We start from the raw sequence: 143,824 nt of genomic DNA on the forward strand, positions 1-143,824 counted from the left end.
TACGGATCTGAATGTTGCAGACCCGTTGACTAAGCCTCTTCCACGAGCAAAACATGATCAGCACCAAGGCTCCATGGGTGTTAGAATCATTACAGTGTAATCTAGATTATTGACTCTAGTGCAAGTGGGAGACTGAAGGAAATATGCCCTAGAGGCAATAATAAAGTTATTATTTATTTCCTTACATCATGATAAATGTTTATTATTCATGCTAGAATTGTATTAACCGGAAACATAATACATGTGTGAATACATAGACCAACAGAGTGTCACTAGTATGCCTCTACTTGACTAGCTCGTTAATCAAAGATGGTTATGTTTCCTAACCATGAACAAGGAGTTGTTATTTGATTAACGAGGTCACATCATTAGTAGAATGATCTGATTGACATGACCCATTCCATTAGCTTAGCACCCGATCGTTTAGTATGTTGCTATTGCTTTCTTCATGACTTATACATGTTCCTATAACTATGAGATTATGCAACTCCCGTTTACCGGAGGAACACTTTGGGTACTACCAAACGTCACAACGTAACTGGGTGATTATAAAGGAGTACTACAGGTGTCTCCAATGGTAGATGTTGGGTTGGCGTATTTCGAGATTAGGGTTTGTCACTCCGATTGTCGGAGAGGTATCTCTGGGCCCTCTCGGTAATGCACATCACATAAGCCTTGCAAGCACTGCAACTAATAAGTTAGTTGTGAGATGATGTATTACGGAACGAGTAAAGAGACTTGCCGGTAACGAGATTGAACTAGGTATTGGATACCGACGATCGAATCTCGGGCAAGTAACATACCGATGACAAAGGGAACAACGTATGTTGTTATGCGGTCTGACCGATAAAGATCTTCGTAGAATATGTAGGAGCCAATATGGGCATCCAGGTCCCGCTATTGGTTATTGACCGGAGACGTGTCTCGGTCATGTCTACATTGTTCTCGAACCGTAGGGTCCGCACGCTTAACGTTACGATGACAGTTATTATGAGTTTATGCATTTTGATGTACCGAAGGTTGTTCGGAGTCCCGGATGAGATCACGGACATGACGAGGAGTCTCGAAATGGTCGAGACGTAAAGATTGATATATTGGAAGCCTATGTTTGGACATAGGAAGTGTTCCGGGTGAAATCGGGATTTTACCGGAATACCGGGAGGGTTACCGGAACCCCCCGGGAGGCTAATGGGCCTATTGGGCCTTAGTGAGAAAAAAGAGAAGAGGCAGCCCACAGCCTAGCCGGCGCCCCCCCCTTCCCCAAGTCCTAGTAGGACTAGGAAAGGTGGGCCGGCCCCCTCTCTCTCCTTTCCCCCCAAGAGTCCTAGTTGGAATAGGATCGGAGGGGAGGAGTCCTACTCCCGGTGGGAGTAGGACTCCCCCTGCGCCTCCTCTCTCTTGGCCGGCCAGCCCCCCTCCTCCAACCTATATATACGGGGGCAGGGGACACCCCATAGACACACAACTTGATCCTTGAGATCGTTCCTTAGCCGTGTGCGGTGCCCCCTGCCACCAAATTCCACCTCGATCGTACCGTTGTAGTGCTTAGGCGAAGCCCTGCGTCGGTAGTACATCAAGATCGTCATCACGCCGTCGTGCTGACGGAACTCTTCCTCGACGCTTTGCTGGATCGGAGCCCGAGGAACTTCATCGAGCTGAACGTGTGCTAAGAACTCGGAGGTGCCGGAGTAACGGTGCTTGGATCGGTCGGATCGGGAAGAAGACGTACGACTACTTCCTCTACGTTGTGAGATCGCTTCCACAGTCGGTCTGCGTTGGTACGTAGACAACACTCTCCCCTCTCGTTGCTGTGCATCACCATGATCTTGCGTGTGCGTAGAATTTTTTTTGAAATTACTGCGTTCCCCAACAGCTCCGTGTGCGACACGCCCTCGGCCCATGCCTTTTGGACGATGTCATGGAATCCTGGAAGGGAGGTCCAGAAATTTTCAAACTTGAAAGACCGAGGTCTTTTGGGTCCTTTGTCATCAGCAAGCAAGAGAGGGCAATGGTCGGAGAGGGATGACGACAAGGCATGCAACACATGGGTGTTGAAGGTGGTGTCCCACTCGGCGTTGCAGAAGGAGTCAAGTTTGCAAAGGGTGGGATTTGTCCTCTCATTGCTCCAGGTGAAACGCCTGTTCTGTAGATGGATCTCCTTGAGCTCGCAAGATTGCAAAGCGGCACGAAAGCGATTGATTCTGCTACGGTTAACATTCCGTTTGTTTTTATCCCTGGCACGGTAGATTTGGTTGAAGTCTCCAGTGACAAGCCATGCCACTCCCGGAGGTGGCTTCAGGCTAAGCAGCTCCGCAAAGAATGCATCTTTGGAGGCGCTGTCGGTGGGGCCATAGACGGACGTGATTTTGAAGGAGGAGTCGGAAGCGCGAATCCGCACCATAGCAAAGAGACAAAAAGTCGAGGTGGTGATGTCAGAGACATGAAGGAGGCTGTCATCCCATAGCATAAGGATTCCGTCCCTGGTTCCGGTGGCCGGGCGATGTGCGAAACTCTGAAGCTTGTTTCCACGGTGCTCAACTTAGTCTCCTGGAGACAGACCAAATGACAAGTGGTGTCAGAGATGGTAGGCTCTGGCATCGCTTAAAGAATTTACTTTTGAGCAACAACTTGAGATGCTCAAGCCTACCAGCAGCACAAATAAATAAATGTATTCCACCATGTTTGGCCTCATCCCAACCATCATTCATTTATATGCACACGTATGTGATCTCATCTCGGTACAAGAGTAACTAACAGTCACACTTGGCAATCGTAAAATCGAAATGTATGTATGGGAAGGGTAACTTCAATGAGATTGCTGCGGAGTAGAGACATCTTTCTTAACACAATATAGATCAGATCCACTGGGGCTGGGCTGGGTTAGCAGAAAATACCTTTGGAATGAGTTCAGAATTAAGGGCCTAAGCTTTGTAAGGTCTTTACATAGGTACAATATACAAACCTGCAGGTATGAAGTCCGGGGCTGTCCTCCTTTTAATTCAATGGCCCGTCCTCTCCTCTTTCAAGGAAGAAACATGCCTGAACCCTGCTGTCCTATCTAAATTGTGTAGAAAAATGTTCAGTGTTGCCCATTCTAGTCCTACTGAACCTAGTATCTAAATTGCCTAGAAAAACAAAATTCCATCAACTTATGGTCAAATAACTGGGGAGGCCCAAAAACATGAGCGGAAAAACAACATTCTCTCGCCCCAACAAACCATAACTTACGGTCAAATAAGATGGAAAAAATTTCCTGCATCCTCTGCTCCAAACATGAAGGTTGCGATGCGCTAGCTCTCAAATCCTCTTGTTCCACCGCGCGCTTTTTTCTGCACACCGCACGCACGCTCCGCTGCGCCCGTCGATGCCCAAATCCCTCACCACCACCCGTCGACCGCGCAGCTCTCGGCCGTCCTCCCATCACCACCGCGGCGCCTGACGATGCCGATTTTGAGCCAGAGGGATCACCGGTGAGTCACAAGCCTCTATCGCCATTGACGGGGAAGGGAGAGAGCTCGTGTCGTCGTGTGCTCCCCCTAGTTAGCATCTAACGGCTCACGTTCGCCCGCTCCAGGATGACGGATCGCGCGCGCGTCAGTCAGTCAGCGTTTAGTTTAGGATAGGAAAAAAAAAACAACCGGATTGCCTCCCCCGTTTAGTTTAGGCCGCCACCACCACAAACGCTCGCTCGCCGGCTTCCCCACACTCGATAGTGGAGGGGATAACCGCATCTCCGTCGAGCACGATGGCCGCCCTTCTCCTCCCAGTCTCCTCCCGCCTCCCCAAGAGCACGGCCATCGCCTCCGCCCGCCCCACACCGCGCTTCCTCTCCTTCCCCCTCACAACCGCCAAGCCTTGCCGCCGCCGCGGGGGATGTAGTATCCTCGCCTCCTCTGCGACGTCGCCCTCCCCGGTCGCGGCCGAGGCCCAGCCTTTCCGCTCCCTGCCCCCCTCCGAGACCACCGTCCTCGTCACCGGCGCCACGGGCTACATCGGCCGCTTCGTCGTCCGCGAGCTGCTCCGCCGCGGCCACCGCGTCGTCGCCGTCGCCCGGCCGCGCAGCGGCGTCCGCGGCAAGAACTCCCCCGAGGAGGTCGTCTCCGACCTCGCCCCCGCCCGCGTCGTCTTCTCCGACGTCACCGACCCGGGCGCCCTCCTCGCGGACCTCTCGGGGTCGGGACACGGCCCCGTGCACGCCGCGGTCTGCTGCCTCGCCAGCCGCGGCGGCGGGGTGCAGGACTCGTGGCGCGTCGACTACCGCGCCACGCTCCACACCCTCCAGGCCGCGCGCAGCCTCGGCGCCGCCCACTTCGTGCTCCTCTCCGCCGTCTGCGTCCAGAAGCCGCTGCTCGAGTTCCAGCGCGCCAAGCTCAGGTTCGAGGGCGAGCTTGCCGCCGAGGCGGCCCGGGACCCGGCCTTCACCTACAGCGTCGTCCGCCCCACCGCCTTCTTCAAGAGCCTCGGCGGCCAGGTCGAGGCCGTCAAGAAGGGCAACCCCTACGTCATGTTCGGCGACGGCAAGCTCTGCGCGTGCAAGCCCATCAGCGAGGAGGACCTCGCCTCCTTTATCGCGGACTGCATCTTCGACCGGGAGAAGGCTAACAAGGTTCTCCCAATTGGAGGGCCGGGGAAGGCCCTCACGCCGCTGGAGCAAGGGGAGATGCTGTTCCGGCTGCTCGGGCGCGAACCCAGGTTCATCAGGGTGCCCATTCAGATCATGGATGGTCTCATCTGGGTGCTCGATGGACTAGCTAAGGTTTTCCCGGGGCTGGAGGATGCCGCCGAGTTCGGCAAGATTGGGAGGTACTATGCGTCGGAGAGCATGCTAGTGCTGGATCCCGAGACCGGGGAGTACAGCGACGAGAAGACGCCGAGCTATGGCAAAGACACGCTCGAGCACTTCTTCGAGAAGGTGATAAGGGAAGGAATGGCGGGGCAGGAGCTAGGCGAGCAGACCATCTTCTAGTTCTAGGCCTTCCAGCTTGTAAATTCTTTTTTCTTTTGCCAAGAGTGTAGGGAGGTAAGTGAGACTTCTGAGTTTTGACACGTTTGTGTTTCTAACACAATATATGTATATTTTTAAAAAGAAAACATTAGGAGCGTCCGGCTTTAAATTAATAATAAAGCCATCAGACATCAAACAGAGTTTAAAAAGCAGAGTAGATGACGCTGAGAAGTCCGTGGAGTGGCGCTGAGAAGATGACGCTGCCGCGTCAGGAGTGGAGAGCCCTCCGTCCTCGTCGAGGCGATGTCGGACAGGGGAACGCCGGGCGTCAATGCCACGCCGCTGGAGATTCCTGCGGAGGGGAAGGCTGCTGCGATGCGAGTCGTGACTGAAGCGCAGCCAAAGCAACATGCAAATTTTCCGTAGCAATTGCAGGCTCCATAATTTGTTCTTTCAGAAAAGATCTCTGTAGATAATTTTGTTCCAGATAAGTATGCTTCAGATTATTTACCACATCACAGTTCTCTGACCGAGGATATTCTTTCGTATTCTGAAAAACATTCAAGCAGATGCAGTAACAGAAGTTCAGGATATGTATTTTGGTGTCTCCGTTCCTGAACTGCTACTGCTAGCGATCTGTATTCACTACCGTACAGTTACTGCAGCCAGGAATGCATCTATGAGCACAAGACTTATTTCTGATAAATTCAGAGACTTAATATTAATTTTGTTCTGTTTTTTTAACAACTTGCCAAGCTGGTTCCAAAATTGTTGTCATTCAAGCTAGGGACTTTATTGCACAAGGCGCCTTACTTGATACAATAATAATCATTATACAATATCACTGCACAAGGCGAACTTTATTGCGGAAGTGATTGCTCATTAATTGTGCCCAAATAAGATGAACAACATGAGCTGATAATTGTACAATACATATGGCTTGTTTGTGATAATCCCAATCGAGGAACAGTACATAGAATTTAATACAAATACTCAACGATCACACATTGGTTCAGCCAAACTGGTAGACATGCATTCACCATAGGATCATAATGCGTTGGTAACTAGTAGTACCTTGCATTAAAATTTGTGCTCTTCACGTCCATCACTGGTAGCAGTACCTTGCATCCTTTGTGTCTCAGTGCAACCAGCGTGTTGTCATTCGAATAATCTTTCAGAAAACGAGTCACTAATACGAAGCTGAGGCATGGAAGGTGCAGAATCCATCAGGGATTTCTTCACCCAGCATGCAATCTGAAAATGACAGGCATGATAGCTGTGGCATTGCCCCAACCTCCATCGTCCACTTGTTAAAGACACAGTCCTCAAGTCGTAACTTTTGCAGACAAGGGAACCCTTGGGCACCAAAGGACATTGTTGCGGGTTTATAAGACCACAACTCCAGCACCACAAGACAAGGAAGCATCTCTAGGATCGGCATCGGGTCATTTCCAGCTTCATCATCATGAGGAGCCATACGAAGCTCCCGTAGGGTTTGTGGAATTTGCACACGCCTTGGCAGAGAAATACTATAAAGATGTACATATCTTAGAGTAGGTATATCCCAAACGGAGCTTGATACATATAAATTTGGCACATCTATAGTTTGCAGATAAAGGAGTTTCCTGATTGAAGAAGGAACAATCATGTCTCGACATCCTCTCAACCTCAGGTGTCGTAGGTGAATGCACCCACCAATTACCTCGTCGAAATTCTCTAGGCTCGAGTTCTCAACATGAAGAACTCTTAGAAACCTTAGCTCAGGTAAAGATACTGATGAAAGTCCAACACCAAACAATGCTCTGAGATTAGGTGGTGCATGTAAGATCTTTCCACTCAAGTTGTGGAAAGAAGAACGATAGAATATTTGTTTATGAGATGATGATGCACCAACTTGTCCTGCATTTCATTAGAGTCCATATATATGTCAGCAAAAAGCCACACACACACATTATATGAGTAATTAATATATTTAAGAAACTGTGTACAAATAAAAGAGAAGAGGGGAAGGTAGCTCACCACTAGTAGTTTCATGGATTACATCAAGGAAACCATCTTTCGTTGCCTCTTCTATGCACCAATCACGTATGATATCATGAATCCTTATTTCCTTAGCATATTCATGTATAATGCTTGTTTGAACGACTTGCACAAAGCTTCTTTGAGCCAACTCACTTACATACATACGAGCTGTTTTTTCTACGGTATGCCTAGGTGTATGTGGAATGAAGCCTTCTGCTATCCATAGATTAATAAGAGCCGACACAGATATTATGTAGTCCTCGGGAAAAGCAGCAAGATAGAGCAAACAAGATCTTAAGTAGTGATTTGGTAAGTCCTTGTAACTGCGAGCTATTATGCCTCGCATCATCTGTGTGTCCTTGCTTGATGGCCAACACAGTAACACATCGGTCCATGCTTGTGTGTTGAGATTCTTTGATAGGTAACTCCCTAAAACTGCAAGTGCAAGTGGTAATCCGTCACATTTCCTTGTAAGCTTTCTTCCCAGTTCTTCATATTTATCCAGATCACGTATGCCTGATATTCTGTATGAAGGTAAAGCTTTGCTACTAAAAAGCAGCCAACTTTTCTCTTCATCTAAACTCTTTAAAGCATGAACATGGGTTGGCATTTCAACATGATTGGCAACATCTCCTTTTCTAGTGGTTAGCAGTACTCTACTACAGTTAGCTGCATCTGGGAAGGCCTTAATTGTTCTATTTATTTGCTCCCATGTGTCTGTTTCCCACACATCATCGAGAACTAACAGGTATCTTTTCTGGATGAGGATATCATGGATCTTCTTTCGCACCTCATACTCATTCATGTCATCAATTTTTGGAGACTCGTCTTCGTCACTCAGTATTTGCTTCAAAATCTCCTTTAGCAAATCAATGACCTTGAACTTTTGAGATACAGTTACCCAAACAAGTGACTGAAAGTGTTGTTTCACTCCAGATGAAGTGTATACTTTTCTAGCAAGTGTTGTCTTTCCTGCCCCACCCATTGCAACTATGGAGACAACACTAAGCATATTTTCTCCCTCCACTAGTTTATCCACTATTTCTTTGTACTCATCCTCAAAACCAACCATTGTAACATCATCCTTACAGTGCTGGTGCATAAGGCCACAATCTTCTACAGAATCATCCATAACATGATCACTATCCAAATCAATATTCAAGCGTTCTATGCTCTGAAATATCTCATCAAGCTTCCTTCTTATACGCTGAATTTCAACACCAATTTTATGAAGGGTATTCAAGTCACTCGGTAAGCGAGCATACCTTGAAATTGCTCCCATGAAGCCCTTCTTGATCATGTTTCTCTTCTTCATGTAATCTGCAGCTTCGATGACATTCTCAGCCTGATATGCAGCATCCCTGATCTGGCTCAACAAGATAGCAACTGTTTCAATTCCAGATCTACGTTTGCTCTCGGCGTCTCTAAGGTAGCCCTGCAGCCTGATCAGCTCATATTTCAAGAAGGCCACTTCAAGTGTGACCCCGCATAAGAAACTGGTCTCCTGAACAGCAAGATTACCCACGTTCCCAAGAACAGCGCTCACAGCAGACTGTGCCATGGTTCACTCTAACAGCAAGCAGGTTTATAACCTCTTTTTAATTACCTTCCAGCTACGTACACTAGCAATGACCTGACGGGAGCAAAAACAATGAGTGAGCAGGCCAGTTCAGTTCAGATAGAGGGAGAGACAGAGAGATAGAGACTTGCCAGGGGGATTGAGCTCTGGAGCGTGATGCCTTCTCCACTTCAGTGTGCCGCTCCGCTCATCTGTTCCGTCAAGCGGCAGCTTGTGCAGACTGCCGAGAAGGGGATCGCCGGCGGCCTTTGGTGTGTGGGCAGTTCAGGGGCACGGCCAGAACGAGCTGTGAGACAAGGCGTCCCAGGGGACTTTGGAGATTGGGCATATCACCTCGTATGTTATGTGTAAAGTCCAAACTGCACATGCTTTCAGCAGCTTGTACATTAACTAAGGCTCAAGTGTAGTGAATTAATAGTGCAAATGTGAATGAGTCATGGTCATCGCCTCAAAAACTGTGGTGGTTGATTGGATCGAGTAGGCAAAGCATGTGATTCTTTGAATGCTTCGACAACGTACCCATCTTAATGAACAGATTCTTGCAAGACAAGACATTATGGTGGCTGATGGGAGCAAGCTAACAAGCATGTGATTTGATGCTTTTAGCAACCCACCTTAATTAATTGTGGTCCAAACGAACTACGAGTTGACCGGCTGAATCCTATCTTACTATTACTAGAGGCTCCACACTGATCCATACTTAGAAATCTACCCGTTGGATGTGAGATCGATGGATGGGTGTTGGTGGCAACGTTGTGCAGGCAAATATGCTTCAGATAGTAAAGCCCCCCATCCACACGCAATCAAAGAAGAAAAAGGTGCTTCCACTAAGGAAACTCGAGAATGAAAAGCCTGCTCTGTTGATGGATTTAAATGGTTCTCATTTGGTTTCACCTGTTTGCGTGCCTTCGTTCAGTCAGCTCAACATTTCCGTCATCTGTAGACAGATCCATGGTGAGCATGTTCTGGTTAAAATGATAGGAACTCTTCCCTTCTGAATCTTGAAGTAATATCTGAGAAGAATCGACAAAATCTTAGCAACCCAAACATAGAAGATAGTTATTTAAATTATTAGGACACCAATATGGTGAAGATCGAAACAAAGCTCTTGCAGATTTTATTCAGTCACCCATTTTCTTTATTAATTATGATGGCAATATCACATGAAGAGTTATACTTATAACCCACTCACTACATTTTCTGTTGAATGCAGCACAAGAAAAGGAGAAGGAACTGCTCAATGAAGTCCTGAAGCTGCAGTGGTGGTAAGTATCCCTTATCTGATCTTTCTGAACCAAAAACAAGAAAAAAAAGAACAACCATGAAAGTTCGAGTTCCGCAGGTTATTATTTTCACAGGATGAGGTACAGAGGCTCGAAGCAAAGGCATCCCAGCTACCAACATTTGTCTCCATATAATCCAGAAGCTCAATAATGACAGATCTGTATTGTGAATGTGATTGATTGCCTGGAATATTGCTGCTTGAAATCGAGCTGCATAGGGAGGGCTAAGATTTCGTGGAATATTCAGTATATATTTCACTCTTGCATATATAAGTGATAGTGCAAACCTTCTTGATATACAATATCTGTACACCCAACCATGGCAAAATTAGTGAGCACGTTACTAGAAAGCTTTCAGAGTCGAACGATGTCAACCAACACATCAATTTCATCCCATGGCTGCCCTGTGCCACAAAATATTAGTGATTCTGAAAATGTTCGGTATACCACAATAACGAATTGTCTATGAGATTTTGTTTTCAACTGAATAAGCATTCCCACTGTAAGCTGTACGTCGTAAAATATTGGTCAGTGCAATAGTATTTGACACATGAGAAGTCAGTGCTTACTTTCAAGTGTACATGATCCGTGTTTTTCAGAAACTCCTGCTCATAGAAAGATCAATGATGTTTGCCAGGCTAGGGAACTACGGAAGCAGATTTCACTTGACAACAGTTTGCAGCTTAGCAACAGGCAGGCGGACAGGCCTATTAATAAATTGATGATTGCCATATATTGTCGCCGATGTGGATTGTTTTCATCCTTGATGTGGTGTAATTGACTAGCCATCCTCACCATAGCAAGGTGTTCGTTGTCACCTCATTGCTGGGTTCCCGAATCCTTACATGAGTGAGTGATTGCTAGGATCAGAGATCCAGGTCAGACTCACTATCAAATTAAGTCGGCCATGCTCTTGTCATAGTCCGACGCACACCCGAGAATCAGCAAGTGTAAAATAAGACATGGCTATGGTTAAATTGTTAAACTCATATATGCGCACATTATTGTAACAGGGACGTGTAGACATAATACACATATCTTGAGATAAAGTTAGTTTGAATAGGTTATTAGTATCTAGTCTATCTTCTCCCAACCGCATCATCTATCTCTATCTCTTCTTTCCTTGTACTCCAAGTTTGTATACCTTATCAGGGAGTCGGCCCCTGCTATATAACACGGAACCGTCGCTACCAGGAGAGGTACGACGTTACAGCAATTCTCACATGGTATCAGAGCCCATCTCTTCCATCGCATCTAGCTTCCATCCCTTCCACCACCTACGCTCGCTGCCATGGCTTCCTCTGTCGCCACCGTAACCTCTGGTCTCTCTGGCCAAGTCACGGAAAAGCTCTCCCGCACCAACTTCATCCTCTGGCGCACCGAAATCACACCGCAAATCAGAGGAGCGGGATTCTTCGGGTACGTTGATGGAACGAACCCGGAGCCGGCAAAACAAGTCGTCGTCAAGGACAAAGATGAGAAGGAGGAGACCATCCCAAATCCCCTTCACGCCGTCTGGATCCGAGAAGATAAGCAGGTACTTGGCTATCTGTTGCACAATCTCACCAAAGAAGTTCTAGTGCAGGTTACCTCCATCGTCCATGCACATGAACTCTGGGCAGCCTTGGCGAGCATGTTCTCGTCCCAGTCGCTGTCGAGGGTCAACAACATCCGCATCGCACTGGCGAATGCACAGAAGGGCACGCAGTCCGTGGCAACCTACTTCGCGCTCATGCGCTCCCTAGCGGACGAGCTTGCTGCAGCAGGCAAACCTCTTCAGGATGACAGCGAGCTGATCTCCTACATCCTTGCTGGTTTGGATATGGAGTATCAGCCGCTTGTCTCCGCCCTCGACGCCCGCACACAGCCGGTCACCCTGGATGAGCTCTTCGCCCAGATGAGTAATTTCGACCAGAGGGTCGCGCTCTTCCAGGGAAACAACTCCGGCGGTGGGTTCAAGTCATCTGCTAACGCCGCTTCACGTGGCCGCGGGGGCGGCGGCGGCGGCTCCTCTCGCTACCGAGGGCCACCGCGCAAGGCGAAGGCGACCAGCGGCGGAAACAGCGGCGCCCCCAACTCCCGCAACAACAACAACGGTGCACGACCCTCCTTCACCAACCCTAAGGGCCGCCACGACAACTCCAGCAAGTCCCGTCCAGATGCTGTCCGCTGCCAGATTTGCGGCAAGCTTGCACACTCGGCGAGGGACTGCTGGTACCGCTTCCAGGAGGACAGCGACTCGTCTGGTGATGAGAAGGTCGCTGGAGGAGCGGACGCCTCGTACGGAGTCGACATAAATTGGTACGTCGACAGTGGTGCTACCAACCATATCACCGGCGAGCTGGAAAAGGTGACCATGAGGGAGAAGTACCGCGGCCCCGATCAGATCCATGCAGCTAATGGAGAAGGTATGGGAATCTGTCACATTGGTCATTCAGTTATTAAAACTCCTCACAAAAAATTTCATCTTAGGAAATTCTTGCATGTCCCTAGAGCATCAATGAATCTCCTATCAGTTCATCGCATTGCCATTGATAATCATGTGTTTCTCGAGTTTCACCCGTTTTTCTTTTTGATCAAGGATCAGGCCACGAAGAAAATCCTGTATCGAGGTAGATGCGTTCGAGGACTCTATCCGTTGATTCCGGAGATTAGGAGATTCAATAAGCACGCATATGGTGTCACCAAATTATCTTCAACTCGGTGGCACGATCGACTAGGGCATGCATCATTTTCTTTAGTAGAATGAGTGCTTAGGAAAAATAAGCTTCCATATGTTGGGGAGCGTAATCTTGAAACAATTTGTGATTCTTGTCAAAAGGCCAAGAGCCATCAGTTACCATATCCGATTTCTTCTAGTATTTCTACCAAACCACTACAACTCATATTCTCTGATGTGTGGGGTCCTGCACCCTCTTCTGTTGGTAGACATACTTATTACGTGAGTTTTATAGATGATTACAGCAAGTGCACATGGATCTATCTCCTAAAGAAAAGATCCGATGTTTTTCAAGTCTTCAAAAAATTTCAAGCACTTGTTGAAAGAAAATTTGACAGCAAAATCATCGCTGTCCAATCGGATTGGGGAGGGGAGTATGAGAAATTAAACTCCTTTTTCCAAACTCTTGGTGTGTCTCATCATGTGTCGTGTCCACATGCCCATCAGCAAAATGGGTCTGCTGAACGCAAACACAGGCACATTGTAGAAGTTGGTCTCACTTTGCTTGCGCGAGCATCCATGCCCCTCAAATTTTGGGACAAGGCATTCCTCACGGCAGTGCATCTTATAAACATCTTGGCTAGTTGTGTTATAAATAACGAAACTCCAACTGAAAGACTTCTTCACATAAAACCAGATTATACCTCTCTCCGCATCTTTGGGTGTGCATGTTGGCCTAACCTTAGACCCTACAACAATCGAAAGCTCATGTTTCGATCTAAACAATGTGCTTTAAATTCATTGGCTATAGTCCCTTACATAAAGGTGTCAAGTGCCTTGACATCTCTACTGGCCGAGTCTATATTTCCCGTGATGTTGTGTTTGATGAGACCAAGTTTCCTTTCTTTGATCTCCACCCTAATGCCGAAGCCCTCCTTCGCAAAGAAATTCTTCTTTTGCCACCTGAGTTGACCGGTGCACATCATGAGGAAAATAACTGTAATGATTCAATGCTGACTAATACCCATAACCCTGCATGTGAGCTTTCTGATGGTGCAGGTGAAAATTGTGGAGAAAATGGTGAAGAAAACCTAGCCAACGTGTCTGATTTCATGTGTCCAGCCCTGGGGGACATATCCTCCTCGGGATCGTTCCTGTAGCAGGCGGCCAGAGAATCGTCCGCGGGATCCGTGCCCTCACAGCACCGCGTCAGCCCATCGGGATCCACCCCTGGATCCGCCTCGGTGCCCTTCACCAGCTCTGGGCCCGCGGCTGACACGCGGGGCTCTCCTACTCGTCCCGCCGAGCCGACCGAGCCGCACGCCGAGCCGCTCGGCTCCCCGTCCGACACGCGTCGGTGGCCGACTGGCCCGACCCGCTGCTACTCCCGCCGCGGCAACAAGTCGTAGTTGGGGGCCCCCTCTGGTGGCCTGTCACGCCTCGCGGCAGGAGATGCGGCCCGACAGCCGTCTTCATTGCGCCATGTTGGGGTGCCAGCGGATTTACCCGAATTTTCTGCACCCTCTGGTTCAACCGTGCAGCAGCCCGGCGCCACAGAAGATCCCTCGGTCACCCTGACCCATGCAGCCGAATCTGCATCGGGATCAGCAGTGCCAGGGGGAGCGTCAGCCCGATCTTCTGCGGCCATACCTACTGCATCCGATCCTACGCCGCGGACACGTCTTCAAAAAGGGGTAATTCAACAAGTTAATTATAAAATTAAGTTTGGCTTGGCATGCTCCACAGGTGAACCTAATAATCTGCAAGAGGCACTTGGTGATACACGGCGGAGAAAAGCTATGGAGGAAGAGCATATGGCTCTCCTGAAAAATAAAATGTGGCATCTAGTTCCCCCACGGCAAGGTAAAAATTTGATTGATTGCAAATGGGTTTCCAGAATTAAGAAAAATTCTGATGGAACTATAGACCGGTATAAGGCTAGACTGGTTGCAAAAGGATTCAAACAAAGATATGCTATTGACTACGAGGACACATTTAGTCCAGTTGTAAAGGCCACCATTATTCGTCTTGTGTTGTCATTGCTGTTTCCAGGGGATGGAGTCTTCGACGGCTAGATGTACAGAACGCGTTCCTTCATGGTGTTCTGGAAGAGGAGGTCTATATGAAACAACCTCCTGGGTTTGAGAACAAAAACTTGCCTCATCATGTCTGCAAACTTGATAAAGCCATTTATGGTCTGAAGCAAGCTCCTAGAGCGTGGTACTCACAACTCAGTCATAAGCTGCAATCACTTGGTTTTGTTCCTTCCAAGTCTGACACATCACTGTTTATTTATAATAAGTCAAATACATCAATATTTGTGCTTATTTATGTGGATGATATTATTGTTACTAGTTCATCTGATGATGCAATAGCAGGACTGTTGAAAGATCTGAGTTCTGAGTTTGCTCTTAAGGATCTAGGAGACTTACATTTCTTCCTAGGCATTGAGGTGAAAAGGCATGGAGATACACTTCATTTGTCTCAAGAAAAATATGCAGTTGATCTGGTCAGAAGAGCTGACTTGCAAGGATGTAAACCATCACCAACTCCATTGTCCAGCTCAGAAAAACTATCCCTTACAGAAGGGGACCTCTTGAATCAAGAGGACAGCACCAACTACAGAAGCTTGGTAGGTGCTCTTCAGTACTTGACTCTCACAAGGCCAGATATATCCTTTGCTGTTAACAAAGTATGTCAGTTTCTTCATGCTCCTACAACTGTGCATTGGACAGCTGCTAAGCGTATAGTTAGATATGTGAAGCATACTTTGGGCATTGGTCTTACTTTCAGTAAGTCTTCATCTACTCTTGTCAGTGCTTTCTCAGATTCTGACTGGGCAGGATGCTTGGATGATGGACGTTCCACTGGTGGATTTGCTATATTTTTTGGACCCAACTTGATATCTTGGTGTGCAAAGAAGCAAGCCACAGTTTCCAGGTCAAGTACAGAAGCAGAGTACAAGGCGTTGGCAAATGCAACAGCAGAAATAATCTGGATGCAGTCCATGCTGAGAGAACTAGGTATAAAACGCATTCAGCCTCCTTGTTTGTGGTGTGATAACCTTGGTGCTACTTATTTATCTGCCAATCCAGTCTTCCATGCACGGACAAAACACATTGAGATAGATTTCCACTTCGTCAGAGAACGAGTTGCTAACAAGCAGTTGGAAATTCGGTTTATACACTCCAGAGATCAAGTCGCAGATGGTTTCACCAAGGCACTACCTACGAGAAGCTTTGATGAGTTCAAGCATAATCTCAACTTGACCAAGTTGTGATTAAGGGAGTCTGTTAAACTCATATATGCGCACATTATTGTAACAGGGACGTGTAGACATAATACATGTATCTTGAGATAGAGTTAGTTTGAATAGGTTGTTAGTATCTAGTCTATCTTCTCCCAACCGCATCATCTATCTCTATCTCTTCTTTCCTTGTACTCCAAGTTTGTATGCCTTATCAGGGAGTCGGCCCCTGCTATATAACACAGAACCGTCGCTACCAGGAGAGGTACGATGTTACAGCAATTCTCACATAAATCTCTAAGTGCAAAGTAACAAGAGGTTGCAGATACAGCTCCCAAGTTGACTTTGACTCTAGATCGTAGGTATACGCTGCTTTCTTTGACTCCAGAGGAAGATGTGTGGTTTAAATTCTTTCAGTGCTGGCCAGGGATCCAAGATAACAAGTGTTTTTGGCTACCCTTCTCCATTCGTATGCATCACAAGTTATGGTGATTGAGTCTATTTTGGCCGCTTGGTTGAGAAGCCAGCCAGCTTCATCCAAGCTCTTATCCATAACAATATATATATATATATATATATATATATATATATATATATATCATCTTAACCAATGAAAATCAAATTGTAACACAAATGGCAGCAGTGAGCATCTCTCCAGCTCTCCACTTCCTGCCTCTCCTCCTACTGTTTCTCCTTGTCACCAATGAGGGCGCCACATTAAACATCACCAACCAATGCTCCTACACCGTGTGGCCGGCATGCTGTGCCAGTGGGCGGCAGCATGTAGCTTGATCTGGGCAAGTGGTGGACACTGGACGTGCCTGTTGGCATGGCTGGTGGTCGTGTGTGGGCACAAACAGGCTGCATATTTGATGCCAAAAGGAATGGCTCATGCCAAACGGGCGACTGCGGCGGTGTGCTTGCCTGTGCGAGGAACGGTCAGCCACCCAACACAGTGGCTGAGTTTGCACTCGGCCAGTACAACAATACGGATGTCTTCAACATCTCCCTCGTCCTCGGCTTCAACGTGCCCATGGAATTGCTGCCGATGCCAGACCAGGGAGGGCCAAACTGCAGCAAGGGGATGCACTACAACTACCCCATGGATTATTCCTCGAGCACTTTGACTTGCCCAACAGGCACTAACTGCCAGGTCGTTTTCTGTCCCTCAACACCTTTAGGGAAGGTAGAGGAACTAATTTTCTCTGTAATTTTTTTTTGAAATTTTTTGCTCATGGCATTGTTCTGCGTCACGCCCTGGTTGATATGTAAATGTTTTGTATCTATACGAAGAAAACAACGGTGGCGCAGGGAGATGGCTGAGGAAGAGCTCGGGGAGCTACAAGGAACACCAATGAGGTTCACATTTCAACAATTAAATGTAGCAACTGAGCAATTCAGACACAAGCTTGGGGAAGGAGGATTTGGGCCTGTTTTCAAGGGACAATTTGGTGAGGAGATAATTGCAGTTAAGTGTCTGGATCAAACTGGTCAGGGAAATACAGATTTTCTGGCAGAAATTCAAACAATTGGTACCATCCATCATATCAATCTTGTGAGACCGATTGGTTTCTGTGCAGAGAAATCATACAAACTCTTGGTGTATGAATATATGCCAAAAGGATCCTTGGACAGGTGGATTTATTCTCGAGGCGACAATAGTGCTCCTCGACTAGATTGGACGATGCGACACAAAGTCATCATTCACGTAGCTAAGGCCCTCTCTTATCTCCATGAGGAGTGCATGGACATAATTGCTCATTTGGATGCCAAACCACAAAATATCCTATTAGATGACGATTTCAATGCTAAACTTTCTGATTTTGGACTGTGCAAGCTTATAAATAGGGATAAGAGCCAAGTGATTACTAGAATGAGAGGCACACAAAGATATTTGGCTCAGAAAAGGCTGACGTATACGACTTTGGCATTGTGATCATGGAAATCATCAGTGGAAGAAAGAACCTTGACACTTCCCTGTTTGAAGAGAGCATACATCTTATTACCCTATTGCAAGAGAAGATGAAGTGTGATAATACCAATCCAAGAAGTATACAGAACCTTTAATACAATACTTAACATTCACACACACATTTATTTGAGTCAAATAGACAGAAAGACATGAAGGGACCGCATGATATGCATGCGTCAACCATAGGATGTGACATATTTGTTCCTCTGACAAGAGAGCGTAACCGGACCATAATGCCTTGGTAACTAGGAAATAATAATAATATTAATACTTGATCAGCTTTGTTGTTTGAAGATTATGCCACTTCGTATGACCTGCAAAAATCAGCGTGTTGTCAGCCATGGTGGTATAGTAGTAGTAAAATTGAGTCTAATAGAATTAATGTGAAAAGAACATGAGGGAGGAGGGGCCAGGGTTACCTCACATCCTTCCTGCCTCAACCCTTCCAGTGTGATGTCATTCGAACAATCTACGTGCATACTACGCAGTGATACGAACCTGAGGGATGGAAGGTTTAGTAATCCATTGGGAATTCCATCCTCTAGCCAACACCGTGAAAATGACAGGCAAAATAGCTCTGGCATTGTTCGAACCTCCATCCTCAACTTCTGCATGGAACAACTCTTAAGGATTAACTCTTTCAGACTGGGGAAGCCTTGCGCACCAAAGGACATTGTTTCGGGTCTATAACCAAACAACCCCAACACCACAAGACAAGGAAGCATCCCCAAGATCGGCATCGGGTCTTTATTTTTTTCATCTTGAGAAGGCTGTATATGAAGCTTCCGCAGGGTTTGTAGAATTTGCTCATTCCTTGGCAGAGAAATTTCAGGAATATCAACATACCTAAGAGTAGGTATATCCCAGAGGGAGTTTGATACTTCTCGTTGACAATACCGATGGGACTTTGTTACAACTATTGTTTGCAAATTCAGGAGTTTCCGGATTGAAGATGTGATTTTCACATTTGTACATCCTCTCAACATGAGATGTCGTAGGTGAATACACCCACCAATTAACTTGGAGAAATCCTGCAGGCTCGAGTTCTCAACATGAAGAACTCTTAGGAATCTTAGCTCGGGGAAAGATACCAATGAAAGTCCAAAGCCAAGCAAAGCTCGAAGATTAGGTGATGCCTGTAAAATCTGGCCACTCAAGTTTTGAAAAGAAGAACGGTAGGATATCAGGGTATGAGATGGCAATGCACCAACTTGTCCTGCATTTTATTACCGTCCATATATATGTCAGAAAGAAGCCATGCATATACAAAGGAACCAATATATTGGAGAAATATGAAAACTGCATATAAATTTTAGAGAGGAAGGGCAGCTAGACTGACCTGTGCTAGTTTTGTCGATGGCAGCAACGAAACCGTCTTGCATTGCTTCTTCTATGCACCAGTCATGTAGGATATCATGAATCTTTATTTTCTCAATCCATCCATGTATACTGCTTATTTCGACAACCTGCACCAAGCTTCTTTGAGCCAACTCAGTTACATACTTACGTGTTGTTTCTTCTACTGTATGATTTCGTGTATGTGGAATGAAGCTCTCTGCTATCCATAAATTCATAAGATCCAACACCGATATTATGAAATCCTCAGGAAAAGCGGCGAGATAGAGAAAACAAGATCTTAAATAATGATTTGTTAAGTCCTTGTAACTGCGAGCGATAATGCTACACATCATTTGTGTGTCTTTGATTGATGGCCAACTCAATAGTACACCAGACCATGGTTGTATGCTGAGATTCTTTGACAGATAACCCCCTAGAACAGCAAGTGCAAGTGGTAATCCATCACATTTCCTTGTGAGCTTTATCCCTAGTTTTTCAAACTTATGCAGATCTTGTATGCTCGACCTTTTGTATGACGGTAAAGCTTTGCTACTAAATAGTATCCAACTTTTCTCTTCATCTAAACACCTCAAAGCATGAACATGGGTTGGCATTTCAACATGATTCGCAACATCTTCTTTTCTTGTAGTTAACAGCACTCTACTACGGTTATCTGCATCCGGACATGCCTTAATTTTTCTATTTATTTGCTCCCATGTGTCTGTTTCCCACACATCATCGAGAACTAGCAAGTATCTTTTCTGGATGAGGATATCATGGATCTTCTTTGCCACCTCATGCTCATTCATTTCATCAATGTTTCTGGATTGACCCCCTGTCACTAGGTAGTTGCTTCAAAATTTCCTTTAGTAAATCAATGACCTTGAACTTTTGAGATACAGTCACCCAAACAAGTGACTCAAAGTGTTGTTTCACACCAGATGAAGTGTATACTTTTCTAGCAAGTGTTGTTTTTCTGCCCCACCCATGGCAAAGATGGAGACCACACTAAGCATAGTTTCTCCCTGAATTAATTTATCTAGTATTTCTTTGTACTCCTCCTCGAAACCAACCATTATAACATCATCCTTACAGTACTGGTGCACAACGCCATAATCTTCGACAGAATCATCCAGAACATGACTATCCAGATCAATTTTCAAGCGTTCTATGCTCTGAAATATCTCACTAAGCTTCCTTCTTACATGCTAAATTTCAACACCAATTTTGTGAAGGGTATTCAAGTCACTCGGTAAGCGAGCATACCTTGAAATTGCACCCATGAAGCCATTTTTTATCATGTTTCTCTTCTTCATGTAATCTGCAGCTTCGATAACATTCTCAGCCTCATATGCAGCATCCCTGATCTGGCTCACCAAGATACCAACTCTTGCATTTCCAGATCTTCGTTTGCTCTCGGCGTCTTTGAGGTAGCCCTCCAACCGCATCAACTCATCTTTCAAGAAGGTCACTTCAAGGCTGACCCCACATAAGAATTTGGTCTCCCGAACAGCAATATTGCCCACATTCGCAAGAACGGTGCTGACAGCGGATGCGGACATTGATCCTTGCCTACAGTTAGTGCCCTACATTGGCGATAGAGCTGGTGAGAGAGAGAGAGAGCACTAGTAGAAAAATGGTCAAACGTGAAGCACATTAGTGCCGGTTTGATTTTGGCCCGGTACTAATGGTACCATTAGTGCCGGTTCGAACGGATTTGCATTAATGCCGGTTCACGTTGAACCTTTAGTACCGATTCGTGCCACGAACCGGTACTAAAGGGGTGGTGGCAGGCTGGCGTCAGGCCGGGGCCCCACGAGCCTCTTTAGTCCCGGTTTGTGGCACAAACCGGTACTAAAGGGCCAACCTTTAGTACCGGTTCATGCGACGAACCGGCACTAAAGGGGTCTAAGCTATAGTCCCGGTTGCAGACACAAACCGGGACTATAGGGCAATTTTCAAACTTGAAAAAATCATAACTAAATCATCGTAATTCAGAAAAATACATATAATATATCAAAATTTGCAGAACAAAAAGATTGATCCGCTGAAACAACCAGTTTTCCGTTTCGACAATTTTTTAAAATCATAAAATTCCAAAGGGAAAATAGAGTTTTTGGGCGTTTTAGACGTTTTTTAGACGTTTTTAGCGTTTAGTGCTAGGGTTTAGATTTCAGAGTTTAGGGTTAGGTTTTATGGTTTAAACCCTTAGTTTTTACTATTTAGCATAGAGTTTCCGACGTTTTAAGTCCCGGATTTAGTGTTTAGGACAATTTTTGAAATGACAAAATTGTAAAAGGAAAAAAAGATATGCTCTAATTTATGTTTTTTTGAATTTTGGTTAAATCTTGTCAAACCGGTCAAACAACTGATTCAAGAAATATAGAGTGTTACTAAATAATTACGCAATATTATTAGTGTTACTAAATAAGTATCTCAGTTTTTTTGAATTTTGGCCAAATCTGGTCAAACTATGGTCAAACTATTTATTCAAGAAATATTAGTGTTAATACATAATTACTGTTTTTAGAATAATAGTTTCAAACTCAAACGGTGAAACGTGTGACTTCATGCTCAAGCTAAACTACTGAGGGTTAATAGGATTGACAGCTTACATTTGTTAGGAAAACAACAAGTGCAGACTTGGAATGTAGGGGGAATAGAACTCCGAAGTTAAGCGTGCTCAGATTGGGGGAGTGAGAGGATGGGTGACCGGCCGGGAAGTCAGACGATTTGGAATGAGTGATCCACACTTGAGCAGTTAAGAGACGTGATTAGAGACTAAATCATCAAATAATTCAGAAAAAATAAAAATCGAAAAAAAATCAATTTTTTTTCCAAAATTCAAAAACAAAAAACCTTTAGTACCGGTTGGTAACACCAACCGGTAGTAAAGGTCCCCCATACCAGGGCACGAGCTCACGCCACGTGGTGGCACTTTAGCGCCGGTTCGTGCCGAACCGGTACTAGGGGGGGGGGCCTTTAGTGCCCACCCCCTAGTGCCGGTTATAGAACCGACACTAAAGGCCCTTACGAACCGGCGCTAAAGCTCCGTTTTCTACTAGTGGAGAGAGAGAGAGAGGGAGAGAGAGAGTACCGAGGGTATAGGAGTGTGCTGCGCTCTCTACTTCAGTGCACCACTCCGCTCATCTGGTCCATCGAGCGGCGGAGAAGGCTGTGGTGTACAGGCGGTCGCCGGCGATGTGTGTGGTTTAGGGGCACAACCATAAGGTGTTATGAGTCAAGGCTTCCAATGAGGCCTTGGAGCTTGGCTATGCCAGCGCATATAGTATGTGCAAAGTCTAAACTGCACGTCCTTTCAGCAGTTTGTCAGCCGCGGATAGCGGCCCGTAAATTAACTAAGGATCAAGTGTAGTGGATAATATAATGCTTGAAACAGCCCAGTAGTTGACTTACACTTATTCTATTTTACAGTTGAGACGTGCAGCACAAACTTTCGTTGATCGAGCTGTTGTCTTCGCCTGAAAAGTTGTGAGACCAACCTTACCTACCCATCTTGATAAACTAAACATGACCTCTGAATGGGTCGCGGTGATTGATGGAAGGAAGCTATGATTGATGCTTTTAATTATGGTTCAAACAAGGAGTTGACTGAATCTTATTCTTACTATTCCTCTGTTCACTTTTATAAGACGCTTTAGACATTTAGGACAGCAGCTAAAACAGTGCAATTTAAGCTGTCTAAAACAACTTACAAAAGTAAACAGAGGGAGTATTACGAATTAGAGGCTTCTTTCAAGACCCCGCATTGATCCTAGTTATATAACTAGCCATATATTGGATGTTAACTAGCCATGTATTTTAATTTTGCATCAAGTATTATTATTGGTGGCTCCTGCATTCAGTTGCATAATGTTCTGCAGACAAATATGCTATGGAGGGTAAATACCCCATTATCTATAGTTTTTTTTTGTTCATTCTTATTATCCATCATCTGTGCCTCCTCCGCGGCAAAATAATATGTAGAGGAAGGAACTACCTGAGGGTTAATTTTCTTATTCAAAAACTTGTACCCCCAGAACAGAGCTTTGAGTTGGATTAGCCTTGTAGCAGTACCTACAAATCCTTCTTTTTACAGAACAGATAAAAGGAACACAGTTCTGTTCCTCTGCTCAGCCTCCCCTTGCACTGCAAATCACTTTCAAGTCAAAGCAGCTATCGTGAAACAGAGGAAGTGGATGGCTTTTCTTTTTTACGGTTTTGCTATTTAACAAGAATCTTTTGTGATCTTGTCAACAAGAAAGTTCTTGTTTCAAATCTCTGCATTATGCATTGCATTGACGCTTTGTTTCTTTGAACAGAGCTGTAAATTCTTCTGTTGTTTCTAGTTTCTACTATACAGAACAAGCTTGCAGGACCACATGTCCACACAAGTTTGTGTGATTCAAGTTGTCATGTCGGTAAATCAACAGATGAAAAAGCACAAACCGTACAAGATCGTATCGATTCCGCTCTACTTGACTGTGTTATATGGATGATAAAATCTTGTGTTTGGGCTCTAGGATTATGCTGCATAGGTTAAGAGGGAATCTTATCAGAGTTCAGAGAGCGAAAAACCATACCTCTCTCCCCGTGCTGCCGTGCGTCCCAATGGGACTTGACATTGGCGGCACACCACAGGTCGCACCTTTCCGGCTTCCCGCCGGCGCCTATCCTCGTCCGCCCCGCGGCGCCAGCATGCTCGCCGGCCACCATCGGTCTCCTCTGTACGTTCTTGATTCTGGAGCTGGTCCCCCGCCCACTCCGTCGGGCAAGAGGTTGAGGAGGAACGCGAATTGGGGGATCAGGGGGAAATACGACGGCGGTGGAGGAGGAGGAGGTGGAGGGGATCCCCGGCCGGTGGTTCTCCGGGTCGGCGAAGAGGAGGAGGAGACCGCCGGCAGCAGTGTTTTTTCTTTCTCCAATATAGAGAGGCTCGTTGTTTTGCGCTCAGCCTCGTGCGCGGCCCACTATTTACAGAGACAACACGGGCCATGTTCCAACGAACGAAACTTTTGCTGCCTGGTTTTTGTTGGGAGGAAAAGAGTTTCAAAATGACCCCAGATGTGTACATTTAATTCATCTTAGTCCATTCCATTCCATAGAAAAAAACAAATTATAGCTGTGAAATACTCCAAAACGGCAAGGTATGAAAAACTCAGGTAAAATATTTTTTTAACACGGTACAGACGCAAGCACTCATATATACGTGCATACACTCACCCCCTATGAACGCACACACGCACACCCTACCCCTTTGAGCACATTCGAGAGACTGAGCCAGCATATCATCTTGAGATTTACAAAGTCACCGTAGGTACCTCGTCATCCGACGGGAACGTCTCCTCCACTGAAAGCGCATCGCCGAAAATCCTGAAATAAATCCAGGAATAATGCGAGCACCAGGACTTGAATCCTAGTGCGTTATGGATACCACTGCCCTTCTAACCATCCAACCACATGTTGGTTCGCAAACTCGGGTAAAACATATCGAGCACATTTTGTCTAAGAGGTGTCTCTTTTACGCACCTTGTATTCAAACTTGTAGTGGAAAACGGTATGAATACCTAATGCCGCATTCAAAAGATAAATTGGGATTTATGAGGTATGCGCAAAACCCGCAAAAAAGGGAAAACACAGTAGGTAAAGAAAAAAAAAATGGAAAATGAGAACTCGGGGTGGTTTAAATATGGAAAGGTCTAAAACATAGTAGAAGTGTCTTCTTCATGTGGAAATACTCAGTAGTAGAAGTGTCTTCTTCATGTGGTTTGTGTATAATGTCCGTTGCACTCCCAACCATGCATAGAACCAAACCAACCGTGTCCTGATGCTCAAAGGTGTTAATTTATGCGGACCACCTTATCTTCTACTCCTACTCTTTAATTGCAAATAGAACAACATATGAATGGTTAGAAAAAAAAGAGAAAAGTATATTTTTCGTCCCTCAACTTTTTGTGAAGTCTAGATTTGATCCCTCAACTTTAAAACCGGACAACTTGCATCCCCAACTACCGAAACCGGACAAGGTTCGTCCCTGGACTCGGTTTTGACCGGTTTTGGTGTTGACTCACCCCGGTTTTGACCGGTTCTCACTCATATTCCTGTAATTTTTTTATATCTGTGAATTTTTTTAAATTCACATACAATTTTCAACTCCGCGTAGTTTTATCAAGGTCGTGTTATTTTTCAAAAACTAAACATACTTTTTTCAAATCAGCAAACTATTCTGAAATTCTCGTACTTTTATTCAAATCCATGATTTTTTAACATTTACGTACTTTTTCCAAATCCCTGTATTTTTCCCAAGTTTGTGTAATTTTATCAAATCCTAGTTTTTTCAAAGCCATGAACTGTTTTTGGAATTCGCATACTTATTTCAAATCCACATGCTTTTCAAAGTCCGCATTTTTTTTTCAAATCCGCGTTCCTTTTAAAATCCATGAACTTTGTTTGAAATTCACATACTTGTTTCAACTTGAAACAATTTTTGAAATCCACATATTTTTGCGTAAAAGAAGTCCATATCCGTGTACTTTTTCAAGTTCACATAAAATTTTCAAATTCATGAACTCTTCCAAAAAAATGTACTCAAATATGAAAAGGTACATCAATTTAAAAAATTTAAATTAACTTAAAAAAATAAATGAACTTTAAAAAACTATGCATATTTGAAAAATTACATGAACTTGGAAAAGGTACACAAATTAAAAAAAGTACAGAAATTTTAAAAAGGTTCGCATATTTGAAAAAAGTAACCGAATTTGAAAACATTACGCGGACTTGAAAAAGGTAGGCAAATTTGAGTTGGAACGGTCAAAACCGGGGTGGGATAGCACCAAAACTGGTCAAAACCGTGACCAGGGATGAATCTTGTCCGGTTTCAGAAGTTAAGGGTGCAAGTTGTCCGGTTTTGAAGTTGAGGGACCAAATCTAGACTCCACCGATAATTAAGGGACGAAAAGTATACTTTTCTCTAGAAAAAATAATAGACCAACAACGCAAGGGATTGTATATACGTATGTGTATGGTTACACTTAGACGTGTATACACTCTTGTTACACTTACGCACGCATGCACTCTCTTGTGATTACCCTAAGTACGATGTGAATCCATATATACGTATGTGTATGGTTACACTTAGACGTGTATACACTTGTTACACTTACGCACGCATGCACTCTCTTGTGATTACCCTAAGTACGATGTGAATCGTGACAGATGGACCCAACGGGAGGGTGATATTGAGTTGTTGATTGTTTTTGAGATGGCTAAGAGCAAGTACAATAGTGGGCTATAAGTCCGCTTACATGGCACCTTTGCCTATGTGGAGGAGAGAGACAAGGAAAAAATGATGGAGTGGGCTAACATGCAAGAGCAAGCCTCTACGCGTGCTCCTAGATAAAAACATTTAATTAGAGAAAAGAGATAGAAAGAAAGTTAAAAAAAGTTCTAACCTTATACTCCCTCCGTCTAGGTGTATAAGTCACCTTAAGAAAACCAAATAATCCCAAAACACTTAGGCGTGGTGCATTAACTCTCACCCCGTTTCTTGTTTCTTGACATATCAACCAATAAGAGATGTGGGCCGTGCATGTTTTCAATGACTCGAGACTACCAAACACGACATACAGTGGTTAGTTCAGTGCATGCAATGCTATTAATTAGCAAATAAACATTAACTTCTCTCATTTTCCCATCTTTCTTGGTCACGGTGCACAACGTAAGATGACTTATTCACATTGCCGTCCTGCAGCAACATCTTGGTGAAGTACGGGAGTCCCCAAAACAGTCATGTGTCATCTGCAAAAAGAAAATCATTAGCCTCATGAGATCCACTTTATTATAATTTGGTGGTATGAGTGCTTGGGTATATTCTTTTTTACATTCATTTTATGGCACATGCAACGTGCTGATAAGTCTGAATACAAATCACCTAATTCTAAAATAATTAATAAAACTGAAGGTCTAAAGCATCATAGTTAATAATAATGATGAAGATATGAAGGGGGCACAAGACAATTTATTCCAATCTAGCAGCCACCACCCCATTTTTCTCAAAACTAGTTGTGTGTGTGTGTGTGTGGGGGGGGGGGGGGGGGGGGGGGGGGGGCATTGCCCCCTGACTTCTACGGGCACGTTTGGTTCATTAGCTAGCCTTGCTTAACTAGGGTAGATTTCCTTAGCCGGTCTGAGCAAGAGCTCGTAAGAGCAAACCTGGTTGTTTGGTTGCAACATGCCATACGCTGGATAACATGACATAAAACAACTTCAATGGTGTGGGCGCGTCGTGGACGGTGACTCACTCATGAAGGGGAGTTATGTTACGAGTGCACAGGGAAGTGGAATTGATTTTTTCTTTTTGCACCTGTTGGTTGCCCGCACGGGCGAGCCAAATTGGCTCTACTTTAGGAGCAAGGTTTTGACAGCGGTTATTAGGTTAATTGCCACCAAAAGCTAGATTTTTCTGTCCATACCAAACGCCTAACCTTGTCCAGCAAGGCTCGTTTAGTTTTTGCCTTAGATACAAACGTACCCTAAGTCGCTCTGCCATTGCCAGCAACATAAGTATGACCACAGTCACAATAAAATTTTACTTTACAAATGGAAGACTATTAGTTTCCCCCTAAGTACTAGTATTACTAGTAGCTAGGTACAGTAAGAGCAGGCTGCAACTACTCTATACCTACTAATAAAAGAAATAGGTATTCTTAGTCCGTCCTGCTATTTTATAGAAAGCCCCCTGATTTTTCTGACATTAAACCCGTAATAAATATCAAAATCAAATGTTTTTTAAAATACTCATATCTTCTAAACTGTAACTCCAAATTTAACATGTCATATATCAATTTTGATTAGAAAAATATGTAGAATCTGGATATAATTTTATTTTACCTGTTAACACTTTGTAAAAAATACTATCCAGGGTGCAATCTTAATCAATAATACATTATTCGTCTTTCTTTCATACCGGTAGTGATTCGGATCGGGGATAAACTCCTCAGCAAAATCAAGATTGGACACAAAATTGAAGATAAATTTGCAAGAGAAAACCAATAAATAAGGACATGGATCACAAGCAATAAAAATCTTGTATCCTCTTCATGTATTTAAGAAATATGCATGTGCAAAAAAGTGTTCAAGAATAACCCTAAGTTGGTGATGCTTAAACTGAAAACTGCCCTTGATGCACATAATGTAGTGTGCTAATGTTTCATCGACTGTTTTTGTCGTTTTCCTTTACCGGCCCATAACAATACCCCATTTCATACATGCCATGAATAAATGCATGATCACTTGCCCATTTCTTTGTACGGATTAAATCTATAAGCAAGCCGTGTTGAAATAGAATACATGTGGAATCTTGAACTGCACTTTTGTAGGCTAAGAGCATCATTGTTTGGGTCGTAACTACAAATTCTCAAAACGTAGACAATTTTTTGTAAATTAAGAGTGTGGTATTTTTTTCTCCCGTTGCAACGCACGGGCCTTTTTGCTAGTAATAGCTTATGTCACTATTTATGAAAAAAATTTGTTCTTGTATTGTTGACGATTTTTAAGCAACATGTAAAGAAAACATATTAGCATATACAAATAATGTTCCATAAATGATTTGTTCGACTTGCCTAGCTGGTTGCCAATTTAATTCTACCAAATAGTCACGTCATTTTATAAAACTTTGTCGGTACTTATAAGATTCAGTTACCTTAATGTTTTGTTGTGCTTGTCATTTTAATTCTACCTAGTTACCGTATTGTCTAATAAAGCTTGTCAGTATTTATAAGAATCGAGTTGACACAATATTTTGCTATGCTTGTCATTTTAATTCCATCTAGTTGTCGTGTTTTCTCATAAAGCCTGTCCATTATTGTACAATCTAGTTGTCATGGTGTTTTGTTGTACTTATCTTAATTCTATCCAGTTGCCATGTTGGTTAATAAAACTGGGTGATTGTTTTAAAAACTAGTTATCGTTGTGTTTTTTTTTGTGCTTATATGTTCAATTATACTCAGTTGTCTCCTAAAGCTTGTCAGTCGTTGTACAAACTAGCTGTCGCATTATTTTGCTGCGCTTGCCATTTAAGTCCTACCTGGCCAGTTATTTCATAAAAAATGTCAGTGGTTGTAAAAACCAGTTGCCAGGGTATTTTGTCGTCACTTGTCTAGTTGGTTGCCGGTTTAATTTTACCAAATTGCCATGTTATTTTTCCATAAAACCATACTGTATGTCCCTTTATACTACATAAATAGCATCTTTATCTTGCTCACATGTGTTACTAATACAGGTTGTACATAAAATTTTTCCAGAGATTATATGAATTCAGAGATAAAGAAAAAGAGTAGCGTTGCTGCCTCAAAACTTGTGGTGTATGGACACTGTAGTTGATTTACGCACGCTACAATATGTAACTGTTTTTTTTTTTTGTGTGTGTATGTGTGAACCAACCCGGGGTTGAGTGGTTAGAGGTCGGTGGTATCCTCAGCCTACCAGGATTCAAATCCTGGTGATCACATTTATCCTGTATTTATTTTAGAATTTCTGACGCTTAATTTCTTGGAGGATCTCATAGAAGTAGGATGTGTATATGTGCGTTCATATGATTGAGTGTATGCGCGTATATATGAGGCTTGCATCCATATTATGTTAAAAAATATATGTAGATTTTACAAAGATGTATAGAATCTTTATATCTCATGGCAATGAACGGACACGTTCAAAACTGAACACCGTAGTATGGTGTGGACCGACCAGGGTTGGAAATCGGTCTCCGTGTCCGAATTCGCCTGTGAAACGCTGTTGTGGTCACCCGGCGTAGCGGGACCTCTTAAAAGCCCACGGGATGACGACCTCGGGGCCTCGTCAAGAGAGAAGCCACGCACGAGGACGAAGAGCAACCGAACGACAAGCGATCGATCGCGTCCTTTTCGATCAGAAGATCAGAGCTGATAGATGGCGCACGGGCAGGAGTCGTCGCCGACGCAGGCCGCCGGCGCCGGCACCGCAGTGCTGTGCGCGAACGGCTGCGGGTTCTACGGGAGCGCGGCGACCAAGAACATGTGCTCCAAGTGCTACCGCGACCACCTCAAGGCCACCGACACCGACACGGCTGCCCCCGGCCCCACCGTCGAGGGGAAGACGAAGGTCAAGGAGGCCGCCGACGTGGCCAACCTCGCCTTAAACCTCAAGACGTCGCTGAGCCTGCAGGATCACTCTGCAGCTGCCGCCGCCGAGGTGCCGACCGCCGAAGCGCCGGCGAAGAAGCTGACCAGGTGCATGGCGTGCAAGAAGAAGGTGGGGCTGCTGGGGTTCGCTTGCAGGTGCGGTGGCACCTTCTGCTCGCTGCACCGCTACGTGGACGGGCATGCGTGCGGCTTCGACTACAAGAAGGCCGGCCGTGAGAAGATCGCGCAGCAGAACCCTCTCGTCGTGGCACCCAAGATCCAGAACAAGATTTGAAGGCACAAGGAGTTCAAGAACTTGTAAAGCGTTTTTTTTCTGGGGACATGTACATAGTTACTACCTCTCCTCTTAGATCTTTCACGTATGCTCTATCTTTTTAAGTTGAAGAGAGCCGATGTTGATTTTTCTTGTTAATTATTAGTAGTCATCTATTCATACAGATTGGTGTAAATACATACCATCGTGTTATTCGATCGTTCTTGTCCGATGGCACAATGGTCAACCCGGCGAGTTTGGAGGCAACTCGACGACTAGGGTTTGTATCTAGTCCTAAGCTTGATGATGATGTTGACCATGTAAACTTGGATCCGCTGTGTGAACTCTTTTTTGTGCACCAAGTTGGCTCGCTGTCACCGACAGGCCTTCCAATGCTTAACAGAGATATATATATCTTCTAGAATCTCTTAGAACCCAGGACTTGTAGCTGAAATAATCTGCTACTAGAAGGTGGAGGTGCGGCGGCACGCCGCACCCGTCATGAAGCCCATGTTTGTGGCTGCGTTGTTTTTCTTATAGAAGAAAAGAGGGCACCGGGTAAGTATGCTACCGGTCGGTATGTGCAAGCCAATTTAACATAGATAAATACCGAAAGTTACCAACAATCAGTTCACCCATGGTTACAAACACATAGCCACTCCGGAGGTAGCAGCCGCCGTCGCTCCTAGCCTTCGTCTCTGCTACTCCCTCCCCCGCCGTCGTTGTTGGAGGCCGCCGGGCAAGCCTGGCGGAGGATGGTGACGGCAAGGACGTGTGCTGCCTCACCTTGGTGCCTACAACCCATTCCTCGGATCCAAGGTCCCGGAACCGCCGTCTCCTCTCCCGTCGGCGTGTGATGACCTTGCGATGGTTTCTTGCACTCATCACCGCCATGGGAAGGCCACTGATGGATCCGACGTGGATGCTACATCAAGGCGGGCAGCGGGGCCACCGCCGATCTACCTTGCTCAAGATCTGGTCATTTTGTCCTCTTGGTCGACGGGTCTAGTCAGGGTTATTGTCACACCCTGCATTTTGTAACATGTCATTTGCATTAATAAAGCATGAAAATTTGGACCAACATTTTTTTTGCATTATTTGGCTTTTTATTTGGAGTTTTGATTTTCAAGTGCTCTTTAAAGTCAACTACTCCACTTTATATACTTCATCTCCCTGCCCCAAACTTCTGCCCAATGATCATGCCATGTGTATAGTGCAATATAGTATTTTCTTACAAAAATAATTTGGCCAAATAGTATTTTCAAAAATTAGTTTTCCAAAAACCCATGAATTGAGGTTTGCACTACAAGTACTTGATTTGGGGTATGAAAAATATTTCAAAGAGTATAATTGAAACCTATTGGATATAGGACCTCCATAAACAACAAAAATATAATTTTAAAATTAATTTTCCTATTTTATTTAAAGGCTTTTTCTTTAGGCCAGAAATGGTCTTTAATAGGTTAGCATTATTTAAATGATTCAAAAATATTTGAGAAAAAACAGGGAAACTCAGTGGACATATATTTTCCATATATAAGAGTTTCAGCACATGGTCATGTTCAAAATATTGGAAAAAACCCTCCAAAACCATTTCTGTCCATTTCAAGTATTTGAAATATTTCTACAAGAAATATTTTCCAATAAATCCAGGACAATTCTAGCAGGTCACATATGCATAATATGATGACCATGCAAAGTTTCAGCTCAATCCAAACTAGTTTGGTTCACCAAAGTGCCCCAAAACCATCTCTGTCCAGATTCAAGTTTGAACAACTCTACATTGCTAACTTATTCCAAATGCCCCCAAACTTTGTGGTCATGCTCAAAAGACCAAATGATGACACTACACCAAGTGGTGCATCAAGGGGAATGGTTTTGCATGACTATATCTTGGTAAATGCATTTCTGTTGATTTCTAGGGTTTACAAAAGTTTCATTGGCAACTTTGCCCAAATGAGCTCAAAATTGGTGGAAGGCCCTAATTATATGTTCCATTTCATCCTGTGGAGTCTCATGGCAAGTGTAATTCATTTTCTTGCCCAAACCAACAACAAACACCTTCTGCCACATTTCCAAAAACACCATTCTGACCCCTTCCACTAATCTCCATGGGCTCAAAGTTTTACCACAGTCCCTCCTAGTCCCCCTCTAGCACCTTCATGCTTTTATGCCCGAGGAAGCAATGATGAAGGGGGGAGAACCCCATTTTTCTTCTCTGGACAGTGGATTCCTCCCTCTCTCTCAGCCTCCTTCTCTCCCCTCAGCTTTCCGGAGCATCCAAGGCTCTCCCCAGCTTTTGCCCACGCCCCCTGCAGCTGCCAGACGCAAGTGGACGCGGGAAAAACGCGGATTGCCGGCCCAAAGTTGCGCTCTGGAGCGCCTGGCAGGGCACCCGACCGTTGACGCCGTGCCCCCGACCACCTCGAGCCTCCCCCGCGCGCAAGTCGATGCCCCTCGACATTCGCTCCACGCCAGCCACTTGCTCCAGCGCCCTCCCCTCTCTACTGCAGCTCGCGCCAGAGCGCCGCCCACTCGGCCAATGCTCGTGCCTCTCGTGTAGCCCGCCCACAGCTCGTCCCGCTCCTCCTCTCCCTCCCTGGCACCCTAAACCACTCCAACGAACACCCCCGAGCCCTTCATTTCCTCTCTAACGGCCACCCGAGTCGATCCTGCGGACACCCGTAGGTCGCGCCTACGATGGACCTCGGCCAGCCTATATAAGGCGACCCCGAGCCTCTCTCTCACTCCCTGTCGCTCCCCCACACTCCTAATCAACCTCCCGCACCACCCATTTGTCTTTAGAGCCGCCCGAGCTCGAGATCGAGCTCGAGCGCCGCCGCCTCGGCTCGTCGGCGTTCGCACAGTACAGGCCTCCTCCGCCCCCGCTCTCTCTCGATCTGGAACCGCACGTCATCACTGACCCTTCCCCCTCTCTTACCCGCTCTTTTGCAGCCGAGAACGGCCGGAACCACCGACGCCCGAAGCACCACTGCCGCGTGACCTCGTCGCCGGCGAACCAGGCTGCTCCGACGACCACCTCCACCATCACCTGAACGGCGACATACCCCTGAGTCCAACGGTGCCACCCGCTCGACCTGTCGTGCCCTATAGCGTCGCCGGTGAGCTCGCCGACCTCTCTGCCGCGAGGTTAGAGATGACAGGTGGAGCCCACCTGTCATCCTCACCTCTCCCTCGCCCCCCTCTCTCTCTCTCTCTCTCTCTCTCTCTCTCTAGCTAACGCCCGGGCCCCGCCCGTCAGGTTTGAAAATCTGGCGCGCGCTGGCTCGCCTGGGCCTTTTCCCCTCTGGGCCTGCTGCACTGCAACTGTTCTGGCCCAGCGGGCACAGTGCCCTTTCTCTTTTTCTTTTTTGTCCCTTTTCCAAAAATTCCACAGGATTAAATATTAATCCAAATGCAATAATTCTAGTTCCTAAAATCTTGTAAAAATCCCACCTATTTGATGGTGTAGCTTTCATACATGCCCAACCAACTCTTCTGTACTATTCAAATTTAAATTCAAATTTGAGCAATTAAATCCCTGTTTGAAAAGTCATTACTTTGTCCCTGTAGCTCCAAATCCAAAACTAAGAATTTTCCCCTTCTTAGTTTTCCTCCTAGTATTTAACAAAAATAGGTTGACATTTTTGTGAGCACTTTGACTTTTCTGTTTATATTATTGCCTTATTTCTCTGTTGTTTCTATTGCGACGAATAGATCCCGTGTTTGACGAAGTAGTTGGAGATGAAGAAGGAGAAGGACTTGAAGACTTTGAAGACCAAGCGAACCAAGGCAAGCAGCCCTTTGACCATGTCTATGAAACCTTTTTATGCATGTCATATAGCACTTTTATTGCTTGCATCAGAGACATGATGATGAGGTGACCACATGCCAACCCGGGGTTGACTGGTTAGAGGTCGGTGGTATCCTCAGCCTACCAGGATTCAAATCCTGGTGATCACATTTATCCTGTATTTATTTTAGAATTTCTGACGCTTAATTTCTTGGAGGATCTCATAGAAGTAGGATGTGTATATGTGCGTTCATATGATTGAGTGTATGCGCGTATATATGAGGCTTGCATCCGTATTATGTTAAAAAATATATGTAGATTTTACAAAGATGTATAGAATCTTTATATCTCATGGCAATGAACGGACACGTTCAAAACTGAACACCGTAGTATGGTGTGGACCGACCAGGGTTGGAAATCGGTCTCCGTGTCCGAATTCGCCTGTGAAACGCTGTTGTGGTCACCCGGCGTAGCGGGACCTCTTAAAAGCCCACGGGATGACGACCTCGGGGCCTCGTCAAGAGAGAAGCCACGCACGAGGACGAAGAGCAACCGAACGACAAGCGATCGATCGCGTCCTTTTCGATCAGAAGATCAGAGCTGATAGATGGCGCACGGGCAGGAGTCGTCGCCGACGCAGGCCGCCGGCGCCGGCACCGCAGTGCTGTGCGCGAACGGCTGCGGGTTCTACGGGAACGCGGCGACCGAGAACATGTGCTCCAAGTGCTACCGCGACCACCTCAAGGCCACCGACATGGTTGCCCCCGCCGTCGAGGGGAAGACGATGGTCAAGGCCGACGACGCGGCCAACCTCGCCTTCAACCTCAAGACGTCGCTGAGCCTGCAGGATCACTCTGCAGCTGCCGCCGCCGAGGTGCCGACCGCCGAAGCGCCGGCGAAGAAGCCGACCAGGTGCATGGCGTGCAAGAAGAAGGTGGGGCTGCTGGGGTTCGCCTGCAGGTGCGGTGGCACCTTCTGCTCGCTGCACCGCTACGTGGACGGGCATGCGTGCGACTTCGACTACAAGAAGGCCGGCCGTGAGAAGATCGTGCAGCAGAACCCTCTCGTCGTGGCACCCAAGATCCAGAACAAGATTTGAAGGCACAAGGAGTTCAAAAACTTGTAAAGCGTTTTTTTTTTCTGGGGACATGTACATAGTTACTACCTCTCCTCGTTAGATCTTTCACGTATGCTCTATCTTTTTAAGTTGAAGAGAGCCGATGTTGATTTTTCTTGTTAATTATTTGTAGTCATCTATTCATACAGATTGGTGTAAATACGTACCATCGTGTTATTCAATCGTTCTTGTCCGATGGTACAATGGTGAACCCGGCGAGTTTGGAGGCAACTCGGCGACTAGGGTTTGTATCTAGTCCTAAGCTTGATGATGATGTTTACCATATAGAACTTGGATCCGCTGTGCAGACCTCTCCTCCCTTTATGTAGGGCTAGCGAGATGGTGTGAACTCTCAGAAAGGGTTCATCAAGGTTACACCTGACTCTTTTTTGAGCACCAAGTTGGCTCGCCGTCACCGACAGGCCTTCCAATGCTTAAGAGAGATATCTGCAGGATATCTTCTGGGATCTCTTAAAACCCAGGACTTATAGTTGAAATAATCTGCTACTAGAAGGTGGAGGTGCGGCGGCACGCCGCACCTGTCATGAAGCCCATGTCTGTGGCTGCGTTGTTTTTTTATAGTAGAAGAAAAGAGGGCATTGCGTAAGTAAGCTAGCAGTCCGTATGTGCAAGCCAATTTAACTTAGATAAATGGGAATGTATAAGCTAGCAGTCCGTATGTGCAGGCCTTGTTCGGTTACGCCCAGCCCAGCGAGGTTTCGGGTTCAATCCACGCGGGTCCGCAGGGATTACCCCCACCGGGGAATAAACCCGGCCCATCCAGTTTTTCTCGTTCGGTTAAGCCCCGCGTTGTATTTCCTCGGCCCAAACCTCTCCAAACCCACACGGAAAACATCATCCACTAGCACCCCGTGGAAGGAATCCCCGAGCGAGGCGCTCGTCTCATCTCTCCCGAGCGACAGAAGCGGCGGCAAGGAGGCGGCGGGGACGAGCGGACGACGGCGGCGCAACCTACCCGGAGGAGGAGGGTGCCCTCCTGCTTCGACGACCTGCCACGAAGCCCGCCGGAACCCTAGCCTCTGATTGTCCCATCTCCCCCGCCGCCCCCTTGCCGCGGGCCCGCGGCCAGAACCCTAGCTCCGGAGAAGTGGTTGCTGCAGGCGAGGAGATCTCTGGTTAGTTCTCTCTCTCCCTCCTCCCCCCTCCCTCCCACCGCCTCTCTCTCTAGCAGCACTGATTTGCCCCCTCCATGAAAACGTAGACAAATATTGATCTGTCTTCCCGAATGTGGTCGTCAAGGTCAAGACTTTTCTTGGGGTTTCCTAGGAACTAGCATCAATTGTTATTTCATGATTTGTCTTCCCAAATGTGGTCGTCAAGATCTGTCTTCCCCTTGTTAGTAATTTGTACTGGAGTCAGCAGTACAATTTTGTGTTAGTAAATGGAGTCAGCAGTACGATTTGGTGTTAGTAATTTGGATTTGTTTTATTTTTCTCGACATAATTATTGTAGTAGTAGTATAATTGTTAGTCTATCTCTTGGTATAAAGAAGGACTATCTAATCTGGAGGAACAACAATGCATGTTGTTTTTGTTGCTGGCTGCTGATAGTACAGTATGATGTTCGTCCCAAAATGTAGTATGTGAACCTAATCTCTGTTAGCAGCAGAGCACATACTTCCAAAGATTTTTTATGTCCGAACAAAAGATACTTCGGGTATGATCATTGGTAGATTATATAATTGTTCTCTTCATGGTGTATGATTATCATCTGTTCTTCATTGGTACACATTGCAGCTGTCCTTTTTTTCTAGTGTTGTCCTTTTTGTTAGATGATGTTCCAATGCCAGATATTTTGATGATGCCAGATATAAGCTAGCTTCGCCGCCTCACAGCTGCAGCAAGACCCTGAATTGGGCAGCATCGTGAAGGACAAGGTAGATTAATCCTCTTGTTTTAATCTTCTCCTTATTCATGTACTGTTGGTTATTATTGCTTGGTCGATAGATCTGTGTTACAAACTGTTTTTTGGTAAGCTGAGAGCTATGTTAATATCTTACATACTAGACATTGTAGTTGTTGAAGAATTTTAGCTCTTACTACAGTTGTTTTTTTTGGTAAACTGTTTGTTTGTACAACTTGCACTCTTACTGTTTTGGTGTAGTAGTAATAACTAGCCACATTTTTCTTCTTTAGACTTGGAATGGATCCTGAAATGAGGGATCATGTTAGGAAAAGGGAGGAGGAGGATGACGAAATGATGTTATTTGTTTTCCCTGCACTACATTTGATAGAGACCGATGGAGTTGCTCTTAGGGAGCGGAGGATTCCGCGTCATACATCATCGCTAACAGGCGAGATGTTTGTTAAGGAGTTACTCGAAGGGCACGTCAAAAACTGTCGGGTAGCATTTAGGATGGAGCCGCGTATCTTCAAATCTTTGGCTAATTATCTTCGAAGGGAGAAGTTGGTGAAAGATACCAGAATTAAAGTCGAAGAGAAACTAGCATCATTTCTGTGGATGTTATCCCATAATTCTTCATTTGAAGACCTTCAAGTTCGGTTTGGTCACAGCAGGGATACTTTCCATTGGCAAATGAAGAATTTCTTTGACATCATCCCTATTCTCTCCAAGCATTTTTTGAAGCCTCCAAATCCCAGTCAAGTGCATCCGAAGATTCAGTCGGACACGAGATTCTTTCCTTATTTTCAGGTTTTTGCTTCGCCAACTTTGATCCACATCGATAACTTACTCTTCATGTTATAGGTGCTAAGTTATAGTATTTCATTGCAGAACTGCATTGGGGCAATTGATGGGACACATGTTCCCATAACAATTTCAGGAGAAAAAGCCGCACCATTCAGAAATAGGAAAGGGACCCTAAGCCATAATGTTATGGTCGTGTGCGACTTGGACCTGAACTTCACCTTCATTTCTTGTGGCTGGGAGGGATCTGCTACCGATGCTAAAGTTCTCCGGTCAGCACTTAATAGTGGGTTTCATGTACCTCCGGGCAAGTTTTATCTGGTTGATGGTGGTTATGCCAACACACCTTACTTCTTGGCACCGTATCGTGGTGTTCGGTACCATCTGAAGGAGTTTGCACGTGGTCGCCATCGACCCCAAAATCACAGCGAGCTATTCAATCTCCGGCATGCCGTGTTACGAAATCACGTCGAACGGGGATTAGGAATCTTGAAGAAGCGGTTCCCAATCCTAAAAGTGGGCACGCATCATCGAATAGAGAACCAAGTCAAGCTACCAGCAGCGGCGGCAATCTTACATAACATCATCCGATCTAAAAAAGGAGATGAGCGTTGGTTAGATAACCAACCAAACAATATACCTGTCATGAATTTTGTTGATCTTCCTGACGGTGATATTCCTCAAAATCATCAAATCAACCATGAAGGCGACAACCTTAGAGATGCCATTGCTCATCAAATGTGGGCTGATTATCGACATGCATAACTTGTCATTTGTAGTGTAGTAGTAATAAGTATAGTGTAGACGTTTATGTTTTTTTTTTCTGTTGTTCATGTCATGAATATTGTTCAGAAGTCACTATGATGACTGCTCGAGGGTCACCAAGGTTGAGCCTCCTCAAAAAAGCTGTCGAAAGGGATAGAGCATCACCTCCTACAAGCAGTGTGACAAAGAGGATGAGAGGGTCTCCCAAAGGTAATAAACTAGCCGTGACTTTATTTCTCTTGTCGGGACTTTGGGGTGTTTGTTTCAGAAGTCCTAGGACTTTTTCTAGTCCCAGGGACTAATCAAAAAAGACTCTCCAATAGAGTCTTTTTCTAGTCCCTGTAGAAAAAGCCCCTCCCGTTTGGTTTCTAGGGACTTTTTAGGGACTTTTTCTAGTCTCTGGGACTAAAAAGTCCCTGAAACAAACACCCCCTTTATTTGCTTAAAACCAAAATAGTTAAGATAGAAAAAGGTACATTAACATACAATGTGGAAATGCAGAAGATAGAGCACAGTGGAATGCAAGCCTTGAGAAAGATCTTGTGGACTTGCTTCGTGAGCATGATACACCTGAACATAAGGGTCAAAATGGATGGAGCTCAGAAGCATGGAATACGATAGTGAAGAAATTCCACCAAAAGAATCCTTATGCTAGGTACGAGAAGAAGAAAATCCAAGAAAAGGAAAAAGAGTTGAAAAGAGAATACAAGATGATCAAAGAGATAAGGAAGCAAAGCGGCGTTTCATGGGACGACCGGCAGTGCAGGATTCTAGCGGATCCACCACTTTGGAAAAACATCATCATAGTAAGAATGTCATTGTTATTCCCTAAAAGTTTCATTACTTGTTGCATGCTCTAATATCATTTTCTTGTCAACTATGTAGTCACACCCTAAAGCTGGAAAGTTCAAGACAAAAGCCTTCCCTCTTTTTGAAGCTTTGGGAGAATTGCATGATGGTTAGTTATCAACTTCATTCATATACTCATGTCATTGTTTTATGTTTGTTTACTCTTCTAGTTTGAAATCTTATATTTGATTGTCACTTTAACTTGTAGGCCAAACTGCAAAAGGGACATATAACTTCACCTCTATCGAGTCATCACATTGCTCAACCCAATTAGATCTCGAGAATCTTGGAGGAGCTAGCAAGAATCAAGGAGAAACATCAGTTGATGGTGAGAATCTTGGAGGAGAAAGGGTGCAGATTGATGAAGATGTTGAGGAGGTTTACGTGCAAGAAAACATTGATGTGGAGCCCGAGCAAACTCAACCAAATTTGGCTACTGCACCCTCAAGAAATGGAGAAGAGAAAGAACCAAAGAGAAGGAGGGGGGCGAATGGTGATGTGGCTGCAATGATGGAGAAGTACTTGGACATAAGGACGAAGCAGGTGGAGGATGAGAGGAATAAGCCAAAGGTCGTGGATGAGTACTCTATCAAAAACTGCATTGATCTGCTGAAAACAATGGAGATCACACTTGAAGAAGAAGTCAAGGCTTTCCGAGTCTTCAAGATCCCCGAGAACCGAGAGATTTTCGTGAGTGCCAGACCGGAGACTGCTCTTATGTGGCTGAGAGCTGAAATGGAATAACTGAGGTACTCCTCTTTTCAATTAGTGCATGTTACTAAACTCCTTGCTAGCCATTTAGTCCATGTTGTTGTTGTTGCTGCTGCTGCTATAAAGACATTATTTTCTGCTGAAATGGATAGTTGTGTTAAATATATTTATGAAGTTATTTTGCAAACTATTAGACTGACTGGTTATAGGAATACTTTGCTTGAATAATACAACCTTTTTTCAAATGATTGCTTGATGTATCGACACAGGTTGACAAGTGCTTGTGTTGTAGCTAGGCTAGGCTGATTTTCTTGTGGTTGTAGTCCGGATCAGTGTCAAAGCTTGCATCAACGTAACCTCTTACGGTGAGCTCTTTGTCACCTCCATATACGAGAAACATATCCTTAGTCCTTTTCAGGTATTTCAGGATGTTCTTGACCGCTGTCCAGTGATCCACTCCTGGATTACTTTGGTACCTCCCTGCTAAACTTATAGCAAGGCACACATCAGGTCTGGTACACAGCATTGCATACATGATAGAGCCTATGGCTGAAGCATAGGGAACATCTTTCATTTTCTCTCTATCTTCTGCAGTGGTCGGGCATTGAGTCTAACTCAACTTCACACCTTGTAACACAGGCAAGAACCCTTTCTTTGCTTGATCCATCTTGAACTTCTTCAAAATCTTGTCAAGGTATGTGCTTTGTGAAAGTCCAATTAAGCGTCTTGATCTATCTCTATAGATCTTAATGCCCAATATGTAAGCAGCTTCACCGAGGTCTTTCATTGAAAAACTCTTATTCAAGTATCCCTTTATGCTATCCAGAAATTCTACATCATTTCCAATCAGCAATATGTCATCCACATATAATATTAGAAATGCTACAGAGCTCCCACTCACTTTCTTGTAAATACAGGCTTCTCCAAAAGTCTGTATAAAGCCAAATGCTTTGATCACACTATCAAAGCGTTTATTCCAACTCCGAGATGCTTGCACCAGTCGATAAATGGATCGCTGGAGTTTGCACACTTTGTTAGCTCCCTTTGGATCGACAAAACCTTCCGGTTGCATCATATACAACTCTTCTTCGAGAAATCCATTCAGGAATGCAGTTTTGACATCCATCTGCCAAATTTCATAATCATAAAATGCGGCAATTGCTAACATGATTCTGACAGACTTAAGCATCGCTACGGGTGAGAATGTCTCATCATAGTCAACCCCTTGAACTTGTCGAAAACCTTTTGCAACAAGTCGAGCTTTATAGACAGTAACATTACCGTCAGCGTCAGTCTTTTTCTTGAAGATCCATTTATTCTCAATTGCTTGCCGATCATCAGGCAAGTCAACCAAAGTCCATACTTTGTTCTCATACATGGATCCCATCTCAGATTTCATGGCCTCAAGCCACTTTGCGGAATCTGGGCTCACCATCGCTTCTTCATAGTTCGTAGGTTCATCATGATCTAGTAGCATGACTTCCAGAACTGGATTACCGTACCACTCTGGCACGGATCTTGCTCTGGTTGATCTACGAGGTTCAGTAGTATCTTGTTCTGAAGTTTCATGATCATTATCATCAACTTCCTCACTTATTGGTGTAGGTGTCGCAGAAACAGTTTTCTGTGATGTACTACTTTCTAATAAGGGAGCGGGTATAGTTACCTCATCAAGTTCTACTTTCCTCCCACTCACTTCTTTCGAGAGAAACTCCTTCTCGAGAAATTTTCCGAATTTAGCAACAAAAGTCTTGCCTTCGGATCTGTGATAGAAGGTGTATCCAATAGTTTCCTTTGGATATCCTATGAAGACACATTTTTCCGATTTGGGTTCGAGCTTATCAGGTTGAAGCTTTTTCACATAAGCATCGCAACCCCAAACTTTAAGAAACGACAACTTTGGTTTCTTGCCAAACCACAGTTCATAAGGCGTCGTCTCAACGGATTTTGATGGTGCCCTATTTAACGTGAATGCGGCCGTCTCTAAAGCGTATCCCCAAAATGATAGCGGTAAATCAGTAAGAGACATCATAGATCGTACCATATCTAGTAAAGTACGATTACGACGTTCGGACACACCATTACGCTGTGGTGTTCCGGGTGGCGTGAGTTGCGGAACTATTCCACATTTTTTCAAATGTACACCAAACTCGTAACTTAAATATTCTCCTCCACGATCAGATCGTAGAAACTTTATTTTCTTGTTACGATGATTTTCAACTTTACTCTGAAATTCCTTGAACTTTTCAAATGTTTCAGACTTGTGTTTCATCAAGTAGATATACCCATATCTGCTTAAATCATCTGTGAAGGTGAGAAAATAACGATATCCGCCACGAGCCTCAATATTCATCGGACCACATACATCGGTATGTATGATTTCCAATAAATCTGTTGCTCTCTCCATAGTACCGGAGAACGGTGTTTTAGTCATTTGCCCATGAGGCACGGTTCGCAAGTACCAAGTGATTCATAATCAAGTGGTTCCAAAAGTCCATCAGTATGGAGTTTCTTCATGCGCTTTATACCGATATGACCTAAACGGCAGTGTCACAAATAAGTTGCACTATCATTATCAACTCTGCATCTTTTGGCTTCTACATTATGAATATGTGTATCACTACTATCGAGATTTAACAAGAATAGACCACTCTTCAAGGGTGCATGACCATAAAAGATATTACTCATATAAATAGAACAAGCATTATTCTCTGATTTAAATGAATAACCGTCTCGCATTAAACAAGATCCAGATATAATGTTCATGCTCAACGCTGGCACCAAATAACAATTATTTAGGTCTAATATTAATCCCGAAGGTAGATGTAGAGGTAGCGTGCCGGCCGCGATCACATCGACTTTGGAACCGTTTCCCACGCGCATCGTCACCTCGTCCTTAGCTAATCTTCGCTTAATCCGTAGTCCCTGTTTCGAGTTGCAAATATTAGCAACAGAACCAGTATCAAATACCCAGGTGCTACTGCGAGCATTAGTAAGGTACACATCAATAACATGTATATCACATATACCTTTGTTCACCTTGCCATCCTTCTTATCCGCCAAATACTTGGGGCAGTTCCGCTTCCAGTGACCAGTCTGCTTGCAGTAGAAGCACTCAGTTTCAGGCTTAGGTCCAGATTTGGGTTTCTTCTCCTGAGCAGCAACTTGCTTGCCGTTCTTCTTGAAGTTCCCCTTCTTCTTCCCTTTGCCCTTTTTCTTGAAACTAGTGGTTTTGTTAACCATCAACACTTGATGCTCCTTCTTGATTTCCACCTCCGCAGCTTTCAGCATTGCGAAGAGCTCGGGAATAGTCTTGTTCATCCCTTGCATATTATAGTTCATCATGAAGCTCTTGTAGCTTGGTGGCAGTGATTGGAGAATTCTGTCAATGACGCAATCATCTGGAAGATTAACTCCCATCTGAATCAAGTGATTGTTATACCCAGACATTTTGAGTATATGCTCACTGACAGAACTGTTCTCCTCCATCTTGCAGCTATAGAACTTATTGGAGACTTCATATCTCTCAATCCGGGCACTTGCTTGAAATATTAACTTCAACTCCTGGAACATCTCATATGCTCCATGACGTTCAAAATGTCGTTGAAGTCCCGATTCTAAGCCGTAAAGCATGGCACACTGAACTATCGAGTAGTCATCAGCTTTGCTCTGCCAGACGTTCAGAACATCTGGTGTTGCTCCAGCAGCAGGCCTGGCACCCAGCGGTGCTTCCAGGACGTAATTCTTCTGTGCAGCAATGAGGATAATCCTCAAGTTACGGACCCAGTCCGTGTAATTGCTACCATCATCTTTCAACTTTGCTTTCTCAAGGAACGCATTAAAATTCAACGGAACAACAGCACGAGCCATCTATCTACAATCAACATAAACAAGCAAGACACTATCAGGTACTAAGTTCATGATAAATTTAAGTTCAATTAATCATATTACTTAAGAACTCCCACATAGAGAGACATCCCTCTAATCCTCTAAGTGATCACGTGATCCAAATCAACTAAACCATGTCCGATCATCACGTGAGATGGAGTAGTTTCATCGGTGAACATCATTATGTTGATCATATCTACTATATGATTCACGCTCTACCTTTCGGTCTCCGTGTTCCGAGGCCATATCTGTATATGCTTGGCTCGTCAAGTATAACCTGAGTATTCCGCGTGTGCAACTGTTTTGCACCCGTTGTATTTGAACGTAGAGCCTATCACACCCGATCATCACGTGGTGTCTCAGCACGAAGAACTTTCGCAACGGTGCATACTCAGGGAGAACACTTCTTGATAATTTAGTGAGAGATCATCTTATAATGCTACCGTCAATCAAAGCAAGATAAGATGCATAAAAGATAAACATCACATGCAATCAATATAAGTGATATGATATGGCCATCATTATCTTGTGCTTGTGATCTCCATCTCCGAAGCACCGTCATGATCACCATCGTCACCGGCGCGACACCTTGATCTCCATCGTAGCATCGTTGTCGTCTCGCCAATCTTATGCTTCCACGACTATCACTACCGCTTAGCAATAAAGTAAAGCATTACATCGTGATTGCATTGCATACAATAAAGCGACAACCATATGGCTCCTGCCAGTTGCCGATAACTTGGTTACAAAACATGATCATCTCATACAATAAAATCAGCATCATGCCTTGACCATATCACATCACAACATGCCCTGCAAAAACAAGTTAGACGTCCTCTACTTTGTTGTTGCAAGTTTTACGTGGCTTCTACGGGCTTAAGCAAGAACTCATCTCACCTACGCATCAAAACCACAACGATAGTTTGTCAAATAGACTCCGTTTTAACCTTCTCAAGGACCGGGCGTAGCCACACTCGGTTCAACTAAAGTTGGAGAGACAGTCGCCCGCAAGCCATCTATGTGCAAAGCACGTCGAGGGAACCGGTCTCGCGTAAGCGTACGCGTAAGGTTGGTCCGGGTCGTCTCGTCCAACGATACCGCCAAACCAAAGTATGACATGCTGGTATGCAGTATGACTTGTATCGCCCACAACTCACTTGTGTTCTACTCGTGCAAATAACATCAAACCATAAAACCTAGGCTCGGATGCCACTGTTGGGGAACGTAGTAATTTCAAAAAATTTCCTACGCACACGCAAGATCATGGTGATGCATAGCAACGAGGGGGAGAGTCTGATCTACGTACACTTGTAGATCGCAACGGAAGCGTTGACACAACGTAGAGGAAGTAGTCGTACGTCTTCTTCCCGGTCCGACCGATCCAAGCACCGTTACTCCGGCACCTCCGAGTTCTTAGCACACGTACAGCTCGATGACGATCCCCGGGCTCCGATCCAGCAAAGCTTCGGGGAGGAGTTCCGTCAGCACGACGGCGTGGTGACGATCTTGATGTTCTACCGACGCAGGGCTTCGCCTAAGCACTGCAACGATATGATCGAGGTGGAATATGGTGGCAGGGGGCACCGCACACGGCTAAGGAACGATCTCAAGGATCAACTTGTGTGTCTTGGGGTGCCCCCTGCCCCCGTATATAAAGGAGCAAGGGGAGGAGGCGGCCGGCCAAGGTGTGGCGCGCCAAGGGGAGTCCTACTCCCACCGGGAGTAGGACTCCTAGTTGGACTAGGAGAGAAGGGGGAGAATAGGAGGAAGAGAGGAAGGAAAGGGGGGAAGCACTGCAACGATATGATCGAGGTGGAATATGGTGGCAGGGGGCACCGCACACGGCTAAGGAACGATCTCAAGGATCAACTTGTGTGTCTTGGGGTGCCCCCTGCCCCCGTATATAAAGGAGCAAGGGGAGGAGGCGGCCGGCCAAGGTGTGGCGCGCCAAGGGGAGTCCTACTCCCACCGGGAGTAGGACTCCTAGTTGGACTAGGAGAGAAGGGGGAGAATAGGAGGAAGAGAGGAAGGAAAGGGGGGGGGGGGGGCGCCGGCCCCCTTCCCTTGTCCTATTCGGACTAGGAAGGGGAGGGGCGCGCGGCCACCTCTTGCCTCCTCTCCTCTTCTCCCTTAAGGCCCATGTTGGCCCAATAACCCCCCGGGGGGTTCCGGTAACCCCCCCCCCCCCCGGTACTCCGGTAAAATGCCGATTTCACCCGGAACAATTCCGATGTCCAAATATAGGCTTCCAATATATCAATCTTTATGTCTCGACCATTTCGAGACTCCTCGTCATGTCCGTGATCACATCCGGGACTCCGAACTAACTTCGGTACATCAAAATGCATAAACTCATAATAACTGCCATCGTAACATTAAGCGTGCGGACCCTACGGTTCGAGAACAATGTAGACATGACCGAGACACGTCTCCGGTCAATAACCAATAGCGGGACCTGGATGCCCATATTGGCTCCTACATATTCTACGAAGATATTTATCGGTCAGACCGCATAACAACATACGTTGTTCCCTTTGTCATCGGTATGTTACTTGCCCGGGATTCGATCGTCGATATCCAATACCTAGTTCAATCTCGTTACTGGCAAGTCTCTTTACTCGTTCCGTATACATCATCTAACAACTAACATATTAGTTGCAGTGCTTGCAAGGCTTATGTGATGTGCATTACCGAGAGGGCCCAGAGATACCTCTCCGACAATCGGAGTGACAAATCCTAATCTCGAAATACGCCAACCCAACATCTACCTTTGGAGCCACCTGTAATACTCCTTTATAATCACCCAGTTACGTTGTGACGTTTGGTAGTAAACAAAGTGTTCCTCCGGTAAACGGGAGTTGCATAATCTCATAGTTATAGGAACATGTATAAGTCATGAAGAAAGCAATAGCAACATACTAAACGATCGGGTGCTAAGCTAATGGAATGGGTCATGTCAATCAGATCATTCAACTAATGATGTGACCTCGTTAATCAAATAACAACTCTTTGTTCATGGTTAGGAAACATAACCATCTTTGATTAACGAGCTAGTCAAGTAGAGGCATACTAGTGACACTCTGTTTGTCTATGTATTCACACATGTATTATGTTTCCGGTTAATACAATTCTAGCATGAATAATAAACATTTATCATGATATAAGGAAATAAATAATAACTTTATTATTGCCTCTAGGGCATATTTCCTTCACGAGTGGGCCCAAAGATACCTCTCCGCTTACACGGAGTGACAAATCCCAGTCTCGATTCGTGCCAACCCAACAGACACTTTCGGAGATACCTGTAGTGCACCTTTATAATCACCCAGTTACGTTGTGACGTTTGGCACACCCAAAGCACTCCTACGGTATCCGGGAGTTGCACAATCTCATGGTCTAAGGAAATGATACTTGACATTAGCAAAGCTTTAGCATACGAACTACACGATCTAGTGCTATGATTAGGATTGGGTCTTGTCCATCACATCATTCTCCTAATGATGTGATCCAGTTATCAACGACATCCAATGTCCATGGTCAGGAAACCGTAACCATCTATTGATCAATGAGCTAGTCAACTAGAGGCTTACTAGGGACATGGTGTTGTCTATGTATCCACACATGTATCTGAGTTTCCTATCAATACAATTCTAGCATGGATAATAAACGATTATCATGAACAAGGAAATATAATAATAATCAATTTATTATTGCCTCTAGGGCATATTTCCAACAATCTCCCACTTGCACTAGAGTCAATAATCTAGTTCACATCGCCATGTGATTAACACTCACAGGTCACATCGCCATGTGACTAACACCCAAGAGTTTACTAGAGTCAGTAGTCTAGTTCACATCACTATGTGATTAACACTCAATTAGTTCTAGGTTTGATCATGTTGCTTGTGAGAGAGGTTTTAGTCAACGGGTCTGAACCTTTCAGATCCGTGTGTGCTTTACAAATCTCTATGTCATCTCCTAGATGTATCTACCACGTTCTATTTGGAGCTATTCCAAATAACTGTTCTACTTGGAGCTATTCTAAATTGTTGCTCCATTATACGTATCCGGTATCTCTACTCAGAGCTATCCGGATAGGTGTTAAGCTTGCATCGACGTAACCCTTTACGACGAACTCTTTTACCACCTCCATAATCGAGAAAAATTCCTTAGTCCACTAGTTACTAAGGATAACTTTGACCGCTGTCCTGTGATCCATTCTTGGATCACTCTTGTACCCCTTGACTGACTCATGGCAAGGCACACTTCAGGTGCGGTACACAGCATAGCATACTGTAGAGCCTATGTCTTAAGCATAAGGGACGACTTTCGTCCTTTCTCTCTATTCTGCCGTGGTCGAGCTTTAAGTCTTAACTTCATACCTTACAACTCAGGCAAGAACTCCTTCTTTGACTGATCCATTTTGAACACCTTCAAGATCATGTCAAGGTATGTGCTCATTTGAAAGTACCATTAAGCGTTTTGATCTATCCTTACAGATCTTGATGCTCAATGTTCAAGTAGCTTAATCTAGGCTTTCCATTGAAAAACACTTTCCAAATAACCCTATATGCTTTCCAGAAATTCTACATCATTTCTGATCCTTAATATGTCAACAACATATACTCATCAGAAATTCTATAGTGCTCCAACTCACTTCTTTGGAAATACAAGTTTCTCATAAACTTTGTATACACCAAAATCTTTGATCATCTCATCAAAGCATACATTCCAACTCCGAGATGCTTACTCCAGTCCTTAGAAGGATTGCTGGAGCTTTGCATACTTATTAGCATCTTTCAGGATTGATAAAACCTTCCGGTTGTATCACATACAACCTTTCCTCAAGAAAATCATGAGGAAACAATGTTTTGACATCCTATCTGCAAGATTTCATAAATAACGCAGTAATCGCTAATATAATTCCAACAGACTCCTAGCATCGCTATGAGTGAGAAAGTCTCATCATAGTCAACTCCTTGAACTTGTCGGAAAACATCTTAACGACAAGTCGAGCTTTCTTAATGGTGATAATTATCATCATTGTCCGTCTTCCTTTTAAAATCCATCTGTACCTAACAGCCTTACGACCATCAAGTAGTTCTTCCAAAGTCTACACTTTGTTTTCATATATGGATCCTCTCTCGGATTATATGGCCTCGAGCCATTTATCGGAATCCAGGCCCACCATTGCTTCTGCATAGCTCGTAGGATCATTGTTGTCTAGCAACATGACTTCCAAGACAGGATTATGTACCACTCTGAAGTAGTACGCATCCTTGTCATCCGACGAGGTTTGGGAGTGACTTGATCCGATCATCAAGTCTCCACCATCCTCCCACTCAATTCTTTCGAGAGAAACTTTTCCTCGAGAAAGGACCCGATTCTAGAAACAATCCCTTATTGCTTTCGGATCTGAGGCAGAAGGTATACCCAACTGTTTTGGGTGTCCTATGAAGATGCATTTATCCGCTTTGGGTTCGAGCTTATCAGCCTGAAATTTTTTCACATAAGCATCGCAGCCCCAAACCTTTAAGAAATGACAGCTTAGGTTTCTCTAAACCATAGTTCATACGGTGTCATCTCATCGGAATTACGTGGTGCCCTATTTAAAGTGAATGTGGTTGTCTCCAATGCCTAACCCATAAACTATTGTGGTAATTCGATAAGAAACATCATGGTATGCATCATATCCAATAGGGTGCAGTTATGATGTTCGGACACACCATCACACTATGGTGTTCCAGGCTGTATTAGTTGTGAAACAATTTCCACAATGTCTTAATTCTGTGCCAAACTCGTAATTCAGATATTCATCTCTATAATCATATCATAGATCTTTTATCCTCTTGTCACGACGATCTTTCAACTTCAGCCTGAAATTACTTGAACCTTTCAATAATTCAGACTCGTGATTCATTAAGTAAATATTCTCAACATCTACTCAAATCATCTGTGAAGTAAAACCATAACGATATCCACTACACGCCTCAGCACTCATTGGACTGTACACATCAAAATGTATTACTTCCAGCAAGTTGCTTTCTAGTTCCATTTTACTGAAACCGAGGCTTTCAGTCATCTTGCCCATGTGGTATGATTTGCATGTCTCAAGTGATTCAAAATCAAGTGAGTCCAAACGATCCATCTGCATGGAGTTTCTTCATGCATATACACCAATAGACACGGTTTGCATGTCTCAAACTTTTCAAAAATGAGTGAGTCCAAAGATCCATCAACATGGAGCTTCTTCATGCATTTTATACCGATATGACTTACGTGGCAGTGCCACAAGTAGGTGGTACTATCATTACTATCTTTTGGCATGAACATGTGTATCACTATGATCGAGATTCAATAAACCATTCATTTTAGGTGTAAGACCATTGAAGGTATTATTCAAATAAACAGAGTAACCATTATTCTCCTTAAATGAATAACCGTATTGCGATAGACATAATCCAATCATGTCTATGCTCAACGCAAACACCAATCTCGATGGTAGAGGGAGCGTACGATATTTGATCAACCTTGGAAATACTTCCAATACATATCGTTATCTCACCTTTAGCTAGTCTCCGTTTATTCCGCAGCTTTTATTTCGAGTTACTAACACTTAGCAACCGAACCGGTATCTAATACCCTGGTGCTACTAGGAGTACCAGTAAAGTACACATCAACACAATGTATATCAATATACTTCTATCGACCTTGCCAGCCTTCTCATCTACCAAGTATCTAGGGTAATTCCGCTCCAGTGGCTGTTCCTCTTATTACAGAAGCACTTAGTCTCGGGTTTGGGTTCAACCTTGGGTTTCTTCACTAGAGCAGCAGCTGATTTGCCGTTTCACGAAGTATCCCTTCTTGCCCTTGCCCTTCTTGAAACTAGTGGTTTCACTAACCATCAACAATTGATTCTCCTTCTTGATTTCTACTTTCGTGGTGTCAAACATCACGAATATCGCAAGGATCATCATATATGTCCCTGATATATTATAGTTCATCACGAAGCTCTAGCAGCTTGGTGGTAATGACTTCGGAGAACCATCACTATCTCATCTGGAAGATTAACTCCCACTAGATTCAAATGATTGTTGTACTCAGACAATCTGAGCACAAGCTCAACAATTGAGCTTTTCTCCCTTAGTTTGCAGATTAAGAAAATCGTCGGAGGTCTTATACCTCTTGACGTGGGCACGAGCCTGAAATCCCAATTTCAGCCCTCGAAACATCTCATATGTTTCGCGACGTTTCAAAAACGTCTTCGGTGCCTCAACTCTAAACCGTTTAACTGAACTATCACGTAGTTATCAAAATGTGTATGTCAGATGTTCGCAACATCCACATACAACGTTCGAGGTTCAGCACACTGAGCGGTGCATTAAGGACATAAGCCTTCTACGAAGCAATGAGGACAATCCTCAGTTTACGGACCTAGTCCGCATAATTGCTACTATCAACTTTCAACTAATTTTTTCTCTAGGAACATATCTAAACAGTAGAACTAAAGCGCGAGCTACGACATAATTTGCAAAATCCTTTTGACTATGTTCAGGATAATTAAGTTCATCTTATGAACTCCCACTCAGATAGACATCCCTCTAGTCATCTAAGTGATTACATGATCCGAGTCAACTAGCCTGTGTCCGATCATCACGTGAGACGGACTAGTCAACGTCGGTGAACATCTTCATGTTGATCGTATCTTCTATACGACTCATGCTCGACCTTTCGGTCTTCTGTGTTCCGAGGCCATGTCTGTACATGCTAGGCTCGTCAAGTTAACCCTAAGTGTTTCGCGTGTGTAAATCTGTCTTACACCCGTTGTATGTGAACGTTAGAATCTAACACCCGATCATCACGTGGTGCTTCGAAACACGAACTGTCGCAACGGTGCACAGTTAGGGGTGAACACTTCTTGAAATTGTTGTAAGGGATCATCTTATTTACTACCGTCGTTCTAAGCAAATAAGATGTATAAACATGATAAACATCACATGCAATCAAATAGTGACATGATATGGCCATCATCACTTTTCTCCTTTTGATCTCCATCTTCGGGGCTCCATGATCATCATCGTCACCGGCATGACACCATGATCTCCATCATCATGATCTCCATCATCGTGTCTTCATGAAGTTGTCTCGCCAACTATTACTTCTACTACTACAGCTAACATTTAGCAATAAAGTAAAGTAATTAAATGATGTTTATGTTGACACGCAGGTCATAAATAAATTAAGACAACTCCTATGGCTCCTGCCGGTTGTCATACTCAAAGACATGCAAGTCGTGATTCCTATTACAAGAACATGATCATCTCATACATCACATATATCATTCATCACATCCTTTGGCCATATCACATCACATAGCATACCCTGCAAAAACAAGTTAGACGTCCTCTAATTGTTGTTCGCATGTTTGACGTGGCTGCTATGGGTTTCTAGCAAGAACGTTTCTTACCTACTCAAAGACCACAACGTGATATGCCAATTGCTATTTACCCTTCATAAGGACCCTTTTCATCGAATCCGATCCAACTAAAGTGGGAGAGACAGACACCCGCCAGCCACCTTATGCAACTAGTGCATGTTTGTCGGTGGAACCGGTCTCACGTAAGAGTATGTGTAAGGTTGATCTGGGCCGCTTCATCCCACGATGCCGCCGAATAAAGATAAGACTAGTAACGGCAAGCATATTGAACAAAATCAACGCCCACAACTACTTTGTGTTCTACTCGTGCATAGAATCTACGCAATAGACCTAGCTCATGATGCCACTGTTGGGGAACGTAGCAGAAATTCAAAAATTTCCTACGTGTCACCAAGATCTATCTATGGAGAGACTAGCAACGAGGGGGAGGAGAGTGCATCTACATACCCTTGTAGATCGCTAAGCGGAAGCGTTCAAGTGAACGGGGTTGATGGAGTCGTACTCGTCGTGATTCAAATCACCGATGATCAAGTGCCGAACGGACGACACCTCCGCGTTCAACACACGTACAGCCCGGTGACGTCTCCCATGCCTTGATCCAGCAAGGAGAGAGGGAGAGGTTGAGGAAGACTCCATCCAGCAGCAGCACAACGGCGTGGTGGTGATGGAGGAGCGTGGCTATCCTGCAGGGCTTCGCCAAGCACCACAGAAGAGGAGGAAGAAGAGACGCAGGGCTGCACCAAGAGAGATTGAATCGCGTGTGTTATGGGCAGCCCCCTAGGCCTCATATATATAGGGGAAGGGGAGGTGCTGCACCCCCTCTAGGGTTCCCACCCCTAGGGGGGGCGGCAGCCCTAGATGGCCAAGGGGTGGCGGCCAAGGGGGGGAGGAGAGGGAGGCGCAGGGTGTATGGGCCTTAGGGCCCATATGCCCTTAGGGTTTGCCCCCTCTCCCCTTCTAGGCGCATGGGCCTTAGTGGGGCTGGTGCCCTTGGCCCATGTAGGCCAAGGAGCACTCCCTACAGCCCATGTGCCCCCCCGGGGCAGGTGACCCCACTTGGTGGACCCCCGGGACCCTCCCGGTGGTCCCGGTACGTTACCGATAAACCCCGAAACTTTTTCGGTGACCAAAACAGGACTTCCCATATATAAATCTTTACCTCCGGACCATTCCGGAACTCCTCACGACGTCCGGGATCTCATCCGGGACTCCGAACAACATTCGGTAACCACATACAAACTTCCTTTATAACCCTAGCGTCATCGAACCTTAAGTGTGTAGACCCTACGGGTTCGGGAGACATGCAGACATGACCGAGACGTTCTCTGGTCAATAACCAACAGTGGGATCTGGATACCCATGTTGGCTCCCACATGTTCCACGATGATCTCATCGGATGAACCACGATGTCAAGGACTTAATCAATCCCGTATACAATTCCCTTTGTCTAGCGGTATTGTACTTGCCCGAGATTTGATCGTCGGTATCCCTATACCTTGTTCAATCTCGTTACCGGCAAGTATCTTTACTCGTTCCGTAACACATCATCTCATGATCAACTCCTTGGTCACATTGCGCATATGATGATGTCCTACCGAGTGGGCCCAGAGATACCTCTCCGCTTACATGGAGTGACAAATCCCAGTCTCGATTCGTGCCAACCCAACAGACACTTTCGGAGATACCTGTAGTGCACCTTTATAATCACCCAGTTACGTTGTGACGTTTGGCACACCCAAAGCACTCCTACGGTATCCGGGAGTTGCACAATCTCATGGTCTAAGGAAATGATACTTGACATTAGCAAAGCTTTAGCATACGAACTACACGATCTAGTGCTTTGCTTAGGATTGGGTCTTGTCCATCACATCATTCTCCTAATGATGTGATCCCGTTATCAACGACATCCAATGTCCATGGTCAGGAAACCGTAACCATCTATTGATCAACGAGCTAGTCAACTAGAGGCTTACTAGGGACATGGTGTTGTCTATGTATCCACACATGTATCTGAGTTTCCTATCAATACAATTCTAGCATGGATAATAAACGATTATGATGAACAAGGAAATATAATAATAATCAATTTATTATTGCCTCTAGGGCATATTTCCAACACTTACTTCTTGGCACCATATCATGGTGTTCGGTACCATCTGAAGGAGTTTGCACGCAGTCGCCGTCGACCCCAAAATCACAGGGAGCTATTCAATCTCCGGCATGCCGTGTTACGAAATCACGTCGAACGGGGATTAGGAATCTTGAAGAAGCGGTTCCCAATCCTAAAAGTGGGCACGCATCATCGAATAGAGAACCAAGTCAAGCTACCAGCAGCGGCGGCAATCTTACATAACATCATCCGATCTGAAAAAGGAGATGAGCGTTGGTTAGATAACCAACCAAACAATATACCTTCATGAATTTTGTTGATCTTCCTGACGGTGATATTCCTCAAAATCATCAAATCAACCATGAAGGCGACAACCTTAGAGATGCCATTGCTCATCAAATGTGGGCTGATTATCGACATGCATAACTTTTCATTTGTAGTGTAGTAGTAATAAGTATAGTGTAGACGTTTATGTTTGTTTTTCTGTTGTTCATGTCATGAATATTGTTCAGAAGTCACTATGATGACTGCTCGAGGGTCACCAAGGTTGAGCCTCCTCAAAAAAGCTATCGAAAGGGATAGAGCATCACCTCCTACAAGCAGTGTGACAAAGAGGATGAGAGGGTCTCCCAAAGGTAATAAACTAGCCGTGACTTTATTTCTCTTGTCGGGACTTTGGGGGTGTTTGTTTCAGAAGTCCTAGGACTTTTTCTAGTCCCAGGGACTAATCAAAAAAGACTCTCCAATAGAGTCTTTTTCTAGTCCCTGTAGAAAAAGTCCCTCCCGTTTGGTTTCTAGGGACTTTTTAGGGACTTTTTCTAGTCTCTGGGACTAAAAAGTCCCTGAAACAAACACCCCCTTTATTTGCTTAAAACCAAAATAGTTAAGATAGAAAAAGGTACATTAACATACAATGTGGAAATGCAGAAGATAGAGCACAGTGGAATGCAAGCCTTGAGAAAGATCTTGTGGACTTGCTTCGTGAGCATGATACACCTGAACATAAGGGTCAAAATGGATGGAGCTCAGAAGCATGGAATACGATAGTGAAGAAATTCCACCAAAAGAATCCTTATGCTAGGTACGAGAAGAAGAAAATCCAAGAAAAGGAAAAAGAGTTGAAAAGAGAATACAAGATGATCAAAGAGATAAGGAAGCAAAGCGGCGTTTCATGGGACGACCGGCAGTGCGGGATTCTAGCGGATCCACCACTTTGGAAAAACATCATCATAGTAAGAATGTCATTGTTATTCCCTAAAAGTTTCATTACTTGTTGCATGCTCTAATATCATTTTCTTGTCAACTATGTAGTCACACCCTAAAGCTGGAAAGTTCAAGACAAAAGCCTTCCCTCTTTTTGAAGCTTTGGGAGAATTGCATGATGGTTAGTTATCAACTTCATTCATATACTCATGTCATTGTTTTATGTTTGTTTACTCTTCTAGTTTGAAATCTTATATTTGATTGTCACTTTAACTTGTAGGCCAAACTGCAAAAGGGACATATAACTTCACCTCTATCGAGTCATCACATTGCTCAACCCAATTAGATCTCGAGAATCTTGGAGGAGCTAGCAAGAATCAAGGAGAAACATCAGTTGATGGTGAGAATCTTGGAGGAGAAAGGGTGCAGATTGATGAAGATGTTGAGGAGGTTTACGTGCAAGAAAACATTGATGTGGAGCCCGAGAAAACTCAACCAAATTTGGCTACTGCACCCTCAAGAAATGGAGAAGAGAAGGAACCAAAGAGAAGGAGGGGGGCGAATGGTGATGTGGCTGCAATGATGGAGAAGTACTTGGACATAAGGACGAAGCAGGTGGAGGATGAGAGGAATAAGCCAAGGGTCGTGAATGAGTACTCTATCAAAAACTGCATTGATCTGCTGAAAACAATGGAGATCACACTTGAAGAAGAAGTCAAGGCTTTCCGAGTCTTCAAGATCCCCGAGAACCGAGAGATTTTCGTGAGTGCCGGACCGGAGACTGCTCTTATGTGGCTGAGAGCTGAAATGGAATAACTCAGGTACTCCTCTTTTCAATTAGTGCGTGTTACTAAGCTCCTTGCTAGCCATTTAGTCCATGTTGTTGTTGCTGCTGCTGCTATAAAGACATTATTTTCTGCTGAAATGGATAGTTGTTTTAAATATATTTATGAAGTTCTTTTGCAAACTATTAGACTGACTGGTTATAGGAATACTTTGCTTGAATAATACAACCTTTTTTCAAATGATTGCTTGATGTATCGACACAGGTTGACAAGTGCTTGTGTTGTAGCTAGGCTAGGCTGATTTTCTTGTGGTTGTAGTAATTGTCTATTTCTAAACTGCTATGATGCCTTGTCCCTAGAAAATAAAAAGGGATGCTTTTAACATAGATCAGAGGATAGAGATTGATTTACCTACTATTTATGTATGTTTTTCTCATTGTTTCCATTCCTGGAAATAAAACTGCCAAGTATTTCACTCTCAAACTAATTTTGGGTTTGAATGGTTTCAAAAAGCAGGAGTTCTACATAAGAATGCTCCGGAAGAAGAGCGAAGGTGCCGCGACTTGGATCTATTTGTGTGTGCTTTTCAGTGGAAGGCTTCATATCTATTCGCTGGGTTTTGTCCATGTGATATTTGTAGAGAAACTAAACACTATTTCTGAAACGACTGACTGTAGCGTGGAAGAATTTGGGAGGAACTGATAATTAAGCTCTTGTGGTCTATTCAACATATTATATATTATGTATGCTCCAAATTGCTATTATTTTTGTTAGTATTTGTGCCCTGTTCAAATCTTAGAATTGTTGTTATTGTTGGGATAATAAGTGTTTTAAACTGTCAGTGTTATTGTCACTTCAGTCTGCATCTGTGTCATTACTGCATGAGAATTGTTGTTATCTATATGTACCACTACATCTATATCAATACTGTTGTCCCTGTGATCCAGTGCCCTTGGGGACTAACCGAATGCATAAGAGTGACGTGGATTGCATACTGGCAGGGATTTGGTCCCCAAGTAGTTTTGGTGTCAAGCGGGGATCACTCAATCCTCTAGAGGATTAAATCCACTAGAGGATTAATTTTGCTACAACCGAACAAGGCCTTAGCCGGTCTGAGCAAGAGCTCGTAAGAGCAAACCTGGTTGTTTGGTTGCAACATGTCATACGCTGGATAACATGACATAAAACAACTCCAATGGTGTGGGCGCGTCGTGGACGGTGACTCACTCATGAAGGGGAGTTATGTTACGAGTGCACAGGGAAGTGGAATTGATTTTTTTGCGCCTGTTGGTTGCCCGCACGGGCGAGCCAAATTGGCTCTACTTTAGGAGCAAGGTTTTGACAGCGGTTATTAGGTTAATTGCCACCAAAAGCTAGATTTTTCTGTCCATACCAAACGCCTAACCTTGTCCAGCAAGGCTCGTTTAGTTTTTGCCTTAGATACAAACGCACCCTAAGTCGCTCTGCCATTACCAGCAACATAAGTATGGCCACAGTCACAATAAAATTTTACTTTACAAATGGAAGACTATTAGTTTCCCCCTAAGTACTAGTATTACTAGTAGCTAGGTACAGTAAGAGCAGGCTGCAACTACTCTATACCTACTAATAAAAGAAATAGGTATTCTTAGTCCATCCTGCTATTTTATAAAAAGCCCCCTGATTTTTCTGACATTAAACCCGTAATAAATATCAAAATCAAATGTTTTTTAAAATACTCATATCTTCTAAACTGTAACTCCAAATTTAACATGTCATATATCAATTTTGATTAGAAAAATATGTAGAATCTGGATATAATGTTATTAGAAAAAGAGTAGCGTTGCTGCCTCAAAACTTGTGGTGTACGGACACTAGTTGATTTACGCACGCTACAATATGTAACTGTTTTTTTTGTGTGTGTGTGTGTGTGAACCAACCCGGGGTTGAGTGTTAGAGGTCGGTGGTATCCTCAGCCTACCAGGATTCAAATCCTGATGATCACATTTATCCTGTATTTATTTTAGAATTTCTGATGCTTAATTTCTTGGAGGATCTCATAGAAGTAGGATGTGTATATGTGCGTTCATATGATTGAGTGTATGCGCGTATATATGAGGCTTGCATCCGTACTATGTTAAAAAATATATGTAGATTTTACAAAGATGTATAGAATCTTTATATCTCATGGCAATGAACGGACACGTTCAAAACTGAACACCGTAGTATGGTGTGGACCGACCAGGGTTGGAAATCGGTCTCCGTGTCCGAATTCGCCTGTGACACGCTGTTGTGGTCACCCGGCGTAGCGGGACCTCTTAAAAGCCCACGGGATGACGACCTCGGGGCCTCGTCAAGAGAGAAGCCACGCACGAGGACGAAGAGCAACCGAACGACAAGCGATCGATCGCGTCCTTTTCGATCAGAAGATCAGAGCTGATAGATGGCGCACGGGCAGGAGTCGTCGCCGACGCAGGCCGCCGGCGCCGGCACCGCAGTGCTGTGCACGAACGGCTGCGGGTTCTACGGGAACGCGGCGACCGAGAACATGTGCTCCAAGTGCTAGCGCGACCACCTCAAGGCCACCGACATGGTTGCCCCCGCCGTCGAGGGGAAGACGACGGTCAAGGCCGACGACGCGGCCAACCTCGCCTTCAACCTCAAGACGTCGCTGAGCCTGCAGGATCACTCTGCAGCTGCCGCCGCCGAGGTGCCGACCGCCGAAGCGCCGGCGAAGAAGCCGACCAGGTGCATGGCGTGCAAGAAGAAGGTGGGGCTGCTGGGGTTCGCCTGCAGGTGCGGTGGCACCTTCTGCTCGCTGCACCGCTACGTGGACGGGCATGCGTGCGACTTCGACTACAAAAAGGCCGGCCGTGAGAAGATCGCGCAGCAGAACCCTCTCGTCGTGGCACCCAAGATCCAGAACAAGATTTGAAGGCACAAGGAGTTCAAGAACTTGTAAAGCGTTTTTTTTTCTGGGGACATGTACATAGTTACTACCTCTCCTCGTTAGATCTTTCACGTATGCTCTATCTTTTTAAGTTGAAGAGAGCCGATGTTGATTTTTCTTGTTAATTATTTGTAGTCATCTATTCATACAGATTGGTGTAAATACGTACCATCGTGTTATTCAATCGTTCTTGTCCGATGGTACAATGGTGAACCCGGCGAGTTTGGAGGCAACTCGGCGACTAGGGTTTGTATCTAGTCCTAAGCTTGATGATGATGTTTACCATATAGAACTTGGATCCGCTGTGCAGACCTCTCCTCCCTTTATGTAGGGCTAGCGAGATGGTGTGAACTCTCAGAAAGGGTTCATCAAGGTTACACCTGACTCTTTTTTGAGCACCAAGTTGGCTCGCCGTCACCGACAGGCCTTCCAATGCTTAAGAGAGATATCTGCAGGATATCTTCTGGGATCTCTTAAAACCCAGGACTTATAGTTGAAATAATCTGCTACTAGAAGGTGGAGGTGCGGCGGCACGCCGCACCTGTCATGAAGCCCATGTCTGTGGCTGCGTTGTTTTTCTTATAGTAGAAGAAAAGAGGGCATTGCGTAAGTAAGCTAGCAGTCCGTATGTGCAAGCCAATTTAACTTAGATAAATGGGAATGTATAAGCTAGCAGTCCGTATGTGCAGGCCTTGTTCGGTTACGCCCAGCCCAGCGAGGTTTCGGGTTCAATCCACGCGGGTCCGCAGGGATTACCCCCACCGGGGAATAAACCCGGCCCATCCAGTTTTTCTCGTTCGGTTAAGCCCCGCGTTGTATTTCCTCGGCCCAAACCCCTCCAAACCCACGCGGAAAACATCATCCACTAGCACCCCGTGGAAGGAATCCCCGAGCGAGGCGCTCGTCTCATCTCTCCCGAGCGACAGAAGCGGCGGCAAGGAGGCGGCGGGGACGAGCGGACGACGGCGGCGCAACCTACCCGGAGGAGGAGGGTGCCCTCCTGCTTCGACGACCTGCCACGAAGCCCGCCGGAACCCTAGCCTCTGATTGTCCCATCTCCCCCGCCGCCCCCTTGCCGCGGGCCCGCGGCCAGAACCCTAGCTCCGGAGAAGTGGTTGCTGCAGGCGAGGAGATCTCTGGTTAGTTCTCTCTCTCCCTCCCCCCCCTCCCTCCCACCGCCTCTCTCTCTAGCAGCACTGATTTGCCCCCTCCATGAAAACCTAGACAAATATTGATCTGTCTTCCCGAATGTGGTCGTCAAGGTCAAGACTTTTCTTGGGGTTTCCTAGGAACTAGCATCAATTGTTATTTCATGATTTGTCTTCCCGAATGTGGTCGTCAAGATCTGTCTTCCCCTTGTTAGTAATTTGTACTGGAGTCAGCAGTACAATTTTGTGTTAGTAAATGGAGTCAGCAGTACGATTTGGTGTTAGTAATTTGGATTTGTTTTATTTTTCTCGACATAATTATTGTAGTAGTAGTATAATTGTTAGTCTATCTCTTGGTATAAAGAAGGACTATCTAATCTGGAGGAACAACAATGCATGTTGTTTTTGTTGCTGGCTGCTGATAGTACAGTATGATGTTCGTCCCAAAATGTAGTATGTGAACCTAATCTCTGTTAGCAGCAGAGCACATACTTCCAAAGATTTTTTATGTCCGAACAAAAGATACTTCGGGTATGATCATTGGTAGATTATATAATTGTTCTCTTCATGGTGTATGATTATCATCTGTTCTTCATTGGTACACATTGCAGCTGTCCTTTTTTTCTAGTGTTGTCCTTTTTGTTAGATGATGTTCCAATGCCAGATATTTTGATGATGCCAGATATAAGCTAGCTTCGCCGCCTCACAGCTGCAGCAAGACCCTGAATTGGGCAGCATCGTGAAGGACAAGGTAGATTAATCCTCTTGTTTTAATCTTCTCCTTATTCATGTACTGGTTGTTATTATTGTTTGGTCGATAGATCTGTGTTACAAACTGTTTTTTTGGTAAGCTGAGAGCTATGTTAATATCTTACATACTAGACATTGTAGTTGTTGAAGAATTTTAGCTCTTACTACAGTTGTTTTTTTTGGTAAACTGTTTGTTTGTACAACTTGCACTCTTACTGTTTTGGTGTAGTAGTAATAACTAGCCACATTTTTCTTCTTTAGACTTGGAATGGATCCTGAAATGAGGGATCGTGTTAGGAAAAGGGAGGAGGAGGATGACGAAATGATGTTATTTGTTTTCCCTGCACTACATTTGATAGAGACCGATGGAGTTGCTCTTAGGGAGCGGAGGATTCCGCGTCATACATCATCGCTAACAGGCGAGATGTTTGTTAAGGAGTTACTCGAAGGGCACGTCAAAAACTGTCGGGTAGCATTTAGGATGGAGCCGCGTATCTTCAAATCTTTGGCTAATTATCTTCGAAGGGAGAAGTTGGTGAAAGATACCAGAATTAAAGTCGAAGAGAAACTAGCATCATTTCTGTGGATGTTATCCCATAATTCTTCATTTGAAGACCTTCAAGTTCGGTTTGGTCACAGCGGGGATACTTTCCATTGGCAAATGAAGAATTTCTTTGACATCATCCCTATTCTCTCCAAGCATTTTTTGAAGCCTCCAAATCCCAGTCAAGTGCATCCGAAGATTCAGTCGGACACGAGATTCTTTCCTTATTTTCAGGTTTTTGCTTCGCCAACTTTGATCCACATCGATAACTTACTCTTCATGTTATAGGTGCTAAGTTATAGTATTTCATTGTAGAACTGCATTGGGGCAATTGATGGGACACATGTTCCCATAACAATTTCAGGAGAAAAAGCCGCACCATTCAGAAATAGGAAAGGGACCCTAAGCCATAATGTTATGGTCGTGTGCGACTTGGACCTGAACTTCACCTTCATTTCTTGTGGCTGGGAGGGATCTGCTACCGATGCTAAAGTTCTCCGGTCAGCACTTAATAGTGGGTTTCATGTACCTCCGGGCAAGTTTTATCTGGTTGATGGTGGTTATGCCAACACACCTTACTTCTTGGCACCGTATCGTGGTGTTCGGTACCATCTGAAGGAGTTTGCACGCGGTCGCCATCGACCCCAAAATCACAGCGAGCTATTCAATCTCCGGCATGCCGTGTTACGAAATCACGTCGAACGGGGATTAGGAATCTTGAAGAAGCGGTTCCCAATCCTAAAAGTGGGCACGCATCATCGAATAGAGAACCAAGTCAAGCTACCAGCAGCGGCGGCAATCTTACATAACATCATCCGATCTAAAAAAGGAGATGAGCGTTGGTTAGATAACCAACCAAACAATATACCTGTCATGAATTTTGTTGATCTTCCTGACGGTGATATTCCTCAAAATCATCAAATCAACCATGAAGGCGACAACCTTAGAGATGCCATTGCTCATCAAATGTGGGCTGATTATCGACATGTATAACTTGTCATTTGTAGTGTAGTAGTAATAAGTATAGTGTAGACGTTTATGTTTTTTTTTCTGTTGTTCATGTCATGAATATTGTTCAGAAGTCACTATGATGACTGCTCGAGGGTCACCAAGGTTGAGCCTCCTCAAAAAAGCTGTCGAAAGGGATAGAGCATCACCTCCTACAAGCAGTGTGACAAAGAGGATGAGAGGGTCTCCCAAAGGTAATAAACTAGCCGTGACTTTATTTCTCTTGTCGGGACTTTGGGGGTGTTTGTTTCAGAAGTCCTAGGACTTTTTCTAGTCCCAGGGACTAATCAAAAAAGACTCTCCAATAGAGTCTTTTTCTAGTCCCTGTAGAAAAAGTCCCTCCCGTTTGGTTTCTAGGGACTTTTTAGGGACTTTTTCTAGTCTCTGGGACTAAAAAGTCCCTGAAACAAACACCCCCTTTATTTGCTTAAAACCAAAATAGTTAAGATAGAAAAAGGTACATTAACATACAATGTGGAAATGCAGAAGATAGAGCACAGTGGAATGCAAGCCTTGAGAAAGATCTTGTGGACTTGCTTCGTGAGCATGATACACCTGAACATAAGGGTCAAAATGGATGGAGCTCAGAAGCATGGAATACGATAGTGAAGAAATTCCACCAAAAGAATCCTTATGCTAGGTACGAGAAGAAGAAAATCCAAGAAAAGGAAAAAGAGTTGAAAAGAGAATACAAGATGATCAAAGAGATAAGGAAGCAAAGCGGCGTTTCATGGGATGACCGGCAGTGCAGGATTCTAGCGGATCCACCACTTTGGAAAAACATCATCATAGTAAGAATGTCATTGTTATTCCCTAAAAGTTTCATTACTTGTTGCATGCTCCAATATCATTTTCTTGTCAACTATGTAGTCACACCCTAAAGTTGGAAAGTTCAAGACAAAAGCCTTCCCTCTTTTTGAAGCTTTGGGAGAATTGCATGATGGTTAGTTATCAACTTCATTCATATACTCATGTCATTGTTTTATGTTTGTTTACTCTTCTAGTTTGAAATCTTATATTTGATTGTCACTTTAACTTGTAGGCCAAACTGCAAAAGGGACATATAACTTCACCTCTATCGAGTCATCACATTGCTCAACCCAATTAGATCTCGAGAATCTTGGAGGAGCTAGCAAGAATCAAGGAGAAACATCAGTTGATGGTGAGAATCTTGGAGGAGAAAGGGTGCAGATTGATGAAGATGTTGAGGAGGTTTACGTGCAAGAAAACATTGATGTGGAGCCCGAGCAAACTCAACCAAATTTGGCTACTGCACCCTCAAGAAATGGAGAAGAGAAAGAACCAAAGAGAAGGAGGGGGGCGAATGGTGATGTGGCTGCAATGATGGAGAAGTACTTGGACATAAGGACGAAGCAGGTGGAGGATGAGAGGAATAAGCCAAAGGTCGTGGATGAGTACTCTATCAAAAACTGCATTGATCTGCTGAAAACAATGGAGATCACACTTGAAGAAGAAGTCAAGGCTTTCCGAGTCTTCAAGATCCCCTAGAACCGAGAGATTTTCGTGAGTGCCAGACCGGAGACTGCTCTTATGTGGCTGAGAGCTGAAATGGAATAACTGAGGTACTCCTCTTTTCAATTAGTGCATGTTACTAAACTCCTTGCTAGCCATTTAGTCCATGTTGTTGTTGTTGCTGCTGCTATAAAGACATTATTTTCTGCTGAAATGGATAGTTGTGTTAAATATATTTATGAAGTTATTTTGCAAACTATTAGACTGACTGGTTATAGGAATACTTTGCTTGAATAATACAACCTTTTTTCAAATGATTGCTTGATGTATCGACACAGGTTGACAAGTGCTTGTGTTGTAGCTAGGCTAGGCTGATTTTCTTGTGGTTGTAGTCCGGATCAGTGTCAAAGCTTGCATCAACGTAACCTCTTACGGTGAGCTCTTTGTCACCTCCATATACGAGAAACATATCCTTAGTCCTTTTCAGGTATTTCAGGATGTTCTTGACCGCTGTCCAGTGATCCACTCCTGGATTACTTTGGTACCTCCCTGCTAAACTTATAGCAAGGCACACATCAGGTCTGGTACACAGCATTGCATACATGATAGAGCCTATGGCTGAAGCATAGGGAACATCTTTCATTTTCTCTCTATCTTCTGCAGTGGTCGGGCATTGAGTCTAACTCAACTTCACACCTTGTAACACAGGCAAGAACCCTTTCTTTGCTTGATCCATCTTGAACTTCTTCAAAATCTTGTCAAGGTATGTGCTTTGTGAAAGTCCAATTAAGCGTCTTGATCTATCTCTATAGATCTTAATGCCCAATATGTAAGCAGCTTCACCGAGGTCTTTCATTGAAAAACTCTTATTCAAGTATCCCTTTATGCTATCCAGAAATTCTACATCATTTCCAATCAGCAATATGTCATCCACATATAATATTAGAAATGCTACAGAGCTCCCACTCACTTTCTTGTAAATACAGGCTTCTCCAAAAGTCTGTATAAAGCCAAATGCTTTGATCACACTATCAAAGCGTTTATTCCAACTCCGAGATGCTTGCACCAGTCGATAAATGGATCGCTGGAGTTTGCACACTTTGTTAGCTCCCTTTGGATCGACAAAACCTTCCGGTTGCATCATATACAACTCTTCTTCGAGAAATCCATTCAGGAATGCAGTTTTGACATCCATCTGCCAAATTTCATAATCATAAAATGCGGCAATTGCTAACATGATTCTGACAGACTTAAGCATCGCTACGGGTGAGAATGTCTCATCATAGTCAACCCCTTGAACTTGTCGAAAACCTTTTGCAACAAGTCGAGCTTTATAGACAGTAACATTACCGTCAGCGTCAGTATTTTTCTTGAAGATCCATTTATTCTCAATTGCTTGCTGATCATCAGGCAAGTCAACCAAAGTCCATACTTTGTTCTCATACATGGATCCCATCTCAGATTTCATGGCCTCAAGCCACTTTGCGGAATCTGGGCTCACCATCGCTTCTTCATAGTTCGTAGGTTCATCATGATCTAGTAGCATGACTTCCAGAACTGGATTACCGTACCACTCTGGCGCGGATCTTGCTCTGGTTGATCTACGAGGTTCAGTAGTATCTTGTTCTGAAGTTTCATGATCATTATCATCAACTTCCTCACTTATTGGTGTAGGTGTCGCAGAAACAGTTTTCTGTGATGTACTACTTTCTAATAAGGGAGCGGGTACAGTTACCTCATCAAGTTCTACTTTCCTCCCACTCACTTCTTTCGAGAGAAACTCCTTCTCGAGAAATTTTCCGAATTTAGCAACAAAAGTCTTGCCTTCGGATCTGTGATAGAAGGTGTATCCAATAGTTTCCTTTGGATATCCTATGAAGACACATTTTTCCGATTTGGGTTCGAGCTTATCAGGTTGAAGCTTTTTCACATAAGCATCGCAACCCCAAACTTTAAGAAACGACAACTTTGGTTTCTTGCCAAACCACAGTTCATAAGGCGTCGTCTCAACTGATTTTGATGGTGCCCTATTTAACGTGAATGCGGCCGTCTCTAAAGTGTATCCCCAAAATGATAGCGGTAAATCAGTAAGAGACATCATAGATCGTACCATATCTAGTAAAGTACGATTACGACGTTCGGACACACCATTACGCTGTGGTGTTCCGGGTGGCGTGAGTTGCGGAACTATTCCACAATTTTTCAAATGTACACCAAACTCGTAACTTAAATATTCTCCTCCACGATCAGATCGTAGAAACTTTATTTTCTTGTTACGATGATTTTCAACTTTACTCTGAAATTCCTTGAACTTTTCAAATGTTTCAGACTTGTGTTTCATCAAGTAGATATACCCATATCTGCTTAAATCATCTGTGAAGGTGAGAAAATAACGATATCCGCCACGAGCCTCAATATTCATCGGACCACATACATCGGTATGTATGATTTCCAATAAATCTGTTGCTCTCTCCATAGTACCGGAGAACGGTGTTTTAGTCATTTGCCCATGAGGCACGGTTCGCAAGTACCAAGTGATTCATAATCAAGTGGTTCCAAAAGTCCATCAGTATGGAGTTTCTTCATGCGCTTTATACCGATATGACCTAAACGGCAGTGTCACAAATAAGTTGCACTATCATTATCAACTCTGCATCTTTTGGCTTCTACATTATGAATATGTGTATCACTACTATCGAGATTTAACAAGAATAGACCACTCTTCAAGGGTGCATGACCATAAAAGATATTACTCATATAAATAGAACAAGCATTATTCTCTGATTTAAATGAATAACCGTCTCGCATTAAACAAGATCCAGATATAATGTTCATGCTCAACGCTGGCACCAAATAACAATTATTTAGGTCTAATATTAATCCCGAAGGTAGATGTAGAGGTAGCGTGCCGACCGCGATCACATCGACTTTGGAACCGTTTCCCACGCGCATCGTCACCTCGTCCTTAGCTAATCTTCGCTTAATCCGTAGTCCCTGTTTCGAGTTGCAAATATTAGCAACAAAACCAGTATCAAATACCCAGGTGCTACTGCGAGCATTAGTAAGGTACACATCAATAACATGTATATCACATATACCTTTGTTCACCTTGCCATCCTTCTTATCCGCCAAATACTTGGGGCAGTTCCGCTTCCAGTGACCAGTCTGCTTGCAGTAGAAGCACTCAGTTTCAGGCTTAGGTCCAGATTTGGGTTTCTTCTCCTGAGCAGCAACTTGCTTGCCGTTCTTCTTGAAGTTCCCCTTCTTCTTCCCTTTGCCCTTTTTCTTGAAACTAGTGGTTTTGTTAACCATCAACACTTGATGCTCCTTCTTGATTTCCACCTCCGCAGCTTTCAGCATTGCGAAGAGCTCGGGAATAGTCTTGTTCATCCCTTGCATATTATAGTTCATCACGAAGCTCTTGTAGCTTGGTGGCAGTGATTGGAGAATTCTGTCAATGACGCAATCATCTGGAAGATTAACTCCCATCTGAATCAAGTGATTGTTATACCCAGACATTTTGAGTATATGCTCACTGACAGAACTGTTCTCCTCCATCGTGCAGCTATAGAACTTATTGGAGACTTCATATCTCTCAATCCGGGCACTTGCTTGAAATATTAACTTCAACTCCTGGAACATCTCATATGCTCCATGACGTTCAAAATGTCGTTGAAGTCCCGATTCTAAGCCGTAAAGCATGGCACACTGAACTATCGAGTAGTCATCAGCTTTGCTCTGCCAGACGTTCAGAACATCTGGTGTTGCTCCAGCAGCAGGCCTGGCACCCAGCGGTGCTTCCAGGACGTAATTCTTCTGTGCAGCAATGAGGATAATCCTCAAGTTACGGACCCAGTCCGTGTAATTGCTACCATCATCTTTCAACTTTGCTTTCTCAAGGAACGCATTAAAATTCAACGGAACAACAGCACGAGCCATCTATCTACAATCAACATAAACAAGCAAGACACTATCAGGTACTAAGTTCATGATAAATTTAAGTTCAATTAATCATATTACTTAAGAACTCCCACATAGAGAGACATCCCTCTAATCCTCTAAGTGATCACGTGATCCAAATCAACTAAACCATGTCCGATCATCACGTGATATGGAGTAGTTTCATCGGTGAACATCATTATGTTGATCATATCTACTATATGATTCACGCTCTACCTTTCGGTCTCCGTGTTCCGAGGCCATATCTGTATATGCTTGGCTCGTCAAGTATAACCTGAGTATTCCGCGTGTGCAACTATTTTGCACCCGTTGTATTTGAACGTAGAGCCTATCACACCCGATCATCACGTGGTGTCTCAGCACGAAGAACTTTCGCAACGGTGCATACTCAGGGAGAACACTTCTTGATAATTTAGTGAGAGATCATCTTATAATGCTACCGTCAATCAAAGCAAGATAAGATGCATAAAAGATAAACATCACATGCAATCAATATAAGTGATATGATATGGCCATCATTATCTTGTGCTTGTGATCTCCATCTCCGAAGCACCGTCATGATCACCATCGTCACCGGCGCGACACCTTGATCTCCATCGTAGCATCGTTGTCGTCTCGCCAATCTTATGCTTCCACGACTATCACTACCGCTTAGCAATAAAGTAAAGCATTACATCGCGATTGCATTGCATACAATAAAGCGACAACCATATGGCTCCTGCCAGTTGCCGATAACTTGGTTACAAAACATGATCATCTCATACAATAAAATCAACATCATGCCTTGACCATATCACATCACAACATGCCCTGCAAAAACAAGTTAGACGTCCTCTACTTTGTTGTTGCAAGTTTTACGTGGCTTCTACGGGCTTAAGCAAGAACTCATCTCACCTACGCATCAAAACCACAACGATAGTTTGTCAAATAGACTCCGTTTTAACCTTCTCAAGGACCGGGCGTAGCCACACTCGGTTCAACTAAAGTTGGAGAGACAGTCGCCCGCAAGCCATCTATGTGCAAAGCACGTCGAGGGAACCGGTCTCGCGTAAGCGTACGCGTAAGGTTGGTCCGGGTCGTCTCGTCCAACGATACCGCCAAACCAAAGTATGACATGCTGGTATGCAGTATGACTTGTATCGCCCACAACTCACTTGTGTTCTACTCGTGCAAATAACATCAAACCATAAAACCTAGGCTCGGATGCCACTGTTGGGGAACGTAGTAATTTCAAAAAATTTCCTACGCACACGCAAGATCATGGTGATGCATAGCAACGAGGGGGAGAGTCTGATCTACGTACACTTGTAGATCGCAACGGAAGCGTTGACACAACGTAGAGGAAGTAGTCGTACGTCTTCTTCCCGGTCCGACCGATCCAAGCACCGTTACTCCGGCACCTCCGAGTTCTTAGCACACGTACAGCTCGATGACGATCCCCGGGCTCCGATCCAGCAAAGCTTCGGGGAGGAGTTCCGTCAGCACGACGGCGTGGTGACGATCTTGATGTTCTACCGACGCAGGGCTTCGCCTAAGCACTGCAACGATATGATCGAGGTGGAATATGGTGGCAGGGGCACCGCACACGGCTAAGGAACGATCTCAAGGATCAACTTGTGTGTCTTGGGGTGCCCCCTGCCCCCGTATATAAAGGAGCAAGGGGAGGAGGCGGCCGGCCAAGGTGTGGCGCGCCAAGGGGAGTCCTACTCCCACTGGGAGTAGGACTCCTAGTTGGACTAGGAGAGAAGGGGGAGAATAGGAGGAAGAGAGGAAGGAAAGGGGGGGGGGGGCGCCGGCCCCCTTCCCTTGTCCTATTCGGACTAGGAAGGGGAGGGGCGCGCGGCCACCTCTTGCCTCCTCTCCTCTTCTCCCTTAAGGCCCATGTTGGCCCAATAACCCCCCGGGGGGTTCCGGTAACCCCCCCCCCCGGTACTCCGGTAAAATGCCGATTTCACCCGGAACAATTCCGATGTCCAAATATAGGCTTCCAATATATCAATCTTTATGTCTCGACCATTTCGAGACTCCTCGTCATGTCCGTGATCACATCCGGGACTCCGAACTAACTTCGGTACATCAAAATGCATAAACTCATAATAACTGCCATCGTAACATTAAGCGTGCGGACCCTACGGTTCGAGAACAATGTAGACATGACCGAGACACGTCTCCGGTCAATAACCAATAGCGGGACCTGGATGCCCATATTGGCTCCTACATATTCTACGAAGATATTTATCGGTCAGACCGCATAACAACATACGTTGTTCCCTTTGTCATCGGTATGTTACTTGCCCGGGATTCGATCGTCGATATCCAATACCTAGTTCAATCTCGTTACTGACAAGTCTCTTTACTCGTTCCGTAATACATCATCTAACAACTAACATATTAGTTGCAGTGCTTGCAAGGCTTATGTCATGTGCATTACCGAGAGGGCCCAGAGATACCTCTCCGACAATCGGAGTGACAAATCCTAATCTCGAAATACGCCAACCCAACATCTACCTTTGGAGCCACCTGTAATACTCCTTTATAATCACCCAGTTACGTTGTGACGTTTGGTAGTAAACAAAGTATTCCTCCGGTAAACGGGAGTTGCATAATCTCATAGTTATAGGAACATGTATAAGTCATGAAGAAAGCAATAGCAACATACTAAACGATCGGGTGCTAAGCTAATGGAATGGGTCATGTCAATCAGATCATTCAACTAATGATGTGACCTCGTTAATCAAATAACAACTCTTTGTTCATGGTTAGGAAACATAACCATCTTTGATTAACGAGCTAGTCAAGTAGAGGCATACTAGTGACACTCTGTTTGTCTATGTATTCACACATGTATTATGTTTCCGGTTAATACAATTCTAGCATGAATAATAAACATTTATCATGATATAAGGAAATAAATAATAACTTTATTATTGCCTCTAGGGCATATTTCCTTCACGAGTGGGCCCAAAGATACCTCTCCGCTTACACGGAGTGACAAATCCCAGTCTCGATTCGTGCCAACCCAACAGACACTTTCGGAGATACCTGTAGTGCACCTTTATAATCACCCAGTTACGTTGTGACGTTTGGCACACCCAAAGCACTCCTACGGTATCCGGGAGTTGCACAATCTCTTGGTCTAAGGAAATGATACTTGACATTAGCAAAGCTTTAGCATACGAACTACACGATCTGGTGCTATGATTAGGATTGGGTCTTGTCCATCACATCATTCTCCTAATGATGTGATCCAGTTATCAACGACATCCAATGTCCATGGTCAGGAAACCGTAACCATCTATTGATCAATGAGCTAGTCAACTAGAGGCTTACTAGGGACATGGTGTTGTCTATGTATCCACACATGTATCTGAGTTTCCTATCAATACAATTCTAGCATGGATAATAAACGATTATCATGAACAAGGAAATATAATAATAATCAATTTATTATTGCCTCTAGGGCATATTTCCAACAGTCTCCCACTTGCACTAGAGTCAATAATCTAGTTCACATCGCCATGTGATTAACACTCACAGGTCACATCGCCATGTGACTAACACCCAAGAGTTTACTAGAGTCAGTAGTCTAGTTCACATCACTATGTGATTAACACTCAATTAGTTCTAGGTTTGATCATGTTGCTCGTGAGAGAGGTTTTAGTCAACGGGTCTGAACCTTTCAGATCCGTGTGTGCTTTACAAATCTCTATGTCATCTCCTAGATGTATCTACCACGTTCTATTTGGAGCTATTCCAAATAACTGTTCTACTTGGAGCTATTCTAAATTGTTGCTCCATTATACGTATCCGGTATCTCTACTCAGAGCTATCCGGATAGGTGTTAAGCTTGCATCGACGTAACCCTTTACGACGAACTCTTTTACCACCTCCATAATCGAGAAAAATTCCTTAGTCCACTAGTTACTAAGGATAACTTTGACCGCTGTCCTGTGATCCATTCTTGGATCACTCTTGTACCCCCTGACTGACTCATGGCAAGGCACACTTCAGGTGCGGTACACAGCATAGCATACTGTAGAGCCTATGTCTTAAGCATAAGGGACGACTTTCGTCCTTTCTCTCTATTCTGCCGTGGTCGAGCTTTAAGTCTTAACTTCATACCTTACAACTCAGGCAAGAACTCCTTCTTTAACTGATCCATTTTGAACACCTTCAAGATCATGTCAAGGTATGTGCTCATTTGAAAGTACCATTAAGCGTTTTGATCTATCCTTACAGATCTTGATGCTCAATGTTCAAGTAGCTTAATCTAGGCTTTCCATTGAAAAACACTTTCCAAATAACCCTATATGCTTTCCAGAAATTCTACATCATTTCTGATCCTTAATATGTCAACAACATATACTCATCAGAAATTCTATAGTGCTCCAACTCACTTCTTTGGAAATACAAGTTTCTCATAAACTTTGTATACACCAAAATCTTTGATCATCTCATCAAAGCATACATTCCAACTCCGAGATGCTTACTCCAGTCCTTAGAAGGATTGCTGGAGCTTTGCATACTTATTAGCATCTTTCAGGATTGATAAAACCTTCCGGTTGTATCACATACAACCTTTCCTCAAGAAAATCATGAGGAAACAATGTTTTGACATCCTATCTGCAAGATTTCATAAATAACGCAGTAATCGCTAATATAATTCCAACAGACTCCTAGCATCGCTATGAGTGAGAAAGTCTCATCATAGTCAACTCCTTGAACTTGTCGGAAAACATCTTAACGACAAGTCGAGCTTTCTTAATGGTGATAATTATCATCATTGTCCGTCTTCCTTTTAAAATCCATCTGTACCTAACAGCCTTACGACCATCAAGTAGTTCTTCCAAAGTCTACACTTTGTTTTCATATATGGATCCTCTCTCGGATTATATGGCCTCGAGCCATTTATCGGAATCCAGGCCCACCATCGCTTCTCCATAGCTCGTAGGATCATTGTTGTCTAGCAACATGACTTCCAAGACAGGATTATGTACCACTCTGAAGTAGTACGCATCCTTGTCATCCGACGAGGTTTGGGAGTGACTTGATCCGATCATCAAGTCTCCACCATCCTCCCACTCAATTCTTTCGAGAGAAACTTTTCCTCGAGAAAGGACCCGATTCTAGAAACAATCCCTTATTGCTTTCGGATCTGAGGCAGAAGGTATACCCAACTGTTTTGGGTGTCCTATGAAGATGCATTTATCCGCTTTGGGTTCGAGCTTATCAGCCTGAAATTTTTTCACATAAGCATCGCAGCCCCAAACCTTTAAGAAATGACAGCTTAGGTTTCTCTAAACCATAGTTCATACGGTGTCATCTCATCGGAATTACGTGGTGCCCTATTTAAAGTGAATGTGGTTGTCTCCAATGCCTAACCCATAAACTATTATGGTAATTCGATAAGAAACATCATGGTATGCATCATATCCAATAGGGTGCAGTTATGATGTTCGGACACACCATCACACTATGGTGTTCCAGGTTGTATTAGTTGTGAAACAATTTCCACAATGTCTTAATTCTGTGCCAAACTCGTAATTCAGATATTCATCTCTATAATCATATCATAGATCTTTTATCCTCTTGTCACGACGATCTTTCAACTTCACCCTGAAATTACTTGAACCTTTCAATAATTCAGACTCGTGATTCATTAAGTAAATATTCTCAACATCTACTCAAATCATCTGTGAAGTAAAACCATAACGATATCCACTACACGCCTCAGCACTCATTGGACTGCACACATCAAAATGTATTACTTCCAGCAAGTTGCTTTCTAGTTCCATTTTACTGAAACCGAGGCTTTCAGTCATCTTGCCCATGTGGTATGATTTGCATGTCTCAAGTGATTCAAAATCAAGTGAGTCCAAACGATCCATCTGCATGGAGTTTCTTCATGCATATACACCAATAGACACGGTTTGCATGTCTCAAACTTTTCAAAAATGAGTGAGTCCAAAGATCCATCAACATGGAGCTTCTTCATGCGTTTTATACCGATATGACTTACGTGGCAGTGCCACAAGTAGGTGGTACTATCATTACTATCTTTTGGCATGAACATGTGTATCACTATGATCGAGATTCAATAAACCATTCATTTTAGGTGTAAGACCATTGAAGGTATTATTCAAATAAACAGAGTAACCATTATTCTCCTTAAATGAATAACCGTATTGCGATAGACATAATCCAATCATGTCTATGCTCAACGCAAACACCAATCTCGATGGTAGAGGGAGCGTACGATATTTGATCAACCTTGGAAATACTTCCAATACATATCGTTATCTCACCTTTAGCTAGTCTCCGTTTATTCCGCAGCTTTTATTTCGAGTTACTAACACTTAGCAACCGAACCGGTATCTAATACCCTGGTGCTACTAGGAGTACCAGTAAAGTACACATCAACACAATGTATATCAATATACTTCTATCGACCTTGCCAGCCTTCTCATCTACCAAGTATCTAGGGTAATTCCGCTCCAGTGGCTGTTCCTCTTATTACAGAAGCACTTAGTCTCGGGTTTGGGTTCAACCTTGGGTTTCTTCACTAGAGCAGCAGCTGATTTGCCGTTTCACGAAGTATCCCTTCTTGCCCTTGCCCTTCTTGAAACTAGTGGTTTCACTAACCATCAACAATTGATTCTCCTTCTTGATTTCTACTTTCGTGGTGTCAAACATCACGAATATCGCAAGGATCATCATATATGTCCCTGATATATCATAGTTCATCACGAAGCTCTAGCAGCTTGGTGGTAATGACTTCGGAGAACCATCACTATCTCATCTGGAAGATTAACTCCCACTAGATTCAAATGATTGTTGTACTCAGACAATCTGAGCACAAGCTCAACAATTGAGCTTTTCTCCCTTAGTTTGCAGATTAAGAAAATCGTCGGAGGTCTTATACCTCTTGACGTGGGCACGAGCCTGAAATCCCAATTTCAGCCCTCGAAACATCTCATATGTTTCGCGACGTTTCAAAAACGTCTTCGGTGCCTCAACTCTAAACCGTTTAACTGAACTATCACGTAGTTATCAAAATGTGTATGTCAGATGTTCGCAACATCCACAGACAACGTTCGAGGTTCAGCACACTGAGCGGTGCATTAAGGACATAAGCCTTCTACGAAGCAATGAGGACAATCCTCAGTTTACGGATCTAGTCCGCATAATTGCTACTATCAACTTTCAACTAATTTTTTCTCTAGGAACATATCTAAACAGTAGAACTAAAGCGCGAGCTACGACATAATTTGCAAAATCCTTTTAACTATGTTCAGGATAATTAAGTTCATCTTATGAACTCCCACTCAGATAGACATCCCTCTAGTCATCTAAGTGATTACATGATCCGAGTCAACTAGCCTGTGTCCGATCATCACGTGAGACGGACTAGTCAACGTCGGTGAACATCTTCATGTTGATCGTATCTTCTATACGACTCATGCTCGACCTTTCGGTCTTCTGTGTTCCGAGGCCATGTCTGTACATGCTAGGCTCGTCAAGTTAACCCTAAGTGTTTCGCGTGTGTAAATCTGTCTTACACCCGTTGTATGTGAACGTTAGAATCTAACACCCGATCATCACGTGGTGCTTCGAAACACGAACTGTCGCAACGGTGCACAGTTAGGGGAGAACACTTCTTGAAATTGTTGTAAGGGATCATCTTATTTACTACCGTCGTTCTAAGCAAATAAGATGTATAAACATGATAAACATCACATGCAATCAAATAGTGACATGATATGGCCATCATCACTTTTCTCCTTTTGATCTCCATCTTCGGGGCTCCATGATCATCATCGTCACCGGCATGACACCATGATCTCCATCATCATGATCTCCATCATCGTGTCTTCATGAAGTTGTCTCGCCAACTATTACTTCTACTACTACAGCTAACATTTAGCAATAAAGTAAAGTAATTAAATGATGTTTATGTTGACACGCAGGTCATAAATAAATTAAGACAACTCCTATGGCTCCTGCCGGTTGTCATACTCAAAGACATGCAAGTCGTGATTCCTATTACAAGAACATGATCATCTCATACATCACATATATCATTCATCACATCCTTTGGCCATATCACATCACATAGCATACCCTGCAAAAACAAGTTAGACGTCCTCTAATTGTTGTTCGCATGTTTGACGTGGCTGCTATGGGTTTCTAGCAAGAACGTTTCTTACCTACTCAAAGACCACAACGTGATATGCCAATTGCTATTTACCCTTCATAAGGACCCTTTTCATCGAATCCGATCCGACTAAAGTGGGAGAGACAGACACCCGCCAGCCACCTTATGCAACTAGTGCATGTTTGTCGGTGGAACCGGTCTCACGTAAGAGTATGTGTAAGGTTGATCTGGGCCGCTTCATCCCACGATGCCGCCGAATCAAGATAAGACTAGTAACGGCAAGCATATTGAACAAAATCAACGCCCACAACTACTTTGTGTTCTACTCGTGCATAGAATCTACGCAATAGACCTAGCTCATGATGCCACTGTTGGGGAACGTAGCAGAAATTCAAAAATTTCCTACGTGTCACCAAGATCTATCTATGGAGAGACTAGCAACGAGGGGGAGGAGAGTGCATCTACATACCCTTGTAGATCGCTAAGCGGAAGCGTTCAAGTGAACGGGGTTGATGGAGTCGTACTCGTCGTGATTCAAATCACCGATGATCAAGTGCCGAACGGACGGCACCTCCGCGTTCAACACACGTACAGCCCGGTGACGTCTCCCATGCCTTGATCCAGCAAGGAGAGAGGGAGAGGTTGAGGAAGACTCCATCCAGCAGCAGCACAACGGCGTGGTGGTGATGGAGGAGCGTGGCTATCCTGCAGGGCTTCGCCAAGCACCACAGAAGAGGAGGAAGAAGAGACGCAGGGCTGCACCAAGAGAGATTGAATCGCGTGTGTTATGGGCAGCCCCCTAGGCCTCATATATATAGGGGAAGGGGAGGTGCTGCACCCCCTCTAGGGTTCCCACCCCTAGGGGGGGCGGCAGCCCTAGATGGCCAAGGGGTGGCGGCCAAGGGGGGGAGGAGAGGGAGGCGCGGGGTGTATGGGCCTTAGGGCCCATATGCCCTTAGGGTTTGCCCCCTCTCCCCTTCTAGGCGCATGGGCCTTAGTGGGGCTGGTGCCCTTGGCCCATGTAGGCCAAGGAGCACTCCCTACAGCCCATGTGCCCCCCCGGGGCAGGTGACCCCACTTGGTGGACCCCCGGGACCCTCCCGGTGGTCCCGGTACGTTACCGATAAACCCCGAAACTTTTTCGGTGACCAAAACAGGACTTCCCATATATAAATCCTTACCTCCGGACCATTCCGGAACTCCTCACGACGTCCGGGATCTCATCCGGGACTCCGAACAACATTCGGTAACCACATACAAACTTCCTTTATAACCCTAGCGTCATCGAACCTTAAGTGTGTAGACCCTACGGGTTCGGGAGACATGCAGACATGACCGAGACGTTCTCTGGTCAATAACCAACAGTGGGATCTGGATACCCATGTTGGCTCCCACATGTTCCACGATGATCTCATCGGATGAACCACGATGTCAAGGACTTAATCAATCCCGTATACAATTCCCTTTGTCTAGCGGTATTGTACTTGCCCGAGATTCGATCGTCGGTATCCCTATACCTTGTTCAATCTCGTTACCGGCAAGTATCTTTACTCGTTCCGTAACACATAATCTCATGATCAACTCCTTGGTCACATTGCGCATATGATGATGTCCTACCGAGTGGGCCCAGAGATACCTCTCCGCTTACATGGAGTGACAAATCCCAGTCTCGATTCGTGCCAACCCAACAGACACTTTCGGAGATACCTGTAGTGCACCTTTATAATCACCCAGTTACGTTGTGACGTTTGGCACACCCAAAGCACTCCTACGGTATCCGGAAGTTGCACAATCTCATGGTCTAAGGAAATGATACTTGACATTAGCAAAGCTTTAGCATACGAACTACACGATCTAGTGCTTTGCTTAGGATTGGGTCTTGTCCATCACATCATTCTCCTAATGATGTGATCCCGTTATCAACGACATCCAATGTCCATGGTCAGGAAACCGTAACCATCTATTGATCAACGAGCTAGTCAACTAGAGGCTTACTAGGGACATGGTGTTGTCTATGTATCCACACATGTATCTGAGTTTCCTATCAATACAATTCTAGCATGGATAATAAACGATTATCATGAACAAGGAAATATAATAATAATCAATTTATTATTGCCTCTAGGGCATATTTCCAACACTTACTTCTTGGCACCATATCATGGTGTTCGGTACCATCTGAAGGAGTTTGCACGCGGTCGCCGTCGACCCCAAAATCACAGGGAGCTATTCAATCTCCGGCATGCCGTGTTACGAAATCACGTCGAACGGGGATTAGGAATCTTGAAGAAGCGGTTCCCAATCCTAAAAGTGGGCACGCATCATCGAATAGAGAACCAAGTCAAGCTACCAGCAGCGGCGGCAATCTTACATAACATCATCCGATCTGAAAAAGGAGATGAGCGTTGGTTAGATAACCAACCAAACAATATACCTTCATGAATTTTGTTGATCTTCCTGACGGTGATATTCCTCAAAATCATCAAATCAACCATGAAGGCGACAACCTTAGAGATGCCACTGCTCATCAAATGTGGGCTGATTATCGACATGCATAACTTTTCATTTGTAGTGTAGTAGTAATAAGTATAGTGTAGACGTTTATGTTTGTTTTTCTGTTGTTCATGTCATGAATATTGTTCAGAAGTCACTATGATGACTGCTCGAGGGTCACCAAGGTTGAGCCTCCTCAAAAAAGCTATCGAAAGGGATAGAGCATCACCTCCTACAAGCAGTGTGACAAAGAGGATGAGAGGGTCTCCCAAAGGTAATAAACTAGCCGTGACTTTATTTCTCCTGTCGGGACTTTGGGGGTGTTTGTTTCAGAAGTCCTAGGACTTTTTCTAGTCCCAGGGACTAATCAAAAAAGACTCTCCAATAGAGTCTTTTTCTAGTCCCTGTAGAAAAAGTCCCTCCCGTTTGGTTTCTAGGGACTTTTTAGGGACTTTTTCTAGTCTCTGGGACTAAAAAGTCCCTGAAACAAACACCCCCTTTATTTGCTTAAAACCAAAATAGTTAAGATAGAAAAAGGTACATTAACATACAATGTGGAAATGCAGAAGATAGAGCACAGTGGAATGCAAGCCTTGAGAAAGATCTTGTGGACTTGCTTCGTGAGCATGATACACCTGAACATAAGGGTCAAAATGGATGGAGCTCAGAAGCATGGAATACGATAGTGAAGAAATTCCACCAAAAGAATCCTTATGCTAGGTACGAGAAGAAGAAAATCCAAGAAAAGGAAAAAGAGTTGAAAAGAGAATACAAGATGATCAAAGAGATAAGGAAGCAAAGCGGCGTTTCATGGGACGACCGGCAGTGCGGGATTCTAGCGGATCCACCACTTTGGAAAAACATCATCATAGTAAGAATGTCATTGTTATTCCCTAAAAGTTTCATTACTTGTTGCATGCTCTAATATCATTTTCTTGTCAACTATGTAGTCACACCCTAAAGCTGGAAAGTTCAAGACAAAAGCCTTCCCTCTTTTTGAAGCTTTGGGAGAATTGCATGATGGTTAGTTATCAACTTCATTCATATACTCATGTCATTGTTTTATGTTTGTTTACTCTTCTAGTTTGAAATCTTATATTTGATTGTCACTTTAACTTGTAGGCCAAACTGCAAAAGGGACATATAACTTCACCTCTATCGAGTCATCACATTGCTCAACCCAATTAGATCTCGAGAATCTTGGAGGAGCTAGCAAGAATCAAGGAGAAACATCAGTTGATGGTGAGAATCTTGGAGGAGAAAGGGTGCAGATTGATGAAGATGTTGAGGAGGTTTACGTGCAAGAAAACATTGATGTGGAGCCCGAGCAAACTCAACCAAATTTGGCTACTGCACCCTCAAGAAATGGAGAAGAGAAGGAACCAAAGAGAAGGAGGGGGCGAATGGTGATGTGGCTGCAATGATGGAGAAGTACTTGGACATAAGGACGAAGCAGGTGGAGGATGAGAGGAATAAGCCAAGGGTCGTGAATGAGTACTCTATCAAAAACTGCATTGATCTGCTGAAAACAATGGAGATCACACTTGAAGAAGAAGTCAAGGCTTTCCGAGTCTTCAAGATCCCCGAGAACCGAGAGATTTTCGTGAGTGCCGGACCGGAGACTGCTCTTATGTGGCTGAGAGCTGAAATGGAATAACTCAGGTACTCCTCTTTTCAATTAGTGCGTGTTACTAAGCTCCTTGCTAGCCATTTAGTCCATGTTGTTGTTGCTGCTGCTGCTATAAAGACATTATTTTCTGCTGAAATGGATAGTTGTTTTAAATATATTTATGAAGTTCTTTTGCAAACTATTAGACTGACTGGTTATAGGAATACTTTGCTTGAATAATACAACCTTTTTTCAAATGATTGCTTGATGTATCGACACAGGTTGACAAGTGCTTGTGTTGTAGCTAGGCTAGGCTGATTTTCTTGTGGTTGTAGTAATTGTCTATTTCTAAACTGCTATGATGCCTTGTCCCTAGAAAATAAAAAGGGATGCTTTTAACATAGATCAGAGGATAGAGATTGATTTACCTACTATTTATGTATGTTTTTCTCATTGTTTCCATTCCTGGAAATAAAACTGCCAAGTATTTCACTCTCAAACTAATTTTGGGTTTGAATGGTTTCAAAAAGCAGGAGTTCTACATAAGAATGCTCCGGAAGAAGAGCGAAGGTGCCGCGACTTGGATCTATTTGTGTGCGCTTTTCAGTGGAAGGCTTCATATCTATTCGCTGGGTTTTGTCCATGTGATATTTGTAGAGAAACTAAACACTATTTCTGAAACGACTGACTGTAGCGTGGAAGAATTTGGGAGGAACTAATAATTAAGCTCTTGTGATCTATTCAACATATTATATATTATGTATGCTCCAAATTGCTATTATTTTTGTTAGTATTTGTGCCCTGTTCAAATCTTAGAATTGTTGTTATTGTTGGGATAATAAGTGTTTTAAACTGTCAGTGTTATTGTCACTTCAGTCTGCATCTGTGTCATTACTGCATGAGAATTGTTGTTATCTATATGTACCACTTCATCTATATCAATACTGTTGTCCCTGTGGTCCAGTGCCCTTGGGGACTAACCGAATGCATAAGAGTGACGTGGATTGCATACTGGCAGGGATTTGGTCCCCAAGTGGTTTTGGTGTCAAGCGGGGATCACTCAATCCTCTAGAGGATTAAATCCACTAGAGGATTAATTTTGCTACAACCGAACAAGGCCTTAGCCGGTCTGAGCAAGAGCTCGTAAGAGCAAACCTGGTTGTTTGGTTGCAACATGTCATACGCTGGATAACATGACATAAAACAACTCCAATGGTGTGGGCGCGTCGTGGACGGTGACTCACTCATGAAGGGGAGTTATGTTACGAGTGCATAGGGAAGTGGAATTGATTTTTTTGCGCCTGTTGGTTGCCCGCATGGGCGAGCCAAATTGGCTCTACTTTAGGAGCAAGGTTTTGACAGCGGTTATTAGGTTAATTGCCACCAAAAGCTAGATTTTTCTGTCCATACCAAACGCCTAACCTTGTCCAGCAAGGCTCGTTTAGTTTTTGCCTTAGATACAAACGCACCCTAAGTCGCTCTGCCATTGCCAGCAACATAAGTATGGCCGCAGTCACAATAAAATTTTACTTTACAAATGGAAGACTATTAGTTTCCCCCTAAGTACTAGTATTACTAGTAGCTAGGTACAGTAAGAGCAGGCTGCAACTACTCTATACCTACTAATAAAAGAAATAGGTATTCTTAGTTCGTTCTGCTATTTTATAGAAAGCCCCCTGATTTTTCTGACATTAAACCCGTAATAAATATCAAAATCAAATGTTTTTTAAAATACTCATATCTTCTAAACTGTAACTCCAAATTTAACATGTCATATATCAATTTTGATTAGAAAAATATGTAGAATCTGGATATAATTTTATTTTACCTGTTAACACTTTGTAAAAAATACTATCCAGGGTGCAATCTTAATCAATAATACATTATTCGTCTTTCTTTCATACCGGTAGTGATTCGGATCGGGGATAAACTCCTCAGCAAAATCAAGATTGGACACAAAATTGAAGATAAATTTGCAAGAGAAAACCAATAAATAAGGACATGGATCACAAGCAATAAAAATCTTGTATCCTCTTCATGTATTTAAGAAATATGCATGTGCAAAAAAGTGTTCAAGAATAACCCTAAGTTGGTGATGCTTAAACTGAAAACTGCCCTTGATGCACATAATGTAGTGTGCTAATGTTTCATCGACTGTTTTTGTCGTTTTCCTTTACCGGCCCATAACAATACCCCATTTCATACATGCCATGAATAAATGCATGATCACTTGCCCATTTCTTTGTACGGATTAAATCTATAAGCAAGCCGTGTTGAAATAGAATACATGTGGAATCTTGAACTGCACTTTTGTAGGCTAAGAGCATCATTGTTTGGGTCGTAACTACAAATTCTCAAAACGTAGACAATTTTTTGTAAATTAAGAGTGTGGTATTTTTTTCTCCCGTTGCAACGCACGGGCCTTTTTGCTAGTAATAGCTTATGTCACTATTTATGAAAAAAATTGTTCTTGTATTGTTGACGATTTTTAAGCAACATGTAAAGAAAACATATTAGCATATACAAATAATGTTCCATAAATGATTTGTTCGACTTGCCTAGCTGGTTGCCAATTTAATTCTACCAAATAGTCACGTCATTTTATAAAACTTTGTCGGTACTTATAAGATTCAGTTACCTTAATGTTTTGTTGTGCTTGTCATTTTAATTCTACCTAGTTACCGTATTGTCTAATAAAGCTTGTCAGTATTTATAAGAATCGAGTTGACACAATATTTTGCTATGCTTGTCATTTTAATTCCATCTAGTTGTCGTGTTTTCTCATAAAGCCTGTCCATTATTGTACAATCTAGTTGTCATGGTGTTTTGTTGTACTTATCTTAATTCTATCCAGTTGCCATGTTGGTTAATAAAACTGGGTGATTGTTTTAAAAACTAGTTATCGTTGTGTTTTTTTTTTGTGCTTATATGTTCAATTATACTCAGTTGTCTCCTAAAGCTTGTCAGTCGTTGTACAAACTAGCTGTCGCATTATTTTGCTGCGCTTGCCATTTAAGTCCTACCTGGCCAGTTATTTCATAAAAAATGTCAGTGGTTGTAAAAACCAGTTGCCAGGGTATTTTGTCGTCACTTGTCTAGTTGGTTGCCGGTTTAATTTTACCAAATTGCCATGTTATTTTTCCATAAAACCATACTGTATGTCCCTTTATACTACATAAATAGCATCTTTATCTTGCTCACATGTGTTACTAATACAGGTTGTACATAAAATTTTTCCAGAGATTATATGAATTCAGAGATAAAGAAAAAGAGTAGCGTTGCTGCCTCAAAACTTGTGGTGTATGGACACTGTAGTTGATTTACGCACGCTACAATATGTAACTGTTTTTTTTTTGTGTGTGTGTATGTGTGAACCAACCCGGGGTTGACTGGTTAGAGGTCGGTGGTATCCTCAGCCTACCAGGATTCAAATCCTGGTGATCACATTTATCCTGTATTTATTTTAGAATTTCTGACGCTTAATTTCTTGGAGGATCTCATAGAAGTAGGATGTGTATATGTGCGTTCATATGATTGAGTGTATGCGCGTATATATGAGGCTTGCATCCGTATTATGTTAAAAAATATATGTAGATTTTACAAAGATGTATAGAATCTTTATATCTCATGGCAATGAACGGACACGTTCAAAACTGAACACCGTAGTATGGTGTGGACCGACCAGGGTTGGAAATCGGTCTCCGTGTCCGAATTCGCCTGTGAAACGCTGTTGTGGTCACCCGGCGTAGCGGGACCTCTTAAAAGCCCACGGGATGACGACCTCGGGGCCTCGTCAAGAGAGAAGCCACGCACGAGGACGAAGAGCAACCGAACGACAAGCGATCGATCGCGTCCTTTTCGATCAGAAGATCAGAGCTGATAGATGGCGCACGGGCAGGAGTCGTCGCCGACGCAGGCCGCCGGCGCCGGCACCGCAGTGCTGTGCGCGAACGGCTGCGGGTTCTACGGGAACGCGGCGACCGAGAACATGTGCTCCAAGTGCTACCGCGACCACCTCAAGGCCACCGACATGGTTGCCCCCGCCGTCGAGGGGAAGACGATGGTCAAGGCCGACGACGCGGCCAACCTCGCCTTCAACCTCAAGACGTCGCTGAGCCTGCAGGATCACTCTGCAGCTGCCGCCGCCGAGGTGCCGACCGCCGAAGCGCCGGCGAAGAAGCCGACCAGGTGCATGGCGTGCAAGAAGAAGGTGGGGCTGCTGGGGTTCGCCTGCAGGTGCGGTGGCACCTTCTGCTCGCTGCACCGCTACGTGGACGGGCATGCGTGCGACTTCGACTACAAGAAGGCCGGCCGTGAGAAGATCGTGCAGCAGAACCCTCTCGTCGTGGCACCCAAGATCCAGAACAAGATTTGAAGGCACAAGGAGTTCAAAAACTTGTAAAGCGTTTTTTTTTTCTGGGGACATGTACATAGTTACTACCTCTCCTCGTTAGATCTTTCACGTATGCTCTATCTTTTTAAGTTGAAGAGAGCCGATGTTGATTTTTCTTGTTAATTATTTGTAGTCATCTATTCATACAGATTGGTGTAAATACGTACCATCGTGTTATTCAATCGTTCTTGTCCGATGGTACAATGGTGAACCCGGCGAGTTTGGAGGCAACTCGGCGACTAGGGTTTGTATCTAGTCCTAAGCTTGATGATGATGTTTACCATATAGAACTTGGATCCGCTGTGCAGACCTCTCCTCCCTTTATGTAGGGCTAGCGAGATGGTGTGAACTCTCAGAAAGGGTTCATCAAGGTTACACCTGACTCTTTTTTGAGCACCAAGTTGGCTCGCCGTCACCGACAGGCCTTCCAATGCTTAAGAGAGATATCTGCAGGATATCTTCTGGGATCTCTTAAAACCCAGGACTTATAGTTGAAATAATCTGCTACTAGAAGGTGGAGGTGCGGCGGCACGCCGCACCTGTCATGAAGCCCATGTTTGTGGCTGCGTTGTTTTTCTTATAGTAGAAGAAAAGAGGGCATTGCGTAAGTAAGCTAGCAGTCCGTATGTGCAAGCCAATTTAACTTAGATAAATGGGAATGTATAAGCTAACAGTCCGTATGTGCAGGCCTTGTTCGGTTACGCCCAGCCCAGCGAGGTTTCGGGTTCAATCCACGCGGGTCCGCAGGGATTACCCCCACCGGGGAATAAACCCGGCCCATCCAGTTTTTCTCGTTCGGTTAAGCCCCGCGTTGTATTTCCTCGGCCCAAACCTCTCCAAACCCACGCGGAAAACATCATCCATTAGCACCCCGTGGAAGGAATCCCCGAGCGAGGCGCTCGTCTCATCTCTCCCGAGCGACAGAAGCGGCGGCAAGGAGGCGGCGGGGACGAGCGGACGACGGCGGCGCAACCTACCCGGAGGAGGAGGGTGCCCTCCTGCTTCGACGACCTGCCACGAAGCCCGCCGGAACCCTAGCCTCTGATTGTCCCATCTCCCCCGCCGCCCCCTTGCCGCGGGCCCGCGGCCAAAACCCTAGCTCCGGAGAAGTGGTTGCTGCAGGCGAGGAGATCTCTGGTTAGTTCTCTCTCTCCCTCCCCCCCCTCCCTCCCACCGCCTCTCTCTCTAGCAGCACTGATTTGCCCCCTCCATGAAAACCTAGACAAATATTGATCTGTCTTCCCGAATGTGGTCGTCAAGGTCAAGACTTTTCTTGGGGTTTCCTAGGAACTAGCATCAATTGTTATTTCATGATTTGTCTTCCCGAATGTGGTCGTCAAGATCTGTCTTCCCCTTGTTAGTAATTTGTACTGGAGTCAGCAGTACAATTTTGTGTTAGTAAATGGAGTCAGCAGTACGATTTGGTGTTAGTAATTTGGATTTGTTTTATTTTTCTCGACATAATTATTGTAGTAGTAGTATAATTGTTAGTCTATCTCTTGGTATAAAGAAGGACTATCTAATCTGGAGGAACAACAATGCATGTTGTTTTTGTTGCTGGCTGCTGATAGTACAGTATGATGTTCGTCCCAAAATGTAGTATGTGAACCTAATCTCTGTTAGCAGCAGAGCACATACTTCCAAAGATTTTTTATGTCCGAACAAAAGATACTTCGGGTATGATCATTGGTAGATTATATAATTGTTCTCTTCATGGTGTATGATTATCATCTGTTCTTCATTGGTACACATTGCAGCTGTCCTTTTTTTCTAGTGTTTTCCTTTTTGTTAGATGATGTTCCAATGCCAGATATTTTGATGATGCCAGATATAAGCTAGCTTCGCCGCCTCACAGCTGCAGCAAGACCCTGAATTGGGCAGCATCGTGAAGGACAAGGTAGATTAATCCTCTTGTTTTAATCTTCTCCTTATTCATGTACTGTTGGTTATTATTGTTTGGTCGATAGATCTGTGTTACAAACTGTTTTTTTGGTAAGCTGAGAGCTATGTTAATATCTTACATACTAGACATTGTAGTTGTTGAAGAATTTTAGCTCTTACTACAGTTGTTTTTTTTTTTGGTAAACTGTTTGTTTGTACAACTTGCACTCTTACTGTTTTGGTGTAGTAGTAATAACTAGCCACATTTTTCTTCTTTAGACTTGGAATGGATCCTGAAATGAGGGATCGTGTTAGGAAAAGGGAGGAGGAGGATGACGAAATGATGTTATTTGTTTTCCCTGCACTACATTTGATAGAGACCGATGGAGTTGCTCTTAGGGAGCGGAGGATTCCGCGTCATACATCATCGCTAACAGGCGAGATGTTTGTTAAGGAGTTACTCGAAGGGCACGTCAAAAACTGTCGGGTAGCATTTAGGATGGAGCCGCGTATCTTCAAATCTTTGGCTAATTATCTTCGAAGGGAGAAGTTGGTGAAAGATACCAGAATTAAAGTCGAAGAGAAACTAGCATCATTTCTGTGGATGTTATCCCATAATTCTTCATTTGAAGACCTTCAAGTTCGGTTTGGTCACAACGGGGATACTTTCCATTGGCAAATGAAGAATTTCTTTGACATCATCCCTATTCTCTCCAAGCATTTTTTGAAGCCTCCAAATCCCAGTCAAGTGCATCCGAAGATTCAGTCGGACACGAGATTCTTTCCTTATTTTCAGGTTTTTGCTTCGCCAACTTTGATCCACATCGATAACTTACTCTTCATGTTATAGGTGCTAAGTTATAGTATTTCATTGCAGAACTGCATTGGGGCAATTGATGGGACACATGTTCCCATAACAATTTCAGGAGAAAAAGCCGCACCATTCAGAAATAGGAAAGGGACCCTAAGCCATAATGTTATGGTCGTGTGCGACTTGGACCTGAACTTCACCTTCATTTCTTGTGGCTGGGAGGGATCTGCTACCGATGCTAAAGTTCTCCAGTCAGCACTTAATAGTGGGTTTCATGTACCTCCGGGCAAGTTTTATCTGGTTGATGGTGGTTATGCCAACACACCTTACTTCTTGGCACCGTATCGTGGTGTTCGGTACCATCTGAAGGAGTTTGCACGCGGTCGCCATCGACCCCAAAATCACAGCGAGCTATTCAATCTCCGGCATGCCGTGTTACGAAATCACGTCGAACGGGGATTAGGAATCTTGAAGAAGCGGTTCCCAATCCTAAAAGTGGGCACGCATCATCGAATAGAGAACCAAGTCAAGCTACCAGCAGCGGTGGCAATCTTACATAACATCATCCGATCTAAAAAAGGAGATGAGCGTTGGTTAGATAACCAACCAAACAATATACCTGTCATGAATTTTGTTGATCTTCCTGACGGTGATATTCCTCAAAATCATCAAATCAACCATGAAGGCGACAACCTTAGAGATGCCATTGCTCATCAAATGTGGGCTGATTATCGACATGCATAACTTGTCATTTGTAGTGTAGTAGTAATAAGTATAGTGTAGACGTTTATGTTTTTTTTCTGTTGTTCATGTCATGAATATTGTTCAGAAGTCACTATGATGACTGCTCGAGGGTCACCAAGGTTGAGCCTCCTCAAAAAAGCTGTCGAAAGGGATAGAGCATCACCTCCTACAAGCAGTGTGACAAAGAGGATGAGAGGGTCTCCCAAAGGTAATAAACTAGCCGTGACTTTATTTCTCTTGTCGGGACTTTGGGGTGTTTGTTTCAGAAGTCCTAGGACTTTTTCTAGTCCCAGGGACTAATCAAAAAAGACTCTCCAATAGAGTCTTTTTCTAGTCCCTGTAGAAAAAGTCCCTCCCGTTTGGTTTCTAGGGACTTTTTAGGGACTTTTTCTAGTCTCTGGGACTAAAAAGTCCCTGAAACAAACACCCCCTTTATTTGCTTAAAACCAAAATAGTTAAGATAGAAAAAGGTACATTAACATACAATGTGGAAATGCAGAAGATAGAGCACAGTGGAATGCAAGCCTTGAGAAAGATCTTGTGGACTTGCTTCGTGAGCATGATACACCTGAACATAAGGGTCAAAATGGATGGAGCTCAGAAGCATGGAATACGATAGTGAAGAAATTCCACCAAAAGAATCCTTATGCTAGGTACGAGAAGAAGAAAATCCAAGAAAAGGAAAAAGAGTTGAAAAGAGAATACAAGATGATCAAAGAGATAAGGAAGCAAAGCGGCGTTTCATGGGACGACCGGCAGTGCAGGATTCTAGCGGATCCACCACTTTGGAAAAACATCATCATAGTAAGAATGTCATTGTTATTCCCTAAAAGTTTCATTACTTGTTGCATGCTCTAATATCATTTTCTTGTCAACTATGTAGTCACACCCTAAAGCTGGAAAGTTCAAGACAAAAGCCTTCCCTCTTTTTGAAGCTTTGGGAGAATTGCATGATGGTTAGTTATCAACTTCATTCATATACTCATGTCATTGTTTTATGTTTGTTTACTCTTCTAGTTTGAAATCTTATATTTGATTGTCACTTTAACTTGTAGGCCAAACTGCAAAAGGGACATATAACTTCACCTCTATCGAGTCATCACATTGCTCAACCCAATTAGATCTCGAGAATCTTGGAGGAGCTAGCAAGAATCAAGGAGAAACATCAGTTGATGGTGAGAATCTTGGAGGAGAAAGGGTGCAGATTGATGAAGATGTTGAGGAGGTTTACGTGCAAGAAAACATTGATGTGGAGCCCGAGCAAACTCAACCAAATTTGGCTACTGCACCCTCAAGAAATGGAGAAGAGAAAGAACCAAAGAGAAGGAGGGGGGCGAATGGTGATGTGGCTGCAATGATGGAGAAGTACTTGGACATAAGGACGAAGCAGGTGGAGGATGAGAGGAATAAGCCAAAGGTCGTGGATGAGTACTCTATCAAAAACTGCATTGATCTGCTGAAAACAATGGAGATCACACTTGAAGAAGAAGTCAAGGCTTTCCGAGTCTTCAAGATCCCCGAGAACCGAGAGATTTTCGTGAGTGCCAGACCGGAGACTGCTCTTATGTGGCTGAGAGCTGAAATGGAATAACTGAGGTACTCCTCTTTTCAATTAGTGCATGTTACTAAACTCCTTGCTAGCCATTTAGTCCATGTTGTTGTTGCTGCTGCTGCTATAAAGACATTATTTTCTGCTGAAATGGATAGTTGTGTTAAATATATTTATGAAGTTATTTTGCAAACTATTAGACTGACTGGTTATAGGAATACTTGGCTTGAATAATACAACCTTTTTTCAAATGATTGCTTGATGTATCGACACAGGTTGACAAGTGCTTGTGTTGTAGCTAGGCTAGGCTGATTTTCTTGTGGTTGTAGTCCGGATCAGTGTCAAAGCTTGCATCAACGTAACCTCTTACGGTGAGCTCTTTGTCACCTCCATATACGAGAAACATATCCTTAGTCCTTTTCAGGTATTTCAGGATGTTCTTGACCGCTGTCCAGTGATCCACTCCTGGATTACTTTGGTACCTCCCTGCTAAACTTATAGCAAGGCACACATCAGGTCTGGTACACAGCATTGCATACATGATAGAGCCTATGGCTGAAGCATAGGGAACATCTTTCATTTTCTCTCTATCTTCTGCAGTGGTCGGGCATTGAGTCTAACTCAACTTCACACCTTGTAACACAGGCAAGAACCCTTTCTTTGCTTGATCCATCTTGAACTTCTTCAAAATCTTGTCAAGGTATGTGCTTTGTGAAAGTCCAATTAAGCGTCTTGATCTATCTCTATAGATCTTAATGCCCAATATGTAAGCAGCTTCACCGAGGTCTTTCATTGAAAAACTCTTATTCAAGTATCCCTTTATGCTATCCAGAAATTCTACATCATTTCCAATCAGCAATATGTCATCCACATATAATATTAGAAATGCTACAGAGCTCCCACTCACTTTCTTGTAAATACAGGCTTCTCCAAAAGTCTGTATAAAGCCAAATGCTTTGATCACACTATCAAAGCGTTTATTCCAACTCCGAGATGCTTGCACCAGTCGATAAATGGATCGCTGGAGTTTGCACACTTTGTTAGCTCCCTTTGGATCGACAAAACCTTCCGGTTGCATCATATACAACTCTTCTTCGAGAAATCCATTCAGGAATGCAGTTTTGACATCCATCTGCCAAATTTCATAATCATAAAATGCGGCAATTGCTAACATGATTCTGACAGACTTAAGCATCGCTACGGGTGAGAATGTCTCATCATAGTCAACCCCTTGAACTTGTCGAAAACCTTTTGCAACAAGTCGAGCTTTATAGACAGTAACATTACCGTCAGCGTCAGTCTTTTTCTTGAAGATCCATTTATTCTCAATTGCTTGCCGATCATCAGGCAAGTCAACCAAAGTCCATACTTTGTTCTCATACATGGATCCCATCTCAGATTTCATGGCCTCAAGCCACTTTGCGGAATCTGGGCTCACCATCGCTTCTTCATAGTTCGTAGGTTCATCATGATCTAGTAGCATGACTTCCAGAACTGGATTACCGTACCACTCTGGCGCGGATCTTGCTCTGGTTGATCTACGAGGTTCAGTAGTATCTTGTTCTAAAGTTTCATGATCATTATCATCAACTTCCTCACTTATTGGTGTAGGTGTCGCAGAAACAGTTTTCTGTGATGTACTACTTTCTAATAAGGGAGCGGGTACAGTTACCTCATCAAGTTCTACTTTCCTCCCACTCACTTCTTTCGAGAGAAACTCCTTCTCGAGAAAGTTTCCGAATTTAGCAACAAAAGTCTTGCCTTCGGATCTGTGATAGAAGGTGTATCCAATAGTTTCCTTTGGATATCCTATGAAGACACATTTCTCCGATTTGGGTTCGAGCTTATCAGGTTGAAGCTTTTTCACATAAGCATCGCAACCCCAAACTTTAAGAAACGACAACTTTGGTTTCTTGCCAAACCACAGTTCATAAGGCGTCGTCTCAACGGATTTTGATGGTGCCCTATTTAACGTAAATGCGGCCGTCTCTAAAGCGTATCCCCAAAACGATAGCGGTAAATCAGTAAGAGACATCATAGATCGTACCATATCTAGTAAAGTACGATTACGACGTTCGGACACACCATTACGCTGTGGTGTTCCGGGTGGCGTGAGTTGCGAAACTATTCCACAATTTTTCAAATGTACACCAAACTCGTAACTCAAATATTCTCCTCCACGATCAGATCGTAGAAACTTTATTTTCTTGTTACGATGATTTTCAACTTCACTCTGAAATTCCTTGAACTTTTCAAATGTTTCAGACTTGTGTTTCATTAAGTAGATATACCCATATCTGCTTAAATCATCTGTGAAGGTGAGAAAATAACGATATCCGCCACGAGCCTCAATATTCATCGGACCACATACATCGGTATGTATGATTTCCAATAAATCTGTTGCTCTCTCCATAGTACCGGAGAACGGTGTTTTAGTCATTTGCCCATGAGGCACGGTTCGCAAGTACCAAGTGATTCATAATCAAGTGGTTCCAAAAGTCCATCAGTATGGAGTTTCTTCATGCGCTTTATACCGATATGACCTAAACGGCAGTGTCACAAATAAGTTGCACTATCATTATCAACTCTGCATCTTTTGGCTTCTACATTATGAATATGTGTATCACTACTATCGAGATTTAACAAGAATAGACCACTCTTCAAGGGTGCATGACCATAAAAGATATTACTCATATAAATAGAACAAGCATTATTCTCTGATTTAAATGAATAACCGTCTCGCATTAAACAAGATCCAGATATAATGTTCATGCTCAACGCTGGCACCAAATAACAATTATTTAGGTCTAATATTAATCCCGAAGGTAGATGTAGAGGTAGCGTGCCGACCGCGATCACATCGACTTTGGAACCGTTTCCCACGCGCATCGTCACCTCGTCCTTAGCTAATCTTCGCTTAATCCGTAGTCCCTGTTTCGAGTTGCAAATATTAGCAACAGAACCAGTATCAAATACCCAGGTGCTACTGCGAGCATTAGTAAGGTACACATCAATAACATGTATATCACATATACCTTTGTTCACCTTGCCATCCTTCTTATCCGCCAAATACTTGGGGCAGTTCCGCTTCCAGTGACCAGTCTGCTTGCAGTAGAAGCACTCAGTTTCAGGCTTAGGTCCAGATTTGGGTTTCTTCTCCTGAGCAGCAACTTGCTTGCCGTTCTTCTTGAAGTTCCCCTTCTTCTTCCCTTTGCCCTTTTTCTTGAAACTAGTGGTTTTGTTAACCATCAACACTTGATGCTCCTTCTTGATTTCTACCTCCGCAGCTTTCAGCATTGCGAAGAGCTCGGGAATAGTCTTGTTCATCCCTTGCATATTATAGTTCATCACGAAGCTCTTGTAGCTTGGTGGCAGTGATTGGAGAATTCTGTCAATGACACAATCATCTGGAAGATTAACTCCCATCTGAATCAAGTGATTGTTATACCCAGACATTTTGAGTATATGCTCACTGACAGAACTGTTCTCCTCCATCTTGCAGCTATAGAACTTATTGGAGACTTCATATCTCTCAATCCGGGCACTTGCTTGAAATATTAACTTCAACTCCTGGAACATCTCATATGCTCCATGACGTTCAAAATGTCGTTGAAGTCCCGATTCTAAGCCGTAAAGCATGGCACACTGAACTATCGAGTAGTCATCAGCTTTGCTCTGCCAGACATTCAGAACATCTGGTGTTGCTCCAGCAGCAGGCCTGGCACCCAGCGGTGCTTCCAGGACGTAATTCTTCTGTGCAACAATGAGGATAATCCTCAAGTTACGGACCCAGTCCGTGTAATTGCTACCATCATCTTTCAACTTTGCTTTCTCAAGGAACACATTAAAATTCAACGGAACAACAGCACGAGCCATCTATCTACAATCAACATAAACAAGCAAGACACTATCAGGTACTAAGTTCATGATAAATTTAAGTTCAATTAATCATATTACTTAAGAACTCCCACGTAGATAGACATCCCTCTAATCCTCTAAGTGATCACGTGATCCAAATCAACTAAACCATGTCCGATCATCACGTGAGATGGAGTAGTTTCATCGGTGAACATCATTATGTTGATCATATCTACTATATGATTCACGCTCGACCTTTCGGTCTCCATGTTCCGAGGCCATATCTGTATATGCTTGGCTCGTCAAGTATAACCTGAGTATTCCGCGTGTGCAACTGTTTTGCACCCGTTGTATTTGAACGTAGAGCCTATCACACCCGATCATCACGTGGTGTCTCAGCAAGAAGAACTTTCGCAACGGTGCATACTCAGGGAGAACACTTCTTGATAATTTAGTGAGAGATCATCTTATAATGCTACCGTCAATCAAAGCAAGATAAGATGCATAAAAGATAAACATCACATGCAATCAATATAAGTGATATGATATGGCCATCATTATCTTGTGCTTGTGATCTCCATCTCCGAAGCACCGTCATGATCACCATCGTCACCGGCGCGACACCTTGATCTCCATCGTAGCATCGTTGTCGTCTCGCCAATCTTATGCGTCCACGACTATCACTACCGCTTAGCAATAAAGTAAAGCATTACATCGCGATTGCATTGCATACAATAAAGCGACAACCATATGGCTCCTGCCAGTTGCCGATAACTTGGTTACAAAACATGATCATCTCATACAATAAAATCAGCATCATGCCTTGACCATATCACATCACAACATGCCCTGCAAAAACAAGTTAGACGTCCTCTACTTTGTTGTTGCAAGTTTTACGTGGCTGCTACGGGCTTAAGCAAGAACTCATCTCACCTACGCATCAAAACCACAACGATAGTTTGTCAAATAGACTCCGTTTTAACCTTCTCAAGGACCGGGCGTAGCCACAATCGGTTCAACTAAAGTTGGAGAGATAGTCGCCCGCAAGCCATCTATGTGCAAAGCACGTCGAGGGAACCGGTCTCGCGTAAGCGTACGCGTAAGGTTGGTCCGGGTCGTGTCGTCCAACGATACCGCCGAACCAAAGTATGACATGCTGGTATGCAGTATGACTTGTATCGCCCACAACTCACTTGTGTTCTACTCGTGCAAATAACATCAAACCATAAAACCTAGGCTCGGATGCCACTGTTGGGGAACGTAGTAATTTCAAAAAAATTCCTACGCACACGCAAGATCATGGTGATGCATAGCAACGAGGGGGAGAGTCTGATCTACGTACACTTGTAGATCGCAACGGAAGCGTTGACACAACGTAGAGGAAGTAGTCGTACGTCTTCTGCCCGGTCCGACCGATCCAAGCACCATTACTCCGGCACCTCCGAGTTCTTAGCACACGTACAGCTCGATGACGATCCCCGGGCTCCGATCCAGCAAAGCTTCGGGGAGGAGTTCCGTCAGCACGACGGCGTGGTGACGATCTTGATGTTCTACCGACGCAGGGCTTCGCCTAAGCACTGCAACGATATGATCGAGGTGGAATATGGTGGCAGGGGGCACCGCACACGGCTAAGGAACGATCTTAAGGATCAACTTGTGTGTCTTGGGGTGCCCCCTGCCCCCGTATATAAAGGAGCAAGGGGAGGAGGCGGCCGGCCAAGGTGTGGCGCGCCAAGGGGAGTCCTACTCCCACCGGGAGTAGGACTCCTAGTTGGACTAGGAGAGAAGGGGGAGAATAGGAGGAAGAGAGGAAGGAAAGGGGGGGCGCCGGCCCCCTTCCCTTGTCCTATTCGGACTAGGAAGGGGAGGGGCGCGCGGCCACCTCTTGCCTCCTCTCCTCTTCTCCCTTAAGGCCCATGTTGGCCCAATAACCCCCCGGGGGGTTCCGGTAACCCCCCCCCCCCCGGTACTCCGGTAAAATGCCGATTTCACCCGGAACAATTCCGATGTCCAAATATAGGCTTCCAGTATATCAATCTTTATGTCTCGACCATTTCGAGACTCCTCGTCATGTCCGTGATCACATCCGGGACTCCGAACTAACTTCGGTACATCAAAATGCATAAACTCATAATAACTGCCATCGTAACATTAAGCGTGCGGACCCTACGGTTCGAGAACAATGTAGACATGACCGAGACACGTCTCCGGTCAATAACCAATAGCGGGACCTGGATGCCCATATTGGCTCCTACATATTCTACGAAGATATTTATCGGTCAGACCGCATAACAACATACGTTGTTCCCTTTGTCATCGGTATGTTACTTGCCCGGGATTCGATCGTCGATATCCAATACCTAGTTCAATCTCGTTACTGGCAAGTCTCTTTACTCGTTCCGTAATACATCATCTAACAACTAACATATTATTTGCAGTGCTTGCAAGGCTTATGTGATGTGCATTACCGAGAGGGCCCAGAGATACCTCTCCGACAATCGGAGTGACAAATCCTAATCTCGAAATACGCCAACCCAACATCTACCTTTGGAGCCACCTGTAATACTCCTTTATAATCACCCAGTTACGTTGTGACGTTTGGTAGTAAACAAAGTGTTCCTCCGGTAAACGGGAGTTGCATAATCTCATAGTTATAGGAACATGTATAAGTCATGAAGAAAGCAATAGCAACATACTAAACGATCGGGTGCTAAGCTAATGGAATGGGTCATGTCAATCAGATCATTCAACTAATGATGTGACCTCGTTAATCAAATAACAACTCTTTGTTCATGGTTAGGAAACATAACCATCTTTGATTAACGAGCTAGTCAAGTAGAGGCATACTAGTGACACTCTGTTTGTCTATGTATTCACACATGTATTATGTTTCCGGTTAATACAATTCTAGCATGAATAATAAACATTTATCATGATATAAGGAAATAAATAATAACTTTATTATTGCCTCTAGGGCATATTTCCTTCACGAGTGGGCCCAAAGATACCTCTCCGCTTACACGGAGTGACAAATCCCAGTCTCGATTCGTGCCAACCCAACAGACACTTTCGGAGATACCTGTAGTGCACCTTTATAATCACCCAGTTACGTTGTGACGTTTGGCACACCCAAAGCACTCCTACGGTATCCGGGAGTTGCACAATCTCATGGTCTAAGGAAATGATACTTGACATTAGCAAAGCTTTAGCATACGAACTACACGATCTAGTGCTATGATTAGGATTGGGTCTTGTCCATCACATCATTCTCCTAATGATGTGATCCAGTTATCAACGACATCCAATGTCCATGGTCAGGAAACCGTAACCATCTATTGATCAATGAGCTAGTCAACTAGAGGCTTACTAGGGACATGGTGTTGTCTATGTATCCACACATGTATCTGAGTTTCCTATCAATACAATTCTAGCATGGATAATAAACGATTATCATGAACAAGGAAATATAATAATAATCAATTTATTATTGCCTCTAGGGCATATTTCCAACAGTCTCCCACTTGCACTAGAGTCAATAATCTAGTTCACATCGCCATGTGATTAACACTCACAGGTCACATCGCCATGTGACTAACACCCAAGAGTTTACTAGAGTCAGTAGTCTAGTTCACATCACTATGTGATTAACACTCAATTAGTTCTAGGTTTGATCATGTTGCTTGTGAGAGAGGTTTTAGTCAACGGGTCTGAACCTTTCAGATCCGTGTGTGCTTTACAAATCTCTATGTCATCTCCTAGATGTATCTACCACGTTCTATTTGGAGCTATTCCAAATAACTGTTCTACTTGGAGCTATTCTAAATTGTTGCTCCATTATACGTATCCGGTATCTCTACTCAGAGCTATCCGGATAGGTGTTAAGCTTGCATCGACGTAACCCTTTACGACGAACTCTTTTACCACCTCCATAATCGAGAAAAATTCCTTAGTCCACTAGTTACTAAGGATAACTTTGACCGCTGTCCTGTGATCCATTCTTGGATCACTCTTGTACCCCTTGACTGACTCATGGCAAGGCACACTTCAGGTGCGGTACACAGCATAGCATACTGTAGAGCCTATGTCTTAAGCATAAGGGACGACTTTCGTCCTTTCTCTCTATTCTGCCGTGGTCGAGCTTTAAGTCTTAACTTCATACCTTACAACTCAGGCAAGAACTCCTTCTTTGACTGATCCATTTTGAACACCTTCAAGATCATGTCAAGGTATGTGCTCATTTGAAAGTACCATTAAGCGTTTTGATCTATCCTTACAGATCTTGATGCTCAATGTTCAAGTAGCTTAATCTAGGCTTTCCATTGAAAAACACTTTCCAAATAACCCTATATGCTTTCCAGAAATTCTACATCATTTCTGATCCTTAATATGTCAACAACATATACTCATCAGAAATTCTATAGTGCTCCAACTCACTTCTTTGGAAATACAAGTTTCTCATAAACTTTGTATACACCAAAATCTTTGATCATCTCATCAAAGCATACATTCCAACTCCGAGATGCTTACTCCAGTCCTTAGAAGGATTGCTGGAGCTTTGCATACTTATTAGCATCTTTCAGGATTGATAAAACCTTCCGGTTGTATCACATACAACCTTTCCTCAAGAAAATCATGAGGAAACAATGTTTTGACATCCTATCTGCAAGATTTCATAAATAACGCAGTAATCGCTAATATAATTCCAACAGACTCCTAGCATCGCTATGAGTGAGAAAGTCTCATCATAGTCAACTCCTTGAACTTGTCGGAAAACATCTTAACGACAAGTCGAGCTTTCTTAATGGTGATAATTATCATCATTGTCCGTCTTCCTTTTAAAATCCATCTGTACCTAACAGCCTTACGACCATCAAGTAGTTCTTCCAAAGTCTACACTTTGTTTTCATATATGGATCCTCTCTCGGATTATATGGCCTCGAGCCATTTATCGGAATCCAGGCCCACCATCGCTTCTCCATAGCTCGTAGGATCATTGTTGTCTAGCAACATGACTTCCAAGACAGGATTATGTACCACTCTGAAGTAGTACGCATCCTTGTCATCCGACGAGGTTTGGGAGTGACTTGATCCGATCATCAAGTCTCCACCATCCTCCCACTCAATTCTTTCGAGAGAAACTTTTCCTCGAGAAAGGACCCGATTCTAGAAACAATCCCTTATTGCTTTCGGATCTGAGGCAGAAGGTATACCCAACTGTTTTGGGTGTCCTATGAAGATGCATTTATCCGCTTTGGGTTCGAGCTTATCAGCCTGAAATTTTTTCACATAAGCATCGCAGCCCCAAACCTTTAAGAAATGACAGCTTAGGTTTCTCTAAACCATAGTTCATACGGTGTCATCTCATCGGAATTACGTGGTGCCCTATTTAAAGTGAATGTGGTTGTCTCCAATGCCTAACCCATAAACTATTATGGTAATTCGATAAGAAACATCATGGTATGCATCATATCCAATAGGGTGCAGTTATGATGTTCGGACACACCATCACACTATGGTGTTCCAGGTTGTATTAGTTGTGAAACAATTTCCACAATGTCTTAATTCTGTGCCAAACTCGTAATTCAGATATTCATCTCTATAATCATATCATAGATCTTTTATCCTCTTGTCACGACGATCTTTCAACTTCACCCTGAAATTACTTGAACCTTTCAATAATTCAGACTCGTGATTCATTAAGTAAATATTCTCAACATCTACTCAAATCATCTGTGAAGTAAAACCATAACGATATCCACTACACGCCTCAGCACTCATTGGACTGCACACATCAAAATGTATTACTTCCAGCAAGTTGCTTTCTAGTTCCATTTTACTGAAACCGAGGCTTTCAGTCATCTTGCCCATGTGGTATGATTTGCATGTCTCAAGTGATTCAAAATCAAGTGAGTCCAAACGATCCATCTGCATGGAGTTTCTTCATGCATATACACCAATAGACACGGTTTGCATGTCTCAAACTTTTCAAAAATGAGTGAGTCCAAAGATCCATCAACATGGAGCTTCTTCATGCGTTTTATACCGATATGACTTACGTGGCAGTGCCACAAGTAGGTGGTACTATCATTACTATCTTTTGGCATGAACATGTGTATCACTATGATCGAGATTCAATAAACCATTCATTTTAGGTGTAAGACCATTGAAGGTATTATTCAAATAAACAGAGTAACCATTATTCTCCTTAAATGAATAACCGTATTGCGATAGACATAATCCAATCATGTCTATGCTCAACGCAAACACCAATCTCGATGGTAGAGGGAGCGTACGATATTTGATCAACCTTGGAAATACTTCCAATACATATCGTTATCTCACCTTTAGCTAGTCTCCGTTTATTCCGCAGCTTTTATTTCGAGTTACTAACACTTAGCAACCGAACCGGTATCTAATCCACTGGTGCTACTAGGAGTACCAGTAAAGTACACCTCAACACAATGTATATCAATATACTTCTATCGACCTTGCCAGCCTTCTCATCTACCAAGTATCTAGGGTAATTCCGCTCCAGTGGCTGTTCCTCTTATTACAGAAGCACTTAGTCTCGGGTTTGGGTTCAACCTTGGGTTTCTTCACTAGAGCAGCAGCTGATTTGCCGTTTCACGAAGTATCCCTTCTTGCCCTTGCCCTTCTTGAAACTAGTGGTTTCACTAACCATCAACAATTGATTCTCCTTCTTGATTTCTACTTTCGTGGTGTCAAACATCACGAATATCGCAAGGATCATCATATATGTCCCTGATATATTATAGTTCATCACGAAGCTCTAGCAGCTTGGTGGTAATGACTTCGGAGAACCATCACTATCTCATCTGGAAGATTAACTCCCACTAGATTCAAATGATTGTTGTACTCAGACAATCTGAGCACAAGCTCAACAATTGAGCTTTTCTCCCTTAGTTTGCAGATTAAGAAAATCGTCGGAGGTCTTATACCTCTTGACGTGGGCACGAGCCTGAAATCCCAATTTCAGCCCTCGAAACGTCTCATATGTTTCGCGACGTTTCAAAAACGTCTTCGGTGCCTCAACTCTAAACCGTTTAACTGAACTATTACGTAGTTATCAAAATGTGTATGTCAGATGTTCGCAACATCCACAGACAACGTTCGAGGTTCAGCACACTGAGCGGTGCATTAAGGACATAAGCCTTCTACGAAGCAATGAGGACAATCCTCAGTTTACGGATCTAGTCCGCATAATTGCTACTATCAACTTTCAACTAATTTTTTCTCTAGGAACATATCTAAACAGTAGAACTAAAGCGCGAGCTATGACATAATTTGCAAAATCCTTTTGACTATGTTCAGGATAATTAAGTTCATCTTATGAACTCCCACTCAGATAGACATCCCTCTAGTCATCTAAGTGATTACATGATCCGAGTCAACTAGCCTGTGTCCGATCATCACGTGAGACGGACTAGTCAACGTCGGTGAACATCTTCATGTTGATCGTATCTTCTATACGACTCATGCTCGACCTTTCGGTCTTCTGTGTTCCGAGGCCATGTCTGTACATGCTAGGCTCGTCAAGTTAACCCTAAGTGTTTCGCGTGTGTAAATCTGTCTTACACCCGTTGTATGTGAACGTTAGAATCTAACACCCGATCATCACGTGGTGCTTCGAAACACGAACTGTCGCAACGGTGCACAGTTAGGGGAGAACACTTCTTGAAATTGTTGTAAGGGATAATCTTATTTACTACCGTCGTTCTAAGCAAATAAGATGTATAAACATGATAAACATCACATGCAATCAAATAGTGACATGATATGGCCATCATCACTTTTCTCCTTTTGATCTCCATCTTCGGGGCTCCATGATCATCATCGTCACCGGCATGACACCATGATCTCCATCATCATGATCTCCATCATCGTGTCTTCATGAAGTTGTCTCACCAACTATTACTTCTACTACTACAGCTAACATTTAGCAATAAAGTAAAGTAATTAAATGACGTTTATGTTGACACGCAGGTCATAAATAAATTAAGACAACTCCTATGGCTCCTGCCGGTTGTCATACTCATCGACATGCAAGTCGTGATTCCTATTACAAGAACATGATCATCTCATACATCACATATATCATTCATCACATCCTTTGGCCATATCACATCACATAGCATACCCTGCAAAAACAAGTTAGACGTCCTCTAATTGTTGTTCGCATGTTTGACGTGGCTGCTATGGGTTTCTAGCAAGAACGTTTCTTACCTACTCAAAGACCACAACGTGATATGCCAATTGCTATTTACCCTTCATAAGGACCCTTTTCATCGAATCCGATCCGACTAAAGTGGGAGAGACAGACACTCGCCAGCCACCTTATGCAACTAGTGCATGTTTGTCGGTGGAACCGGTCTCACGTAAGAGTACGTGTAAGGTTGATCCGGGCCGCTTCATCCCACGATGCCGCCGAATCAAGATAAGACTAGTAACGGCAAGCATATTGAACAAAATCAACGCCCACAACTACTTTGTGTTCTACTCGTGCATAGAATCTACGTAATAGACCTAGCTCATGATGCCACTGTTGGGGAACGTAGCAGAAATTCAAAATTTTCCTACGTGTCACCAAGATCTATCTATGGAGAGACTAGCAACGAGGGGGAGGAGAGTGCATCTGCATACCCTTGTAGATCGCTAAGCGGAAGCGTTCAAGTGAACGGGGTTGATGGAGTCGTACTCGTCGTGATTCAAATCACCGATGATCAAGTGCCGAACGGACGACACCTCCGCGTTCAACACACGTACAGCCCGGTGACGTCTCCCATGCCTTGATCCAGCAAGGAGAGAGGGAGAGGTTGAGGAAGACTCCATCCAGCAGCAGCACAACGGCGTGGTGCTGATGGAGGAGCGTGGCTATCCCGCAGGGCTTCGCCAAGCACCACAGAAGAGGAGGAAGAAGAGACGCAGCGCTGCACCAAGAGAGATTGAATCGCGTGTGTTATGGGCAGCCCCCTAGGCCTCATATATATAGGGGAAGGGGAGGGGCTGCGCCCCCTCTAGGGTTCCCACCCCTAGGGGGGGCGGCAGCCCTAGATGGCCAAGGGGTGGCGGCCAAGGGGGGGAGGAGAGGGAGGCGCAGGGTGTATGGGCCTTAGGGCCCATATGCCCTTAGGGTTTGCCCCCTCTCCCCTTCTAGGCGCATGGGCCTTAGTGGGGCTGGTGCCCTTGGCCCATGTAGGCCAAGGAGCACTCCCTACAGCCCATGTGCCCCCCGGGGCAGGTGGCCCCACTTGGTGGACCCCCGGGACCTTCCCGGTGGTCCCGGTACGTTACCGATAAACCCCGAAACTTTTTCGGTGACCAAAACAGGACTTCCCATATATAAATCTTTACCTCCGGACCATTCTGGAAGTCCTCGTGACGTCCGGGATCTCATCCGGGACTCCGAACAACATTCGGTAACCACATACAAACTTCCTTTATAACCCTAGCGTCATCGAACCTTAAGTGTGTAGACCCTACGGGTTCGGGAGACATGCAGACATGACCGAGACGTTCTCTGGTCAATAACCAACAGCGGGATCTAGATACCCATGTTGGCTCCCACATGTTCCACGATGATCTCATCGGATGAACCACGATGTCAAGGACTTAATCAATCCCGTATACAATTCCCTTTGTCTAGCGGTATTGTACTTGCCCGAGATTCGATCGTCGGTATCCCTATACCTTGTTCAATCTCGTTACCGGCAAGTATCTTTACTCGTTCCGTAACACATCATCTCGTGATCAACTCCTTGGTCACATTGCGCATATGATGATGTCCTACCGAGTGGGCCCAGAGATACCTCTCCGCTTACACGGAGTGACAAATCCCAGTCTCGATTCGTGCCAACCCAACAGACACTTTCGGAGATACCTGTAGTGCACCTTTATAATCACCCAGTTACGTTGTGACGTTTGGCACACCCAAAGCACTCCTACGGTATCCGGGAGTTGCACAATCTCATGGTCTAAGGAAATGATACTTGACATTAGCAAAGCTTTAGCATACGAACTACACGATCTAGTGCTTTGCTTAGGATTGGGTCTTGTCCATCACATCATTCTCCTAATGATGTGATCCCGTTATCAACGACATCCAATGTCCATGGTCAGGAAACCGTAACCATCTATTGATCAACGAGCTAGTCAACTAGAGGCTTACTAGGGACATGGTGTTGTCTATGTATCCACACATGTATCTGAGTTTCCTATCAATACAATTCTAGCATGGATAATAAACGATTATCATGAACAAGGAAATATAATAATAATCAATTTATTATTGCCTCTAGGGCATATTTCCAACACTTACTTCTTGGCACCATATCGTGGTGTTCGGTACCATCTGAAGGAGTTTGCACGCGGTCGCCGTCGACCCCAAAATCACAGGGAGCTATTCAATCTCCGGCATGCCGTGTTACGAAATCACGTCGAACGGGGATTAGGAATCTTGAAGAAGCGTTTCCCAATCCTAAAAGTGGGCACGCATCATTGAATAGAGAACCAAGTCAAGCTACCAGCAGCGGCGGCAATCTTACATAACATCATCCGATCTGAAAAAGGAGATGAGCGTTGGTTAGATAACCAACCAAACAATATACCTTCATGAATTTTGTTGATCTTCCTGACGGTGATATTCCTCAAAATCATCAAATCAACCATGAAGGCGACAACCTTAGAGATGCCATTGCTCATCAAATGTGGGCTGATTATCGACATGCATAACTTGTCATTTGTAGTGTAGTAGTAATAAGTATAGTGTAGACGTTTATGTTTTTTTTCTGTTGTTCATGTCATGAATATTGTTCAGAAGTCACTATGATGACTGCTCGAGGGTCACCAAGGTTGAGCCTCCTCAAAAAAGCTATCGAAAGGGATAGAGCATCACCTCCTACAAGCAGTGTGACAAAGAGGATGAGAGGGTCTCCCAAAGGTAATAAACTAGCGTGACTTTATTTCTCTTGTCGGGACTTTGGGGGTGTTTGTTTCAGAAGTCCTAGGACTTTTTCTAGTCCCAGGGACTAATCAAAAAAGACTCTCCAATAGAGTCTTTTTCTAGTCCCTGTAGAAAAAGTCCCTCCCGTTTGGTTTCTAGGGACTTTTTAGGGACTTTTTCTAGTCTCTGGGACTAAAAAGTCCCTGAAACAAACACCCCCTTTATTTGCTTAAAACCAAAATAGTTAAGATAGAAAAAGGTACATTAACATACAATGTGGAAATGCAGAAGATAGAGCACAGTGGAATGCAAGCCTTGAGAAAGATCTTGTGGACTTGCTTCGTGAGCATGATACACCTGAACATAAGGGTCAAAATGGATGGAGCTCAGAAGCATGGAATACGATAGTGAAGAAATTCCACCAAAAGAATCCTTATGCTAGGTACGAGAAGAAGAAAATCCAAGAAAAGGAAAAAGAGTTGAAAAGATAATACAAGATGATCAAAGAGATAAGGAAGCAAAGCGGCGTTTCATGGGACGACCGGCAGTGCAGGATTCTAGCGGATCCACCACTTTGGAAAAACATCATCATAGTAAGAATGTCATTGTTATTCCCTAAAAGTTTCATTACTTGTTGCATGCTCTCATATCATTTTCTTGTCAACTATGTAGTCACACCCTAAAGCTGGAAAGTTCAAGACAAAAGCCTTCCCTCTTTTTGAAGCTTTGGGAGAATTGCATGATGGTTAGTTATCAACTTCATTCATATACTCATGTCATTGTTTTATGTTTGTTTACTCTTCTAGTTTGAAATCTTATATTTGATTGTCACTTTAACTTGTAGGCCAAACTGCAAAAGGGACATATAACTTCACCTCTATCGAGTCATCACATTGCTCAACCCAATTAGATCTCGAGAATCTTGGAGGAGCTAGCAAGAATCAAGGAGAAACATCAGTTGATGGTGAGAATCTTGGAGGAGAAAGGGTGCAGATTGATGAAGATGTTGAGGAGGTTTACGTGCAAGAAAACATTGATGTGGAGCCCGAGCAAACTCAACCAAATTTGGCTACTGCACCCTCAAGAAATGGAGAAGAGAAAGAACCAAAGAGAAGGAGGGGGGCGAATGGTGATGTGGCTGCAATGATGGAGAAGTACTTGGACATAAGGACGAAGCAGGTGGAGGATGAGAGGAATAAGCCAAGGGTCGTGAATGAGTACTCTATCAAAAACTGCATTGATCTGCTGAAAACAATGGAGATCACACTTGAAGAAGAAGTCAAGGCTTTCCGAGTCTTCAAGATCCCCGAGAACCGAGAGATTTTCGTGAGTGCCGGACCGGAGACTGCTCTTATGTGGCTGAGAGCTGAAATGGAATAACTTAGGTACTCCTCTTTTCAATTAGTGCGTGTTACTAAGCTCCTTGCTAGCCATTTAGTCCATGTTGTTGTTGCTGCTGCTGCTATAAAGACATTATTTTCTGCTGAAATGGATAGTTGTTTTAAATATATTTATGAAGTTCTTTTGCAAACTATTAGACTGACTGGTTATAGGAATACTTTGCTTGAATAATACAACCTTTTTTCAAATGATTGCTTGATGTATCGACACAGGTTGACAAGTGCTTGTGTTGTAGCTAGGCTAGGCTGATTTTCTTGTGGTTGTAGTAATTGTCTATTTCTAAACTGCTATGATGCCTTGTCCCTAGAAAATAAAAAGGGATGCTTTTAACATAGATCAGAGGATAGAGATTGATTTACCTACTATTTATGTATGTTTTTCTCATTGTTTCCATTCCTGGAAATAAAACTGCCAAGTATTTCACTCTCAAACTAATTTTGGGTTTGAATGGTTTCAAAAAGCAGGAGTTCTACATAAGAATGCTCCAGAAGAAGAGCGAAGGTGCCGCGACTTGGATCTATTTGTGTGTGCTTTTCAGTGGAAGGCTTCATATCTATTCGCTGGGTTTTGTCCATGTGATATTTGTAGAGAAACTAAACACTATTTCTGAAACGACTGACTGTAGCGTGGAAGAATTTGGGAGGAACTGATAATTAAGCTCTTGTGGTCTATTCAACATATTATATATTATGTATGCTCCAAATTGCTATTATTTTTGTTAGTATTTGTGCCCTGTTCAAATCTTAGAATTGTTGTTATTGTTGGGATAATAAGTGTTTTAAACTGTCAGTGTTATTGTCACTTCAGTCTGCATCTGTGTCATTACTGCATGAGAATTGTTGTTATCTATATGTACCACTTCATCTATATCAATACTGTTGTCCCTGTGGTCCAGTGCCCTTGGGGACTAACCGAATGCATAAGAGTGACGTGGATTGCATACTGGCAGGGATTTGGTCCCCAAGTGGTTTTGGTGTCAAGCGGGGATCACTCAATCCTCTAGAGGATTAAATCCACTAGAGGATTAATTTTGCTACAACCGAACAAGGCCTTAGCCGGTCTGAGCAAGAGCTCGTAAGAGCAAACCTTGTTGTTTGGTTGCAACATGTCATACGCTGGATAACATGACATAAAACAACTCCAATGGTGTGGGCGCGTCGTGGACGGTGACTCACTCATGAAGGGGAGTTATGTTACGAGTGCATAGGGAAGTGGAATTGATTTTTTTGCGCCTGTTGGTTGCCCGCATGGGCGAGCCAAATTGGCTCTACTTTAGGAGCAAGGTTTTGACAGCGGTTATTAGGTTAATTGCCACCAAAAGCTAGATTTTTCTGTCCATACCAAACGCCTAACCTTGTCCAGCAAGGCTCGTTTAGTTTTTGCCTTAGATACAAACGCACCCTAAGTCGCTCTGCCATTGCCAGCAACATAAGTATGGCCGCAGTCACAATAAAATTTTACTTTACAAATGGAAGACTATTAGTTTCCCCCTAAGTACTAGTATTACTAGTAGCTAGGTACAGTAAGAGCAGGCTGCAACTACTCTATACCTACTAATAAAAGAAATAGGTATTCTTAGTTCGTTCTGCTATTTTATAGAAAGCCCCCTGATTTTTCTGACATTAAACCCGTAATAAATATCAAAATCAAATGTTTTTTAAAATACTCATATCTTCTAAACTGTAACTCCAAATTTAACATGTCATATATCAATTTTGATTAGAAAAATATGTAGAATCTGGATATAATTTTATTTTACCTGTTAACACTTTGTAAAAAATACTATCCAGGGTGCAATCTTAATCAATAATACAGTATTCGTCTTTCTTTCATACCGGTAGTGATTCGGATCGGGGATAAACTCCTCAGCAAAATCAAGATTGGACACAAAATTGAAGATAAATTTGCAAGAGAAAACCAATAAATAAGGACATGGATCACAAGCAATAAAAATCTTGTATCCTCTTCATGTATTTAAGAAATATGCATGTGCAAAAAAGTGTTCAAGAATAACCCTAAGTTGGTGATGCTTAAACTGAAAACTGCCCTTGATGCACATAATGTAGTGTGCTAATGTTTCATCGACTGTTTTTGTCGTTTTCCTTTACCGGCCCATAACAATACCCCATTTCATACATGCCATGAATAAATGCATGATCACTTGCCCATTTCTTTGTACGGATTAAATCTATAAGCAAGCCGTGTTGAAATAGAATACATGTGGAATCTTGAACTGCACTTTTGTAGGCTAAGAGCATCATTGTTTGGGTCGTAACTACAAATTCTCAAAACGTAGACAATTTTTTGTAAATTAAGAGTGTGGTATTTTTTTCTCCCGTTGCAACGCACGGGCCTTTTTGCTAGTAATAGCTTATGTCACTATTTATGAAAAAAAAATTGTTCTTGTATTGTTGACGATTTTTAAGCAACATGTAAAGAAAACATATTAGCATATACAAATAATGTTCCATAAATGATTTGTTCGACTTGCCTAGCTGGTTGCCAATTTAATTCTACCAAATAGTCACGTCATTTTATAAAACTTTGTCGGTACTTATAAGATTCAGTTACCTTAATGTTTTGTTGTGCTTGTCATTTTAATTCTACCTAGTTACCGTATTGTCTAATAAAGCTTGTCAGTATTTATAAGAATCGAGTTGACACAATATTTTGCTATGCTTGTCATTTTAATTCCATCTAGTTGTCGTGTTTTCTCATAAAGCCTGTCCATTATTGTACAATCTAGTTGTCATGGTGTTTTGTTGTACTTATCTTAATTCTATCCAGTTGCCATGTTGGTTAATAAAACTGGGTGATTGTTTTAAAAACTAGTTATCGTTGTGTTTTTTTTTGTGCTTATATGTTCAATTATACTCAGTTGTCTCCTAAAGCTTGTCAGTCGTTGTACAAACTAGCTGTCGCATTATTTTGCTGCGCTTGCCATTTAAGTCCTACCTGGCCAGTTATTTCATAAAAAATGTCAGTGGTTGTAAAAACCAGTTGCCAGGGTATTTTGTCGTCACTTGTCTAGTTGGTTGCCGGTTTAATTTTACCAAATTGCCATGTTATTTTTCCATAAAACCATACTGTATGTCCCTTTATACTACATAAATAGCATCTTTATCTTGCTCACATGTGTTACTAATACAGGTTGTACATAAAATTTTTCCAGAGATTATATGAATTCAGAGATAAAGAAAAAGAGTAGCGTTGCTGCCTCAAAACTTGTGGTGTATGGACACTGTAGTTGATTTACGCACGCTACAATATGTAACTGTTTTTTTTTTTTGTGTGTGTATGTGTGAACCAACCCGGGGTTGAGTGGTTAGAGGTCGGTGGTATCCTCAGCCTACCAGGATTCAAATCCTGGTGATCACATTTATCCTGTATTTATTTTAGAATTTCTGACGCTTAATTTCTTGGAGGATCTCATAGAAGTAGGATGTGTATATGTGCGTTCATATGATTGAGTGTATGCGCGTATATATGAGGCTTGCATCCATATTATGTTAAAAAATATATGTAGATTTTACAAAGATGTATAGAATCTTTATATCTCATGGCAATGAACGGACACGTTCAAAACTGAACACCGTAGTATGGTGTGGACCGACCAGGGTTGGAAATCGGTCTCCGTGTCCGAATTCGCCTGTGAAACGCTGTTGTGGTCACCCGGCGTAGCGGGACCTCTTAAAAGCCCACGGGATGACGACCTCGGGGCCTCGTCAAGAGAGAAGCCACGCACGAGGACGAAGAGCAACCGAACGACAAGCGATCGATCGCGTCCTTTTCGATCAGAAGATCAGAGCTGATAGATGGCGCACGGGCAGGAGTCGTCGCCGACGCAGGCCGCCGGCGCCGGCACCGCAGTGCTGTGCGCGAACGGCTGCGGGTTCTACGGGAGCGCGGCGACCAAGAACATGTGCTCCAAGTGCTACCGCGACCACCTCAAGGCCACCGACACCGACACGGCTGCCCCCGGCCCCACCGTCGAGGGGAAGACGAAGGTCAAGGAGGCCGCCGACGTGGCCAACCTCGCCTTAAACCTCAAGACGTCGCTGAGCCTGCAGGATCACTCTGCAGCTGCCGCCGCCGAGGTGCCGACCGCCGAAGCGCCGGCGAAGAAGCTGACCAGGTGCATGGCGTGCAAGAAGAAGGTGGGGCTGCTGGGGTTCGCTTGCAGGTGCGGTGGCACCTTCTGCTCGCTGCACCGCTACGTGGACGGGCATGCGTGCGGCTTCGACTACAAGAAGGCCGGCCGTGAGAAGATCGCGCAGCAGAACCCTCTCGTCGTGGCACCCAAGATCCAGAACAAGATTTGAAGGCACAAGGAGTTCAAGAACTTGTAAAGCGTTTTTTTTCTGGGGACATGTACATAGTTACTACCTCTCCTCTTTAGATCTTTCACGTATGCTCTATCTTTTTAAGTTGAAGAGAGCCGATGTTGATTTTTCTTGTTAATTATTAGTAGTCATCTATTCATACAGATTGGTGTAAATACATACCATCGTGTTATTCGATCGTTCTTGTCCGATGGCACAATGGTCAACCCGGCGAGTTTGGAGGCAACTCGACGACTAGGGTTTGTATCTAGTCCTAAGCTTGATGATGATGTTGACCATGTAAACTTGGATCCGCTGTGTGAACTCTTTTTTGTGCACCAAGTTGGCTCGCTGTCACCGACAGGCCTTCCAATGCTTAACAGAGATATATATCTTCTAGAATCTCTTAGAACCCAGGACTTGTAGCTGAAATAATCTGCTACTAGAAGGTGGAGGTGCGGCGGCACGCCGCACCCGTCATGAAGCCCATGTTTGTGGCTGCGTTGTTTTTCTTATAGAAGAAAAGAGGGCACCGGGTAAGTATGCTACCGGTCGGTATGTGCAAGCCAATTTAACATAGATAAATACCGAAAGTTACCAACAATCAGTTCACCCATGGTTACAAACACATAGCCACTCCGGAGGTAGCAGCCGCCGTCGCTCCTAGCCTTCGTCTCTGCTACTCCCTCCCCCGCCGTCGTTGTTGGAGGCCGCCGGGCAAGCCTGGCGGAGGATGGTGACGGCAAGGACGTGTGCTGCCTCACCTTGGTGCCTACAACCCATTCCTCGGATCCAAGGTCCCGGAACCGCCGTCTCCTCTCCCGTCGGCGTGTGATGACCTTGCGATGGTTTCTTGCACTCATCACCGCCATGGGAAGGCCACTGATGGATCCGACGTGGATGCTACATCAAGGCGGGCAGCGGGGCCACCGCCGATCTACCTTGCTCAAGATCTGGTCATTTTGTCCTCTTGGTCGACGGGTCTAGTCAGGGTTATTGTCACACCCTGCATTTTGTAACATGTCATTTGCATTAATAAAGCATGAAAATTTGGACCAACATTTTTTTTTGCATTATTTGGCTTTTTATTTGGAGTTTTGATTTTCAAGTGCTCTTTAAAGTCAACTACTCCACTTTATATACTTCATCTCCCTGCCCCAAACTTCTGCCCAATGATCATGCCATGTGTATAGTGCAATATAGTATTTTCTTACAAAAATAATTTGGCCAAATAGTATTTTCAAAAATTAGTTTTCCAAAAACCCCTGAATTGAGGTTTGCACTACAAGTACTTGATTTGGGGTATGAAAAATATTTCAAAGAGTATAATTGAAACCTATTGGATATAGGACCTCCATAAACAACAAAAATATAATTTTAAAATTAATTTTCCTATTTTATTTAAAGGCTTTTTCTTTAGGCCAGAAATGGTCTTTAATAGGTTAGCATTATTTAAATGATTCAAAAATATTTAAAAAAAAACAGGGAAACTCAGTGGACATATATTTTCCATATATAAGAGTTTCAGCACATGGTCATGTTCAAAATATTGGAAAAAACCCTCCAAAACCATTTCTGTCCATTTCAAGTATTTGAAATATTTCTACAAGAAATATTTTCCAATAAATCCAGGACAATTCTAGCAGGTCACATATGCATAATATGATGACCATGCAAAGTTTCAGCTCAATCCAAACTAGTTTGGTTCACCAAAGTGCCCCAAAACCATCTCTGTCCAGATTCAAGTTTGAACAACTCTACATTGCTAACTTATTCCAAATGCCCCCAAACTTTGTGGTCATGCTCAAAAGACCAAATGATGACACTACACCAAGTGGTGCATCAAGGGGAATGGTTTTGCATGACTATATCTTGGTAAATGCATTTCTGTTGATTTCTAGGGTTTACAAAAGTTTCATTGGCAACTTTGCCCAAATGAGCTCAAAATTGGTGGAAGGCCCTAATTATATGTTCCATTTCATCCTGTGGAGTCTCATGGCAAGTGTAATTCATTTTCTTGCCCAAACCAACAACAAACACCTTCTGCCACATTTCCAAAAACACCATTCTGACCCCTTCCACTAATCTCCATGGGCTCAAAGTTTTACCACAGTCCCTCCTAGTCCCCCTCTAGCACCTTCATGCTTTTATGCCCGAGGAAGCAATGATGAAGGGGGGAGAACCCCATTTTTCTTCTCTGGACAGTGGATTCCTCCCTCTCTCTCAGCCTCCTTCTCTCCCCTCAGCTTTCCGGAGCATCCAAGGCTCTCCCCAGCTTTTGCCCACGCCCCCTGCAGCTGCCAGACGCAAGTGGACGCGGTAAAAACGCGGATTGCCGGCCCAAAGTTGCGCTCTGGAGCGCCTGGCAGGGCACCCGACCGTTGACGCCGTGCCCCCGACCACCTCGAGCCTCCCCCGCGCGCAAGTCGATGCCCCTCGACATTCGCTCCACGCCAGCCACTTGCTCCAGCGCCCTCCCCTCTCTACTGCAGCTCGCGCCAGAGCGCCGCCCACTCGGCCAATGCTCGTGCCTCTCGTGTAGCCCGCCCACAGCTCGTCCCGCTCCTCCTCTCCCTCCCTGGCACCCTAAACCACTCCAACGAACACCCCCGAGCCCTTCATTTCCTCTCTAACGGCCACCCGAGTCGATCCTGCGGACACCCGTAGGTCGCGCCTACGATGGACCTCGGCCAGCCTATATAAGGCGACCCCGAGCCTCTCTCTCACTCCCTGTCGCTCCCCCACACTCCTAATCAACCTCCCGCACCACCCATTTGTCTTTAGAGCCGCCCGAGCTCGAGATCGAGCTCGAGCGCCGCCGCCTCGGCTCGTCGGCGTTCGCACAGTACAGGCCTCCTCCGCCCCCGCTCTCTCTCGATCTGGAACCGCACGTCATCACTGACCCTTCCCCCTCTCTTACCCGCTCTTTTGCAGCCGAGAACGGCCGGAACCACCGACGCCCGAAGCACCACTGCCGCGTGACCTCGTCGCCGGCGAACCAGGCTGCTCCGACGACCACCTCCACCATCACCTGAACGGCGACATACCCCTGAGTCCAACGGTGCCACCCGCTCGACCTGTCGTGCCCTATAGCGTCGCCGGTGAGCTCGCCGACCTCTCTGCCGCGAGGTTAGAGATGACAGGTGGAGCCCACCTGTCATCCTCACCTCTCCCTCGCCTCTCTCTCTCTCTCTCTCTCTCTCTCGCTAACGCCCGGGCCCCGCCCATCAGGTTTGAAAATCTGGCGCGCGCTGGCTCGCCTGGGCCTTTTCCCCTCTGGGCCTGCTGCACTGCAACTGTTCTGGCCCAGCGGGCACAGTGCCCTTTCTCTTTTTCTTTTTTGTCCCTTTTCCAAAAATTCCACAGGATTAAATATTAATCCAAATGCAATAATTCTAGTTCCTAAAATCTTGTAAAAATCCCACCTATTTGATGGTGTAGCTTTCATACATGCCCAACCAACTCTTCTGTACTATTCAAATTTAAATTCAAATTTGAGCAATTAAATCCCTGTTTGAAAAGTCATTACTTTGTCCCTGTAGCTCCAAATCCAAAACTAAGAATTTTCCCCTTCTTAGTTTTCCTCCTAGTATTTAACAAAAATAGGTTGACATTTTTGTGAGCACTTTGACTTTTCTGTTTATATTATTGCCTTATTTCTCTGTTGTTTCTATTGCGACGAATAGATCCCGTGTTTGACGAAGTAGTTGGAGATGAAGAAGGAGAAGGACTTGAAGACTTTGAAGACCAAGCGAACCAAGGCAAGCAGCCCTTTGACCATGTCTATGAAACCTTTTTATGCATGTCATATAGCACTTTTATTGCTTGCATCAGAGACATGATGATGAGGTGACCACATGGGGTGGTTTGCCACTGTTACTTCCTCGTTGATACTTGCATTGTGCATGACCCTACCTTCTTATGAGGGTTATGCCGGTGGGAGTAGATAGGATGCTAAAGTATATGCTACGCAAATGGGACGGGTATATGCATGGTGATGGAGACAAAGTATTTTCAAAAGACTTTTAAAAAAACCGTCAGGTGCCACTTATGCCCGAAGGAGATAATGAGTTGGGTAACCACTTGATGACGAAGTGGTGTACCGAGGAAAGTGTGTGTGATGTTTTCAAAACGGATTAGTTTAAGTTGCGACCGTTATTCCAACCTTACATGCACAACCACTCTACCTGTTGGGGAACGTAGTAATTTCAAAAAAATTCCTACGCACACGCAAGATCATGGTGATGCATAGCAACGAGAGGGGAGAGTGTGATCTACGTACCCTTGTAGATCGACAACGGAAGCGTTTGGTTGATGTAGTCGTACGTCTCCACGGCCCGACCGATCAAGCACCGAAACTACGGCACCTCCGAGTTCTAGCACACGTTCAGCTCGATGACGATCCCCGGACTCCGATCCAGCAAAGTGTCGGGGAAGAGTTCCGTCAGCACAACGGCGTGGTGACGATCTTGATGTACTACCGTCGCAGGGCTTCGCCTAAGCACCGCTACAATATTATCGAGGACTATGGTGGAAGGGGGCGCCGCACACGGCTAAGAATATGATCACGTGGATCAACTTGTGTGTCTCTGGGGTGCCCCTGCCTCCGTATATAAAGGTTCAAGAGGGGGAGGCCGGCGGGCCATCATAGGGCGCGCCAGGAGGAGTCCTACTCCCTCCGGGAGTAGGACTTCTCCCCCAATCCTAGTTGGAATAGGATTCGTGAGGTGGAAAAGAGAGAGAGAGAGAGAGAGAGAGAGAGAGAGAGAGAGAGAGAGAAGGAGGGGGGCGCCGGCCCCCTCTCTCCTTGTCCTATTCGGACTAGGGGGGAGGGGCGCGCGGTCCAGCCCTGGCCGCCTCTCCTCTTCTTCCACTAAGGCCCACTAAGGCCCATATAGCTCCCGGGGGGTTCCGGTAACCTCCCGGTACTCCGGTAAAATCCCGATTTCATCCGGAACACTTCCGATATCCAAACATAGGCTTCCAATATATCAATCTTTATGTATCGACCATTTCGAGACTCCTCGTCATGTCCGTGATCTCATTCGGGACTCCGAACAACCTTCGGTACATCAAAACGTATAAACTCATAATATAACTGTCATCGAAACCTTAAGCGTGCGGACCCTACGGGTTCGAGAACAATGTAGACATGACCGAGACACGTCTCTGGTCAATAACCAATAGCGGGACCTAGATGCCCATATTGGCTCCTACATATTCTACGAAGATCTTTATCGGTCAGACCGCATAACAACATACGTTGTTCCTTTTGTCATCGGTATGTTACTTGCCCGAGATTCGATCATCGGTATCCAATACCTAGTTCAATCTCGTTACCGGCAAGTCTCTTTACTCGTTCCGTAATACATCATCCCGCAACTAACTCATTGGTTGCAATGCTTGCAAGGCTTAAGTGATGTGCATTACCGAGAGGGCCCTGAGATACCTCTCCGACGATCGGAGTGACAAATCCTAATCTCGAAATACGTCAACCCAACATGTACCTTTGGAGACACCTGTAGAGCACCTTTATAATCACCCAGTTATGTTGTGACGTTTGGTTGCACACAAAGTGTTCCTCCAGCACACGGGAGTTACATAATCTCATAGTCATAGGAACATGTATAAGTCATGAAGAAAGCAATAACAACATACTAAACGATCGGGTGCTAAGCTAATGGAATAGGTCATGTCAATCAGATCATTCAACTAATGATGTGATCCCGTTAATCAAATGACAACTCTTTGTCCATGGTTAGGAAACATAACCATCTTTAATTAACGAGCTAGTCAAGTAGAGGCATACTACTGACACTCTGTGTGTCTATGTATTCACACATGTATTATGTTTCCAGTTAATACAATTCTAGCATGAATAATAAACTTTTATCATGATATAAGGAAATAAATAATAACTTTATTATTGCCTCTAGGGCATATTTCCTTCAGTCTCCCACTTGCACTAGAGTCAATAATCTAGATTAAACAGTAATGATTCTAACACCCATGGAGCTTTGGTGCCGATCATGTTTTGCCCGTGGAAGAGGCTTAGTCAACGGGTCTGCTACATTCAGCTCCGTATGTATCTTGCAAATCTCTATTTCTCCCACCTGGACTAGATCCCGGATGGAATTGAAGCGTCTTTTGATGTGCTTGGTTCTTTTGTGAAACCTGTATTCCTTCGCCAAGGCAATTGCACCAGTATTGTCACAAAAGATTTTCATTGGACCCGATGCACTAGGTATGACACCTAGATCGGATATGAACCCCTTCATCCAGACTCCTTCGTTTGCTGCTTCCGAAGCAGCTATGTACTCCGCTTCACATGTAGATCCCGCCACGACGCTTTGTTTAGAACTGCACCAACTGACAGCTCCACCGTTTAATGTAAACACGTATCCAGTTTGCGATTTAGAATCGTCCGGATCAGTGTCAAAGCTTGCATCAACGTAACCGTTTACGATGAGCTCTTTGTCACCTCCATATACGAGAAACATATCCTTAGTCCTTTTCAGGTACTTCAGGATGTTCTTGACCGATGTCCGGTGATCCACGCCTGGATTACTTTGGTACCTCCCTGCTAAACTTATAGCAAGGCACACATCAGGTCTGGTACACAGCATTGCATACATGATAGAGCCTATGGCTGAAGCATAGGGAACATCTTCCATTTTCTCTCTATCTTCTGCAGTGGTCGGGCATTGAGTCTGACTCAACTTCACACCTTGTAACACAGGCAAGAACCCTTTCTTTGCTTGATCCATTTTGAACTTCTTCAAAATCTTGTCAAGGTATGTGCTTTGTGAAAGTCCAATTAAGCGTCTTGATCTATCTCTATAGATCTTTATGCCTAATATGTAAGCAGCTTGACCGAGGTCTTTCATTGAAAAACTCTTATTCGAGTATCCCTTTATGCTATCCAGAAATTCTATATTATTTCCAATCAGTAATATGTCATCCACATATAATATCAGAAATGCTACAGAGCTCCCACTCACTTTCTTGTAAATACAGGCTTCTCCGAAAGTCTGTATAAAACCAAATGCTTTGATCACACTATCAAAGCGTTTATTCCAACTCCGAGAGGCTTGCACCAGTCCATAAATGGATCGCTGGAGCTTGCACACTTTATTAGCTCCCTTTGGATCGACAAAACCTTCCGGTTGCATCATATACAACTCTTCTTCCAAAAATCCATTCAGGAATGCAGTTTTGACATCCATCTGCCAAATTTCATAATCATAAAATGCGGCAATTGCTAACATTATTCGGACAGACTTAAGCATCGCTACGGGTGAGAAGGTCTCATCGTAGTCAACCCCTTGAACTTGCCGAAACCCTTTTGCGACAAGTCGAGCTTTGTAGACAGTAATATTACCATCAGCGTCAGTCTTCTTCTTGAAGATCCATTTATTCTCAATTGCTTGCCGATCATCGGGCAAGTCAACCAAAGTCCATACTTTGTTCTCATACATGGATCCCATCTCAGATTTCATGGCTTCAAGCCATTTTGCGGAATCTGGGCTCACCATCACTTCTTCATAGTTCGTAGGTTCATCATGATCTAGCAGCATGACTTCCAAAACCGGATTACCGTACCACTCTGGCGCGGATCTTACTCTGGTTGATCTACGAGGTTCAGTAGTATCTTGTCTTGAAGTTTCATGATCATTATCATTAGCTTCCTCACTAATTGGTGTAGGTGTCGCAGAAACAGGTTTTTGTGATGTACTACTTTCCAATAAGGGAGCAGGTACAGTTACCTCGTCAAGTTCTACTTTCCTCCCACTCACATCTTTCGAGAGAAACTCCTTCTCCAGAAAGTTTCCGAACTTAGCAACAAAAGTCTTGCCTTCGGATCTGTGATAGAAGGTGTATCCAATAGTTTCCTTTGGATATCCTATGAAGACACATTTCTCCGATTTGGGTTCGAGCTTATCAAGTTGAAGCTTTTTCACATAAGCATCGTAGCCCCAAACTTTCAGAAACGACAACTTTGGTTTCTTGCCAAACCATAGTTCATAAGGCGTTGTCTCAACGGACTTTGATGGTGTCCTATTTAACGTGAATGCGGCCGTCTCTAAAGCATAACCCCAAAACGATAGCGGTAAATCAGTAAGAGACATCATAGATCGCACCATATCTAGTAGAGTACGATTACGACGTTCGGACACACCATTACGCTGTGGTGTTCGGGGTGACGTGAGTTGCGATACTATTCCGCATTGTTTCAAATGTACACCAAACTCGTAACTCAAATATTCTCCTCCACGATCAGATCGTAGAAACTTTATTTTCTTGTTACGATGGTTTTCAACTTCACTCTGAAATTCTTTGAACTTTTCAAATGTTTCAGACTTATGTTTCATTAAGTAGATATACCCATATCTGCTTAAGTCATCTGTGAAGGTGAGAAAATAACGATATCCGCCACGAGCCTCAATATTCATCAGACCACATACATCTGTATGTATGATTTCCAACAAATCTGTTGCTCTCTCCATAGTACCGGAGAACGGTGTTTTAGTCATCTTGCCCATGAGGCACGGTTCGCAAGTACACTGCTGGAAAAAGGGCCTTTGGTCGCGGTTCGCAACTGCCATTAGTCGCGGTTGCGCAACCGCGACCAAATAGGCGCGACTAAGGACCCCCACTTTAGTCGCGGTTGCTTAAGAACCGCGACTAAAGGCCCGTCCACGTGGGCGCCAGGCGGCCGTCGGGGCGGAGGACCTTTAGTCGCGGTTCTTCTGGCCAACCGCGACTAAAGGCCGCCACAGGTTTAGGGTTTTAGCCCCCCCCCCCCAAACCTGTTTTCTGTTTAATTTGTATTGTTTTATTTCTTTTGTGCTTTATTTTAATTTTGAAGGAGTTTCACATATTCTACGGTACTACATACATGCATATGAATGTACAATTTCAAACAAATTTGAAATTAGAACCAAAAAGAATTCAAGAGGAATATACAATATATATTCAATATCATCGGATGACCATATACAATTTTGAACAAGTTTCCATACATAATTTAATGCATATAAAGTTCTACGTCCTCGTAATGGTGTTCTCCTTTAGAATGGAGGACTTCCCTGCTGAACCATCCAGCTAGTTCCTCTTGAAGTGGTCGGAAGCGAGCTTCTGGACTAAGCATCATCCGGAGGTTATTCCTCTGAGCATTGGTATCACTCGGAACCCGCTCAGAGGTGTATCTCCGGATCATCTCACAGACATAGTATCCACATAGATTGGTCCCCGCTGGCTGAATATCCCCAGCATTCTTAGCCTTTGACCTTTTGAATTCTAGCTCTTTTTTGAATTCACCGACCTTTGTATCTACGAACCGTCTGCAAAGAAAATTAAATGAACAAGAGAGTTATTAGTTACTTGATATTAGGAAATGAACGAAATAGGCCGATCGATATAGAGCGCAAATGAATGAAAATAATTACTTCTGCAGCATTCTTCTCATGCCGCCCCAAAGCTTTGGATCCATATTCAGAGAGCCGTGGACGAGACATTCTGAGGTGTCAACTTTAATTACTAGCAGAATCCAGTGGAATCTGCGGACACGATACATGCACAGTACGTCATGCATAACTCATCGATTAGCCGGCCACATACCATGCATGGAGTAAACAAAAGAGAATGTGCTCAAGACAGAAACACTCACCCAAAATGGTAAGGAAATAGAATATCACTTTTGAGTTCCTGCTTTGTAAGAAACTGCCACAGGTCTGCCTCCATGTCGGCGGGGTGATGCTCCAACACATATCCATTAACGATGTGTGGGTCAATGAACCCAACATCATGGATGTTCCTTACTCTGCATTCCTTAATCTTCATTCTGCATGTATAATAGCGGACACAACAATATAGTTAGGACATATATATAGTGCAGGCAATATGAACGAGATGGGGTAGAAATAAATCACTTACAGAACGTAGCAACTGATGATAGATTTGTCGAGCTCGCGCAGATTGAAAAGCTGGAACAATTCACTCAGATGAATTTGTACATAGTAATGTTTGAAGTGATGCTCATATCTAACTTCCGCATAAATATATTCTTTGGCGTTTTTATTTTTTATGTAACCCTTGTACCATTTCAGCAGACCTTTCATTTGTGGAGGTAGATCCTTTTCCTGCGCAGGCTCGACGAGAGGCCCATTCTTCACATATGTAATTACTACCTCCTTCACTGGCGCCTCATCAAGGCCTAACAGTTCACGAAGAGTAATACCTAAGTTGGCCGCTTGTTCTCTGGCACTCGTTACAGTCAATCCATGTGCTGCCGCAGCTGCTATGATATCGGGGTCATCCGGACCGGCGGCTTTCACTATAAGCGGGGCAATCGATTGTTTACTTTGTTCCCCGAGCTGGGCAACTCGTTTCCCGCTTTTTTACTTTCTAATTCCGTTTTCTCGGCCTCCTCCAAGGCTTTGTTCTCCTGGTTCTCCGCCCGCTCTTTCTTCTCCTTCAACATGAGTGCCTGCCTACGAAGTTCACGTGCATAGTCGTCAGGCAGATTCTTCGCGGCTTGGGACGGTGTGCTCAAAAATGACTTAGCCCACTTCTTTTGCTCATCAGAAAATACTGGCTTGGGCTCGGGCTCTCTTTTCTTCTTGCAGTCCGCCTTCCATTTGTCATGATCAGCAGCCGCGGCCGCGGCAGTTTCCTCGGCACTACGTTCCCAAGGCCTTGTAGGGAGAGGCTTCAGTGATGGCTCCGGTACCTTTGTGGTCTTAGGTACATAAGGGTCCGGGTTAATAATCCAGGACTGCTTCTGCTTCTTTGCCGGAGGTGGATTGGGGGGCGGTGTCTGATCACCCGCCGGACGAGGACTGGGGGGCGGCGTCTGATCACCCGCCGGACGTTGTGGACTGGGGGGCGTCGGCTGATCACCCGCCGGACGAGGACTGGGGGGCGGCGTCTGATCACCCGCCGGACGAGGACTGGGGGCGGCGTCTGATCACCCACCGGACGTTGTGGACTGAGGGGCGTCGGCTGACGTGACGGAGGTGTAGGTGAACCGCCACCACCACCACCACCACCACCACCGCCACCGCCACCACCACCACCGTAGGGGGGTGGACTTGTTGTCCTTGGCGCCTCGCCTGGAAACTTGATAAACTTCTTTTGCCATAGAATGAAATGGCGCTTGACATCTCCAAGTCTTTTCTCCCCTTCAGGTGTAGCAATGTCAATCTCCAGGTCCTCAAACCCTTGGACTACGTCCTCCACCGTGACACGAGCATAGCCATCTTGAATGGGGTTGTTGTGGTGGAGTGCTCCAGGTAAACATGGTAAAGCACTGCCGATGGCTACCTTCATGGACATGTTCCCGATAGGATAATACAGATGACATTCTTTCATCTCCTTTATATCGTCCACGGGGTAGCGAGGAGGCTCCGGTGCAGTAATTTCGACCACCAGAGGCTCCGGTGCAGTAATTTCGATCGTCGGTGCATCTGCACCAGCCGGTGGGGCCTCCGTGGAAGCCACGCTGCTTCTCCGCTGCTGGCTTCCGAGATCCGCTGGATGATCTTCATGCTGCGCCCGAGCTGCATCTCTTTCGGCTACTAGTACACTCACGGTTTTCTTCATCACATCCATTTCCGATGCCAACCGCGCCACAACATCTGCTTCCCGATCCATCTTTCTCTTACGGCTTCTGTAACCGTACGGGTCATCGTTCTGGGGGAACCCTATTTTCCACGGAATGTGCCCCATGCCTCGTACACGTCCTCCGTGTTCAGGATTCCCGAGGGCTTTTGTCAGCGCGTCGTTCTCTCTGTTGAACTTGATCTTCCCCTCTTGAGCATCCCTCATTGCGTCAATAAGGGCTTGGGTGGGTTTAATTATTTTGCCCCGGTAAACACACTCCCCTGTCTCCGGGTTCAGCGTTCCCCCATGCCCGTACCACCAGCTTTTGGCCCTTGGGTCCCATCCCTCCGTACCTGGACGGATTCCTCGCGCCCTCAGCTCGTTCTCCATCTTCTCCAACCTAGGCACCCAAAGGCGATACCCTCCTGGCCCCATAATATGATTGTACTCCTTCTTAGCCGCATTTTCCTTATTTTTTCGATATTTCAATGAACTGCTCCGATTTCTTTTGCTTCACAAATTCTGGCCAATCATGTTTCAGTTTCTCATATTGTCCTTTGAAATCCGGAGTCTTGTTCTGCTTGACAAAGTCACGGGCTAGATTTTGCTTGAATTTCCGGAATGCGTCGGCCATCTTATGAAGAGCGAACTGTTTGACTAGCCTCCTCCTCTCCTTGTTTTCCTCAATCTTGTTACCCTCCTCATCGAATTTGTTGTATTCCGGAGGTAGAACGAAATGTTCCATAAGCTTCTTGAAGCAATCTTTTTTTGTTCTCTTATCGACAAAAGTGAAACCAGCAATTCGTGCCTTCTTTGGCTCATTCCACTCCTGGACGGTGATCGAGACGTTGTCTCTAACAACGGCTCCGCATTGGTTGACAAACTTGGTGGCGTTCTTGCGGGGCTCCAGCGGCCTGCCGGTTGCACTGTCGACAACCTCGATGGTGCATGTTTCTCCTTGTTTCATCGTCTTGGTTGCGCCACGCTTTGACGACGTACTTGATTGTTTCGACGATCCGGCCGAGGGCTAAAATAAGAAAGAGAGTCGCGCGCGTTAGTACACACATATTTATTCAAATCAGTTAGTTTGTATCACCAGAGGCTCAATGTATATATATACCTCGGCGCCGGAGGTGGTTGCTACTTCCATTTGAAGATCGTCGTTTATCGACGTTTGTTCGGCATCATCTTGCTGACGGCGCCCTTCATCTTCACCGTCAAGGTTCAGATAAGAAGAGACATCATCTTCTTCTTGTCCGGTCGGCACATATAGAATATCGCCGTTTATGATGCCGAACATATGTGCTTCACCGTCCGGATCATAGTTGTCCATAATCGGGTCAGCTCTATCGTCCGCCATTATGTCAGTCCTGAAAACATGTAGTAAAAACAAATTAATTAAGTGAAGAAGGGGGGCGGTGGCGGTGGCGAAAGGGCGGTGGCAAAAGGAGGGGGCGAGGAAGGGGTGGGAGACGGTTTACACATTTTTGTATGAACCATGGCAAATTTTAGTAATTCATCATGGCAAGTTTTTTATTTGCTAGGTGTACCATAACGCGGTACGAGGTGGTACCGGTGAAGGGGGGAAACATCCGGGAAAGTATTCCCGGTGTTTCGCGTTTTCAGACAGATGGGTCGGAGGGGGGAAGTTGCGTGTTCGCTATGCTAGGGATGTGTGATGGACGAACGGGCTGCGTATCCGGATTCGTCTCGTCGTTCTGAGCAACTTTCATGTACAGAGTTTTCCCATCCGAGTTACGGTTTATTTTCTATTAATTTTCAAAGTTTTGGTTCATTTTCTAATATTCTGATTTAACTTTTAGTCCCAGTCAACAGTCAACAGTCCGGCACTTCACCAGAGGGTGCGAGGGCTCCGGTGAGCCTCTCCCGTGGCGGGCCGGCGGCGTTGGGCGGGCGAGCGAGGCGGCGCGGGCGGTGGGCGAGGGAGGCCAGACCAACCGGAGGGGCGAGCGCGACGTCGGGCGGCGTCGACGGCGAGGGCGGCGTCGAGCGAGGGCGAGGGCGACGGCGACGGTGACGGCGGGCGGCATCGAGCGAGGGCGACGGCGACGGCGACGGCGGGCGGCATCGAGGGCGGCGTCGAGCGAGGGCGACGGCGACGGCGACGGCGGGCGGCGTCGAGCGAGGGCGAGGGCGAGGGCGACGGCGACGGCGGCAGAGAATCGGAGAAGACGAAATATGGAGGCGTCGGGCCATTGTATTTATAGCCCCCCCCCCTTTAGTCGCGGTTGGGGAGGCGACCCGCGACTAAAGGGTAACCTTTAGTCGCGGTTGGCCAGACCAACCGCGACTAAAGGGTTTTTTTTCCGCGCGCAACAACCTTTAGTCGCGGTTGGCCAGACCAACCGCGACTAAAAGTATTTTTCAGAAAAATAAAACTAATTCAATTCAAAATCTTAAAAATACAAATAATATATCAAAAAATTAAGAAAAATAAAACTAATTCAATTCAAAATCTTAAAAATACAAATAATATATCAAAAAATTAAGAAAAATAAAACTAATTCAATTCAATATTTTAAAAATACAAATAATATATCAAAAAATTCAGAAAAATAGAACTAATTCAATTCAATATGTTAAAAACACAAATATTATATCAAAAAATTCAGAAAAATAAAACTAATTCAATTCAAAATTCTAAAAATACAAATAATATATCAAAAAATTAAGAAAAATAAAACTAATTCAATTCAAAATGTTAAAAATACAAATAATATATCAAAAAATTCAGAACAATAGAACTAATTCAATTCAATATGTTAAAAACACAAATATTATATCAAAAAATTCAGAAAAATAAAACTAATTCAATTCAAAATTCTAAAAATACAAATAATATATCAAAAAATTAAGAAAAATAAAACTAATTCAATTCAAAATGTTAAAAATACAAATAATATATCAAAAAATTAAGAAAAATAAAACTAATTCAATTCAAAATGTTAAAAATACAAATAATATATCAGAAAATTCAGAAAAATAAAACTAATTCAATTCAATATGTTAAAAATACAAATAATATATCAAAAAACTAAGAAAAATAGAACTAATTCATTTCAAAATTCTAAAAATACAAATAATATATCAAAAAATTCAGAGAAGTTCTTCCCGGCCGCCTCTGTCTTCCCACAAGTTCTTCCCGGCCAGTCTTCCCGCCAGTTCTTTCCCGCCTATGTCTTCCCGCCATTTCTTCACGCCTCTATCTTCCCGCGTATCGATGCTCCTTTTATAGGCACGGCGCCGCTTCTGCTTTGTCTTGTTCCTCCGACAGGGCGTCGTGCGCTACCCACGCGTCCATATCCTGCCGACAGCTTTAGTCACGGTTGCACCCTCCAGCCGGGACTAAAGCTTACCCAAACGTCCTTATCCCACCGACAGTTTTCTCAGATGACACAAAAACCACATTTAGTCCCGGTTGCACCAACCAGCCGGGACTAAAGGTTAGATGACCAGCTCTGGATTCCTCTTCTTCCCGCCATTTCTTCCCTGTCTTCCCGCCTCTTTCTTCCCGCCACTTTCTTCCCGCCTCCTGTCTTCCCGCCTCTTTCTTCCCGCCATTTCTCACTACATATATGTAGCCCGGCTTGCCCAGCATTATCACATCTCTACAATCTCTCATCACTCTCTCATGGCTTCCACCGCACCCACTCTAACCTACCAGCAGGTGGAGGAGCTTTGCGCCTCGAACTACCCTTGTCCACCGGGCTACCGCGTCCCCACCGGCTGGAGCCTAAGCGCCGGCGGCGTGCCGGTCCCTCCCGTCCCTCAAGGTACTGCGCGCCGGGCGGCCATCACGAACCACTACTACCTCGACCTCACGCCGGAGCAGCGGATGAATCCCCGCTGGCATCCCGATAACCAGCATACTTGGGACACCTTCTTCATCAATCGGCGTGAGAGGGCGCTCGCCAGGTATGAGGAGGACGGTCTGCCTCCTGGGAACTTCCACGAGGCCGGCCGTCGGCTATGGTGGTACGGCCGGACTCTGCAGAGCGTCATGGACTACATCACGGCCGGCGATATCCCCCGCCTGCGCTACCCTCAGTTCGAGCCATGAGCGCCGCCCGATGACAGCGACGACAGCAGCGACGACGACGGCGGCAACTTAGAAGGCGACGACAGCAGCGATGACGACGGCGGCTATGAAGACTACGAGTATGCATATTATACGCCTAGGCAGGAGTATGACTAAATCACTCCAAATTTCATGTATCATCAGTGGTATCTCGAATCATTCGAAAATGGACACCAAACACATCACGGGTAATATAATTCACATGATCCATTCAACAAAGTTTGGTACAATAAATTATTACACATCATTTCTTCCCTTGTGTCCCTGCTTGCTTACGATTGTGCCGTATCCATGGAGCATCCTCATCATTTAACTTAATGCTTGGGTCGGTGTTCACTTTGAAGGGCGGAATTTCAGCAAACATATTATAATCTTCTGACATGTCTGTCTTGTCCTCCACTCCCATGATGTTTCTTTTCCCTGAAAGAACAATGTGGCGCTTTGGATCATCGCATGATGTACTGATCGTTTTCTTATCTTTCCGTTTCCTCGGTTTGCTACTCATGTCCTTCACATAGAAAACCTGAGCGACATCTTTCGCTAGGACGAATGGTTCGTCAAGGTAACCAAGATTGTTGAAATCCACCATTGTCATTCCGTATTGCTGGTCCACCTTTACCCCACCTCCTGTTAGCTTGAACCATTTGCACCGGAACAAAGGGACCTTAAAGGAGGGTCCATAGTCAAGTTCCCATATCTCCTCTATGTAACCATAATATGTGACCTTTTGCCCATTCTCGGTTGCTGCATCAAAGCGGACACCACTGTTTTGGTTGGTGCTCTTTTTATCTTGGGCGATCGTGTAAAATGTATTCCCATTTATCTCGTACCCTTGGAAAGTCGTTATAGTCGAAGATGGTGTCTTGGCCAACATGTACAGCTGATCTACAACATCATTGTCATTCATTAAATGTTTTCTCAACCAACTGCCGAAAGTCTCCATGTGGGCCTTCCTAATCCAGGATTCAGGCTTCCCCGGGTTGTCCGAGCGTAAAATATTCTTGTGTTTCTCAAAGTACGGAGCCACCAAGCTGGAATTGGTCAGTACAGTGTGGTGTGCTTCAGTCAGAGAATGGCCGTCCATACATATCGTTGATTTCCTTCCGATCGTGCCTTTTCCACTTAGTCTCCCCTCGTGCCGCGATCGAGGAAGACCAATCGGCTTAAGGTCAGGAACAAAGTCAACACAAAACTCAATTACCTCCTCATTTCCATAGCCCTTGGCGATGCTTCCTTCTGGCCTAGCACGGTTACGAACATATTTCTTTAATACTCCCATGAACCTCTCGAAGGGGAACATATTGTGTAGAAATACAGGACCGAGAATGAAAATCTCTTCGACTAGGTGAACCAGGAGGTGCGTCATAATATTGAAGAAGGATGGCGGGAACACCAACTCGAAACTGACAAGACATTGGATCACATCGTTCTGTAACCGTGGTAGAACTTCTGGATTGATTACCTTCTGAGAGATTGCATTGAGGAATGCACATAGCTTCACAATGGCTACTCGAACATTTTCCGGCAGGAGCCCCCTCAAAGCAATCGGAAGCAATTGCGTCATAATCACGTGGCAGTCGTGAGACTTCAGGTTTTGGAACTTTTTCTCCGCCATGTTTATTATTCCCTTTATATTGGACGAGAATCCAGACGGGACCTTCATACTGCTCAGGCATTCAAAAAAGATGACCTTCTCTTCTTTGGTCAGAGCGTAGCTGGCACGACCTTGAAACCATTCCGGATGACGGTCATCAGGGTCTTTCAAACGTTGCTGGTCCTGCCGTGCTTCCTTTGTATCATTTGTCTTCCCATACACGCCCAAGAAGCTTAGGAGGTTCACGCAAATATTCTTCGTAACGTGCATCACGTCGATTGCAGAGCGGACTTCTAGGACTTTCCAATATTCTAGCTCCCAGAATATAGATTTCTTCTTCCACATGGCTGCGTGCCCGTCAGCTCCCTTCGGAACTGATTGTCCGCCAGGACCCTTTCCAAAGATGACTTTCAAATCCTTGACCATATCAAATACCTCAGCACCAGTGCGTTCCGCAGGCTTCGGCCGGTGATCTGCCTTGCCGTTGTAATGCTTGCCTTTCTTTCTTACTGGATGAATTTTCGGAAGAAATCGACGATGCCCAAGGTACACGTTCTTCTTACAATTTGGCAAATGTACACTTTCAGTCTCATGTAAGCAGTGCGTGCATGCATTGTATCCCTTATTTGACAGTCCCGAAAGGTTACTAAGAGCAGGCCAATCGTTGATGGTTACGAAAAGCAACGCTCGTAGGTCAAATTCCTCTTCTTTGTGCTCATCCCACACACGGACACCAGGTCTGCCCCACAGCTGTAAAAGTTCATCAACTAATGGCCTTAGGTACACATCGATGTCGTTGCCGGGTTGCTTCGGACCTTGGATGAGCACTGGCATCATAATGAACTTTCGCTTCATGCACAACCAAGGAGGAAGGTTGTAGATGCATAGAGTCACGGGCCAGGTGCTATGGCTGGAGCTCTGCTCGCCAAAAGGATTCATGCCATCTGTACTTAGACCAAATCTTATGTTCCTTGCGTCAGCTGCAAAATCTTTGAACTCTCTGTCGATCTTTCTCCATTGCGTTCCATCTGCGGTGTGTCTCAACTCCCCGTCCGACTTACGGTCCTCTTTGTGCCATCGCAACAACTTGGCATGCTCTTTGTTCCTGAACAGACGTTTCAACCGTGGTATTATAGGAGCATACCACATCACCTTCGCGGGAACCCTCTTCCTGGGTTTCTCGCCCTCAACATCGTCACCAGGGTCATCGCCTCTGATCTTATAACGCAATGCAGTGCATACCGGGCATTCATTCAAATTCTCGTATTTACCGCGGTAGAGGATGCAGTCGTTGATGCATGCATGTATCTTCAGAACCTCTAAACCTAGAGGGCAGACAACCTTCTTTGCTTCGTACGTACTGGCGGGCAACTCGTTATTCTTTGGAAACATATTCTTCAACATTTTCAGCAAGTTTTCAAATGCCGAGTCAGCTACACCTGCCTGTGCCTTCCATTTCAGCAAATCCAGTGTGCAGCCCAGCTTTTTCAGACCATCATCGCATCCGGGGTACAACGACTTTCTGTGATCCTCTAACATGCGATCCAAATTCTCCCTCTCCTTTTCAGTTTCGCAGCGTCTCCGTGCATCAGCAATGGTCCGACCAAGATCATCAACGGTCTCATCACGTGCCTCTTCTTCACCTTCACCTTCCCCTTCACCTTCCCTTCACCTTCAGCATCCTCCATGAAAGTATCACCGAAATGAGCAAGATAGCTTTCATCGATGAAATCATCCCCTTCTTCATCTTCTTCCATTATAACCCCTCTTTCTCCATGCTTGGTCCAACAATTATAGCTTGGCATGAAACCGTGCCGAAGCAGGTGCAGGTGAACTTCTCTTGAGGAAGAGTAACCCTTCTGATTCTTACAGTCAACACATGGACAGATAACAAAACCCTTCTGCTTGTTCGCATTAGCCACTACGAGGAAATCTTTCAAACCCGTAGTGAACTCGCGGGAGAGTCGGTTACCGTACATCCATTGCCGATTCATCTGCATTATTATAATATAAAATATATAATTAACCATCATGCATTTGTTAAACTAACTAGCTATAAACAATAGAAATTAAACAATGAACAACACACATGCATATTTTATCAATGACACACATGCATGAAAGGTTCAAGTTGCTAACCGCGATCGAGGAGGAAAAAATAAATGAGGAACCTCAAGTGTGGCTCCAACACTTCATATCATGTTTGTTTCACGCTCTTGGGGCATTTCATCAAACACCTTGTGTGCATAAGAGGAACCAAAAGCAAACCTACACCCCTTGTGAAGCTTGCGAAGAGAAGTGGCACCAAATGGCTAAGTGAGTGTGCTGAACTGGTATATATAGGGGAGGAGCTTTAGTCGCGGTTGGCCTGGCCAACCGTGACTAAAGGCCTTTGGGCACCTTTAGTCGCGGTTGGCCTGGCCAACCGCGACTAAAGCCCCTCACGTGCACCAGCTGGCCACCGAGCGCCCTGGGCCCAGGCATTTGGTCGCGGTTCGTCTGCCGAACCGTGACTAAAGACTTCATTAGTCGCGGTTCCTACAGTTTCGCAACTAATGGGGCTGGACGGAAGCCTCTTTTTCTACCAGTGGTACCAAGTGATTCATAATCAAGTGGTTCCAAAAGTCCATCAGTATGGAGTTTCTTCATGCGCTTTACACCGATATGACCTAAACGGCAGTGCCACAAATAAGTTGCACCATCATTATCAAATCTGCATCTTTTGTCTTCAACATTATGAATATGTGTGTCACTACTATCGAGATTCATTAAGAATAGACCACTCTTCAAGGGTGCATGACCATAAAAGATATTACTCATATAAATAGAACAACCATTATTCTCTGATTTAAATGAATAACCGTCTCGCATTAAACAAGATCCAGATATAATGTTCATGCTCAACGCTGGCACCAAATAACAATTATTTAGGTCTAATACTAATCCCGAAGGTAGATGTAGAGGTAGCGTGCCGACTGCGATCACATCGACTTTGGAACCGTTTCCCACGCGCATCGTCACCTCGTCCTTAGCCAATCTTCGCTTAATCCGTAGTCCTTGTTTCGAGTTGCAAATATTAGCAACAGAACCAGTATCAAATACCCAGGTGCTACTGCGAGCATTAGTAAGGTACACATCAATAACATGTATATCACATATACCTTTGTTCACCTTGCTATCCTTCTTATCCGCCAAATACTTGGGGGAGTTCCGCTTCCAGTGACTAGTCTGCTTGCAGTAGAAGCACTCAGTTTCAGGCTTAGGTCCAGACTTGGGTTTCTTCTCTTGAGCAGCAACTTGCTTGCTGTTCTTCTTGAAGTTCCCCTTCTTCTTCCCTTTGCCCTTTTTCTTGAAACTAGTGGTCTTGTTGACCATCAACACTTGATGCTCCTTTTTGATTTCTACCTCCGCAGCTTTCAGCATTGCGAAGAGCTCGGGAATAGTTTTATTCATCCCTTGCATATTATAGTTCATCACGAAGCTCTTGTAGCTTGGTGGCAGTGATTGGAGAATTCTGTCAATGACGCAATCATCTGGAAGATTAACTCCCATTTGAATCAAGTGATTATTATACCCAGACATTTTGAGTATATGCTCACTGACAGAACTGTTCTCCTCCATCTTGCAGCCATAGAACTTATTGTAGACTTCATATCTCTCAATCCAGGCATTTGCTTGAAATATTAACTTCAACTCTTGGAACATCTCATATGCCCCATGACGTTCAAAACGTCGTTGAAGTCCCGGTTCTAAGCCGTAAAGCATGGCACATTGAACTATCGAGTAGTCACCAGCTTTGCTCTGCCAGACGTCCATAACATCTGGTGTTGCTCCAGCAGCAGGCCTGGCACCCAGCGGTGCTTCCAGGACATAATTCTTCTGTGCAGCAATGAGGATAATCCTCAAGTTACGGACCCAGTCCGTGTAATTGCTACCATCATCTTTCAACTTTGCTTTCTCAAGGAATGCATTAAAATTCAACGGAACAACAACACAGGCCATCTATCTACAATCAAACATACACAAGCAAGATACTATTAGGTACTAAGTTCATGATAAATTTAGGTTCAATTAATCATATTACTTAAGAACTCCCACTTAGATAGACATCCCTGTAATCATCTAAGTGATTACATGATCCAAATCAACTAAACCATGTCCGATCATCACGTGAGATGGAGTAGTTTCATTCGTGAACATCACTATGTTGATCATATCTACTATATGATTCACGCTCGACCTTTCGGTCTCTGTGTTCTAAGGCCATATCTGTATATGCTTGGCTCGTCAAGTATAACCTGAGTATTCCGCGTGTGCAACTGTTTTGCACCCGTTGTATTTGAACGTAGAGCCTATCACACCCGATCATCACGTGGTGTCTCAGCACGAAGAACTTTCGCAACGGTGCATACTCAGGGAGAACACTTCTTGATAATTTAGTGAGAGATCATCTTATAATGCTACCGTCAATCAAAGCAAGATAAGATGCATAAAAGATAAACATCACATGCAATCAATATAAGTGATATGATATGGCCATCATCATCTTGTGCCTGTGATCTCCATCTCCGAAGCACCGTCATGATCACCATCATCACCGGCGTGACACCTTGATCTCCATCGCAGCATCGTTGTTGTCTCGCCACTTTTATGCTTCCATGACTATCGCTATCGCTTAGTGATAAAGTAAAGCATTACAGCGCGATTGCATTGCATACAATAAAGCGACAACTATATGGCTCCTGCCAGTTGCCGATAACTCGGTTACAAAACATGATCATCTCATACAATAAAATTTAGCATCATGTCTTGACCATATCACATCACAACATGCCCTGCAAAAACAAGTTAGACGTCCTCTACTTTGTTGTTGCAAGTTTACGTGGCTGCTACGGGCTTAAGCAAGAAACAATCTTACCTACGCATCAAAACCACAACGATAGTTTGTCAAGTTGGTGATGTTTTAACCTTCGCAAGGACCGGGCGTAGCCACACTTGGTTCAACTAAAGTTGGAGAAACTGTCACCCGCAAGCCACCTCTGTGCAAAGCACGTCGGGAGAACCGGTCTCGCGTAAGCGTACGCGTAATGTCGGTCCGGGCCGCTTCGTCCAACAATACCGCCGAACCAAAGTATGACATGTTGGTGAGCAGTATGACTTATATCGCCCACAACTCACTTGTGTTCTACTCGTGCATATAACATCAACACATAAAACCTAGGCTCGGATGCAACTGTTGGGGAACGTAGTAATTTCAAAAAAATTCCTACGCACACGCAAGATCATGATGATGCATAGCAACGAGAGGGGAGAGTGTGATCTACGTACCCTTGTAGATCAACAACGGAAGCATTTGGTTGATGTAGTCGTACGTCTCCACGGCCCGACCGATCAAGCACCGAAACTACGACACCTCCGAGTTCTAGCACACGTTCAGCTCGATGACGATCCCCGGACTCCGATCCAGCAAAGTGTCGGGGAAGAGTTCCGTCAGCACGACGGCGTGGTGACGATCTTGATGTACTACCATCGCAGGGCTTCGCCTAAGCACCGCTACAATATTATCGAGGACTATGGTGGAAGGGGGCGCCGCACACGGCTAAGAATATGATCACGTGGATCAACTTGTGTGTCTCTGGGGTGCCCCTGCCTCCGTATATAAAGGTTCAAGAGGGGGAGGCCGGCGGGCCATCATAGGGCGCGCCAGGAGGAGTCCTACTCCCTCCGGGAGTAGGACTTCTCCCCCAATCCTAGTTGGAATAGGATTCGTGAGGTGGAAAAGAGAGAGAGAGAGAGAAGGAGGAGGGGCGCGTGGCCCAGCCCTGGCCGCCTCTCCTCTTCTTCCACTAAGGCCCACTAAGGCCCATATAGCTCCCGGGGGTTCCGGTAACCTCCCGGTACTCCGGTAAAATCCCGATTTCACCCGGAACACTTCCGATATCCAAACATAGGCTTCCAATATATCAATCTTTATGTATCGACCATTTCGAGACTCCTCGTCATGTCCGTGATCTCATTCGGGACTCCGAACAACCTTCGGTACATCAAAACGTATAAACTCATAATATAACTGTCATCGAAACCTTAAGCGTGCGGACCCTACGGGTTCGAGAACAATGTAGACATAACCGAGACACGTCTCCGGTCAATAACCAATAGCGGGACCTGGATGCCCATATTGGCTCCTACATATTCTACGAAGATCTTTATCGGTCAGACCGCATAACAACATACGTTGTTCCTTTTGTCATCGGTATGTTACTTGCCCGAGATTCGATCATCGGTATCCAATACCTAGTTCAATCTCGTTACCGGCAAGTCTCTTTACTCGTTCCGTAATGCATCATCCCGCAACTAACTCATTGGTTGCAATGCTTGCAAGGGTTAAGTGATGTGCATTACCGAGAGGGCCCTGAGATACCTCTCCGACGATCGGAGTGACAAATCCTAATCTTGAAATACGTCAACCCAACATGTACCTTTGGAGACACCTGTAGAGCACCTTTATAATCACCCAGTTACGTTGTGACGTTTGGTTGCACACAAAGTGTTCCTCCGGCACACAGGAGTTACATAATCTCATAGTCATAGGAACATGTATAAGTCATGAAGAAAGCAATAGCAACATACTAAACGATCGGGTGCTAAGCTAATGGAATGGGTCATGTCAATCAGATCATTCAACTAATGATGTGATCCCGTTAATCAAATGACAACTCTTTGTCCATGGTTAGGAAACATAACCATCTTTGATTAACGAGCTAGTCAAGTAGAGGCATACTAGTGACACTCTGTTTGTCTATGTATTCACACATGTATTATGTTTCCGGTTAATACAATTCTAGCATGAATAATAAACTTTTATCATGATATAAGGAAATAAATAATAACTTTATTATTGCCTCTAGGGCATATTTCTTTCACTACCCTTATATGGGAAAGGGCATTATTGACTACCTAGGCCGATACTAGCTTGGAGCCCGCATTACTAGTGACGGGAGAGTCGTTGTTGCGCTCTCTCGGGACGGGGTCGTGCCAGGTAGGGCGACCCTGACTGTTTTTATAGGGCACATGACACACTGTTGGTACCCCGTGCCAGTGGTATGTGATGAATATGGGAGCGAGGCTCCACAATTTTAAGATGTGAAATGTTGGGCACGGGGGTTACTACCAATCAAGTGGACTCTATGTTAGTGTCGTCTAGGGAAAGATAGTGATCGGGTGATTACCCGGGTACTTGAGGTGCCGCGGGTCGTGGATGACACGGAAGTTCCTCGGATCTTGTGGGTAAAGTGTACAACCTCTGCAGAGTGTGAAACTATTCGAATAGCCGTGTCCATGGTCAAGGACAGTTGGGTAACCGCTCTTGGGCTACATCCACTTATTTACAAACCAGTGTGTGTGTGTTTGGATAAGTGGGAAGAACCACTTGGGTCAAGTCAATGGACTTGACATGATTGAGTTGGGTTGAAGCCCACTCCATCTATGTTGATATCTGTAACCAATTCCTAAGGTTACTTGAATTCATATGATGCATGTTTTACCAGTTGTTGAACATGTCATAGCACAATAAAATTAGCTTTCTACAAAATTTACCTATGTCATGCATTGTTGTATCTTAAGCCAAAACACGGGTTGCTTGCGAGTACATTCAAAGTACTCATTGGCTTGCCACTGGTTATTTAATTGGCCAGGCATGGAAGAACAGGAGTTCGAAGAAGAGTTCTTTGGAGATGAACATGCGAACTAGGACGTTTCCCAGTCAGAATGCCTGTAGGGTTAAGGCAGATGGCATGGGTTCTACCTACCGACGAAGATTTCCGCTGCTTAAGTTTATTTGGTATTTATCCCTTGTGGCTTTATCTATGTAAGACTTGACCATAATGGTCATAATTTGTGTAAAACGGTATGTATTGATGTAAGACTCTTGATATTCAACTTCTGTGTGTTCAGTGAGCATTGATCTCTGGGATCATTGTACATGTGCATTTGGTGATCACGACTTATGAGTCGGGGTCCCCACAGTTATCTCCAGTGAGATTGTAGTCAGTGGTGATGTGCTCTGTCATCGGTGTTGGTCTGTGTGGTGACCACTCCGGCCTGCGGCGGTGGCCTCACCCAAATTGTGGAGCCACCGAAAGGTCTCTACGAGGGTTCTTATTTCCAGATATGGTGGTTGCCTCAGCGGTGAGATGCAATCTATGAACGATGACTTGAGCAGAGGATATGATTGTGCAGCAGCGATGATCGGTTTTCTAGTCCAATGCATGCAGTTGCTAGGATCTCGAAAAAGTGGTGGCAACAACACATGATTGGCACTGCAGTGCAGTGACTATTTCTTTATACATGATATTTTCAGTAATATCTGTTGCATCATGTCACCCTTAGTCGTGAAAAATAGCACACATGAGCAATGGAATTAAAGATGCATTATCAATCAAAATCAAGTTCTTACAGTCTAAAAGTTCTAACCTGGGTACTCTAAGGCACATAATTTCCTTTCATTTGCTTTATCCTATGATGTCCTGGAGAAAAAGTTGGTAGGTATCGCATCATAATCAACCTAACATTATATAAAAGGTAGAATGAGCAAAAATGCTACGATTTATACTACTCACGGCATTATAGGGGTTGGGTGTGTGTACGTGTGTTTATAGGGGTGAGTATAACTAAGCATCTGTGTTGTACTGTGTTGACACGGATGCTTGCATTTTCGTGGATTTATCATGTAACCCTTAGTCGTGAAAAATAGCATGCATGAGCAATGAAATTAGAGATGCATTATCAATTAAAATCAAGTCTAATTCTCATAGTTTAAATGGTACTAACCTAAGCATTTGTGTTGTACTGTGTTGAGGCTGGTGCTCATATTTTTGTGCATTTATCATGTAACCCTTAGTCGTGAAAAATAGCAAGCATGAGCAATGAAATTAGAGATGCATTATCCATCAAAATCAAGCCTAATTCTCACAGTAAATGCTACTAACCTACATACTCTAAGGCACATAATTTTCTTTGATTTGCTTATCCTATGGCGTCCCACAGAAAAAGTTGGCATGTATCGCATCATAATTAACTTAACTTTATACAGAAGGTAGAATTAGCAAAAAAAACATTATGCTTTGTGCTACTCACAGGGTCATAGGGCTATGCTTTGTACTACTCATAGGGACATAGGGGGTAGAGTGTGCGTATGCACGTTCATATGGATTTATGAAATTGAGCATATGTGTTGCACTAAGTTGCACTGGTGTTCGCATTTTCCCGAATTTGTTTTAGACTCTTTGGTGATATTCGTTTAATAGCGGGAGATGTTCCTGCCGCCTACAATGGTATCTGTTGTGACTTCGTCAATCTCAAAGTATTGTACCGGCTCAGTATCTCAAAGGTTTGCGGGTAAGGTGGATGTGTATGCATTCTTAGGGACGAGTGTATGTGCGTACATGTGAGCATCTGCATGTATTAAATAACGGTAGCAAAACACAAAAGGGAAAATGTCTAGTAGTACAAAGCGTAGTACTCAACCCAAAGAACCAAACCAAGTAATACAATGTGTTGTACTATGTTCACCCTAAAAAACTTAGTAGTACAAAAGGTAGTAGAACACGTGTCACCTCAGAATGTACACACACCAAACTACTTCAAATGAATGAGAGAGGAGGGATAGCTTAGTAGCTTTAATTCTTTTATATAAGCCTTACAGGCTCTAAGACACTGATGCATACATGAAGCAGTAATGTTCACTCGATGTGTTGCCATAAAAATATACTCCTTTCGTTCTAAATTACTCGTCGCAGAGATGGATATATCTAGATAGTTCTAGATACATCCATTTCTGCGACGAGTAATTTGGAACGGAGGGAGTAGAAGGGAGAGAATAGAGAAACTTTCTGAGATCACGACAAGACTCCTCCCTAGGTTCATTCCAACCACAAGACCGGCTTCTACATACTCTTCTGGGTTGCCAATGTGCGATCGAGTTTGAATGCATGGAATCTCTCTCTTGCAATGGGTAAAACGTGAAGGCCTACACGTCTTGGGGAGAACTACTCCTACCAAGAATGATTAGCTGATTTCCAGTTGCTTTACTCAGAAATGGAAATGGAATGGACCGGGAACACTCACCTGGTCCGCTCATCACCCGGCGAATCGACAGAGCTGCCCCTTTGTCAAAACCAGAGAGTGACATGGCTATGAATTAATACCTCTCCAGAGACGAGAAAGTGAAACATGATTAAGGATCTTTGCGCGGATTAATTAGATAGGACCGACTAACCATTCAATTGAGGAAGAGAATGTTGGGCAGATGTACGAACAGTTTGCTGGTGCTCGAATGTGTTTGTGCACACCAGCTAGTTAAGGGACTAATTAAATTAATACTGGCATCAACGGGTCCATAGCTCAGTGGTAGAGCAATTGACTGCAGATCAATAGGTCACCGGTTCGAACCCGGTTGGGCCCTATTCTCCTTTTTTTGGCGAAAACTCTTCTGTCTTGTTGGGATTTTTATTTATTGTTCCGTTTTTCATAAAATACATCAGTGACAACCAACTGGATAAACAGTAAAAATCTAAAAATAGCTTTTTTTTTCATTCCGAACGCCAGGGTATTATATTCCAAAGCTTCCCTTTCATTCCGAGTGGTCGCGGCAATTAAAGATGAGGTGAAGACGTGGGTGATCGCCGGGACTAAATTATTAGGCAATTTAATTTTTTTTTGAAAAAAAACCCCATACATTAATTAATTAATAATGTTATTACAATCGTTCATTACAAAATTCGCCACACAGGGCAGGACGCTATTAAAAAGAATCCCATTAGATTTACTTATAAAGCTAAACTTCGCAATCTCATGAGCCACCTTATTGGCGTTCCGATTAATCTTCACAATTTTAAAATTCTTAAGCATCTTCAAAACACTCAAGGCTTCTTTCTTCAGATCAACGAGCGAGGACCTGTCAAGATCCTCATTTGCAAGGAAAGAACGGACAAAAGCACAATCAGTCTCCAAAATAATGGACTGGTGAAGAGTAATACCTATATAAAGGCCTGCCAGGCAAGCACGCAGCTCAGCTTCATTCACGCTGTAGCACTGACCCAAAAAGTCCCACGAAGATATAATAACTTTGCCAGATGAGTTCCTCACAACCACCCCCACACTGGCCGCATAAATACTCTCCACATAGCTGGCATCGACATTGATCTTGATATAATCTTCTGGTGGAGGTTTCCATCCCACCTGTTGTTGTGATCTTGCGAAGACTGGTGTAGCACCTCCCATTTTTTCTTTACCTTTGTTACTAGGAACAACCTCAACAGTGTGATGAAAGGATGTAAAAGAAGACCAATAATTTACCACAAAAATTGCAGAAGCAGCAATGGATTCCTGCCCTTTTCCAAAAATTAAATCGTTTCTCAGATGCCATGCTCGTCAGAAAAGAAACAAAACTTGCTCTCGCTGTTGCAGGCTCAAATGATCCAACAGAATCAATAGCCAATCTGGCCCCGAAAATTTGAACCACTCTTCATCAGGAATATTCCACGATTCTCTCAAGGCGAGTCGCAGAGCACGAGCCTTAGAACAAGTAACGAGGGCATGAAAAGTGCTTTCATCTTCTACTCCACAAATAGAGCACATACCTGAAGTAATCTGATGGTGCTTAACTCTATTGGTCTGGACTGCCAAGCTATTGGTTGCTGTTCTCCAGGCAAAAATCCTTATCTTCTGAGGGATATTAGCCTTCCAAATTAAATCCCAAAGCCTTCTTTCTCCACATGGATCTCCACCAGATTGACCCAATTTATCTTGACTATCCTTCAACTTAATCGCTAAATTGTATGCACTTTTTACAGAAAATATACCGTTTTTCTCATAGTGCCACGCAATAAAATCCCCATCCCCATAAGCATGAATACGAATCTTAAGAATCTCCTCTGCGTCATGGGGATAGAAGAGGTACTTAATCAAATTTTCATCCCATACTTTCCTCCCGCTCAAGAACAAATCAGAGACCCATCTCAATCTAGTATTATGCCTTTTAGCTGAGATTTTAAGTCCAGTGCTCCTGGATAACCAATTATCCCTCCAAATATTAATACTAGATCCATCACCCACCCGCCAGATGACGCCATTTTTAAGTAATTCCAAACCATGTATAATACCTTGCCAAGTGAGTGATGCAGACTGAGGAAACACTGTATCAAGAATATGTCCCTGAGAATAATACTTTGCCTTCATCAGCTTAGCACACAACGAATCCGGATAAACCAATAACCTCCATGCTTGTTTGGCTAAGAGGGCTTGGTTAAATAATCTGAGATCCCAGAATCCCATACCACCCTTACCTTTAGACCTTGTTAATTTGTCCCATGCTAACCAATGTGTTTTTCTTCGATCTTCGTCATCTCCCCACCAAAAATTCCGGATAATCTGGGTTAACTCCTCACAAAGGGAGGCAGGGAACTTAAAAATACCCATAGCATACACAAGTAGAGCTTGAATAACTGATTTTATTAAGTCCTCTTTCACCCCAGAAGAAGCGTATTTCTCTATCCAGTCAGAGAGCCTTTTCAAAACCTTTTCTTTAGTAGATAGAAACTTACCAGCTTTCATTCTTCCCTCAGGAACCGGTAGTCCAAGATATTTATCTTCGAAACCATCGACCGTGATTTTTAAGATTACCATTATAGCCACTTGGTTCTCCAGGCTACACTTTTTCCCAAACATCATAGAACACTTATCAGGACTTAATAACTGCCCAGTCCCTTTCTCGTACTCCGTTAAAATATTTTTAATGGTAACTGCTTGATCAATGGCGCCTTTGAAAAATAACATACTGTCATCCGCAAACAGCAAGTGAGAAATACCTGGGGCCTGTCTATTCAAATGGAACTCCTGAAGAGCTCCCCTGGTAGAAGCATCTTTAAGCAGTAAAGAAAGTGCCTCGGCAACAAATAGAAACAAATACGCGGATAAAGGATCTCCCTGCCTGAGCCCCCGAGTAGGTGAAAACGTCTCCAACAATTGTCCGTTGAAGCGCACTGCAAATTTCACTGATGTAACACATGCCATAATCCAATTTATCATTTTGGGAGAGTAGCCTTTTTTATTGAACTGTGTGGTCCTGTAACCTGAAAAATATTGTATTACCCTTTTTATTTAATGCGACGAGGCAAAGATTTTTCCTCCGTTTCAAAAAATTAGATCCGTTGTAAGGAAACGACAAAAGTGACCTCACTCACATCCGCAATGATCATGTTGCCATCCAAGGATGAAAAACCACCGGCTATTTCTTTCAAGTTCGTGTTTCAAAATTGAGATTAAACGATATGTAAAGGTTGGAAACTTATGTTGTCGGCATCACAGAGAAAGGCAAGCATGCAGAACAACTCCTTTGGGTTGGGTGCACTATAGGGCTATTTTGTGGAGGTTCAACATCCACACAGCGTATACAGATTGGCCTTCATTAACGGACCGGTAAGAAGACTTACTCTTGTTTTCTTTGTTACTTGCGAGAAGCTGCCCCTCTTAGTATGAACGGGTGGTTGTGAGGTATTGGTTGGTATATCAACTCTTTTGGATGCATTTATACGTTTTCTAACTAGAACTTCGGTCTCTTGAGTACGTATATCTGAGGCGGATATGTCCTGGACATTCCAATTAATTTAATGGTGGGAAATGAACATTTTTTCTTCTAAAAATTGTAAACATATTTATATGCGTGAACACTTTTGAAAATTACATGACTATTTTTAAAGGGTGAACACTTCAAAATGACACACATTTTTTAAACAATAAATGAAATTCTCTTTCAACGCATGAACACTTTCCAACCTTATATGAATAAAAATTAGTAAAAACAATTCTGTGTAAAATTTAATTTAGATGAATTTTTTAAAGATATTAGTTGTTTTTAAAAAATATTCATAAATTATAAAAAAATGACCACGAATTTTAAAATTATTAAAGAACATATATGACCAAACCACATCGGTCCACCACACCATTCTGTGTATCTGCTTGACTATCCGCTGCAATAAGCGTCACCGTTATATATCTCCTACTGCAATGCTATCTTCTGTCTCGCCTCAAGGATTTTCCCGTCGAGGCACTAGGCAGCTCAATATGGGTTCCTGTGGGAGTGTTTTTTGGCGCTTTTTCATCACTTTTTTTTGTGTTTCATGTGTTGGCTTTTATCGGTTATTCTTCTTGGTTTTTAACTTTTTTTATTTTCCTCCTTTTCTTTCTTTTAAATTTCGTTTTCTATCTTGGTTTTCAACGGTTTTCTTATGGTTTTGATTTATGAGATCTCAACTCTTTTCTTTGGGTTTTTATACACATTGTACATTTTTCATTAACATAAAGAACATTTTATATACATGATTAAGATTTTTCTAATATCTGTCTTGATGTCTCCTTTTTTAATACACATTGTATATTTTCATAAGCATCAGAACACGTTTTTTATACATGATTAATTTATTTTAAATGCATATTTTTTAACATTATTCTGAAAATGTGTTACTCATTTTTCAAATACACGTTAAAACATGTATTGAATGGTAGGAACCTCTTTCAACTACACAAATATTTAAATGTCATGAACATATTTTTGAAACAAGTGAACATTTTTTGTAAATGCAACATATTGTCTTTAAATGCTACGACATAATATTTTAAATTACAGGAATATTTTCTACATTCAACCAATATTTTTTAATGACGTACATTTGTTTGTAATGTGTGAACATTTTTTAAATGTCACAAACATTTTTTATTGCTATCAACATTTTATATAATTTATGCTAACAAATATTCTACACCGTGTTAATTTTTAATTTTTTTAATTTTTTTATGTAAAATTATTGTTTATTATATATTTTCGAAATATGAATAAATGATAAAATGAACATGCAGGTATCTACTTGGGCTGCCCAATAGAACGCTCGGTGGGGGTGACACTTCCTTCCATCTAGCCTCATGCGAGATATAGGTACTACCAAGTATGTGCGGCACTTTATTATTCTCATTATTTTTTGAGGCAAAGTATTTGTGTGTGTGTGTGTGTGTGTGTGTGTGTGTGTGTGTGTGTGTGTGTGTGTGTGTGTGTGTGTGTGTGTGTGTGTGTGTAGAGGCATGTTAGCTTGGGCTCACCTGGATCCAGTCTCATCCCCAACCAACTTTAGAAACGACGGTCCATATTTGAACGAAAATGAAGGGTGTGACGATGTCTCGCTTGACCGTGACAGAGCCACATCTCGCCTCAAGGGGATCGAGAATGGACTGGTCCACTTGGCTCCTGAAGCGCGAGACTTTTATCGTTTGAATCGTTTTTCTTCTTCTCTGCTTCTTTTCTGGTTGCTCCACTTCTTCTTTTGCTTCTACTTTGGCTTCTTCTATTATTTCAATATCCTATATGCTTCTTCCTTGCTTCTTATTCCCATTCTGCTTTCTTTTTTTTTTGCAATGCTTGCTTGTCAGCAAATGTTGATTGGTCAAAACAAAAATGTTGATTTGGTATTAAGAAATGTATGTGTAATACTTAAAGAATGTACATCAATTAATTTAGGTGGAAACATGGTACATTAAAATGGTTTTTAAGCCTTCGGGAAAAGTGTGGGCCATGTGTTTGAAAAAAGTATTTCAAAAATGGATATGATATATCCAAATAAGAAAATGTACACCCAGTGATAAGAAAATGATCATTGCTCAAAGGAAAAATGTTGATTTGGTAGTT

General features: G+C 44.0%; 10 protein-coding genes, 1 non-coding gene and 6 pseudogenes across 11 annotated transcripts; 15 read left to right on the top strand and 2 right to left on the bottom strand.

Annotated features, from left to right (window-relative positions):
- Positions 1–3,426: 3,426 nt before the first annotated feature.
- On the top strand, positions 3,427–5,091 carry LOC123129079 (divinyl chlorophyllide a 8-vinyl-reductase, chloroplastic). Its single transcript, XM_044549231.1, has one exon. The coding sequence runs from the start codon at positions 3,746–3,748 to the stop codon at positions 4,964–4,966; it is 1,221 nt and encodes a 406-aa protein (XP_044405166.1). The 5' UTR covers positions 3,427–3,745; the 3' UTR covers positions 4,967–5,091.
- Positions 5,092–5,841: 750 nt separating this feature from the next.
- LOC123131402 (putative disease resistance protein At1g50180) lies at positions 5,842–8,593 on the bottom strand (annotated as a pseudogene).
- A 3,010-nt stretch (positions 8,594–11,603) lies between these two features.
- Positions 11,604–11,740, top strand: LOC123132795 (uncharacterized; annotated as a pseudogene).
- Positions 11,741–16,368: 4,628 nt separating this feature from the next.
- LOC123131404 (G-type lectin S-receptor-like serine/threonine-protein kinase SD2-5) lies at positions 16,369–17,802 on the top strand (annotated as a pseudogene).
- A 214-nt stretch (positions 17,803–18,016) lies between these two features.
- On the bottom strand, positions 18,017–20,607 carry LOC123131403 (putative disease resistance protein At1g50180; annotated as a pseudogene).
- A 9,306-nt stretch (positions 20,608–29,913) lies between these two features.
- LOC123131405 (zinc finger A20 and AN1 domain-containing stress-associated protein 12-like) lies at positions 29,914–30,560 on the top strand. The gene has a single exon (XM_044551090.1). It carries the CDS (start codon positions 29,993–29,995, stop codon positions 30,497–30,499), a length of 507 nt encoding a protein of 168 aa, XP_044407025.1. The 5' UTR covers positions 29,914–29,992; the 3' UTR covers positions 30,500–30,560.
- A 4,239-nt stretch (positions 30,561–34,799) lies between these two features.
- Positions 34,800–35,550, top strand: LOC123131406 (zinc finger A20 and AN1 domain-containing stress-associated protein 12-like). The gene has a single exon (XM_044551091.1). The coding sequence runs from the start codon at positions 34,879–34,881 to the stop codon at positions 35,368–35,370; it is 492 nt and encodes a 163-aa protein (XP_044407026.1). The 5' UTR covers positions 34,800–34,878; the 3' UTR covers positions 35,371–35,550.
- A 2,087-nt stretch (positions 35,551–37,637) lies between these two features.
- On the top strand, positions 37,638–40,413 carry LOC123129821 (uncharacterized). The gene is made up of 5 exons (XM_044549829.1): positions 37,638–37,702; positions 38,908–39,030; positions 39,322–39,626; positions 39,706–39,778; positions 39,878–40,413. The coding sequence occupies exons 2-5, from the start codon at positions 38,916–38,918 to the stop codon at positions 40,411–40,413; spliced, it is 1,029 nt and encodes a 342-aa protein (XP_044405764.1). The 5' UTR covers positions 37,638–37,702; positions 38,908–38,915.
- A 14,922-nt stretch (positions 40,414–55,335) lies between these two features.
- LOC123129822 (uncharacterized) lies at positions 55,336–56,834 on the top strand. Its single transcript, XM_044549831.1, has 4 exons — positions 55,336–55,450; positions 55,743–56,047; positions 56,127–56,199; positions 56,299–56,834. Exons 1-4 carry the CDS (start codon positions 55,336–55,338, stop codon positions 56,832–56,834), a joined length of 1,029 nt encoding a protein of 342 aa, XP_044405766.1.
- A 2,312-nt stretch (positions 56,835–59,146) lies between these two features.
- Positions 59,147–59,896, top strand: LOC123131407 (zinc finger A20 and AN1 domain-containing stress-associated protein 12-like; annotated as a pseudogene).
- Positions 59,897–61,848: 1,952 nt separating this feature from the next.
- LOC123129823 (uncharacterized) lies at positions 61,849–64,691 on the top strand. Its single transcript, XM_044549832.1, has 5 exons — positions 61,849–62,049; positions 63,254–63,376; positions 63,669–63,973; positions 64,053–64,125; positions 64,225–64,691. Exons 1-5 carry the CDS (start codon positions 61,899–61,901, stop codon positions 64,689–64,691), a joined length of 1,119 nt encoding a protein of 372 aa, XP_044405767.1. The 5' UTR covers positions 61,849–61,898.
- Positions 64,692–79,422: 14,731 nt separating this feature from the next.
- Positions 79,423–80,687, top strand: LOC123129824 (uncharacterized). The gene is made up of 4 exons (XM_044549833.1): positions 79,423–79,537; positions 79,830–80,134; positions 80,214–80,286; positions 80,386–80,687. The coding sequence occupies exons 1-4, from the start codon at positions 79,423–79,425 to the stop codon at positions 80,685–80,687; spliced, it is 795 nt and encodes a 264-aa protein (XP_044405768.1).
- A 3,989-nt stretch (positions 80,688–84,676) lies between these two features.
- LOC123131408 (zinc finger A20 and AN1 domain-containing stress-associated protein 12-like) lies at positions 84,677–85,427 on the top strand. Its single transcript, XM_044551092.1, has one exon. The coding sequence runs from the start codon at positions 84,756–84,758 to the stop codon at positions 85,245–85,247; it is 492 nt and encodes a 163-aa protein (XP_044407027.1). The 5' UTR covers positions 84,677–84,755; the 3' UTR covers positions 85,248–85,427.
- A 1,990-nt stretch (positions 85,428–87,417) lies between these two features.
- Positions 87,418–90,292, top strand: LOC123129825 (uncharacterized). The gene is made up of 5 exons (XM_044549834.1): positions 87,418–87,583; positions 88,787–88,909; positions 89,201–89,505; positions 89,585–89,657; positions 89,757–90,292. The coding sequence occupies exons 1-5, from the start codon at positions 87,433–87,435 to the stop codon at positions 90,290–90,292; spliced, it is 1,188 nt and encodes a 395-aa protein (XP_044405769.1). The 5' UTR covers positions 87,418–87,432.
- A 14,658-nt stretch (positions 90,293–104,950) lies between these two features.
- On the top strand, positions 104,951–106,448 carry LOC123129826 (uncharacterized; annotated as a pseudogene).
- A 3,757-nt stretch (positions 106,449–110,205) lies between these two features.
- LOC123131409 (zinc finger A20 and AN1 domain-containing stress-associated protein 12-like) lies at positions 110,206–110,969 on the top strand. Its single transcript, XM_044551093.1, has one exon. It carries the CDS (start codon positions 110,285–110,287, stop codon positions 110,789–110,791), a length of 507 nt encoding a protein of 168 aa, XP_044407028.1. The 5' UTR covers positions 110,206–110,284; the 3' UTR covers positions 110,792–110,969.
- Positions 110,970–138,478: 27,509 nt separating this feature from the next.
- TRNAC-GCA (transfer RNA cysteine (anticodon GCA)) lies at positions 138,479–138,550 on the top strand. The gene has a single exon. It is a non-coding gene; the product is annotated as a tRNA-Cys (tRNA).
- Positions 138,551–143,824: the final 5,274 nt, after the last annotated feature.

Source organism: Triticum aestivum, chromosome 6A, assembly GCF_018294505.1.
Source record: "Triticum aestivum cultivar Chinese Spring chromosome 6A, IWGSC CS RefSeq v2.1, whole genome shotgun sequence".
In the NCBI taxonomy this organism is placed as follows: domain Eukaryota; kingdom Viridiplantae; phylum Streptophyta; class Magnoliopsida; order Poales; family Poaceae; genus Triticum; species Triticum aestivum.

Coding starts and splice junctions, on each gene's coding strand:
- LOC123129821 (XM_044549829.1), top strand. CDS start 38,916: ATGATGACTGCTCGAGGGTCACCAAGGTTGAGCCTCCTCAAAAAAGCT. Junction 39,031..39,321: donor GATGAGAGGGTCTCCCAAAG/GTAATAAACTAG, acceptor GTGGAAATGCAG/AAGATAGAGCACAGTGGAAT. Junction 39,627..39,705: donor TTTGGAAAAACATCATCATA/GTAAGAATGTCA, acceptor TCAACTATGTAG/TCACACCCTAAAGCTGGAAA.
- LOC123129825 (XM_044549834.1), top strand. CDS start 87,433: ATGGATCCTGAAATGAGGGATCGTGTTAGGAAAAGGGAGGAGGAGGAT. Junction 87,584..88,786: donor TCATACATCATCGCTAACAG/GCGAGATGTTTG, acceptor AATATTGTTCAG/AAGTCACTATGATGACTGCT. Junction 89,658..89,756: donor TTTGGGAGAATTGCATGATG/GTTAGTTATCAA, acceptor TTTAACTTGTAG/GCCAAACTGCAAAAGGGACA.
- LOC123129822 (XM_044549831.1), top strand. CDS start 55,336: ATGATGACTGCTCGAGGGTCACCAAGGTTGAGCCTCCTCAAAAAAGCT. Junction 55,451..55,742: donor GATGAGAGGGTCTCCCAAAG/GTAATAAACTAG, acceptor GTGGAAATGCAG/AAGATAGAGCACAGTGGAAT. Junction 56,048..56,126: donor TTTGGAAAAACATCATCATA/GTAAGAATGTCA, acceptor TCAACTATGTAG/TCACACCCTAAAGCTGGAAA.
- LOC123129079 (XM_044549231.1), top strand. CDS start 3,746: ATGGCCGCCCTTCTCCTCCCAGTCTCCTCCCGCCTCCCCAAGAGCACG.
- LOC123129824 (XM_044549833.1), top strand. CDS start 79,423: ATGATGACTGCTCGAGGGTCACCAAGGTTGAGCCTCCTCAAAAAAGCT. Junction 80,135..80,213: donor TTTGGAAAAACATCATCATA/GTAAGAATGTCA, acceptor TCAACTATGTAG/TCACACCCTAAAGCTGGAAA. Junction 80,287..80,385: donor TTTGGGAGAATTGCATGATG/GTTAGTTATCAA, acceptor TTTAACTTGTAG/GCCAAACTGCAAAAGGGACA.
- LOC123131408 (XM_044551092.1), top strand. CDS start 84,756: ATGGCGCACGGGCAGGAGTCGTCGCCGACGCAGGCCGCCGGCGCCGGC.
- LOC123131406 (XM_044551091.1), top strand. CDS start 34,879: ATGGCGCACGGGCAGGAGTCGTCGCCGACGCAGGCCGCCGGCGCCGGC.
- LOC123131409 (XM_044551093.1), top strand. CDS start 110,285: ATGGCGCACGGGCAGGAGTCGTCGCCGACGCAGGCCGCCGGCGCCGGC.
- LOC123129823 (XM_044549832.1), top strand. CDS start 61,899: ATGGATCCTGAAATGAGGGATCGTGTTAGGAAAAGGGAGGAGGAGGAT. Junction 62,050..63,253: donor TCATACATCATCGCTAACAG/GCGAGATGTTTG, acceptor AATATTGTTCAG/AAGTCACTATGATGACTGCT. Junction 63,974..64,052: donor TTTGGAAAAACATCATCATA/GTAAGAATGTCA, acceptor TCAACTATGTAG/TCACACCCTAAAGTTGGAAA.
- LOC123131405 (XM_044551090.1), top strand. CDS start 29,993: ATGGCGCACGGGCAGGAGTCGTCGCCGACGCAGGCCGCCGGCGCCGGC.